The sequence below is a fragment of the Plectropomus leopardus genome, chromosome 17 (assembly GCF_008729295.1).
Source record: "Plectropomus leopardus isolate mb chromosome 17, YSFRI_Pleo_2.0, whole genome shotgun sequence".
In the NCBI taxonomy this organism is placed as follows: Eukaryota; Metazoa; Chordata; class Actinopteri; order Perciformes; family Serranidae; genus Plectropomus; species Plectropomus leopardus.
The window spans coordinates 6,096,062-6,240,240 of record NC_056479.1 but is presented as its reverse complement, the minus strand read 5'-3'; the positions used below and the strand labels follow the sequence as shown (position 1 = coordinate 6,240,240).

General features: G+C 38.8%; 5 protein-coding genes, 1 long non-coding RNA gene and 1 other non-coding gene across 8 annotated transcripts in view; 2 read left to right on the top strand and 5 right to left on the bottom strand.

Annotated features, from left to right (window-relative positions):
• Positions 1 to 41,686: 41,686 nt before the first annotated feature.
• tmem104 (transmembrane protein 104) lies at positions 41,687 to 113,078 on the bottom strand. 2 transcript variants are annotated; one of them, XM_042505566.1, is made up of 10 exons: positions 112,824 to 113,078; positions 111,829 to 111,895; positions 110,796 to 110,917; positions 109,347 to 109,428; positions 105,393 to 105,486; positions 103,387 to 103,470; positions 93,239 to 93,338; positions 90,336 to 90,432; positions 60,386 to 60,479; positions 41,687 to 44,538 (listed from the first exon to the last, which is right to left on the bottom strand). In XM_042505566.1, exons 2-10 carry the CDS (start codon positions 111,871 to 111,873, stop codon positions 43,775 to 43,777), a joined length of 1,482 nt encoding a protein of 493 aa, XP_042361500.1. In that variant the 5' UTR covers positions 111,874 to 111,895; positions 112,824 to 113,078; the 3' UTR covers positions 41,687 to 43,774. The 2 variants fall into 2 exon arrangements, with proteins under 2 accessions (XP_042361500.1, XP_042361501.1); XM_042505567.1 differs by having other exon boundaries at positions 112,829 to 113,078.
• A 1,105-nt stretch (positions 113,079 to 114,183) lies between these two features.
• Positions 114,184 to 119,216, bottom strand: LOC121957280 (5-hydroxytryptamine receptor 3C-like). Its single transcript, XM_042505842.1, has 9 exons — positions 119,154 to 119,216; positions 118,905 to 119,071; positions 118,207 to 118,251; positions 117,912 to 118,021; positions 116,195 to 116,367; positions 115,933 to 116,084; positions 115,637 to 115,847; positions 115,380 to 115,538; positions 114,184 to 114,705 (listed from the first exon to the last, which is right to left on the bottom strand). The coding sequence occupies exons 1-9, from the start codon at positions 119,191 to 119,193 to the stop codon at positions 114,443 to 114,445; spliced, it is 1,320 nt and encodes a 439-aa protein (XP_042361776.1). The 5' UTR covers positions 119,194 to 119,216; the 3' UTR covers positions 114,184 to 114,442.
• A 2,024-nt stretch (positions 119,217 to 121,240) lies between these two features.
• tsen54 (TSEN54 tRNA splicing endonuclease subunit) lies at positions 121,241 to 130,944 on the bottom strand. Its single transcript, XM_042504917.1, has 13 exons — positions 130,507 to 130,944; positions 128,902 to 129,007; positions 127,717 to 127,875; positions 126,784 to 126,847; positions 126,581 to 126,664; positions 126,351 to 126,449; positions 126,218 to 126,270; positions 125,415 to 125,534; positions 124,145 to 124,610; positions 123,805 to 123,940; positions 123,631 to 123,691; positions 122,027 to 122,140; positions 121,241 to 121,516 (listed from the first exon to the last, which is right to left on the bottom strand). Exons 1-13 carry the CDS (start codon positions 130,682 to 130,684, stop codon positions 121,366 to 121,368), a joined length of 1,791 nt encoding a protein of 596 aa, XP_042360851.1. The 5' UTR covers positions 130,685 to 130,944; the 3' UTR covers positions 121,241 to 121,365.
• Positions 130,945 to 132,638: 1,694 nt separating this feature from the next.
• LOC121956608 (pentraxin fusion protein-like) lies at positions 132,639 to 134,347 on the top strand. Its single transcript, XM_042504918.1, has 3 exons — positions 132,639 to 132,699; positions 132,959 to 133,166; positions 133,862 to 134,347. Exons 1-3 carry the CDS (start codon positions 132,648 to 132,650, stop codon positions 134,265 to 134,267), a joined length of 666 nt encoding a protein of 221 aa, XP_042360852.1. The 5' UTR covers positions 132,639 to 132,647; the 3' UTR covers positions 134,268 to 134,347.
• Positions 134,348 to 135,390: 1,043 nt separating this feature from the next.
• On the bottom strand, positions 135,391 to 135,462 carry trnat-cgu. The gene has a single exon. It is a non-coding gene; the product is annotated as a tRNA-Thr (tRNA).
• A 574-nt stretch (positions 135,463 to 136,036) lies between these two features.
• LOC121956609 lies at positions 136,037 to 138,998 on the top strand. Its single transcript, XR_006106708.1, has 2 exons — positions 136,037 to 136,125; positions 137,411 to 138,998. It is a non-coding gene; the product is annotated as an uncharacterized LOC121956609 (long non-coding RNA).
• A 3,147-nt stretch (positions 138,999 to 142,145) lies between these two features.
• The window catches only part of LOC121956799 (polycomb protein suz12-B-like), a 15,840-nt gene continuing 13,806 nt past the window's right edge, over positions 142,146 to 144,179 (bottom strand). Inside the window, exon 16 of the mRNA XM_042505194.1 lies at positions 142,146 to 143,646. Coding sequence (XP_042361128.1) covers positions 143,259 to 143,646 — 388 coding nt within the window. The 3' untranslated portion in view covers positions 142,146 to 143,258. The remainder of the gene's footprint in view (positions 143,647 to 144,179) is intronic.

Genomic DNA, 144,179 nt, shown 5'->3' with positions numbered 1-144,179 from the left:
CAGCAGCTGTATATCAACATCATAAACAACTTGCAACATTTTCAAACCATCTTCAAGGCCAGGAAATGTAGTTACAGTAGCAGTGTCATAAAGCATATCCTCAGCTCGCTCTCCCTCCAGACAACACCATCTATCAGATCAGCTTGATCCATGAATTGTTTTCTGCTCCGTAGTTAATGAGCCTGCAGTCTGGCAACAAGGAATCGACTCATCCTCATACTCTCCTATGGATTTCACCATCACAGACATTACAGATGGTTGACTCCTGATCATTTTTGTTATTGATTTTCGACACAAGGCCAAATGTGGCAGAGCAACAACACAGGAGAAATGACCACATAAATCTGCCATGATGCATGCAGCATGCAGGTTCTACTCTGCCGAATGTACACTCAGTCTGTGGCACAGACAAAGATCAGTGATTAGACAAGCGAAGGTCATCCTGACAGGTTTTGGTGGAGTTGAAAAAACATAGGACTTTAATATGATCATTTGTCACAAAAATTGTGATGGTATTTGCATTTTTTCATATTAAGTGCTCTTAAAGTTAATTTTGACGACCAGTATAGACAATTATGAGCCCTAACTACAACTCAGACACACTGGTCTTTGCTAGCCCCATCATTTCACGATTTTGTCTTCAAATCAACAGAAAAAAAACAGTGTATGATCAATTCATTGCAATGCAGCAGCTCTCAGGCTGATAACATGTACTGTTTGTATGTATACCTACAAAAAAGTAAGCAGTGCAATATGTATAAAACCCACGTAATCATGAGTCAGTAGTACATGTACAACCAATGTAGTTGGGAAGGCTTCAATCATGTGACTAATGCGCTAAAGAAGAGAAGTAGTATAAAGACCAAAACTCTGTTTAAAGGTGGTTGAACAGAAAAAGGCCTTTCCCCCAGGAAACAGCTTTTGAGTTATTTTGAGGAAACTTGTGACCATGTTTCTTCTAAACCTAGTCCATGTAACTTTACTTTCCTAAACCCAAAGACACAGCGACACATTCCTTTTTCTGAACCTAACCTAGACTACTTTACTAAATCTTTAGACCCAGAACCCAATTTCTTTTCCTGAACCTAAAGACAAACTTTACTTCCCTACACCTAAACTATGTAACTTTATTAATCTAAACCTAAAGACACAGCACAAAATTTTTTTTCTGAACCTGACTTACGTAACTTAAAGCTAAGTCATAACTTTACATCACCTCATTGTGGTGATGTGGGTAGCTAATTTGATAGATACTGTACAAACCATTGTATGCACATACGCTGCAGCTCTCAATAAATGCTTCTTTGAAATTGCTTTCTTAGGTTTTTTTTGGTACTATTTAAGCCTTTTTGAACAAATAGTTACAGTTACAACTGTGAATAGAAATGATGGATTAAAAAGCAATTATCTTGCTGTGTTTTGAATAAGTGCCAACTACATAACTGGACAATATTTGGCTTAAAAATAGACGAGAATTTAAACAGCAACAACATAAAAAGTAATTCCTATCATACTTGCCCGCAGATCCAGATCTACCTCACACAAAGAGATCTACCTCACACAAAGAGAACCCTGAGAAAGAAGAAAAAAAAAACAGATCTACTCCTCCAAGGACAAACATTAATCTCCAGCTCTCAGACGTGGAAGTGACTAAAAGGCAGGAGGAGCACGTATTTATGCTTTATAGCACATTTCATTTCATTAAAATGTGTACAACAAAAAGCTAAATGCATACAGAAAATGTGATAAAGTACAAAAACAGGAACTACAGACATACACAAGAGACACCCACGTACAAGATGAAGACAGCCATAGTTTGTGTGAGTGGGAGAGGTAAGGAGCTGTGGGTTTACGGCCACTCTTCTCTGAAGTGGAAATTTCCCTGGAGGAAATCAGCGAGGAAGTAGAAACCATTTATGTGTTCACTCCTCCCTATTGCAGAGAAATTATCCTGTACAAACCCCCACATCTCTGGGAGCCGAGCTACCTTGACCTTCACCACGCTCTACCTGTTGTAAAGCCTCTCAATTTGCAACCCATTTTGTGCTGGATATAAAAGTAGAGCGAGTTTAAGCCTGGGAGAATAACACACACTGACATATCCATGAATTCCAATGGAAAACAAATGGACACAAGCAAAAGACCAGCATCCACTTTTACTTTGCTGCCGAACTTCAGAGGTAACAGAACATTCATGGATTTAATACGTTTAAAAGAAAAAGTAAGTGGAACTCTCCAACCTGCAAGGTTTTCACACAAAGTCAGCCAACTGATGTGCACATCAATCGCAAATCTGTTTTTAACTCACTCAGTGGAAGAAAGTTTTTCCACGGACAGTTTATGTTTGCAGTTCTTTAAATACATCTTTGATGCTGATTTATCCTCGTTGTGAGGCCTGCTTGTTCAACCAAAAGACATCATGAAGAAAGAGTATTATAACAAATAAACAGAAATGCAGACATGCAATAAAGAGCATGCAGTGGGAAAATATTCAGGCTGTTCTCATTCATTGTCATACATTTTCCTAATACATGTAATGGACCTAAATTTGTACTTTGTAATCATAAGCCAGTAATTTGTATGTAACCCACATGTTTGGGAAAGCTGAGATCATGTGACCAATTTGTGACGGGGCCACCAGCTACACGTATTGCCCACTATGCCTACACATAAGTCTGCAATCAGCTCCCAATGCCCCTTGGTCCTGAAATAGATGCCTTGAAAAAATGCTGATGTAGTATTTAGCTAGCTATAGTGTTAGGTTTAAGAGAGGGTGTTAAGGTGAGGTTTGGGTTTAGGCAGTGAAGGGGAGGTTAAGGGTTACATCTCATTACTTATAGGGTGAGGTTTGGGTTGAGGCAGTTAAGGTGAATAGCATCTGTGCATATAATGAATTTTAAAAAGATTATTGCTATCTGGCCTCATATTTATTTACAGCAATGTCACATTCTTGTAGGATTTAAATAAATTGTTGTGTTGGGTTTTTCTTGTACTGGTAGTGGCCAGGGTTTGCGGAAGCATGCTATGTAGGCTCTGAACAGAATGTGGCTGCAGCTATATCTTGGTGAAATGCCAAGCAGAGTGAATCTGGGCTTGGCTTTCATTTTCACTGGTGGAAGCAACACGTTCTTATCTGAAGTTGTCACATGTTGCCGCTTTGCAGTGGACTTCCATGGCTACTGCATTTGCTGTTGACATTCTGGGATGCCGCTTCTGTCATGTCAGCAAAAGCACATGGTGGGATAACGCTGCATGTGGTTATGTTTAGGCAACAACAGCACATGGCAACCAATGCTGGGACATTAACAAATGCACATGCTGTAAAACAACATCATATTCAGACAAGAAGCCAACACCAGACTCCAGCATGAAAGTCTGGGGTTTGTTCCATCCATCCATTGCCCCTCCCTTCCAACCTATAGGTGCTCCTGTGCTCCTTACATTACATAATTACCACCAGCATTTAAACCTGATGTTGTCCAGGGGCATATCAGACGCCTCACGTTCCAAATTGATGCTGACCGTCCATGTATCATGTTGCCGTAGTCCAGCAGCGTATAATGCAGACACAAAAGATGGCTTTTGACGTTAGGATCTTATGCCAAAAGCACTGCTAAAGTGCCCATATTTTACAACTTTAGTATAAGAAAGGGCTACCAATGCTGTTTACTGACTGATAATTTCTGCACTGTACACCTCTAACACTGAGCCACAGTAAAGATCTGATTGAGAGTGAAACTGCAGTCAATGTTCTCGTCTTCCTCTCTCAGTGGTCAACAGACGAATAAAGCAAACAGACAGCTCAATGAGCAAAAGCAATGAGAGTTCAAACAACAGACTTTCCCTCAGCAGAGCAAGAACGCGGAGGCTGAGAAACCAAACAGCACAAAATCAGAGAAAAAGAGAAGAGACTCTTTATATCAGGACACTTAATCTCCATCTAGTGAAGCTGACATTTTAATAGTTTCCACATAGGAAACTGCTGCCTGAGAGGGCGTGCGTGTGTGTGTGTGTGTGTGTGTGTGTGTGTGTGTGTGTGTGTGTGTGTGTGTGTGTGTGTGTGTGTGTGTGTGTACAGTGTGTGCACAGCTGAGCTGAGTGTGTACTGACACTTTGCCCTTTGCTGTACCTTCAGTCCCACAGGTCTCACATTTTACACAAATATCCTCCCTCTTTGTGTGCCCTCTTGACTCCTCTCCTCTAACTCAGTTTTGATCTGTTTTTTATTATTCTGATCTTTTTGCAGAGTGTGTGGAAACATTTCAAAGTCACCAGTGACAAGGTCAGAAGCTTCTTTAATTCACATCACATCATAGCTACAGGGAACATGTATCAGTGTTACTTCAGACACCAAAGACACTGATAGCTCCAATTTTATAGATAAAATTAAAATATTTTAACAACCATATATGACATGAAGGTATCTATACGTATCAAACAATCCAGATGAGGAGGGGTCGTATTACACAGCTTCAGCCATACCAATAAAAAAACAACAGTTATGGAATGAATACTCAGAAATAGGAAGTTATAGACTTGTTTAGGTTGTGTGATTTGGAAGCAGAAATAAAACTGTAAATGGTTCAGTCAATGATGATAAATAGGGAATTTACCATGAAATAGCTAAATAAAACAAAAAGACACTTGGATTACACTGCACGAGTTGTGTGAGTGTTTTTAAACAAAAGGTAGTTTTACTGCTGTTAAACGTTGTCCCCATTGACTCCAATTCATGAAGAATGTTCACTTTTTTCATTCACTGTGAAGGCATGCAAGAAAATTAAAGTTTTTTTCAAGAATTTAACATAACACAGGGCGAGTAGCTGATACACAAATGGTCATTTTGCAGGTGAAGTATTCCTTTAAGTACATAAACAATGCATTTTGGTGAGACACACTGAACATTAAAATAACTGTGTTTGTATGACAACTCCACAGGGAACCTTTAATCTTTAATGCTGCTCTGTTGGACCTCCATTCATTCTCAGGTGGGACTCTGAAATACATGCCAGCAAATTACAATAATCAAGAAATGTAAAGTTCAAACGCCAAAGAGACAAATGAACGGTGAGATGAAACCAAAAAAACACATTAATTAATGAGATATCAAAGAGTATAACTTAAATTTAATTTCCTGAATCAATGAATCGATGAATTTATGATGACACTTTGATGATGTTTTTTTTTTCCCACAGTTTGTTTTTGATACATAATTTAAATGCTAATTTTATGAATCAATGTATAATTGCTTTTCAAATGTATCAGTTTGTGAATTTATTATTATTACAAACTATAAAAGTCTGCTGGCTTTAATTATTCCAGCAGTGCACTCCAAACACCGAGAGTCACGCAGGTACAGACAGGTGGCTCTCTGCATGTTGATAAATGTTTCGGCACATTAAATCTGGCCGTTTACTCTAATGACTCGACTCCTTGTTACTCTGCGCTCCCTCTTTGACTCTTTGATGAAGCTACAGATTCTTCCGTTCACTCGCAGCTACTTTATTTGCTATTCATCAGCGTCCAAGATTCAGGAAACTTTTCTGAATGGCCGCCAACATCGCGCCATCTGTCTGCACCTGTCCGGCGCTGGAGGTGCTGCATGAGGAATTGATATCTTGCGCTCCAGAAAAGGAGAGAAGGGGGGAAAAAGGCGCAAATTAATAACTGCAAATTATAATAGAAACATGTGCCACACCACGAATAAGGCTAATCAGTCATAAATGTACCGCCTTGATCTTTGCTGGCGTCATCTCCCTCGAGTCATTTGGTGTAATTTTAAATATGCAAGGAGTTTCATGAAACCTGTTCTCTGAGCAACACCTGATGTGTGGATCAATAAACACACAAATGATTGTAGAAAAGACAGAATGCTCCTTGATATGTATTTGAGAACAGCTGTTGTAAGCCACAGAAGTTTGTTCCCCGCTGAGCATCTGCCTTTGCAAATTGATTACCCAGGGGGAGGCCAGACTCTGCCCCCCACCACACACTAACCACAGCTGCTGCTTTGATTAAAAGTTGTACGAAAGCCTGCTGTTTTCCCCACACAAAGGTCCAACTCTTAACTGGGACCAACCTTATTGGCGGAGGACAGAGACAGGGGCAGTGATAGTGTCTAAAAGCTCGGATGAGCGGGCACATCTGACGATTGAGTAGACTTTGGACCGAGCCCATTAAAGCCTGAGCCAGTAGGGAGGTGCAACCAAACAGTGTGTGATTCTAATTAAGACTGTCTTCAACAGGTTTGGGTTTTATGACTGGAATCAGGACTGTTGACCTGTTGACATCAAGAAATAGTTGTTAAAAAAATGGCAAAAATAATATGAAATAAGATATTATATTATTATACCTAGTACATCAAAATATGATTCACTAGGTACCCCACCTGCTTCCGTTTTGGACCATGGACTGTATTAAATAATGGACTTGTAGCTACCACAGCATCACCCATTGATTTGTGGACTCCCAATTCGAAGCCCCAAATTCGGTATTTTTGCCATCTCGGGTTTTTTGGAGCCAAAAGTGACTAAATTTGGACAAGAGGCTGGCGCTGTGGAGGAGTGAGGGGTGGACTGTGAAGCCGAGGACACTATCATCACATAGTTCAAGCATTTCGCCTTTAAATATCCGTAACTTTAAGACTTAATAAAATGTAAATGGCCAAATTATGAAAAAAAAAATTCAACTCCCATATAGTTGTTTACAACAGGGAAATTAGTTAAGAAAATAAAACCTTGTTTCGTGTTTTTTTCTGCTGTTAAATTTGACATTTTAACATGGGGTCTATTGCGATTGACTCACTTCAAGGAGCTGCAGTTTTTGGCAATCCAGCTTCAACACTTGTGCCACTTTATTTTTCAGCCCCAAAGGTTGCCGCTTGTTTTGGATGCCCAGGGATAGCATGTCAATTTACACTCACTACAAGCATTGTGTCTTAAAAAAAAAAAAAAAAAAAAACATCTCCAAAGGAAAATTTACAGTTTCTGCTTGTCACATGCTTGCAATCTCTTCTCAAAATAAAATTAGAATGTAAATAAAAGATTTTGTTTTGGGGTTACAGCAACAAAAGCAACATCATGGCTTGGGCTTAGAATAAGAATGCTAATGCTACACATACTAGCACACTGCGCTGTTCTTTTAAATAACTTTATTAACTTTTGGTCTCACAGAGGACTAAAACAGCACACTCCCGGGTGAAAGTCTGGAGTTTGTTTAGCCCATCTGTCTCCCCTCCTACCCACCCTATGCAGACTTCCTTGTTCTTTATACTACAGTAGTTGCCGAAAGCATCCAAAAATACTGTCACCTAGTGCATCTCTTACTAATTATCAGCATTTGAGAGTTGGGACCCAGATTGACTCAGCTGTAACTCTCTGCAGAGTTTACAGTTCTTGTTAACCTTGTCTTTCCATTCATTCAAATGTGGCTTTTGTTGCTCTGCAGCCTGGCATATTTAGAAGTGTTTTTCTTGAATTAATTCACACATAGTTGTATTTTGTGGTATTCATTTGTGCAGGCAGTAAGGCTAGCCTGCAGCTGGAGGGCCATGTGTCTAGCCTGTATAATTTTTTTAACCTTAGGGTCTGCAAAAATAAGTAATTCAATAACATAAGTGAAGTAATTTGAGAGCACAAATTAACTTCTGTAACTCATCAGGACATAATTAATTTAAGAGCATAAAAGCACCTGTTCAGTGCTAAAGATGGGTTATATTGGCACGGATGATTCCTTCCAGACATGCCTTAATACTGATAGTACACATTATTTACCCAACAATTCACTGATCGCAGAGCAAACCTTTCTTTTTCACTGATCACTGAGCATTTGAAAAGCTCAAGTTTGCTGCACTCAGTCAATGAAGAAAGAAGTTAAACATGTCAGAACTGGAAATTGGTCTCCGGTTTATCCTGCCTGCACAAAATTACATCCTCATGGACCAAAGAGAGGAACTTCAGTGTGTGTTCCTTCTTCCAATAGCTAATTAACTCCTGCACTTTGAACGGAAATGACCTTTGAGTCTTTTCTGACATTTGTGGAGCCATACATCGATCTCAGTTATCACAGAGACTCCACAGTTTTCTTAAGCCTCATGAGCAGTGCCAAGTCCCCTCTGGTCCTCCTAAGTTTGGTTTGGTTAAGAGGAATAAAAGAGATGCTTATTTTGCCCCAAACCCTTAAAGCCCTTTTTTGAGGAGATAACACTGTCTTCTAAAAATGACTTTTATAGGCAACTAATTGTCATTTTCTTCTAGATATTTGATCCAAAGCACTTTACTTCCCAAGCTTTAATGAAGTTTTTTTTTGTCAAGATGACAACATACAGGACTTAAAGATTGGTATCCAGCAGGGGTGGAACCAAATGTAAAATTCCAGGGCTCAACCCAAACCTAGGGGTGTCTGGGGTGCCCCTTTGGGAGATTATTTTCCCCTGTCTACATCAGCTAAGTATACAAATATACTTACTCTATGCATTTGAGATAATAGAATGCCTAAAATTCTGTAAATCTTTGAAATCATTAAATAAATAAATCTCTGAAATCATAACACAAATGCTGAGGATTACTAATTTTCACTCCTGCCACTGTATTTATATTTAATTTATTTTATTCTAGTAATGCTGAAACCCATTTTTTAATATTGCAGAGTTCATACAATGAATGTTTAGCTATAAAAATCATGGTTGGTTTTATTGCAAGGTGAAAGTAAATGTGTTCTTCAATACTCTGAATTACTCGGGATTTATGGGAGGCGGTAGTCAATGATTTCACAGAGGAATTGTGGATTCAAAACTTCCGGATGATTCGCCCACCTTTTGAAGAGTTATGCAATGCAATAACACGTCTGCTGCATCATGCCTGAGGGAGGCAGGTCCTACTGACAAGTGCATAGCCACAGCTATTTATAAACTAGCTACCTGCGCAGGGTGACTCTTTGTCACTGCATCACCATGCATCATGTGACCTATAAAAGCGGGGGAAAAAAAGTGTTCCCATTGCAGTTTTACAAAATATGGCTTTTTTTCACCTGAAATACCACATCATGCGAGCGTAAAAAACTTTTTGCGATAAAGGGAAGTTTTTTCAAAATTAATTTGTTTCCATTAGGTGTGTTATATTTGCATTTTCAATTTGTGCAATTTGAGGGTTAATGGAAACCCACCTAGTGTCATTAACTTTGTACAGTATGTTGAACCATCCACCATAACCTCTACATGACTTGTATAGTAGTTAAGCATGTTTAATAAACTTGGCAGGATTTGTAAAAATGTTGTCAGTGAGTCCAGGCAGCAGCAGTTACATTTCCTCCATTTTTGGCAAAGCAAATGGCAAGTACACAAACATAATTTTTCAGAAACAAGGATGCAGTGGTGTGAGGAAACAAGTCCTGACAAATGTTCCTAAACTGCCTTTGACTTCTTCAAGCCATTAACATCAGAATGAGTCAACACTGTTAGCCTTTCTGTTTGGCCTTGTGCTGATTTAAATGAGAACATAAATTCAGTGTGGTCCTACATTTTGTTGATTGTTCAGAAAAAAACAACTGCACTTCATTAATCAGTTACAGCTTTTTCCAGGACAACATGCTCCAAATCTAATTATGATGATGAATAAATATTGATATGACCCTGAATTACATTATCAATGCATCACAGTGGAGATTTATCACTGTTCCATGCAGGCGCTTTGAAAGAACTTTGATGGTTATTTTTATTGAATATGAAAAGCAATTAAATTACCGTATTCTGTATGTGTGCACTGATGTGAACAGTTTGAATTTAGGATGCTTTGTGTAAGCAAAGAAAACAAATGAGGTTTTCTTAATGTTGAAAACAAGATGGGGATAACTGTTTACGGACATTACAAGCACTTAGTATAATACAGAAGCAGTGACGCAATCTCACTTTGTTGTGAAGGTTTGAGATCATAGTCATGTAAAAAAATCAAGTTGCAGATGAGTGAAATTGAGATACCAATAGCTATTTTTGAAATTCCAGGTGAAAATGCGAAGACCCCACAATTCAGTGTCATTTATCATTCAGACAATGTACCCACATCCAGAGCTGCATGTTAATATCAGGTGTACACGGGGTCATTTTTGCAAAAAGTTCAGTGCAGAAGGCACAGAGGTGGCGCCACATATTGTGATTCATGACAGAAAGCTTGCAGCAAAATTTTGTATATATTAACAGTATATATTTCATGCATGTAATCTTCAAGAGTGCTCAGATAGTTCACTGCACAAATAACAAAAATAAGAAATGTATTTTGTGACAATGTTTTGGTGAAATCATGAGGTTTGCATGCTTATTAATGAGCAGCAGAGTAGCAGATGATGCTTGAAGTTTTTATGGATGTTTTCATACTTTGATCCTCTTACGAAACTGCCTACAAGACACTGGGTTTGATATTCAAAACACTAATTTTGTGTGGGATGCTCCTTTAAGTCGAGGAGGCAGTTTAATTGGGCTTCAATGACCCAGTTATTGAGGGCTAAAAAGTGCAAATGACTTCATAATCTGTTCTCATGATGCATAAAATTAGCCCAAATAAGAAAGATCACTTCTGCAAATTGTCATAAATCATAACATTTCATTGTATTTTTGTCATAAAGCATACTGCCTGCCCTGTAACTAACAAGGATAACAGCATGACATGAATTATTACGTTCTGTGAGATGAGAGGTTGGTGCAGGAGGCTGGCACTGGTCCTCTGAAAAGATGGACCGACAAATAACATAATATCGATCCAGTGTAGTTCCTGGAAAGAACCTTTTAGGTGAAAGATTTGGAGTAAAGGTGCTGAAGGCAGAGAAAGAGGAGAAAGAGGCAAGCAAGCAGATGAGGAGGAGAAAAAACATCTTTGGTTCAGTTGGAAAAAAAAAAACTAATGGCGAAACAAAAATGTTTTTCGTTGAGAACCCTTTCTTTGCTGCTTTATATGACGCAATAAATGAGACAGCTGAGAGGGGGAAAGAAGGAAGGTCCATTTTATCAGCTGGAAATGAGTCTGTCTCTCTCAGCCCCAAAGACTCATATTAGTTTTATTCTTGTCATGGTGCACTTCCCACAAGCCTCTTGCCACATTTTCCAGCACGCTCGTTTAGCCCTTCTCCTCAGATTTACACTCTCAGTTTGCCGCCTCGCTGCTGGAGGACTCCTCTCCTGTTTATTTCATGACTTACCTAAAGATGAAACAGTCGCAGAGGTATTACTGCACGCTGACAGATTCACTTTTTTCTTCTTCAGTTTGCAATGAGGATGTGAAGTGGGCTTTACACCATACACTGTCTATAAGCAGACAGTGATGAAAGATGGCAATAACACACAGCATGAAAGTGGCTTTGAAAGAGAGTTACCAGAAGCAAAAATGGGTCTTAAAACTTGTATCAGACAAGGTTCAAATTGGCACCCTGGAGCCCATTCCTTTAAATTTGCAACACAGAATCCTTTTCTCTGACTCATTTTTACCCAATTTTCACTAATTTAAACAAAAGGTGTGCTTGCCCCCCTTGGACTTGTAAATTTATCTCCAATTTGCAAGCAACAATCATCTGAGAGATGTGAGGCTGCAACACTTTTTCAATTGCAATTTTCTTTTAAGTAGTGTTGACAAATTGCTTTTGTGAAAGGGGCTATTGGTATTTGGAGGGAAAAATCTACATCCTTTAATACTTGCTGGAAGCCATGATCTTTGTTCATGATGGCAGCAAGGTTCTAGGGAAAGCAGTATCAGTCAGTCAGTTGATCCACCATTTTGGTCTGGACTGAAACTTATTTTTGGATTGCCATGACATTTTTAATGTATGTTTGTGGTCATATTAGATTGATATTAGTTTTGGTCATAAGCCAAAGTATTGGAGAAAGTGAAAATTTGACCTGATGGTGATGCTAAAGTCAAATTTGAAAGGATCACTAAAGTCAAAAGACTTGATCCTCTGGAAACCACGAATGTCTGTATCAAATCTCAAAATCTCATGGTAATCAATCCAGTAGTTTTCAAGACATTTCATTTTTAACCCCAAAAATTCCATCTTATGGTAGCAAAACTGAAAATTGGTCATCACTAAACTAGTATAATTATGTCACCTGGGAGCCACAAATGCCTTTAAAACAATTTGTGCCAGTCCATTTAATTGTTGTGACAACATTTCACTAATATGGTGAATGCTAAGCTTTTTCTGAAAAAAAGGAAGGGGTCAAGTAGGTTATTATGGCTTAACCTCTGGGGATCATGTATGTCGGTCCAAAATTTTGTGCCAATTGATCAACAGATGATGAGATACTTCACTGGATAATTGAAAATGTCAAGGTATCACTACAATCGCTAGGATTTATCCTCTGGGAACCATGAATTTCTGTGCAGTTCTTATGGAAATCCATCCAATGCTCGTCAAGCTATTTTACTTTGCACCAAAAACTTTCTGACTGATTGTAGCACTCGATGATAATTCACATAGCTCACTCACTCACTAAAGTATTTGGGATATTTCCTTGTGAAACCACGAATATATACATACTTTGTCCATCCATTTAATAGTTGTGGCAAGACTGTACTTAATACCAGGGATGATAAATTAATTGTGATAAAATAAAAAAAAAAAAGCCATTCAGGTTATTAGGGCTTAACCTCTGGGGATAATGTAATACTTAACAAAGCTTTGTGCCAATTTATCTATAGATGATGAGAAAAAGCATAAGGATTCATCCTCTGGAAACCATGAAAGTCTGTACCAAATCTCATGGTAATCCATCCCAGCACTTTGAACCAAATAATTTTCACCTGATGAGAGCACCTGAGAGGAAAACTAATGTAATCACTGAAGTAAATACAATATGTCATCTGGAAACCATGAATTTGTGGAAGTGCAAGCCCATTTAATAGTTGTGGCAACATTTCACTTAATACCAAAAAGTTAAGCTAGCTGTGACAAAGATAACAAGCCAGGAGTCAATAAGGTCATTAGAGTTTATCCTCCAGGGATCATGTACTGTCTGCCTGTGCACTATGTGTACCAAATGACACATCTGTGGACAATCTGAAAGATAAACGAATGCATAAAGACAATAGGACTCATCCTATGGGAACCGTGAATTTCTGTATCAATAATCTAATGGTAATACATCAAAAAGACATTACACTTAAACCAAAAACAAAAAGGGTGGCACAAGAGGAAATCTCACAGAATCACCAAAGTTATAAAGATTCATCCTCTGGGGACTAAACATTTCTGTGCTATTTTTTGTGCTAATCATAGTGACAATGCATTTAGCACCAGATATGTTAATCTTATTGTGACAGAAGATAAAAAAGCCAGGAGTCAAGAAGGTTATTGGGGTTTAACCTCTGGGGATTATACATGTTCATACTAACTTTGTGCCAATCGATCAATAGATGATGTGATACTTCAAATTTTAAGGCAATCCATCTAATAATTGTTGTGAAACTGCCGTCCACTGATGGAAACACATCACTGCACAGTCTCATTCAGTATGTTTGTGTCCTTCTTCTCCAACCTTGACACTGAACCTCGCCAAGTACTCCAACAGTCATCTCCATCATGAACTGACCCTTCAAGGCCACAGACCTGGAAGAAGGATGATCCTCAGTGTACATGCATGGAGGGAGGATTTGTGGCAGCCAAAGCTTGACGATGCAACTAATGAGATTTCATTGTCATCAATCTCAAATTTAATCTTAGAGGCTGTCAGTGATAAAAAAAAATTTTTTTTTAAAAAAAACCACCAACAGTGATAACTGATTCAGCTACAACATGAATTACATGGGCCACATTTACATTTATTCAAGGCTGTTTTCCTCATAATCAAAGCTGTAAAACCTCAAATCGCAGTCCAACACAGTGCTAAACAACAGTCAGCTGGCACAGAATGAGTGGACAAATTCCCAATCTACAGCAAAGTCAGAAGGTTAACAAACAGATCCTTCATTATAGCCAGAACAATCTTCTTCTCCCACACAATTAGAGCCAAAGCTCCCAGCGGAGTCCAGACAGCACGGAGCTGCCGTCTGTCTGCTCCCTGCTCCGTCCAGGATGAAAAACGTCCGTTTGCAGCAGTTTCTTTCTTTGCTCTGCTTTCTGTTGCTGTGCTGTCTCAAAACAGCAGGAAGAGTTTGTTTCCAGAGAAGGCTGTGAGCAAAGGAACCTGAAGGCCCCAGAGCCACAAGAGGGTCTCCAAACACTTGAAAAGGAGAACAATAAGTTCAATATTTTTTTTTAAGTGGTAGGGGGTAGTGATGTGGAGGCAAAGGCGGTCTACTGGGGGACTGATGGGGAGTTAAGGAGCTGAACAGTTTGGTGAAAGAAGCCTGTTGGGTTTATTTTAACAGCATGTGCTCAACAGAGCTGTTGTATGACAGCTGAAGGGCCCTTGATTCATGGTCATGTTCAATTTGCACAGATACTCTGAGCCAAGTGGCTTGTTGTGAGGAGTTGTTGCCTGACGGGCCATGCTGGTCCTCTGAGGCTGAGCCCAGGCAGCGTGGTCAGGGCTCCCCTCATGTGTGAACGCGCCAAGGCCTGCGAGAGAATGGTTGAGGAACACCCACAAGACGAGCAGTAATGTGCTCATCCATAACGTGCTGAGCAAATATCCCATAATTACTGCATGCATTGGGGTCCAAACATACATTAGCATTGATCATTATAGCACAAAGCTACCTGGTTGAACCAACTGATGACACCAGTCAATGCCTAAATGAATCCCACTTAGCACCAGTGGCTAGTTATCCCAGAGTGATTACTTTCCCAGTAAATTGGAGGCACACATCTGTCACAAGGTGCTACAGATGCTTTGTATGGCCATAGATCAGAGGAGGAACAGTAGAGGTCCTGTTGCAATCAACTGCAGCCAACTGAAAGGGATTTCGGTTTGGCTTTGCAGGTAATTATGTTTCACAGTAAATACAAACTGATAAGCTTTCCTCCACTCTGCTTGTTTTTCAGTGTGCCCTTTGGGTGAAACTAAATGGAAAAATAGTTTGCATTTTGTCCGATGACTTTGGTCACTTAGCGGAGCGCTGAAGCATTACACACAGCCTAAACGACTTTGCTCCTTTGGCTATTAGCAGAGCAAGTCGATGGGTTTACAGTTTGTGGTGTGTGTGTTCAGATTTGTAGTGAAATGATCAGGATTACTATTCTCTCAGAGGCAGAAACAAAAAACATCAGATATCTATGGAGGAATCAATATAGAGTGATTAAAATACTGTGTTAATGTGACAACGATCTATAATAAAGACTGTCCTTTAGAGTTTGGTTGATTCCCGGTTCTGCTGTACTGGTGTATGAGCTTAAAGCATTTGGATTTTATTCATCATTACGACAAGCTCTGGAAAATTAAAAAAAGGTTCAACCTGGCATGCCAGCACTAAATTCAAGTTGCACTGCATCAGGAAAAAGCAAAATGATCATGTGATTAACATTGTGTTTGTTAATTATCAAACTGATGAAGCCACTAATGTCTGACAGACAGTTTGATATTTAATTCCAAGCCATGAGTGGCAACATGATGGAAATCAGATTTGAGTAAAAAGGGCAGTGGTAAACATCGGACGTGTAGTGTTTGTTTACTAGAAGGTTCATGTGTTTTTTGGGGTGACGCTGCCCGCTGTTTATTTTTTATTAAACAAATCAGATTCAAATTCTATTCAAACATAATTTCAGCTAACTGGCATAAGGAAGAGAGAGACAAACCCAGGGAGAAAAAAACAAAACCTAAGTGATGGTAAACAAAATGCTGTCACACGTCGACACATATTAGAGCTACATTACGTTGACAGCTAGAAAACCGATTTGCCGATTTGTTACATTATGTGCCAGGTATCCACAGATCATTGTAACAATATGATTATACGCAACAAAATTCCATGACTTTTCCATAACCTACAGTGATTTCTATTAATGCTTCTGACTTTTTGAGCCTGGAAAATGTGACTGTGAAATCCACAACTTTTCCAGGTTTTCTATGACCATGGGAATCTTGTTAATTGACTCAATGTGGGCAGAGAGCTCCAATGTTATGTAATGCTTAGTGATATTTGGAGATTAGCTTTTAAGACACGGTGTCATTATGTTCCACTTGGGAGCAGCTGCTTAGTGTGACACCGAGTGGTAAAGTTCAGGAAATCAATACAGAATTTGGCTTGATATCAAACCACTTTGAAATTCTCATTCTAGCTCAGCCCTACCATCCAACTATTTGAACCTGACATTTGGAGTATTTTGTAGTAAATATACCAGCTGTACAGACAACAGGTGTAGCTACAGTAGCTAGCTACATAATTCTAAAATTGAGTGTGTTAATTTGGAAAAATCAGACTATGACTGATCAAAACTTAGCAACCACTTCAGATTTTTTATAATTATTTTTTTCTTCATTTTGTTTCCTTCTCCTGCATATGTATGTTCATGGAGTCAGTTCCTTAACTTTCAAAAAAGTGCAAATATTTCACATAAAGTTAAAGCATTTCAGGCTGCCGGTGCCTCAGCTCCCACCACCTAAGAAAGAATTTGCATCCACTTTTGGTGTCCCATTGATTTTGTAAGAATCCGTTTTGTATTCAGGGTGAACACGCCTTTGAATTGCAGCTTTAAAATGTTACACAAAATGTGAATAAAATACATTTTCCCACAAGGAGCTGAGTGCATAATGAAGGTGCCCTGTGTGACGGTAACATGCAGCATGCTGACATTGAATGAATCATCGTTCTGTTTGCTGTAGAATCTTTTTATCTGGACTATGACGACCTTGCTTTCATTTTCAATTTGCTCAAAGAAGATCACCACAAAGAGAAAAGCCTGGTCCAATCACAGCGGTGGAAGAAATGCTGAGATCCAAAACAGCCATGTAAAAATACTCCATAAAAGGTATGCATGCAAACTCATACTTAGGCCCCTGTGGCTTAAACATTATCATAAACAGCAGTGATACTCATCTTGCTTTGCTTGGGGGCCACTTTTGCAAAACAACAGGGGGGCAGGGGCCAGCAGCCCCATACATTTTTCTAGGATTTTAGCACATTTCGAGGATTTTAAGGCATGTCGAGGATTTTAAGGCATTTCTAGGATTTTAAGGCATTTCTAGGATTTTAAGGCATTTCTAGGATTTTAAGGCATTTCTGGGATTTTGGGACAATTGTTGTATTTTTGCACAATTTAAGAATTTTACAACATTTTTAGGATTTTAGGAAATTTCTAGGATATGAACATTTCTGCATTTCCAGACTTTTAATAAAATGGCTGGGGGCCCCCTGTCTGGGGCCAGATTTGGCCCACAAGCCATAAATTGACTATCACTTATATTCAGCATTTTGGGATTTTTAATAATGATGCATTAATGTTTAAGCAACATGCAGCATTCAGTATAGTCCAGTGGTTCCCAAACTAGGGGCTGGGCCTCTTTAAAGGGTCACAAGAATTAACTAATGGGTCAATGAACATCCCAATCCACCACGGAGGATCCAACTGATAGTCTCTGTTGGCAATGGGTTTTTTCTTTCAGGATTTCTCTGTGAAAACTGACACTGAAAACGTTCCCACACTTCCCTGCCAATCAGCCTACCTTTCCATGTCACTCTTCTCCTTGTAATTGGCGAGCAAATACAAGCATCAAACACCAATTAGGTGTCAGCATGAACAAGAGGAGTTAAGAAAGCTCAGGTGGGATCCAGATGACACCCAACATACAGCTGATCTGCAACGTTCCCACGGCCGTGAAGCAACCAGTGTCTCACACATGCCAAGGAGCATTAGCTGAGATTTAACCACACTGTTTCCATCCTCCCTCGAGAGGGGAAACAGGAGCGCCGGTCGCCCACGACTAAAACAAGGCAGGCGCCTGCAGCCAGAAGAGGGGGACAAGAGTAAATCTCTGGACAATTTCAAAAGCAGGAGCAACGTTTCAGAGGGACAAATATTGTGTCATGTCTCCGTAAATACGGCCCATAAAAACAGACGTATCCTTTGGTCCTTGGAGAGCTTTCAGCCAAACTGGCTCAGATTACTGAGACAGCAAGGGCGGTACTGTTTATCAAATGGACAAACTTGTGGATCATGGCAGTGTAGCAGGCTGTTCGGACGGGATATTAAAGTGATATTTCACTTTCCTCTAACCGTTTTGCTTTTTAGCACGTTATCCAGCAGAATATCCCTCTAAGTGATGAAGTTTATGCCATCCTCTGCTTGTTCAGCCATCCATGGGAGCAGATTTCTCTCAGTTTTGCCTCAGTGCTGATCAATACAACAAAAAAAGAAATTAGCCTTCTTGAAAGGAAAGACTGAGTTATTAGTATCGGATTTTTGTTAAACTTCTATAAGTTTTAAAATGTTTAGTTAAAGAGGTATGGTGAATTCAAGGTAATTTCCAAGGTTTTACTCCACTCTCATTTTAGGATTAGGAACTTTGTGTGCAGGAATATAGAGCCTAGAATCAGCTCGTCAATATGTCATGTAGTCTCTCATCTACAGCTGTGAAGGTGCTGACAGGTTTAGGTGAGATGGGGAGAAACAGCAACTGAGAGCTGAGTCAGTGCATCATGTGAAAATCTAATCAAATGATGAATAAAATACAAGTGCCTGTGTGATAAACCTCTCAACCACACAGCAATTATCTAATCACAGATGAATAACCGTCTCTCAGACTGCACACCTGTAAACTCTAGGATTCTCCACATTAAAGCTGCAAAGTCACAACGGAGGTTTGTCACCTGAACAACAATGTTAATTCAATAACTTAATCAGTCTGTTGAGTTACAGGTTCGTATTAACCCTTCGTGCAGGCTGTTTACACGCACTGTTGTCCCAAATTCTTACATTTCCTACGTAACCGTGAGCCAGTGGTTTATGCATAACCTACATAGGCCTATTTTGGAAGGCTGCAAAAATGTGTGCAATGCACAAAGTTAACAAGAAAGCAGTTTCAAGCGGTTGAGTAAGCAGGCTGGGGTGGATGTGTCAATAAACATAGGACTTTACCCTGGGAGATTGGTGTTCTGAACATGTGAACTTTGAGTATGTTTAGCGTACTTTCTTATCATGTTTCTTTTCCTAAACCACAGTATCTTTGCTTGCTCAAACCGAAAGACACTCATCCACGTTTTTTTTCTGAAACCTATCCTCAGTAACTTCACATTAATTCTGTAGCTTTATGTAAAGGACATAACATTATTTGTGGAGTGCTAATATCATATGAACTGTTATATGAGGATATGTCACACAAGGTCTCCAAGGTCTCCGTGAGTGTTTAGGTAACATTCACGATAGTTCTGACAGCCCAATTAGTCCCAGAAATGTCCCACGGGTGTAAGGCCCATTTCTCCAAGTCCCTGCAGTTAGGCATTCCAATTTCCAGGAAAATGTTCCTATTGTATATTTCTGTAAGCTGAGGATGAGTTACGTTTGTCAACAATGCTATGGTAAAGGAGTAGTTAGGTTAAGGCACAAAAACCACTTAGGAAAAGGTCATGCTTTAGCTTAAAACACCAAAGTTTGGTGTGTTTTTCCTGGAAAAGCAAGGACAGCTCAGTGAAAAACACCTTAATTTGGTGGTTCATATGCAGCTGAGATACGGCACAAAGTGCCAGTAAAAACTTGTGATTGGTGGCTCAAACATTGCTAGGAAACTAACTGAAGGGAGTGGGTATTTTCGGAGAAACTGGACTTTTTGGGGTAAAGCGTTATCAGTGTCGCCTGAGCCAAACACATCAGTTAATAATCAATAAAACATGCAATCTTGCAACAAAAATTGAGCTGTAAATTTACCATCAATATCATTGTTATCTGCATACGTGTCATGCAAAAACAAACGTTAAATGTCATATTGGTCAATGAAACAAAATAGGGTGATGCATATATTCTCTGAAACACCTGCGCATCACCTTCAGCAAAGGTGACTGCATGTAAGAGAGCGGCCGTTTGCAGAGGCGACCATTGGGTAAATTCTTGGCACTTGTCGGCACATGTGGGGTGTGATTAAGCAGACTTATTGACAAGTCATTTGGGTGAGAACAAACTGGAGGCCAAGGTTGGCATTAATGCGCCAAAGTCATAGAAGTATGGTGATAGGATGGGGGATGGGGGATGGGTGAGGTGACAAATACAGCACCTGGAGACTAATTAGATATGACATCCAAAGGCTGCAATCAATTTGTACCCTGTACACAAAGGACTTGGCAGGACTGACATGATCAAGTGCAAGGAAGGAAGAGAAGAAAAAATAAAAAAGAAAAGCTTATTTAAGTGGAGAAAAGTGGAAATATTAATTACAATTCAGTGACTCTCAATACTCTCAAATCTACAGCAATTCACAATCAACAAGGACCTTATGGACTCCTGAAACAATTAGTCAACTGCCCCAAAATGCCAAATATTCTCTGATTTTTATCAACATTTGTCATGGTTCGCTTATGTTTTTAGACATTTACATAAACATTTTTGAAATTACGGAGCAAAAAGAATCATCAACAGACTGATCTATGATAAGAATGATGTACTTTAAATATGAATTTACTTTAATTTAATGACTTGGGTTAGGAAAAAGATCAGGCTTAGTATTTATTTAAAGTTAAAAGTTAAAGTTAAAGTTAAAGTTAAAAAATAATCAGTTAAAAATAGTTATCCAACTTTGAAATCTGAGTTGAAATCAGCAGGATAAGAGCTCAGTAAAATGAAAAGGAGTGTCATCATGATGTGTTCAAATGTCAATCAAGAAAAAGAAAATTTAGTCTTTGGCGAGAAATTTGTTTTACAGCAATATGAAATTCATTTTTAAAGTAAAAAAAGCAAAACCAGTTCTGTTAAAAACCTATTGTCACCTCGCCAAATAATAGAAAGGTATTGTACCGTTAATAACTTTATATAATGGTATCGATATCAATAAAAAATGAAGGACCCTCATCCTTAATCCCGAATGGCAATCCTTTCAAATTGTCTTTATTTCTGTTGAATTTTGGTAGTGAAGGGATTTAACTATTTATGTTTAACTTCATTTGGGCTTATTTTTGCATTGTTTTTTTCTTGGGAAACCACCTGCTGGGAATATAAACAACAAATGTCAAAATGGTTGCAGCCTGTGACGAGCAGGAATGGCGACTGTATGGGGAAGACAATGACCTTGAGCTCTGTTTCCCCACGATTCTTTCAGTCTTACAGTCTCAAGCATACAGCATGACGGAGCTACTGAATGGAGTTTATCTCAGTGTTTAAGCTCGTGTCTAAACCCTCGGAGAAACCCCGGTATTTATTACAACAAACAGACAGTGTTGCGCTACTGTACACAATGCAGTGAGCAGCAGTGGAGGAGGGAGACTGGTGGGACAGATGGCTTCAGATGAGGGGGGGGTTGTACAGTATGTTATCAATTCATTTGAACTGCAGCCTGAATCCCAAATGATGCTCCTGTAAAATTTCAAAGACATTGCAACAGATTGAACGTTGAGCCTGTGAGAAAATCAAGGCAACAAGAGTTTAATTGGGAGCGCAGACATGCAAATCCATTGCGGCATCAAAGACGGCTTCAATCACTACAAACTTGTCTGTTCAGAATATCTATTGAGCACTGCTGCAAGAGGCGCTTTGAAAAGAGATACACCTTTGAAGTATTAGAGCTTAAAAACATCTTAACACATTTAAACTGATTAATCTTTGTGATGACTGAATGTTGGGGCGACTGACATGCAGTCTCGTCTAGACTCTGGTGTCCTAGTCAGTGCAGTGATAGAGACTCTGAATCAATAGACGGGACCCGAGGCCATGGATTTGTAGAAGAGGAGATCAGTCACTACGGGAATGCTGGAAAGTCAAAAACTCGTACGACTGATACAGTACAGGACATCTTAATCTGCTCTGAGTAACAGCGAGACACTGGGATAAGCTGCATGATCTGAGGAATCTTCTCAGCTCAGTCAAGCATGTGGACACGCTTATGCATAAATCCAGGCCTTAATACACACAAATACACACACACACAATACACACAAACAAAGCATCTGACTGGGGCAGCATGAAGGAGGATGAGATGCGTATGATGCCTGTGGGTAAACGGGGTCAGCACAGCTGAGAAGCTATAAAAACATGCAGCAATGAAATCCAAATATGAATGAATCGAAGAATGAATGAAAAGGAGGTGTAGTGTTGTGAGGGAGTGTAAAAACAGCACCGTATGCTGAGTCATTAACAAATAATACTGAATATAAGAAATACAAGTCTAAAGCGACTCTAGCATCCCCTAGAGGCAGCAGTGGCAACACGTTCTCATCCCGACTTGTCACATGGTGCTGCTCTGTCAGTGAACTTCAACGTCTACTTATGACATTTTAGGTATCCTTCTGTGTCAGCTGTTTACACTCCGAAATTCCATAACCGTGATATCAACAAATGCAAAGTGGGATGAAGCAGCACAGTCCTTATGTTTACACAAGAGCGTGGACTGTCATTAAGGTTGGGTTTAAAAAAAAAAAACGAAAAAAAAACAAAAACACTCATATCCACACAGGAAGCTCCGGACTTCTGCACAAAAGTCACTTGTATGTGGTAGGATCCATCCACTTCCCCATCCTATAGAGGGTATGCATTGATGTCACTAACGCCCCAGAACACGCCCCCCTCTGTTGGCAAAACCTGAGTGACAAAACCCCTGGCAGGGTTTAGCAGCAGAACCGGGAGTAAAATAAACAATTATCTGCTCAAATTAAGGGCAGTTGGACTCGACAATGATCCTCAACACTTACTGAAGAGACAGTGGTCCATGGACACTGACACGTGGTGAGGAATCAGGGAATCCTGACATTTATTTGTACCTGATTTCTGATGATGACGACAATGCCGTGAAAATACACAATACAAAGCCTAAAGGTATACAAAAGCCTTGACACACACACATTTTAAAATTATCCGAGAACAAAATCAGCTGCCAATAAAACAGAGATGGTAAATGTTTGTGATTGGCGTGTTATGCCTGTGTTATAATATATATATAAGCACTGCCAATGGGTATATTACATGTCATGTTAGAGGGGGGATGCGCGTGTGTTTAACGTCTCGCTCGTCATGCCTCCTTTGTTCACAGGATGCCGTGTTTAATTACAAACAAGGGCAGAAAGTGTAAAAGTGCAGGGGTGGTTTAAAGGGGGGACTATGTTGCGGCCATATAGCGCCACCTCTGTGTAAAAGCGGCAAATGCTACAATATCGTATCGAGGTATTTGGTCAAAAATATTGTGTTATTTTATTTTCTCCTTACCTCCTAGAACTGGATGGCATCATGCACAGTTTCTCACAGACAGAGATGCTATCATTAATCCAGGTGCTACAGTACATGATGTCCACAGACAGTTGGCATAAACGACACTGCAGCTGAAGTCGATGTGGGACACTGAGGTTAGACAGTGACCACGGCGGCCTCATGTCTGCCGTCCCACTGAGGCTGTTCCACCATCATCACTCTGCAGGGGTTTAAGTCGCTGTCACTTTCACCATTTTGCATTCTGACTGCGAGTCCTAATGAGGAGCGTGGAGGTGACTCCCCGACCCCTCCGCCCCACCCCTGTCCAACCACATCAGTCCTAACTTTGTCACCTATTCCTCAGTGGACGGGCTAACGATGGGCTCAAGATCCAGGAAAAATGCAAGCAGCACCTTTGACCTTCATCGTGCAAAAAAAGGAAAACAAAACCAGGCTCAAACAACCAGCTGGTGGATAGGCAGGTGAAAAATTATATAACATTTCTGACAGTACTGTTTGCTCTTTCAAGTCTATTATTCCATAGTTTTGGGGTTTTTTTAACTTTCATAATAAAGACATTCAAATGTCTCCACGGCTTTCTGCTCAGAATAGCTGATGTCTGTGTTTTTCGCTCTGAGAGGCTCCCTGCTCCTCCATCCAGCACAACACATGACTCGTGGCTCATGCATAATGAGTGAAGAATACATTGTGAATGATGATTAGCAGTCGACTCTCTTACCCTCAGGAGGCCACTTAAATATTTAACAATTAACTTTGTTAACCTTCGCACAGGTTTGCTGCAGGTGTGCCACTGATTTCACCTCAGTGAACAGACGCAGACATGGAGGAGAATTTCAACAAGGCGTTTCATGATGCACTAAATGACAGAAACAGGAGCCCAGACTCACGGATACGCAGCATGTCATGTGTGGTTTGATGGTGTTATTTTATGGGTGATTAACAGAAATGACTCAACTCATGTTAGCAGTAATTATTAACAACACTTGAACATTAACTGTACTTTGATCCTGATTAATTCAAGATTTATGGAAATACGGGGAATAATGTTTTTAATGTTCATTATTAAACATCACTGTCACTGAAATATCGACCTGTGCAGGAACCTGCATGTAATCACTGTCTTTATTTTCAGGTCCTCCATTAAAACAGATTACTTAAAAACATTTAATCAGTGACTCATAATATGTCAAAAAGTGGGTTGACCCACTACAAGTGCAGATTCTAACCTTGTAAAAGTCATATACTGCAATTTTCTTTTTTTTTTGTAAAAAAAACGTATTACGCACTATTGATCCAATGAGATTTACAGCCCCTGAAGTGTCCTTTCAGAATGCGCCAATTTTATCTTTACCTAATGCTAGCTGCTAGCTTGGTTAGCACAATAATAAAACTGTGATAATACTAAAATGAAAGTGGATTTAACTACTTGATTTATTGTGATGCTGACTTGAATATGACTCCAAAAGTACTTTGCATGTGATTTCACAAAAGCAACCAAAGTGAGGAGAAAGTGGGGGAGGATAAATGTCAAATAGATTATACATATGACTTTTACTTTCACCCACTGCTGTGGGTCAGCGACCTACAGATGCATGTACAGATGCCGACCTGCAGGTGTCTTTAAAGACACTCTAGTGATTAGGCCCAATGTAAAACACTTGTGGATGCCTGACTCAAGATTACACATTTGAACTTTATATACAGCAGTGCCAGATGTACAATAATAGTTGTACTGTATGATAATTTTGCCCTCTGTACGATGTACGATCAGCTATTCCTAAATAGCTGTAATGTACAATAATTTGTCTACTGTGACACTTACAATAAGCACTTATAGTTTAGTTTACACAACTAATTTTAACTAATTACATCTGTTTTTAGGCATTACTTCTCACATGATCTCCCTACAGCCAATCACATTAATCAGCATACTGTTAAAAACCTGACGTCAGCTGTGGGCTGAGCCCTTTAGACTGATAACTAGCTTCTCTCTAAGGCAGTGGGCATGGGTAGATTTGTATATGTGTTTATTGTAACAGTTGTTTAAAGACTTATTAACTTAAGTTAGACGTACATCATTTTTCTCAAAATATGATCATTTTGAGCCTCTAGTACAATAGTTTAACATTTCCATTTGGCAACACTGTTTATACCACATCTTTGAGGAGGTTTTAAGGTCTAATATTTCAGGGAGCTTACCTCCTGGTCTTTTAGGTAGAATCAGAATACACAAAGATCAAAGATTTGTTTCTCACTTCCTGGAGATGTTGACATTTTTACTACAAATACAACAAGCATCCGTTTGCAAGTACATGTGTTTATGAGTCATTGTTGAGTCTGTCATGAAACACACAGCACAGCGTCTGCTGTAGATTAGGAGGCTTCAGACAGCTCTGAGTGAGTCTTATCCTTCAGATCACATTCACAGCCTGTCTGGTACCAACAACATCCCTCCCTCGTCTCATAGATGCTGAAGTGTCATGTTTTTGATTTTTTTTATTTCATATCAAGTAGCACACTGTGCAAGGAGGATGATCTAAAGATGTACCCAAAGCAGAAACCACAGTGCAGCTGGAGGGAAAGTCAGCAAGTCAGTCTCAAGTCTTTCACATCTATGAATTCTGACCATTAAGATGCTTTTAATCAATTTTCTTTTCAGGGCAGTCAATGTTTGTTGTTGTTGTTAAAATTTGTAATCCAAAAAGTTGGAACGCTGAGTAAGACATGAATAGAAACAGAATGCAATGATTTGCAAGTGGTCCTTTTGGTCCTTTTGTATATGATGCAAATACAAGAAATGTAATGTTCAGTGTGATAAACTTCATTGTTTTACCTGCAACATGTTCCAAAAAATTTGGGAGAGGAGCAACAATAGACAAAGAGAAAATGAAAATGTCTTTGGTATACTCTACAGGTAAACAGGTGAATTGGTAAGGGATTCAATTATCTTACTGTGTATGCAGGAGGCATCTTTAAAAGGCTCAGCTTTTCACAAGCAAGGATGGTCAATTTGCAAAACACTGCATTGGCAAATAGTCCAGCAGTTTCAGAAGAACAGTTCTTAAAGCACAACTGCAAGGAATTCAAAAATTTCACATCTACAATCCATAATATCATAAAAAGATACAGAGAATCCAGAGAAATCTATAAACATAAGGGGCAAGGCTAAAAATCAACACTGAATGCCTGTGAACTTCGACCCTCAAACAGCACTAAATTAAAAACCACCATGATAACAGATATTACTACACGGGCTCAGGAACACTTTGGAAAACTGTTGACAGCAATCACAGTTCATCGCAGCATTTAAAAATGCAAGTTCAGACTCTACCATGCAAAGTGAAAGTTATATTTAAACAACATCCAGAAAAACTGCAGATTTCTCTGGGCCAAAGCTCGTCTTAGATGGGCTGGAAAGTGGAAAAGTGTGTGCTTGTGTGTGGGAAATTATGGACACCATGTCCTCCAGGCTAAAGAGGAAAAGAACCATCCAGACTGTTACCAGTTTAAAGTTCAATAATCAACATCGGTGATGGTATGAGGGTGTGTAAGAGCCTGTGGCATCATGGGTAACTTCACATCTGAAGGCACTGAGGCACTGAAAGATGCATACAGGCTTTGGAGTATCATATGCTGCTATCAAGATGATCTTTTTCTGGGACAGGCCCTAGACTGGCCTGCCTGACAGTTCTGTTGAAAATGTCTGGTGAACTATGAAGCACAAATTGCAGCAACACACACCTGCATTGAACAACTGAAATTAATATTTCAAGCAAGAATAGGAAAGAATTTCACTTTTAAATCTTAAACAGTTAGTGTCCTTAGTTCCCAAACTGGGTGATGTTAAAAAGAGAAGGTGATGTAACACTTTTTGGAAGGTGTTACAGTCATCAAATTCAAGTGTATATTTACAAAAAGCAACAAAGTTTATCAGTATGAACATTAAAAAATCTTGTCTTTGTGTATTCGATTACAAATAGGTCAAAATAGATTTACAAATAATTGCATGCTGTTTTTATTCGAATTTACACAGTGGCCCTTTTGGAATTGGGGTAGCAGAAACCACATACTTTTAGTGTATAGAAATTAAATTCACTTTCTGGTTAATTTGATTTGTAGCACAACTCCTCAACAACTGCAGTTTCAAGATTCTCCACAAACCCTTCACCACCTCCTATCAGAGGGTGGGAGGTGGTGAAGGTTTGCGGCTGGTAGAGAATGATCTATTTGCCCCAGAGCTGCCAATAAGCCAATACCTCGTTCCATTAAATTCGACCTTCTTCAATGAAAAGATTTCCATAAATTATTGGTGTTTGTAGCTTTCTTCCCCCAAGAGATTTTCCTTTTGTCACAGCAGGGGGGGAATGAATTGGTACTTACAGTATAATACAAAACCATTAAAACTCTACACTGAAACCAGAAGTGAAAAAAACAGAAAACTGTAACAGCCATGGGAATCCCCAGGAGTGTGGGTAAATGATTCAGGAATAAACCTAATTTATCAATCTGGAGAAGTTCCACAATAACATAAAAGTAAAGCTTCACTTGCTGTTTATAAATCTGCACTGTTTCAATTCATTTTTATTCCAAACTGGTGAGCAATAACTATGACAACAAAACTAATGGAAAGACCCAGACTAAAAATGTGTTAGTTTGTCTCTCAATATTTCCTGTTGGTGGCTCTGAGTTAAAGCCCATTTGTTTCCTACTGAAGACATAAATCTTTAAACTTCACAAAGATATTTATTTGAAAAAGAAAGTCTCTGTAATTTACTAAAATAGCTACTGACTGCAATGTTTTATCAAACAAACAGGAGGAAATAGTGCATTTGTTGGGGACTATTTTCAACGGTGGATTCATCTACATTAGGTGCACTGGTGAGTATTTGTGGCAGAAGGACAGTGAATGTGGGACTGTTCTCAACATGTTCTCATCCCAAGTCGTCACATGCTGCCGTCCATGGTTGGATCATGCTGCACGTGGTCAGGTTTAGGCAACAAAAGCACATAGCACACAATGCTGGGATGTCAACAAACACACATGCTGGTACAAATGGTTAGAATTCGGGGAGGGAGACATACGGCAAGGTGTAGAAAAAAAACCCCTCTCAACACAGGAAGCAAACATCAGACTGCCGCATAAAAGTCCATTGGACCCATCAACCATCCTTCCCACCTGCCCTATAGGCACCCTCACAGTCCTTATGTTACGTGGTTACCTGCAGCCTTTCAACCTGATGATGCCCAGAGCCGTATCATGTGAACACGACAGGTTCCGTCAGGCTGCATTCTCAACTGAAGCCAACCGTCTGCATATCATGCTCCTGTGGGCGGGTACCCCCTAGCCATCTAGGCGTCTGGCTGTCCAGTGGCGTACAATAACACTGCAAATGGTTGAGTCCAGCCAAGTGCTCAGGTGATGCCATCTAACGGCGCATCATACAGACACGAAAGGTAGCTTTTGGCAGCAGCAACTTCAGAATTAGAATGGGCTATACACACACAATACTTATACACAATTCATTGGTGGTTTTGCTGAGTAGAAAAATATAGACCTACTTTATTTCAACATATATATAAAACAAAACAATTCTGTGACATTTAAAATGAAGTAATTTTTTGGCACACGAAGCAGCTGGTAGCAGAAAATCTCTTTAAAGGTTAGAAATAATAATATAAGCACCGAAAAGGTGAGGAGATCCTTGAGAAAACAGAATTCCTGTCACAAAGTGGAGTTTGCAGCCGACTGTTTGCGTTTGTCTAGAGGGCCATTCCCCTGACAACGTGACGGAGAGAGAAAATACCAGCAGCAGATTCGATGATGGCAGCTCTGTCTCAGACTGTTTGTTCTGCCTTATCCTCTAACCGCAGAGGCCCCTGTGATTTCTGGGTAGACAGTGTCACTGTCCACATGGAGCTCTGCAAACAGTCCACACTGAGGAGGTTAAAGCTGTCACAGAGAGCGAGTACTATCTGTGGGCACCCACCCAATCCCTGGAGTTACCTGAACCACTGGGCCTGGGGGCTGCTTTCCATTATCTCATAGCAATGTTTGAATTAGAATTAATGATCCAAGGTGGATAAATGGTTTTGTTAATCTGCTGTTGTTAAATTACGACACGTGCACTTTGGTGCAGATGGGGAACTTTTTTTCATAACAATTGGCCAAATTCATGTTCCCTGGAGGATGATTTCCAGGGTTTATGACTTACTTTTTAGGCCAAAATCTTTCAAATTAACTTTTAAATAACTGCATGTAATGTGACAGCGGTCTCTTGTAACAAACACAAAGGTAATAATCAGATGACTCGCCCTCATCTTTCTCTCTCAAACTTAGACAAAACAGCAGTGCTGATCAAATATGAATCAAGATTCTGTTACTCCATCGCCTATGTCTCACTAAAATGTTTTCAGAAACATATTTTACCTCACCATTAAACTGTAATGTCAAGATTATTTGTTAACAGCCAGCCGCCTAGTTATTTGCTTTGGAAAAACAGTTAAGTTCACATTTCGTCAGCAACCAGCGGGAGCATTTGTCAGGCTGGTGAGATGCAGTGCATTCTGGTTGTTGTAGGTTTTCTACTTTTGAGCAAAAGTATATGCCACAACTCCTTTTGGTCAAGTAGAACCAAGTGTTTGTGTCTTTCCACTGCACAGACAGCATTATTTTCTGAAAAGACTATCTTTCCAGCAGGAAAACACTTCTTTAATGGTTTAGAGGTGTAGTGACTCATTATTGATTATTTATTGGCAGAGCACCCAGCCAGCCAAAGTTCATTTGGAGTAGTACATTTGTTTTACTAAAGTCCATTAAACAAGCATGTTTAAGCAATAAACTGTACAGTAAAATCACACTGTTGAAAGTAAAAACAACATTAAACTACTCAAACTGTCCCTGGAAAAGCGAGATACCCTCTAAAATTTTTGTAGTCTGGTCTTGTTGTGCATCATAAGATTTGAGCACTAAAATTAGAGAGAAAAATAAATCATAAACGACAAATAATGATCTCAACACAATCTTGGCCTCGAACACAACAGTTGAAACAATCTAGTGAAAAGGTAAATTTAATCACTTGTTTTATTACAAAATTATCAAAAAACTAGGGAAAAAATGTCTAACTATATTCTATTTAACATATTTTTGTATTTAGAATTATTTTAAGTATATGTATTTAAAAGTTTCTATATTTTATTTCATATCTTTTACATGCATCATTATTAAAAATATGTAATTAAAAGTAACTATATTTTATTTTATATATTTTACATTTATAATTATTATAAATATGTACTTAAAATGAACTATATTTTATTTGATGTATTTTTCATTCAAAATTATTATAAAAATATATTTTAAATTAGCTATATTTTGTTTTATATATTTTGCATTTATAATTATTATGAATATATATTCAAAATTATGTAATGGAAAAAAAATGTTTTGGGTGTTGTTTTCCCGTCTTATTTTCTTGTGTGTTTGTGGGGTTTTTTTTAGTTTTCTTTATTTGCTTATTTCAGGTAATTTTGTTGTAAATTTTTACTGATCGTGCAAATTTTTGGGCCAAGTCTTGCTCATTGCCTTGCCCCCATGTTTTTGAAAGAACTCAAAGCAATTAGCACAGTTTTCAAAGGGTTAAAAATTACTCCAGTATCTGTGTCAGCTTTGAAAGCACAATAATTCTCCCACCATCTGGTTAAAGAGTAACTCCATATGCAGGAAATCACCGTGCTGCACAGAATGGAGTCATGTGATGAGCAGCGAGTGTTATGAATGATGGCGAGCTGGGAGGCAGCGCTGTGCGTTGTGTGTCATGGACTGAGTCTGTTAAGCAGACAGGTGTCATGGTCCCTAGTTCCTGTAAAAGCTTTCTCAGTGAAGCGGCGAGTTGACAGCAGACAGCAGTCAGATGCTCGTTGACCCAGCAGCTGTAATAAAGAGCTGAGCTGCACGAGACGCCATCCTGCAGCCTGTCACACAGATTGAGAGTCACAGAATCTTGTTTTTCCCCTTTTTCTATCTGCTGAAAACTCCTCTCACCCTGCGAGAAAATCCCCACACTGATACGAACAAGAGGATAAGAAATAAGCTGTATCCATTTCTCTGAAGCAGGATTCCCAGCATTTTATTACACATTGTTGGACATTTGTTGTGCTCATTTAGCATCTGAGCTCAAATGACTCTTAAAGGTTCACAGACATAATGCTGAGTGGATTAGGGATTAGACCAATATGGGTTTTTGGAAGCTGATGCTAAAGTGAAAGTTACCATTAAAAACGCCTTTCTACCCGACGGCGAGCCTGCCAAAAAGTACAAGGATGCAGGGATTATTGTCTCCCTCAGGACGGAAAAGCCTCTAAAGCAGCATTTAGACCATGTGACACTGTAACTCTCCCATACAAAGAAAGTGTTTTTAGATGCACGGGTGTCTCCTCAAAAATAAATCAGCTAATTTAAAATAAATGATGAAATAATAAAAGGCCGAGCTGATATTGGTCTGAGATGGAAATGCGGAGTGATGAACGACCGCCGGGTCGATCGGGTCAGAGACGGACGCCTCCTGAATGTAAACAACATGTTAGTGTAACGGTTATAAATCATGCGCTGACACTCTTAGCAGATGCGACACTGGCAGAATATCCAACTACAGCTCCTGTCAATACATCAGAGAGGAAGAGGAGAGAATAACAGAGTGGGAGAGAAAGCAGACAGAGAGTGAGACGTGGTGGGAGCGAGCAGAAACACTATTTCCAAGGACAAAATAAAAAGAATACAGCGTGTAGCACTCATACAGATCATTAGCTCGTGTGCTGGCTAACGTCAGCACTTACTGTGTTTTACTCCATCCTTCAGTTACAGCCCAGTATCTCCAGGAATTACAGCCAGATTGGATGATTCTGCACATCAAGATTTACGTCTAATGCCAACATTAAGTGCCAATATAAGAGGTTATGTGTCTTTAAAGTACAAAAGTGGAAAGTTGGGTGTGGAGGTCACTTTAATGCAGGAAACCGTAGTTAACATACAGTCACAGAAGAAGAATTAATGTTCACCTATTTATCTGCCATAACCACAATCCTCAACTAAACTTAACCATACCTTTGTTACTAAGTACTGATAACATGAAGCGGGTTTCCATTAACCCCGAAATTGCAAAAATTTAAGTTGTGAATCTAAAATATGTGGGAACACCCCAATTTTTGAAAAGACCTTCATTTATTGCATAAAAGTTTTCACGCTTGCATGAGGTGGTATTTCAGGCAATTTGAAAAAGCCATATTTCACAAAACCGCAATGAAACCTTTTTTTTTTTTTTTGCTTTTATAGGTCACATGATAAGATAAGATAAGATAAGATAAGATAAGATAAGATAATCCTTTATCCTTTATTAATCCTTGACGCTATGGCTATGCGCCTGTCGGTAGGAACTTGGACACGATGCTGCAGGTGCTACAAGAGGTGTTATTGCATCGCATAAACACTTCAAAAGTTGAGCAGATCATCCAGAAGTTTCAAATCACCTCCCAGAAATCCCTCACATCGTGCCACTCCCACGTAAAAGGGGCTTGACTTTCCATTATCGCGCTCATAACTCGCCTACTAAGGCCCTTCTCTTATTATCACTCCACTAATATAAGAAGGGCTGTAAATAACAATAGTTTCATCACTTTTTTAAATTTATCAGTTTATTGTTAAAGCTATACAGTGCCATGAAACAACAGTGATCTAAACAAATTGGCCAAATTATTCAAACTCACATAGGCCAACGCTAATAAACACCCAATTAACAAAACCATACTTGTGTTAATTAAAGTGAGGAAAGGGATGGGATGTGACATGCAGTGAGTGGATGTTGGTGAAGGATAAAAAAGCAAGACAAAATTCTTAATTTTGAATGTATGTTCAAATCTTGATCAGCTTGAATATTAAATCAATCACTAGAAAAAAAGATTTGCATTGTACGGTTCTGCAAACCAATACATAAACTGCAGTTGTACATTATTTCATAGTGGATACTTTTAAACGTTACATTCCTGAAAAACACTGTGGTGAAGCTGGGGTTAGGTTTAGGCACAAAAACCTCTTGGTCATGGTTAGGAAAAGATCATGTTTTGGCTTAAAAAACCCACATTGGCTGGACAGGCAGGGACGGATTGATGAAAAACACCCTGGTTCAGTGTCTTAAATGTGACAGAAAAAAAACCACCCAGGTAGAGTGGCTAGAACAGCGCTGGGGAAAGCTGCAATGTGTTGGTGAAAAACACCAAGGTTCAGTGGCCCAAAAGCCACTGGAAAATGCCGTAAAGTGTGAAAAACACTCAGACTTGATCAAACAGCAGTGGGAAACACTACAATGTGTCATTAAAAAACACCAGGTTCTGTGGCTCAAATGCTGCCGGGAAAGTTCAGTGCCAGAAACACCTGAACCATCAGAATTGGTGTTATTGGTCTCAAACAGTAGTCTCCAGCTTGGCAGGCGCAGGTAACATGCCATCCACCCTCCTCTCTGCCTCCTGATGACAAAAATGCGCTCATATATAATGTCACTTTAGATAGGTTAATAAGTATAAAATGTGCAACATATTTGCGGTTTGCAGAGAAATACAATATGATATTTCAATATACATACAGACACAGATACAATATGAATTTTCTTCTGGTCATCAGGCTGTGACTTCCCTTCAGCAGACATGTATAAAGTTAAGACGGAACCAAAAAAGTGTTGTTTTATTTTGGTGGAATTTGCTGAGTCAGCTGAGGAAATATTCTCAGTTTGTCACCTATCAACAGTTCCAGACAACCACCTCTGTCCTGCATCGTGATCAGGCCGTCAGAGCAGCTCACTCAGGGCTTGGCCACCATCCCTAAAATACTGTGACCCTAATCTCTCCCCAAGACTTCTGCTAAGCCCTGTTTGTGCTAATGAACCTCACAGCGGTGAGGCATGAGGGAGGGGAAAAAAAAAAGAGGTCATTAAAAAAAGGGAAGCATCTGTCTAGAATTAAAAGAAAGCCATCTGTCATTACAAGATGAGACCACACCTGGCTGCTAATGACTTCCAAATGTGCTAAAAACCTCAGGCAGGGGAAATATTAAATGTGAGTGATGTTGGAAAGTAACAAAGGGAGTTGGCAGATGAGGCGGATTGCTACTTTTAATGCCTCTCTTTCCATGCTGCCCTTTCTTCCGGGTACTCGCTAATACTGCCAATATTTAGCAAACAAGCTGCTGGCATCGCTTTAATGCATTCACGTCTTATCTTGTAGCCGCTGTGTTTACTGCCACCGCCTGAAATGACTCCCATTAGCGAGGCAAGGTGAGCACAACCTTTCATGGCGGCTGTGCAGCACGATAGCAGACTGAGGAATCATGAGACCCGCTAATGAGCAGCATGAGGCCTGAAACGGGACGCCGTGTCCGGTTTCCCCCTCCGCTCCGTCTGTGACTCCGGCTGCAGTGTCCTGTCTGCTGCTGCTGACACTTAATAAGGCTGGTTGATAGAGTCATAATCGGTTCCAGCACCGGGCTTCACCTGCGGGGGCGAGCGGGTCTCACAGTAGCACCTGAAGTGGCCACAGTAAATAAATCTAGTAATAAAGCTGTGGAGCAGAATGGATTCCACTGCAGATGGTACAGTGTGTGTGTTACTGTCTCATCTCAAGGACAAACTTGGGAGTAGTTCTCTGACCATCCAAGCGGCTCAGCAGACTTTCAGTAAAGGGACGACGGCCAGAATTAATCTTTGTTGTGGGAAAATGGGGCTGCTGAAAGCAAACTGGCACCAAAACCATTCACAAAGGTGTGGACCAGCTGGCACAAAGAGCAAGAATTATGTGTGCAAAAGAGGGACTGAAAAGGCGAGAATAGTTAAAAATATTAGGATAGATAGATGCCTCAAAACAGGACTCCACAAACCCATGAGTGACGACATGGTGGCTACATGCTTTTTTTGGACAGTCTATGGTCTAAGTGCAAACTGTGCTTTAGGTCACTGAAAAGGAACATTTTGTAAAACTCCTACCAGGATGAAGACTTTCAGTGTTTTTATGTAGACAGGGAAAACAGAGTTTTGGGCTTGTAATGTCAGAGTGTACTCTTATCTCCTTTGTGATGCTTCACTAATGACACCGCATGCAACAGCACATGTGACCAAATAAGTGTTGGATCTGACCTGCTAACAGGAGTTTTTACATGTTTACACAATGCTGGGTGCCCATTAGCTCACCAGCCGTGAGTTTGACTCCAAACAGTGGCCCAGCCAAATAAAGGCAAAAGCCAAAAAATAATAATCTAAAAGAAAAAAAATACAGTTGCCCTTTCAGTACATCAAGGAACAAAGGCATCAGAGTGTGCCAGAGGTCAGAGGTCACTGCAAACAGGCAGCCTTCTGGTATTGTTTTTTTTCCAGGCTTTTCCAGGATTAGCCAACATCTTCTGCCTCTTTGCGTGATTGGTGTATATTGCCGCCTGTTAGTCTGGCATACTCTTTACAGAGCCTAAATAGTAGTTTTTGGATTTTCATTTGGTTGAGGATTTTTTTAAACACTGCTTGGTTGGATGGGATATTTATTATTTATTTATTTTTTAGAATAAAAGCAGGAAAAAGCTGTTCCTAAAATGACCTGCATATGTGTGGACTACGACACAATCTTATTCAACTCTGAAAGTAAAAGAATTAATTTTAATTCATCAGTGGAAGCAAACATATTCACACAGAGGTTACAAATGAGAAGCAAATCTAGTCTGACTTTACCACCAGGCCCATGTCACTCACAGGACTCTTTTTTTCTGAAGCATCACACCAAACATTTTAAGTATGACAGAAAATCACTGCATCCATCTGAAATAACTGCAGAACATGTGCAGAGCTAACCCTGTTCATCTATCTATCTATCTATATATATATTAAAATATGAAGGGAATAATATAAAGTAGAAATTATTTAGAAAAAAATACAATAAATATTTTTCAGAGAAAATGTAAAATGCATTAAATATACAGAGGTATTAAAGTAAATATGGGAACATAACACACAACAACAACAACCTGTAACTACAGAGTGCAATCTTGCAGATAATCTAATGTGGCTCCTGCTTCAGTGAGGAGAAGACCAGTTCTGTCTGATTGCAGGCTTTTAAGTTTTCATAGATGCTGATGAAGCGAGGAGTCTAAAAAAACCCAAAACAAATGTCACCTCTAGAGATCAAATATGTGCAAACAAACAGCAGCCAGTACCTGGGCCCCCCGCCCCCGCCCAACACTCCCCTTCTCTCTCTGTCTCTCTGCACTGTATAAACCGTGCAGCAATTAAACATCCTGTGAATTAATTAAGCCATGCCAAGTTTGCATTTCCAATTATAGCTCTGCCCTCAAACATGCAGACACACCCCACATACATAAACGGGCAAGAGGGTAAATTAAATTACAGCGAGCAGCCGTGCTCAGATTGAAATTCAGAGGGGGAGGTTTGGTTTGATAATAAAAACAGGAATCTCGTATGTCAATAAAAAACTAGCGAGGTGCTGCAGGGAAGATTGAGGTGAACGGAGATATAAAAAAAAAATGCCAATTACCTGGAGAGCAGATACAAATACTGCCAAGCGTGAGTGTTTGAAATTGTGTAGGAGTATGACTGAATACAAGAATGTGATCTGGCTAAAGCAGAGCGGCTCTGATTCATGCTTTCAATTCCCCACAGTGAGTGTCACATTTGTTTTGGCACCAGGAAAAAAAGTGGATTTGTTTCTCAGAACAAGCAGTTTGGAAACAGGCCAGAGCGTGATCTGTCTGTTAAGAGGTGAAAGAATATCACAACATTTAACCCTCTGAGACCTAGATCAGCAACACTTTTCTTGTGCTGCCTTCAGACGCCTTTCATAAGTATTAAGTAAAGCAAGTAATAAGTAAAGTAAATATATGTGAACTATAAAGTCAGTATAAGTAAACCTTTGATCTCTAAGCAACTTGGCAAGAAATGTCCCACAACACCCCATTTCTAAAATAGTGGTCAGTTGCATTGCAGTTGCAAAATGTACACTAAAATCCAGTTTTGCTATCTCTTTGAATTGATTTGACTGGAATACTTGTAGTCCAAAAGATAGAAATGTACTGTACTAATAAATACTGATAGAAGGTATGGTAGATCATCCATGCATGTTGTACCAAAAGTGGCAAAAACTATGTGGACATGTAAACATTACACCCAACCATTTGAATGCTGAACATGTCACTCAAACACCACATACATCACTCTTAGAAATCTGATCGCCTGCCTGCTGGCAGAAAGAAACACTGTATTTGCTTAAGTGCTTTACTTATAGCTGCACTCCTAGCTGCTCAACTGATGCAGACCATTACAAAATACAACCATCACAGCAGGTTCAATAAACACTTTCTGAGATAAACAAAAAGCAAACAGTTGTAACTCACCTATGAAGAGTTATTGTAATCCACAGATCCGTGTTTGTTGCCAGTACTTCCAACAGAAAGGCTGCTCACATACTCCAAAATATCCAGGCAATCTAAATCCAGTGAAATATTTAGTCCAAACACATTATTACATCCATGGATATCCGCCAACTGCCGTTGCATCCTTTCAAATGTTCATATCCATCCAACTATCACCCAAACTTCCTCCCATGTGAAGGTAAACATGCTGACTCCTCAGTTTCAAAATGGTGGCTGAACTCTGACCTTTTGGTTGACACCAATGCCCATCCTATAACCTGTAACAGCCAACAAGGGCCTGTGTTCACTTCCTGGGTTTTCAGGTCACACAGCCAATCAATAGCCAGCAATTTGCCCATTTGGCTTATGGGTCTTGTAGTGAGTGACACTCCTACTCTCCAGAGTAGCTCTGAAATCATTCCCGACACAAAGAAAAAAAACAGTCTTTCTTATCTACTTATGTTTATTAGAAGTGTTTTTATAAAGAGAAAGCTTCTAAATAGATATTTCTGTTGATTTTATTTCCACTCAAAACTACACATTTGGTACATTGTTTTACCCTCTTTTTTTTTGAAAAGCACCTGGACAAAACCTTAGATAAACATGTGTAAAACATTTCTCTTCTGTGATATTTCTATCTGATTTGTATTTGGACTAGGTGAGGCTTCATATCATGACCCCATCATTGTTTCAGGCTCATACATCTCAGTTTTAGTCATCTGCAGTGTCTTTTTTTCAAGGAAATATTCAGATGAGATTAAAAAAAAAAGAAAAAAGTTTTATTTCAGTATTTTGAAACTTATATAACTCAGTGACAGAAGCATTTACAGTAATTCAGACTTGGGGGAAAAACTTCAGAGTTACCTCTAATATGAGTCCATGCTTGTACATGTCCTAAAAAAACACATTTTAATTTAATTTGGGCATGCCTTGGATGGGTGTTTTAGGTAATTTTAAAAATATCAGGTCATTAAATGGGTTTTGACAGATTCTTCTCTGGAATATAATATGTTCATAATATATTCTTCAACAACAAACTGGGAAAACTATTTTATTGAACACATCTCACTCCCAACTTTTAGAAATACAACAGCTTGGTCTGTAGCCCTAATCTTCAAATTATGACACTCTAGGTACCCCTCTAGCATCAGTTTTGGACGCTTATGTACAGCACGTCAATTGCAGCCCACTAAATGCATAGTGTTCTTTAAAATAAATGTCCTTGTTCAAAGGAAACCGAATTTGTCACCAAAACTACATGTGATACTTCAGTAACTTAATGAGTACTTAATGTTTCACACAGGACACAAACAATGATCTCCTGGATGACAGTCCAGGGTTTGTTTGACCCATCCATTAAACCTCCCTCCCACCCTACTTGGACTTTTTCTCTCTTTATATCACATCATTGCCACAATTGATTCTACCTTGGAGTAAATTCTGATAGCAGGTTACTGGATTTTTAACTTATTCAAATATCTGGCACTTTATACCGATTGTGTCTAGCAGAGTCCCTGCATCCAAATTCTCTGCCCTGAAGCCTTTGAAAAAGTGTTATAAATTACAGTCGTGAGGATAAAACTACAAAAGACGACGCTGGTTGTAAGAAAGCCCAATTTTTCTTCAAGTAATTGAGGTTCATGGAGTTGAGATGAACATAAAGCCTTTATTTTCCTTGTGAATCATAAAAATCAAACATCCATTAAAGCACAAACATCCATATAAACGACAGACTCACAGGCTCGCCAAATTACTGTAAACAAATACCAAAAACATGAAGGAAAAATGAGAAAATAAACAAAGATGCAGTAAACTTAAGGGCAACAACAACAAAAGAACAGAAATTACAGACGAGACACGAAAAGAGAAACACGGATTAGAAAGAAACACTGATTGTCAGTTAGATGAAATGGCTTCCATGCAGATGTTTGTCTTGCTAGCTGATAATAAACAGCAGAGTCGAGAAGTTTAGGGCAAGAAAATAAAGCCCATATAAAAGGCACATTTCACAACTTCAAACAAGTCATCAGAACCACGTTTCACATGTTCAATAATTAATCATTCACTCACACAACAATCATATCTTTGTCTCCAGCCTACATTATAAATATCAAAATAAGATGATGTGTTTTTGTACTTTTCATTCAAATGTTCATCTTCGGGTGAAGAGGTTACAAAAGAATGCACATCCAAATGATAAATAGTCGTTGTTGAAGACGATGGAAAGATAGAATCCGCACACAAGTAAATGCTCCCATAAATGTTGTTTCAACAATCACAGAGGTGACATTTCAAGTGTTGAGCACTTCATCTTCTTTGATGAGGAGCCTGACACTTGGAAGAGGAGAAAGACCTGTAAATCAGAGTGCAACTGCACAAAAGTGGGGAACACAAACATATAAATGACATACAATATTGATGATGGATCATATGGATTTCTGCGTGCAGGAGCTGTTACAGATTCCATTCCGATTCTATTAGAAAGCAGATAGGTACAGACAAACACAAGCTGTGAGAACCTGTCAAGTCCATATTTGCTACAGCTGAATACACACATGCAAACTCTGGCTGCAGTTGGGTGAAGACAGAGGTCAATAAAGCCCATGACAGCACCTCTATAACCTTCAACAGTGCTACAACAGTGCTACAATGCATGAGGAGAAATTTTACAGTTGCGGTGACTTAACAACACGCAAGTCACAGCACATTAGCTTTCAATTTAAACTGCATTACGGCAGTTGATGAAAAAGCTGCACAGCCTCTCAAAGCGCTCCACAACTCACTGAACTACTGTACAGCTGAACACTGGGGCTGCATTTTAATGGAGCACAACTGTGGCAGCATTTAAATACAAATGTGTGAAAACTAGTGCTGCAGTGTGGGTGACTGTGTGTGTTAATTTAGCTATTTAAAGGACATAAAGGGTAATGTTTTCCAACCAGAGCTCAGTGATCTTCACAATACATATCAACTATATATCACTTGTTGTAAAGATGACTGCATTATGTAGTATCCAGCATTTTTGGAGCTTGATGTCTAAGCCTCAGCTGCTCCAATTTTGAACATCTTTCCAAATGTCATGTTAACCCTTTGAAACCTGAGAAAATTGATTTCTTTCAAAAACATAGGAAGAAAGCAATGAGCAACAAAAGAAGAAATTACCCAAACATTTGCAAGAAATTAGTAAAAAAAAAAAAAAAGCACAAGAAAATTATCTGAAATTTAGTACAAAAAGCAAAAAAACAAACATAAAAAAGAAAAAAACAAGGCAAACAAGACCTGAAAAGAAGGCTTAAAAATTATAATAATGCTGCAACATAGTTTTAATATGTAATTATGAAATTATAAATACATTTTCCCCCTAAGTTTTTTAAAATAGTTTTCTAAATTTACTTATTTCTTGCTGTTTCTGGAACATTACCAAACTCACTGCCATTTTTTCCCAGGTTTCTAAGGGAGATTGCTCCACTTTTTACAAATTTTAAAGGTTTAAATACGAAAAGGAATCTGAAAGCAGCAAAGGAAAAGTGATATCTTTCCAGGTTTCAAAGGGCTTAAGTACTCTCAGCAAGAAAAACATATAATAATATTCACTTTTTGTCAATAATTATTGAGATGATACATATGCAAAACAAACTAAGTTGTTTGTGCTAACTGGTTTGTATCAACAATCAAACAAATAGGCTCAGAAATGCTGTGTCACAACCTTCAACCTTCCACAGCCGATGTCTCCAACACTCTGCAACTCATACGAAAAACAATTTATATTGATAAATAGCACTACAGGTGAGGAAAAATATGTATTTTCTGATATTGGGTTGAACTGTCGCTTTAAGACAAAACAATACTTGAGCAACAACAAAGAACATAGTGTAATGATGTAAGAAAACTATGAACAAAGTTGAAAGCGAAAATGCTTTACAGATTTGTGTTTCTTCCACTGACTCAATTATTCAAATGACTGCATTATTGCGCTTATTCCATGACCATTTACTGATTCATTTTTATTCACACACACTTTACGTGAGTTTTTAGTCAATTCAACAACTATAAGGTTGTTTTTGGCCAGTGTAAGTTCACCATTTTCTTTTTCCTTTGGCAAAAAATGCTTGGGGAGATGGCACTAAACACTGCCTGAAATTTAAAATCATAATCTGGAGAAATAATTAATATTACAAAGAAAAGACAGCACACCAGGTAGCAAACAAAGAGTGATATTGGACATAGCGTTGATTAAATGAGTTTAACTGCCAATCAGAAATTAGTAAGACACGGATCCACAGCATGAATCAACATATCGCTTTCAGAAGTTTCACTGACAGTAAGGTAGACAATGAAGGGCAATAATAAAGTCTACTAACAAAGGCACAACTCAGAGAGGGAGCTGCCATGTGTCAGTGAAATCAGCATTACAGAACATCAGTACAGTGGGTAGTGTATGAAGCTCTGTCGTCACATTTGGATCAGTACCCTTCACTTTTGGCCAATGATGTCTTGCCCATAGCCGCAGCTGACACACTGTAGATCACTATAATCCTGTCAGGTGTTGGGCTGTGTGATAGATACAGCACGAGGCTGACAGAGTCATGAATGGGTGCTGAGCAGTAGAAGACAGGAGACATGCCCTGTGAGTGAACTACAGGCACGAGTGCCCGGTGATAAACAGAGATGGAGCTCTTCCTGGAAGCCTATCTGTCAGTGGATCTGTCACTGACGGAGCTTCATTGTTCACGAGGGACGAGGAGATCGGAGGCAGCCACCGCTGAGGAATGGATGCATGTCAGCTACAAAAGAATGATCATCCCAGATTTGTTCGTTTGTCTTCTTCTGTTGGTTTCTGTTCCAATTTCATTATCAAGCTGTGTAGACACCAAGGAGTTTAGCAACAGAACACAAGTCTGGGTGTAACAGGCTCTTTTTCTTGTCGCTACTCTGCTCTTTCAATTGCTTTAATATATCTTTATTGGAACTTTCTGTCCTGAAGATCCAGAGGTTCCCTCAGCGTCTAAACAACCACGTTTTCTATAGTTTGGGATTTGAATGAGGTATCCTAGATTAATGAAGTACCAAAAGTAAGCTAGGGCGGTATCATGGTATCATGATATGCCAGGGTATTTAAAAATCCCTAAAGTAGGATTTTTTTTTTTATACCATCATAAATACAGGTGCTCCTCTCTATATTAAACTTACAGAATGTAGTGCACAGCATGCACCACCAGTGTCCGGGCTCTACTAGTGGAACAAGGAGCTGAGCTGAAAGACATGGCAACACATAGTGGTGGAGGGAAAAGTAACAGGACTGTAAACTGCTGGAGGCCAGCAGAGAAATAGGGATAGGGTTAGGGATTAACTGTATGTTTTTTTAGACCTAACTTTGTGAATTAAGAATTTATTTCAACCAAACCGGAGCTTGTGATTGTTGAAACAGTGCAGTTACTAATTGAAGGTTAGCACAGCACACTTTTACTGTCATATACCGTATACCCCAGAAAAATCTCAGGAAGGTATGAAAGTATGAAATATTACATACAGCCCAAGCCTAACCAGAGCTGAACTTTTAAGGTGTCAGTCTGCTTCAAAATGCTTGTACAACACCCAATACCCCCTGCCAAAAACCTTTCAAACCTTGGAAATAAAGGTTGCATCCAACACATTTTGTTTTTACTTTTCAAAAACGGCTAATCTATCAAGCAAGCCAACCTAAGAAAGTATGTAGATTTAGTTTGAAGCACGCTGAACTCTAAAGATATATTTTCAAAAAGCTATGTCTGTGCAAATCCTTGTTAAATCATCACTATCAGGTTGACAAAACATCCTTTTAATAATTAATTCCCTTTCACTGTTGTCATTTTCTGTTCCAGTTTTAGTGATGGAACAAAAAGGCTTGACATTTGGTCCCTTTTTTTTAACAAAATTTGATAAATTACTCTTAATTACATTTAATGTGTGCAACCAAAGTCCCATAAAAAGGCACACTGTCCAACCAGCAGAAAGTAAGGCCTCGTGTACTGGAACAAAGAAACTGGCCAAACATGTTTACATTTTTTCTAGACAGTTCTAAAGTCCTCATTTCTTGGTGTCAGTCAGGATGATGTTGGCTGTGACAAACATGAGGCAGGAGGCGGCCCACAACAAAACAAACCACACCCAAAAACTGTGGCGGAAGGGAGACCGGTGCTTGTTGATGGCATCCCTGCCCACCACAGGCTCCAGATGGCGTCTACCGTAATACACAAGGAAGGCTGGGACAATGTATTGGATCCCTGTGCCGGCATAGGCTCCTGTAATACCCACCAGGGACTCCAAGTTGTGGGTGCAGAAGGCCACCAAGATTGGAGGCACTAGGGTAATAAGGGGAAACACAACACGGTCCACCACCCACGGGTAGGTGCCTCCGTCCCGGTGGAACAAGGTCTTCCAGTTGTTGCGGAGTGTGACAGCAATGATGGGGAAGTTGGTGCTGATGGTGAAAACAGGGAATAGGCCCAGGAAGTAGCGCAGGACTGGGATATCTAACACGTCGCAATTGTCCGTGAAGTTCAGGGTGTACATGTCGTGCAGCAGCGAGCTCTTGAAGCAGAAGATGGCGGTGAAGGAGAGGAGGACATAAAAGCCCAGGATCAAGATGTAGTCCGCAAACACCAGGGTGCCCACACGCTTCTTGTCAGAGATGGGCGTCACCAGGGAGGGCAGGGAGTGCTGACACATGAAGGAGTACACACAAACACCAAACAGGTTGGGCACTCCGGAGAAGGAGGCGACTGGTGGGTTGCCTTCGCCGGTGCCTTTACCAATGCGGATAAGAGCCAAGATGATCATCATGGTGAAAGCTGTGGGAAGACAACAGAGGGGATGGAATTAAGTACAAACTTTGACATTAAACTACCCACAAAGATGACAACAACCCTATTGAATATCTGGCCAAGCTAGGTTGAGGTGCAACGTCAAACCAACTGTCCAGAGCTCACACTCCTGCAGCAGTAGTCTGATGGTGAATGTACATGGATTTGTAGGATTTTTTTTTGCATACAGAGCAGTGGACTGAGGTCTAATCACAAGTGATCACTTGAGACGCATTGTAATGCCAGGTGTGAACACAGACTTGAACAGTCCACTTAGATCAGACCACCCAAGATACAGTGCATGTTAACACCAGGTGTAAACAGGCTAATAGAGATGCACTGATGCTAAGTTCGTTAGTTTCTTCAATTGAATACATTATCATAAGCTGACCTAAGCTGAACTGACCTGAGTATAGTATTGTGGGACATTAGCTGCTATAAGCTACTGGTCACATCAGACCAAGTAAGGTTGTAGCAGCAAACCCTGATGGATATGTTTTATTGCTGTTAAGTGAAGTTTTTATTTGTAAAAGGAAGAATGTGTCATTTATTTAATTAAAAACTTTGTAGTCTTACCTTCAATGAAAGGGACAGAAAGAAAGTAATGTAGCTACTTGATTAGTAAAACTATAAGTATTAAAAAAAACCATCACATGATGGTTGAATCAAGTTCAGACTCTTCCAGCAATTCAATGTTCCCAATGTAATTTTAAAATTAAATAAAATCGATGACACACTCAACCCTCTACTTTCTATACAATGGAAAATTAAGGAATATGGTCTATTTCCCAGCTTGTCCCCAAAATGTAGATTGTTTTCTTCCTTTAATTCAGACAAGGACAACACCAAACACAGTATACCTACATAACAGGATGGAGTGTGTATTTAGTCTTTGCCAATATTTAAAAACAGGGGTCAGTATCAAATTGGTAATCAACAGTGGGCAAGTTCTGGACAAGGTGATACTCAAGCATAAACAATTTCATTCAGATACAGTATGTTTGGCCACAGAATTGTGTAGACAGACTGGCTACTTCTTTTCATTGGTGAATGACTCTGAGGGGAAGAGTATACTGTAACATGTGCGTGGGTCTAAACCATCTCCGCTTCATGTTTAGCTGCTTTCCCTAAACTGCATTATTATGTTCCTGTCCAATGCCCATCTCTAACCTACATGCATACCAACAAGGCAGAGCTTAGCTGCAGTATAACTATGAAGAAAAGATGGGTTGGCTACAGTTCTGGGTCAGCTTGTGGCAAAACCCTGATATGATACTTTTATTTAGCCCCTCCCCAATCCAACCACATTTAGTCCTCTTTTCCACAACTCATTCATTCAAAAATGCTCCCTTTTTATTCTACCACTGTAAAAGACATTTAAAAAAAAACACACAGGAAGGACATTTCTCTTCCTTTTTTTAATCTACAAAATATCACTCTTAAAAAGGTAGAATTCTTCAGGTTATAGTGACCTTGTACAATAAAAACTGCAGTTTATGAACCTCCTGTCCCGTAGCAATTTTATAGCATATATAACATCAAAGCAACTGTGATAGCTTATAACTTTACTCCCGGCTTATTATCACTGCTTCATATACCATCGCACACTGCCCAAACAACCTTCAACAAATGTTGCCTGTTTGATCATGTCTTGTGCTGTAAAGCAATCTCCACTTTTTGCCAAAGCCTGCCAATCATTTCAAGCAGACTTCCCACAAAACTGGAAATAAGGAGCCAGTGCAAAAGCAGCCTTCATACTGTACAAGCTCTTGTGTTCACAGCATACATATATGGGAGCTACCTGGCTGTCGAGGGAACCATTACCTGAAAAAGCCGGTTGGTGTTTTTATATAAGTAGTATTGATAAAGTAAGTGAAAATTAGCCACCTTTAGCACCCATAATGCCTCTGCAGTTAGGGCTTCATTTCTGGACATAGCACCTGAAATGGTCCCTTTTTGATTGTGGACGACAGGGAATCACAGCAACTGACAGCAGGTACCATGTTGGCCATCATGGTTAATAGCCACTGACTACAGTTGAATCAAACAGCAGAAGCAGCCTGGTGCTTATGTTAATGTTAGCTCTTTTAGCACGGCTCGCTAGCAGTGCCTCTCTCCCATGTTCAAAAGTCGCTTAATGCTTAAATACATAGTCCAAGTTTAGCACATCCTAGGTCCTAGTCTTTCTTTTGCCATGCCTTAAATTTGTCCACATGAGCCCAGACAGTAATAGATCTGCATTTCCCAGGCATAATGTGAAATCAAATCTCAACTAATTAGAAGTTGACACTCAGGTTCGAGTCTGAAATTACCAATGCACAATATCACGTCAAGTGACATGACTGACCTGCCCAAACATTAAAAAGTTACAACCAGCATACACTTTATAATTCAGATATTTATTGTGCGAATTTCCACTACTTTTGCAAAGCTCTTTGGGTTTCTTTATTTTCTCTAAACCTCTCCAGGCTTGGAAATTGCTATTTTCAAATTCAATGACTTTTCAATGCACACTGCCAATGTACAGCTGCTTGTTTTTTTTTTTTCATAAATCTCTGTGGTTTGGGACCAAAACTCTGATTGCTGGCAAAACCATCGCCCTGACTCTTACTATTCATTAAATTCAAGTTAAGAAGTCTGTTAAAAAGCTTATACCCCTCATTATCCACCTTGCACACACATCCTGAACTTCTTTTTACTTGTTTTGCTTGCATCTTTTTTGGTTTTATTTTTTTACATATTTGATTTTAACCACTTTGTTTATGTGTTTATGATTTCTTGTTTTAGAGTTATAGAGTAATTCTGGATAGCCTTTGTGCTTCCAATGTGTTATATATTTGCTGTGCCTTTTGTATACATTCAGTATGGTATCAATACTAGTGTTAAAAAAGTGCATGTATGACTTTAAAAAGGGAATGAATAAAGTGAATTCTCTAGGTGTGGACCTGCCCTCCAGCTGTTTGTCCCTGAAACCTCGTAGAAAAACAACTCGGGAACATTTCATGGCCCCACATAAAGCCATTGGAGTCAGATGAAGATAGAGAAGCACCTCCCCCCATGTGTCTCCACCTCCTGCAGTTCACATCCCATCTCCAATTGATTTCCGGAGGTGCCTCTCCAGCAGGAGCGAAGCTAAAGGAGACCCCTGAGCGTGGCATGCAGTCCTGTTATGGGCTGACAGTCATGTGACCCAGTAAGCCATCTCAGCTCCACGCACACTCAATCAGGCCGTGACACCAGGAGTTAGTCATAGCCCTATGATGGCCAGGAGCCAGCTCCTCAACTTTCATCATCAGGCTGTCCTTTAAACACAGGGTGACATTTAGGAGATACCGCTCGGATCATAATTTGTCACATATATGTAGATAATAATACTATAGCATACGCTTTCATAAACTCTGTGAGACTGGCTGTGATGCATAAATAAAACAGAGAGAGATCCTGCCTGCCTTTGATGGAGATATTCAACAGGGCAAGAACAGCATGTCCTGGAACAGTGTTGTTTCTGTTTTCAGCACAGGTTGCAGTGCGTGAACAGGGTGCAGGGGAGGCGTGTGCAAGGTGGGAACTTAAAGTTTCAAACAAGCTCCATTAATCAGCTACTCTGTGCCTCTGCAGTGGCACTTTAATGTATGTCAGGAGGATAAAATTCATTCCAATTATCAGGGACGGACTGTACAGAGAGAAGGAGGCGTTCAGGACGGAGGTGAGTGTCTGCAAAACAGTGAGAATGAAAGTATCTGTGGGGGATTAAGACAGAAGCAATATTGCGGCTAAGACGTTTCTTTACATTATTAAGATAAGGATATAAAGAACAAGAGGAACTGCAAAGTGCTTTATGGAGAGCATCAAATTAAATAAGAAAAGGCAAAAATACAAGTAAAAACAAGGATAAAACACAAGACAATACATGAACCAACAAGCAGGTGTCACTGATGCAAACCACTAAAGAGAGGATAAATCCAAAAACATTCCCCTCAAGATTTAGTGTGGATGGGGCAAACAACAGAGGCCTTCTCAGACTTATGTGAGGGTTGTGTGACAGTATAGAATGTTCTGCGATCACTCATTTTAAATGCACATATAACCACACATACTTTATAGCTGTTAATGACATCAAAGTCATGTCTGCCAGAGGACTTCATGACCATAAAATTTAACAAAAAAAAGACCTGGTTTGCAGGCAGCATTGCTGACCTGTGATCCGATCATTGTCATCATTATGTCATGAACAAAAAATAAATAAATAAATAAAAAGGAGATGAGAAAAAAAGAGAATATAAGTTTGTCCTAATTAAAACACAGTATAGGTGACTATGGAGAACATAATGTGACAGAATGGGTGTTTGGTATTAGACGCTGGCTGTGATGCATGCTTTTGTTAATGGCAAGCACCCAAGAAGTTTTGAAATATTTTGGATTTCGGAAAAAAGACAAGCTTAAGCTTATAAATTGGCAAGCAAAAAATTTGTGATTTTTTTTTATTAACCTTATTAACCTATTAACCCTGTTTTATATATGCTAGTGGACTTGAGTTAAAGTAAATTTGACTACACTCAACAGGACAAAGTACTTACATTTATTTATTTGTTGTTGTTTTGTTTTTTTTCTATGGCCAAAATTGTGTTAAATAGATATATATTATAGCGTCTCGTATCAATCACAAGCCCGTATAGCATACAGTTATCCAAAGAATCGTAATAATACTGTATTGTGAATTGGGAATTTACATCCTAGTATCTTGGGGTTTTACCATTATTTTGGTGTCTCACATGTTAAGAGGTAGAGGGTTTTATTTGTCCAAAAGGAAGAGAAAGACGGGATGCAAATGCTAAATGAAAAATAAATTAGGCAGGTTGTGAACTTCATTCATTGTTTTTTGAGTTTAAAGGGAGCACACAGCTACATTCCTCACCCTTGTGTCACACTTTCCATACATTTATATCAGATTTCATGTAAGCACCCACACACGAGTGGCCAAAGTCTGTAAACGTGGTTCACAAGTGTTCAATATTTAATGCATTGTTGGCTTATAGCCAATGTAATCTCTGGCTCTAGGGGAAAGCTCTGAGTCGCAGTCCTCAAGACTCTGACCTAACTCTCCTTATACAGAGAGGTCAAATGGCTGGGCAACAGACCAACCCTCAAGGGCATCTGCCAATCTTTTTTGTTTAAAAATAGTGAAAAATGTCCCCAATTATGTAGCTTTGCCTATTTGAATGGGCCAAAGACTACAGAGATTCACTTATGTATCATAAATTCCAAATAAAAGCAGCAAGTAAAGCACTCAAATTAAATAATCTGAAACCAGAGAATATTTGATAATCTACTCTTGAAAAATGACTGAAATGATGAATTCATTATCAAAACAGTCTAATTATTGCAAATTTACCCAAATATCTGAGAAAAGTCACACATATCATTATTATATATATCTTTTGAGGCCATAAGACAGTCTCCAGTTGTCTGCTGTTTCTGCATTACCCTCCACTTCTCTCCCAGAAAACTTCTTTAACATGTGACAGAGCCATATCCCATCTGTCTGCTCTCCTTGCTCCCCCTGTCTCCTTTCTCCTTCAAACTCTCATCTTCTTCCCACCTTTCTGTCTGTAAAAAGCTACGTGTGAAACACTGAGAACAGCCACCTGTCTGTTCATGAGGGAGAAAAAGGTGCAGGACATGAGGAAAGGAGCTTTTCTCCTCTCTGACGCCAACACTCACAAGCTGCACAGGAAGGAAACAGGCATGGGGATTTTAATTAAGAGTGCCTCAGGGTGGCTGGGCTTTACTACATTACCTTAAGCGCCTTTTTGCAAGTTCAGCCAAAATTATGATATAGCAAGAGCACTTTTGAGAAAGGACAGTGAGGCTGGTCATACTGGTAGGCTCCCAGTTAAATGTAAAAGAAGGTTAATAACTAAATAACATTGAGAGTCTCCTCCAAATTGCAAAATCTAAAAGCATAACTTTTCTTTTTTTCTGCCCACATTTCACAAGGGTTTATGCTAATTAGAGGCAGAGGACTCATTTATCTTACTTAAGGCAGAGGAACTAACCGCTTATTTTTCAAAGAAATTGAAAGTCAATCAGATGGTAGAGAGGAGACGAACACCAAGAACAAAGCCGCCAGAATGAAGCTTTTCATAATGTGCTCATTTGTCACCGACTCTCAGCTGCATCATGCCGCACGAGGTGGGAAAATCACGTCCGACCGTGACAATTTTATTGCACTCGTTGCACCTATAGCTATGAATCTCAATGCTGGAGCCCTATGCAGCTATGAAATAAGAGCACATTAGCTTTGATCACCTTGACTGCTTTGAAGGACCAAGGAAACAGAGTGTGGGGCTTTTATTTACATAGTAAATTCTGTGCGCTCTCCCAGGTCACTGGATTGATGTAAGCCATATTCAAATGCATTATTCAGCGCCTATCACAAATTGAAGCCAGTAACACCTACAAATGAAAAATACATCAGTCTAACATTCGGTTTTAATCTAAACTTGTCATCTCATCTTTCAACCATTATTGCTTGCACCTTACTTTATGGTCTTCTTATGTATTGACAAGGTGGAAAAAAAAAAAAAACTCTAAAAGACCCCATTGACTCCCTCATTGCACAATTTTTTATGCTACTCGCTACAAGCCAGCGGCCATCTTTCCAAAGACCCTCCAATGGGATGAGCCATTTACCTCTGCAGATATATGTCAGGATATGGTGATTACACGCACTTTCAAACTGACACGCCAGGCCCCGCCAATACTCTCCAGTACACTTGACAAGCCACAACAGGAACAGAGTAAATTGAGCAGATGTCAAACAGCCACATATCACGTCCACGTAACTAGTGCCCGTCCATCTTGCAGCCTGTGATTTGTATTACCTGGATGGGGGACGGCAACGACCTTGTGAGGAATGCTTTTGGCTTAACAGCCCTCCAGAGGAGGCTCTTACAGCTGTATTCTCAGCGGTTGCAAACAAAGCTGCTGCTGTTAAGCCAAGGCTGGCAGACACTCTCAATGCTCCAAGGAGTCATTGGCCGCGTACAGAGAAGGACTCTTCAGAGGCTATCTCGCACAAGATGGGATTGCTGGACTCAATTAATGAGGAGAAAATGGTAGAGGTGAGAGGTGATCAATCTCATGTGCAGCAAAGGAAGAGAAAGAAGCAGAGTGGGGGGTCTCACTCCTTGGAGACTTGGACACTTGAATGTGAGCAATTCATTGATGATAGTGAGAAGGTCAAGGACTTCACGGCATTTCAAACACTCAAGACACACATGTGCTCTAATGCAACGCAAAGTTCTGTTTTCTCTTCTTGTTTTACCAATTTAAACATCTCCGCCTCTAGTGGTTTTCGAGTGCAGCAATCATCCCATCATTAATTAAAAAAGACACTCCTTGAGCGCTCTTGGATAACCTCTCAGGTAATTAGGGCCCTGGCTCTCTGCCCACATCTCACTAGGGTTTCGAGAGTTCTTGCTGTGCTACAGCTCCATCACTTCAAGCCCGTCAGGACCGGAGCTAGCAGGCCGCTTCCACTGCTGCTGCATTCAGTGTGGTGACTGGGTGATAAGTGGCTGCCTTACCCCATAACAAGTCGTGTGATCGCAGATAGTCCTATCAGCAAACACAGCGCAGCAGTTGGCCTACTGTTTAGCACTCCATACCACAGCTCAGGTTCACAGGGATGAGCCAGCCAAACTCCATGACACTATCTAACAGCTTCATGAAAACACCAATTAGTCCACTCACTCAGCCGCAGAGCTGGAAATTTGCACATTATCCACAGATAAGAAGTTTCTCTGTAAACAGCGAAAAAAAGGAACAATCTAAGGAATTTATATAGTTAAAAAAAAGGTAATAACTGATTATCAGCTTGTGCTTACTGATACAAATACAATCAGAAATCTTTCACTCTACTATGATACACTGAATTGGTGTGGTTGGTAGGAAAATATTCTTGGTTCATGAATTTATGATATATAAAGAAATAAAACCAATTAGTTTCACTATAAAGCAATGTCTTAATTTTCTGTTTTTCTCTTTAAAATCATTTCAAACTGTTGATCTTTGGGACTGTTAGTCAGGCATAAAAAATCTCAATCAATCAATCTGAAGATGACAGATTAAGCCTGATTTATGATTAAATAAAGAATCTAATCGAAAGTAATTATTTATTAAAGCTGGGGCAGGCAGTTGGGTAAAACGTTGGGTAAAAATCAAATGATAAACTTTGAGCATACTGTAGCTGAAGTGGTCTAAAAAAACACTACACAACAGAGAGCAGTTGTCAATCATGTCAATCACTGCCTTTGAACTGTGGTCAAACGTCCAACTAGGCAGCGCAGATATGAATCAATATTCTGTTGCTGCATTAGCTACTTCTTGCTTCAAATGTTTTCAAAAACATACTCTAGTATACTGTTCAACAGTAAATGAAAGCTTTGCACCTCGCCGCCATGTTGAAAACAGCCAAGCCAAAACAAAGCACTGCTCTCCATCCAAAGCAAACTTTCTCATTTTACAGCTAAACAGAACACCAAATTACATTTCTGAAAACATTAGAGACAAGAAAAAGGCAACACAGTGACAGAATCTTGAATTATATTTGGTCACCGCTGCCGGGCTTGACCAGATTGCACAGATTATCTGCCTCAAAAACTACTATAAAAATATGGTGAAAGTTGTTTAAAAAATAACTATTTGTCATATTTGCTAAAAAAAAAAAAGTTACCTGTTAATAGTGGCTTTAATAGGTAATGAAATCAATCATTAGTTGTAGCCTTATGAAGATTTCGTCAAACTGAGGGTGACCTTCTTTGGTCTTAACGTTGTTATTCATATTCATGTTAAAGAGAACATGTCTCGGGACTGAGATGGCAGCGTGCTGATACTTTTTCATCTTTCAAAGGCTTGTGTCGGCAAGAAAAATGAGCCAGGTGTCTGTTACTTTCACCCATATGTTTTTAAAAGTAAAGTGACTGAGCATTTAACGTCGACATTTAAATATAACATTATTTATATTTAATAGGCTATAATTCTAAGTGAGTGAAGCAATAACATATAAAGGAGAGACAGAGTAGACACTTTGTCACTGTCTGCTACATCTGCACAGGTTTAAAGACACGTCAGAGGTCCACAGGCTTAGGATTAAGAAACAGAAAGAAATTAAATGTTAAATGGCTTGAGTAAAAACAAATAGCTGAAGGTGCAGCTTTATTTCCTCCCTTCAGACTACTGCTGCCATGGAGTGAAGGCACCTCTGAGATAAACAAGGCACTGAGGTCACAGACCATAATTAAAAGCTTAGTCACCCATTATAGATCCAATTGATCATGTTCTCTGACTAAAGCAGACATCCACCAAACATTCCCCTAATCACCCAGGAACTCATCTCAGCAGGAAGTCAAATTTCTCATTACGCATAGAAACATCAATACTAAGCAGGAAGGGAGGACAGGAGCAATAAAATACACTGGAAGTCAGAGCAGAGAAAGTGTCCGTGATCGTGTTGCTGTTTAGGTACAGTTAAAAGATGCTTTAGTCCTTGGCTGACAACAGTAGTGTCATAGAAAGACAGAAAAGGGATGATGTTTTCCAATCTGAGGTTTTTTTGCCTCTTTAATGTAATTTTTCAGGACCTCTGAACTGTGGTTGTGCTGTACGGTTCATTAAGACCTGCTCATATTTCACCGTCCCCCTGTGAGCTTGCACGCTCTGGACAAACTGAACTTTCCACTCAACCAGCCCCATGAGTCCCTGTGACCTTCAGAAACAATATGTCTTTCCCTCACCCATTTAAAATGGCACTGGGCAGCTGTGAGTGTCCCTGAGGGCACTTTCTGAGCTCCTGATACTCTGTTGTAGTAAACTAAGAGATGGATGGTGAGGCCCATGAATCACCGAAGCAATGACTCTTTAACTTACAGTTATTTGTTCTTGGTGTAAAGGAGGAAAATGGTGCCGTTTACTGCATTTCACATAAATATTGAGTTTATCACAGTCAGGAAGGTTACTTTGAAGATGCACTGATGCAACATTTATTTCACTATTAAATATTTGTGTGTTCTCAAATAAAATTTTCAAAGTTTATATTTTAACATTGGAAAATACACCACAACTCTTTGTTAATTATAACCATAAACATGAATACAAGCACAACTTTTACACACAGTGCTTATTATGAACTATTCATCTAAAACTGAATAAAATAAGATTTTATGTAGCTTTTCTTGATATTGATCATAAGAAACGGACCCTGCAGCACCAAAGAGAAAGTGTCATAAAAAGCCAAATTAAATAAACTTTGTTTCAACATTGTTCAACAATGAAACACTAAAACATCGCAGGTGGGGTGAATACTTTTTTATAGTTATACACTTATGACACATTTCCACTGCAGCCTGCAGCATTGGACTGCACAGCTCTACTCAACTGGGCTTACTTATACTGGACCACTGATTGATCAAGGAGAACAAAATCGAGAAAGATATAGTTAGCTAATTTGAGTTGAGTCAAGTCCAGCCCAACCATGCAGTGGAAATGAGGCACTACACTGTAAAAATGTTTAAGCTGCAAATCCGGTAAGCTCTTGTAAATAAGCTCAGAAAAGGTGCCTTACAGTCCCAGTTAAACAGAAGTGTGTGTGAGTGTGTGTTCAGCTTCTGCACTGAAATGTATTTCCTAGTGAAATGGAATACTTGAGCAGTGTACTGTTATGAGAGGAATATAAATCAAACCCTTAGCATTTGATTTGACCACTGAAAAGTCAGCGGGCTAAACATTTAGCACAATACAGAGCAACAGTGAAGTTCCAGTTTTACAGAAAGACTAAAGAAAGGATTAGTACTGTAAAAATACTGATTTTTTTTCTTTTGTACATGTATCTGGAATATATTAAGAGATAAAAGATCAATTAACAATGTATTTTTAACTTCATGGGGACTTAAAAAAAAAAAAATCAAGAGAAATGTAACCTAAACCAGAGGTAAGGAGACTGTTCCATCACGAAACACCAGATAAAAATCTTTCCTCTGAAACAAATGAGACAGCTGCTCATAGGAAGCGCAGATCTATATGCCACTGCCTCCACAGTTAATATAGACAGTAACACCTCTGAGGCTCCAAACAGCTCTCCATGCATCCCAGGAGAGATAGACAGGAGTGATTAAAACCCGTTGACTGAGTGAGGATGGCAGTTAACTTATTCCCTTCCTCTCATACCACTCAATATCAATTAGAGAGGCTCTCTGCTCCTGTCAGTGTTTAGGAGGTCCTCTGGAGAGCTGATATACAGTACAATGATCTCTCCTGCTTTCAGTGGGCAGCAGGCAGGACGTGGGGAGACAAACTGCAACAGGTTGCAACAGCATTTACCTTTCCATACATTTATAAACATAAGGTATTTGTATTTATTTTTGTTTAGTATTGTCTTGTTCTTTTGTATGTGGTTTATTTTTCCGGGCACAAAATATTATTGTGTAGTCATAGATTTTTGACAAACATGAGTTGCTTGCCGTAAATGGCCAATAAACTACTCCTACTATCAAGTACTTGCTGCGTATTGAAGGAGTGCAAAAACAGAGCGGTAACATGGACAACAGCATCGATGTCAAAGAACACATCCTACAGCTGTGTTACATGGTTTTTGTTTAAATTCACAAATGTCACATGCAAATAATGCTCCATCAAAAAGGTTAATGTGCTTCACTGAGTAATGATGTATGTTACACGCAGCTGCATTCATCCATTATTACACAGCGCTGAAAAGATAGACATAAAGGTTAACAAGCTCTTAAAATTTCAAAAGGAAAATGAATGACAACTCCTTGGAGTGGATGGATGTCAGTTTATGAGATCTACACAATGTATGTATAGAAGGAAGAATATGTGGGGGAGCACTTGTTCAAGGTAAAGATGGGTGCTAAAGAAGTATTTTCTTGTTGGAAAGATGTTCTTTTCATTTTTTTTCTGTGCTGTCTATGTAATAAAAAAATAAAGAAATAAAAGAAATTAAAGTTGAGCCTAAATCCTGCTACATCTTTTTGGTGTCGAAGGAGAAGGGAAAGAGGCTGCTCTGTAGTCTGGTGGTAGTCTGGACGCAAATACTTTTGATAACTGTTGCTAAACGACCACCTAAAACAGAGAAAAAGGGCTGTGACATTCACTTTTGCCTTTTAAACCTATAACTACCAGAATGTATTGAACCTCACCAGACCAATAAATGCTCCTGCAATGTACTGCAAGCTCAGGCTCTTTTTTTTTTTTTTTGCTTTTTTTTTTTTTAAAACACTTTCATAACACAAGACAGATGCAGCGTGATAGATGGAAAGAGAGGGGATAACATGCAGCAAAGGGCTGCGGGTGGAATCGAATTTTTGGCCACTGTGGATAGGACATTGCCTTTAGTGCATAGGGCTCCTCCTCTACCTGATGATTTATTGGGCACCCCACATGTTTGGCCATTTTGACAAAGGAAACAATATGGCAGTTGGCTGGTGACAAATAATCTCAAATTACAGTTAAACAGTACACCAAAATATGTTTCTAAAAACATTTTAAGAGAGAAATAGGCAATGTAGTAACAAAATATTGGTTAAAATTGCATCAGTGCTACTTAGTTTTACGGTTTGGGCTCGTTTTTTTCAGCCTCTGTTTTTTACAATACAGGTAACAGTACCACACCCTCTTCATATTTACAAGTTCTCGTGAAAAAGCCAAACAGTGCATGAAATATATCTCTAAAAACATTTCTGGCCAGAAATACGTAATGCAATAAAAGAATCTTGATTCATATTCGATCAGAACTGCCTTCTTTTACAGTTACTTCTGGGTTTGGAGAGAAAGAGAGTGACAGAGGGAGGTCCAGCTCTCTCTCTTGATCCACTTTTATGCTCTTTGTGTCTGTGGTGGTGGGCATATGGAATTCTTAAAAATTTACTGTTGATCGGGATTGCTTTTAATCATGTTTGGTTTTGCGCTACTATGATGTTCTATGTGCCTGTTTATTGTATTTTTCAGCAAAGTATCCCTTTAATAAAGACTTTGAATGTGGTTGTTTTATTCCTATACACTTATTGTACTGTTTTTTTCTCCCCTAAATTAAGTAAAACTTAACATAAAAGTAAGAATACAACAAAACGCCTTTCTGGGCCTACTGGGAAAAATGTAATTTCAACACTTTGACACTTGTCACTTTGCCCTGAAGAGTAGCCCGCTCCTTGTAACTCTGAGGTTTTTTCTTTCAAATATGCCAGAGAATGTTAAAGGCATATTTTTCCATGCAGTTGGTAAACAACTTATCGGATATATGAGGTGACACCCTCAGGTCATTACCCACTGGGTGTTTAATATGTCAGAATAAGTTAAATGCATTATTCCCAATAGATTTGTCAAAATGCATTTGTTGTGTCTAAGATGTTGCAGTAAGCTAACAAAGTGCGTACAGATGGCCCGAGGCCACACTCCGCTCTTTGCACCACTTTCCATTTTAATTTAGGAACAATTAATAGGCACGGTGGGGGAAAAAAAACACTGCAGTGTGGAGTTGTGGGTTGTAGGTGTCACACTGACCCAGCCTAATGGCTACTCCATTGAAAAACACAGCATGTTAGAGGCAGCGCAGCAGCAGGAAGCCACACCATTATTCATGTTTGGTGTTAAAAAAACAGGACTCGCTGGACAAGAAGGTGACTACAGTTGAGTGGCAACGATTGTGACAAGGCCTGAGCTGAGGGCAGGAGGCAGGGCCCCAACACACCAGCCAGCTGCTAACCCTGACATCCAGCACACCACGGCCCCTCACAGGGCAGCACAGGTGACTGCAGGTGTATCCAGGAAGTGGTGAGTAATGGTCAGGAGGGGCAGTGGGGTCTGAAGAGTGTTTAAATCCCGAGACCAAGGCACAGAAAATAATTATGTCGACTACATAAATTTGTTATACTTTAATAAATAATATATTAAGTGATACTCCATGCAGAGTTAGTAGTTTCTTCATTTAGAGAACAGCGGCTGTGATCAGCTTATGAGTCATGTCACAGCCGCCAAGAAACTAAAAATCTTTCTCAGCCACCCCTCAAGCCTGCAGGGGATGAGGCAGATCTAGAGTGGAGTTTTACAAAGTCTGCAGCTGCAATAAAACACCTGTAATCACTCCTCTGACTGCCAAACATTTTATTTAAAGGCTGAGTTTGGGATCCACATGTAAACAGGGGAGCAGTGTAGGACACTGTGGCCACTTGTTATTGTGTGTCACAGTGCTTTTGAGAGCAAGAACACCACTTTACAGCACACCAAACACCTTGTAGCTGTCAAAAAAACAGGACATATACAAGAAAAGAAACAACATTTTAACAGTATTGTATTTTGTCTTGTCTTTGAGTAGCAGTTCCTCTAGAAACCCCAACAAATAATCTATGACTGTCCTTACACAATAGATGATGGACAGTGCATGTCTCTGCAATTAAAACTCTCTAGGTTTGAAATAGAGTATACAGACAGGCCTACGAACTAGCAGCAAATCCAATCTGTCAGTATACTGCATCCACTGAATGTCACCCTTGTTTACATTTTACCACAAATTCAGAGGGGGTCTTGACAAAAAAATCTCACAAATCTCTTATGTACGTGTGTATGCCTTTTCACATTTTCAATCTCAAAAAATATTACATGATAAATGATATTACTATGCTGACCTCAGATATACCAATATAGACCTGTTCTTTGTTCATCATACGAAATGTCTCATACCGCACAATGACAAATAGAAAGTTTGTATGATATATGTCTTTTTAATTTATTTTGGGATCACTGGTGCTCTTGCTAAATATGTCATGCAGCAGGGGTATGTATCTTGCTCAAGTAAATTATTGGCTTGGCTAATTATCTGTCGTCTTCTTTTCATTATCATTTTTTGTAACATTTTACATCATTGGCATGTCACATCTGAGCTCAACCACACATTTATCAATGTTTAACACCGCGTGATGTGATTTAGACCAAGAAAATAATGGGCTTTTTTTTTTTTTACTTAAATCAAAGATTAGATTCACTGTGATTTTCTTTATAACTTTAAGATCAAAATCTGTTGGCTTTTGGATCTCTGAGAGTCATTTTGCTCATTCCTATCTCCTCTAAACGCACAGCGGAGGCACAGAGCCTCCAGTGGAGCTATTGTGAACCATTAGCCAGTTTTGTAAAGGGCCCTGCAAAAGCGAAAAAAACAGACAAATGAATAAGATGCCACAGGAGGATGCGGACAGATGAAGACGAGTGAAACATGCAGCTAAATAACCTCTGTGTTACTTAGCCAGCCAGCCAGTGGACAGTATGCGCATGCTGCTGTGTTTGTGTGTTGTTTATGAGAGCTAGCACGCGGCTGTGCGGGGGTGGCGGGAGCGCCATGATTCAGTGGTGTTGTGATTTTAACAGCGGGCCCAGGACGGGCGGTTTATTTTCGCCCGTCGCCCTTTGAGTGACGGTCCAATCAAGCTTGGGACGGGCTGTCAAGCCTGTCAGGCTGAGGAATGAGAGGAGATGGGAATCAAAGACACAGAGCAGGACCGAACCATGATGGACAGACCTGAGCGCAGCGGCCACGCAGGCGAGGGAGGGAGGGAGATGAAAGAAACGGGGGGAGACACCGAGAAAATGGAAATATGTCTTCGTGGAAAAAAGGAGCAGGCAGGGAGAGAGGGCCGGGAGAAACCAAACAGAATTAGAAAAAGAGGAGAATGGCGAAAAGACAAAGCAAAATCCAATGTTTGTGTCTTCAAAATGTAAACTGAGAAATCAGTGTTAGTGAGTAATTATTGTAAAATTTGTTTATTCTTACCAATCCAGCGCATGAGTGAGGTGAGAATCTGAAGATATTTGGTCTTCTGGGCGTTGAAGAAAGTGAAAGGCCCCAACAGAACCGTGAAAACGCTCTGTAGGAAGAGACAGAGAGAAGGGTTGTATATCATCACTGTTGTTCAAGACAAAAAAAAAACAGTCCAAAATCACTTTCTAATCATCACCGAGAGGGATGACAGGAACCAAACTCATGGTCATGTAAACAGTCTCTCAGTGAGGACCTTCCTTTACTATCCAATAATAAGAGCAGTAACACAGAGGCAATAACAGGAAAATGTCACCCACTGCAAATGATGCCATAAATGTCACCCTGTCAGTTTGATTTATAGGCGATGAATATAATGAACATCTCTACAATCCTACCTTTGAGATACCTATCATTTTTTTTCTTAGATTGTGCAAGACATGTATTTATTAAAGCTACTGTAATTTTTGAGGTTGTATTTTGGTGTGTTATGACTTTAATTCATGCTGATATAGTTCATTAATGAGTTTGTGTCTTTACAGAAAATTATTTTAAAAATCAATCGTGTTAAGCCATTGGGTTTTTTGTGCAATAATTTCAAACTTGTTGGTTTCAGCTTTTTAAATCTGAGAATGTGCTTTTTTTCTCTGTTTTACATAAATGTTTTTTTGGTTTTTGGACAGTTAGTCACACAAAGCAAGGTATTTGAGGACCTCATCTAGGTCTCTGGGAAATGAGTAGGACTGTACCCCACTCAAAATTTTGCCAGCTGAATCAGATTTAGCTGTTCAATATGAATATTCTACTTTTTGTAGGGATTTTTACATAAAAAGTTTGATTGTTTTTACGTTTGAAAAGGGCTCAGGCGGAAGTTCAGTGTGACAGCGACATTCGTGTAACAAAGTAAACAAGCTAACGATGCTAATGACGTTTCATGAGTGCGCAGCCACTAGATATAAAAGAAAAGACAGACAGTCGTATTAAGTTCCTGTGAGCTGTAAATTTACCACTTCTAAGTAGAAGAGAGAAGATACTGTTATTTCAGAGCCTAATGGTGCAGAGTCTCTCTTCCTCTGTGCCACTGCATCGCATCCACTGCAGCTTGTAACAAAGAATATCGTAAAAGTCAAGAGTGCTCACTCCGCAGCAAACTCTGGGGATGAAAAACATCCCAAGAAGTACACTGCACAGCTCACTCACTTGCAAAAGAAGCCCCTTAAAACTACTGTGGTCTCCACATGATTTTTCGAATCTCTGACTATCAAGAGGCAGCGCTAGAAATTAGGATGGTGACTTTTTTTGTTTTTAACTTTTTTTTTTACCCTTTAACAATTATACATAGATTTATGAAATGGAAAGATGCCCCTCTTGCCTTGAACACTGCAGCATTATCACATTTTGGTGTGTTTGTTTGACCCATGTTCATTTTAGCCTGCAGCTCTGTTTTTACTCCCCTGACATGTCTTTTTGAAATGCCAGCGGAGACACATCTGCTGTCAAAATCCCATCAGCCCTCTAACAGATAGGCGAACAGATAAACAGGTAGGCCGATCCATAGTCCACCAAAAATGTTCAAATCCTCTCAGGCCACAACTCTGATTGCCTATCAGATACTTTTCTTTATCAAGAGCTGCAATCAGAGGCAGTGGCTCAGCTACTGTAGCTGCAATTCCATCAGCTCCTCTCACTGCTCCTGCTCCTCCTCCTCCTCCTCCTCCTCCTGACGCTCTCAGGTCAGACTGCACACTTTGAGTGGCATGTGATCTCAGGGGCAGTCACTTGTGTGCCATTTCATCTGAGGAGCAGACTGCAGGGTTTCAAACAGGGACCACTCCAGACACACACCTACATACACACCTCTGTGAGGACAGAAAAAGCCTGCAGGTCTGTGTTGGAATTAGAATCAGGTCGACTGCCAAAAAGGTTTCACACACAAGGAATTTGCATTGGTGTTTTGGTGCATAGCAGTCACAATAAACATAGTAATAAAAAAGAAAAAACATAAAGTACTGAAAGGAATTTTTTTATGTATAAAATGAAAACTTGTTTAAAAACATATGTATTTAACAACATAAACATATGTTTAAAAATCAAAAGAGCTGTGCGGTTTTTAAGATGAAGATGGCGTGGAGTGTGACTTAACATAAATGTAAGTTGTTGATCATTTTTAAAACAATGTCCAGGCAGCAGAAATCACTGTTGGAGTAATTCATGCAGTAAATTTGTGAAATTGTGGTGATGCAAAATTATGATTTATAAGTATCAGAAGGTGTCCAACAGTACCCTGCAGTGTGTTTCCATGTTTGAGCTAATAAATGAGGGAACAAGGGAGTGATTTTGGACACAGCTAGAGTCAGCTATTATTTCCAGATGTACAGATGGACAGCTGGGGTATCTGTGGGTGTGATTCTGCTGAATAATGATGATGCCCATGTGTCTATATATTAAAGAATTGCCAGCTGTCTTCTTGGCAAAGTGCAGCCTAAGCTCGAGCCGAGCCGAAGCATAAATCTGCAACACCTATTGGAGGTAATGAATGAACCATTATGAAGAAGGATGAGTCTGAAGAAGAAAGTGAAATTAATGGCAGCTGGCTGACAGACAACAGTGTTTTATCCCTAAATGTTTCAACACGGTTAGTTCAGCTTTGCTTTCTGACTGAAGATCACTTTGTAAACCACAGCATGCCAATCTGGGACTACATTTCTAATTACTGAGGCAGAATTTTGACTTATTTTATCAATTTGAAATACTTTTTATGTTTAGTAAAAATGGCTTGACTGGATACATGTGAAGACTACATCTAATTCCATTTATCAATCATAAATGAATAGGCAGAAAGTTAAACAAATGTGTATTATACTGAGCTCCAATATCATCTATTGAAAGACACTGGGATTTATTTTAGCATATATTGTGACTTTTTGGCAAAAGGCTACATGTGATCTTATAGTTATCTATCTTTTGGGAGAAACCCTATTATAGAAATAGGGTTGGGTTTCCTTTTAAAATGTTCTTTACTTGTGCCAACAGAATATTTGATTTTCAGTATGATGCAAAACAATATAATTTTGTTTTGTATGCCTTAGTTTGAGGGTCATAAACAAGTTTATCTAAAACCCCTATTTCAATTTAAGGAAACATGCCAAATTTTTGTGCCCCAGTGTTTAGTTATACAAACAAATTACAAATTTTCCCCCAAAGGCCTTAAAAAACTGTCTATTCTTACTGTGTCCAGACAAAACATGAGGGGGGATTTTACATATTATGCATAATATTAAAATATACAAAAAATCAAACTTTAGTTAAATTGCTACAATGTCTGGTAGGAAATATGCTAAACAGGTGAATAAATTCTTAAATTTTGTATGACTTTTAAGATTTGTTGTCAAGACAACTTAAATGTCAATTTATATAATGCAAACCAGATTTTTGGATTTTATGAACAACCGGATCGACTTATCCACCAAACGGAATGAGTCCCTGCCTCTTTAGAGCATACACACATCCATGGCAGTTAGCATGCTCGGTGTATGTGAGTTGGCGACACCTTCATGGATCAATGTCTCGAGGAAGACCTTTGTCACACCGTGGGTCTCCTTGTATATCAGACTGGAGGAAGGCTTCACCATAGCGAGTAAGACAGCTGATAGCGAGCTTCGTGTCTCTTTGGTTCTTGACACGAAGGACTTAGAGGTGACACTTCATGCTTCCTTCAGCAAGTCTTTTTCATCCTTTGCCTCTGCCACTCATCTTAAACAAAAATGGATTGGAAACACACACACTTACACACTTTCACACACGGTAAGTGCCTCCATTGTAGGGGTCGACCAATGTTTTTTTAGGGCCGATACCGATTATTAGTAGTTAATGAGACCAATAACCGATAAGGAGGATATGCATGTGCAATAAAAATGAAAGTCTTTCTATCATTATTTCAAATTTGGAATATAACAAACACCAAGACAAAACTTTGTTCAAATGCCTTTGGCAAGTGTTAAATCAAAACTGAAACATTCAACATCACATAGTGCAAGTTCCCTGCAAATTTGTTTTATAAAGTCAAGTAAGAAAAAAAGAAGAAAAGAATGAATAAAAAAATGAAAGTAGCTCCCTGAGGTTTTGCAAAGTTCCTCCCATACTGACACTTTCTTCGCACTTCTTAATTAATTAATTTTATTGGTGAACATTAAAATAAAATACCAAAACAGATAATCTGCAAAACACCAAATATATGTCCTGATAAATGGCCAGGCCAATAATCTGTTAACCCGTAGTCCATTGCTAGCTTGCTTACAGCTGATCTTTGTACTGACTAAATTGGTATATCAACATATACTGCACTGACAACATTTGTGTAAATGATGCAACGCTTCCCTTCCCGTCTTCATACACACTTAGACCCTCAATTTGTGTAAGGATAAACTTGTTGGTCAACAAGTCGTGATAGCATCTTTCTAAAGCTTTGAACAGTTCCATATCAGTTTAAAGAGAAGGATCTTCATGCCATGCCAAAATCCAACCTGGTGAGGCAGATATAGTAACATCCCTGAGGGTTAATAGCTGATGATTTTCTCAACAGCTTCTTGACCACTCATGAATCAAGGGCACCTCCAACAGCTTAAAACCTCCCATAAAATCTCACACCAAAAAATGGCTCCAGGGACGCCAGACCGCTCAACTGTATCTCTCAACAACAAGAGCTACAAAACAACACTCTGAGATAGGATAAGTGTAACACCACCTTTTTTATACAGAAAGCTACATTTGCACCAATCAGATCACTAACAAAAACAACAATGTGTTTCTGGGGATGTGCTTTGTGATCTTGCCCCCTATATGGTATCATTTTTGGTAGTATATTACTGTTATTTTGGTAGATAAGCAGCCAGACATTTCAGATCATGTCCAGCTGTTTTTAACATCACTGGCAAATGTCTCTCAAAATTGAAGAGCAACACAGGCGAAAAATCAATCACAGGAGAGGCGAGGGGAAAAAGATTTATCTCTCTACAGCTGCCTCAATAGATCAGTCTGCATGCAGCCACAAGTCAAAGTTGTGTTTTGAGAAATGGAAGCTCGAACAGGAGAAGATTCAACAGGTTTTACACAAAATGTAAAAGACTACATTTCATCATATGGTTACAACCTTGATTGTGAGTTCTCTCTTACATTCACGCAGTGTTTGTGTGTGCATTTTTTCCAATTTATTTCATTTTGAAAATGTCCACATAACCACCAATTTTCAAAATATACTTCAATTTTATGATGATTTCTAAAACACTGGTATTCCTTGGGAAATGGCTGGCACGAATGTGATGTGTAAATGACTTAAAGGTAATGGTCCAAAACATGCAAAACCATCAACCTAGTCCATTAACTAGACAATGAGGACATAAAGTAAATATCAAAGGATGCGTGTGCACCCACATCAGAATAGGAAAGGCTTGGTCCTCTGAAAGAGGCCTCTTGAGATTGGTAGAAAAAGGCACAGAAAATGAGGAAGAGAGGAGGAAGTGTGAGTGGGCGAGTGTAAAAGCATCAGATGCCATGTGCTGTGGGGTGACTCAGACCCAGAGAGTTGGCATGACCAGACCAGAGCAGAGCGAAAGGCTGATGGGGTCACTTGTGGCGCTGCCAGCAGGAGATCACACTTCACCATTCCACCTTAAGAAAAAAAACAGTGCAGCGCTGCACTTTCAGTAAGATCGAACTGTGAGGGACAAAGCAGGAAGCACACAAGAGGTGGGTCCGGTCCAGATTAGACTACAGACTGCCAAAGCTAACTGAGCTTCATGATTCATAATATTAATTTTCAAACAGTGGCCTTTATTTGAAATAGTATTACAGAAAGACTTTCAAGTTTCCATGTTTTGGAGGAAAACACTATCAAACCTGCCTTGTTGTCTGATATGCTCCTGTTTTGATTTGCTGTTTGCTATAAATCTGATCTCAACAATTCCTCCATGTGTGAATGTTGTCTTGATGAATGCAGGATAACATTCACTAATCCCATGAACAGTAAAGTCATGTCATAACTACTGTTCTGACTCATAAATACTCCAATAACTTAAATGTTTTTTTTCTTTCATTGTTAATATATTGTCACTAAAACTCAACACTTTTATAAAAATTAAATTTAAGGCCCACAAGTAAGTGCACAATTTCCCTTTTCTTGTAGGCTTTTACTGTGAAATATAGCTTGAGTGTAAACTTTCGGTCTTGTTTGCTATTCGAAAAATCTGCTTTCACCTGAAACAAAGTGGCAAAAAGAAACGTACTTAAATAACGTGGTCCTCCTAAATATCTATCTTTAAAATCAGACGCATAAGTTCCCACTGTCAGCCAACAAAAAAAGCTGTACGGTGTCATGTCATCTCCTTCTCTGATCTTTTCTTGCTTTCAATAATGGATGGAAAAAAGGGTCATTGTTGATGGCGCTCTGTGACCCACAGTCTTGTGTTTATTTGGCAAAAAACATTCTGTCTGGTGAGCTTGGGCTGTGGACACTATCAGAGGTACAGATTTTCCTGTTCTTAACAAAAAATAGGTGAACACAATACACCATTTTGTTTGTCCCACACTGTGTAGTTCTGTTGAAGTGCATTGAAGTGGCACATAATGTTGGTGCTAAAGCTTTACATGATGGCTCTTATACATGCTGCTGAGATATAAAGGCTATTTGTTTTGCACTTTTTGGCGTGTAAAATGGTTGAACACATTTGGATTTTAATGTGCTAAACGTAGAAATAAGGCTGCAGATAGAGATATGCAAACCTACAGAAAGAAATACTTGCGCTAAAAGCATCATCATTCAGCTAACGCAATACTCTATGGTTTCGTATCCCAAACAGTAATTTTATTAATATCCCAAAGTACAAGCTAAGAGGCAGTATCCATGGTCTGCCTCAGCTGGGAATGTGTAGCAGTGTCAGCCAGAGAAACAAAACTGCCAGACAACAGGAGAACAAGAGATGAATATAACTAGAATTTCATAACGTGGACAGATTGAATGACACTTGGTTCCAATGCATTTATTCATTTAATACTTGTTCAGGCTGTTCTAGCAATTTCATCTCAGTCGCGCTCGCAAGGCCAACATACAGATTTTTGTCTGCTTTTTAGCTTTGTTGCAACAGAAACTGCTTACGTTTCATGCTCAGTTTAATAAATGTCTAAATAAACAAAAATAAATTCTGTCAGGAGAAAAGTGGCATGAATCAATTTTAGCTAGATCCTTCCCCTCCATTCCCTTCTCTTTGGTAAGCTGATGGGTTTTTGCTCCTCCGGAGCAACACGCTCATCAACTACGAGCATTTCACTTTTGACAACAAAGACATTCTTAAAAATCGGCCATTTCTCCTCCTCAGCATGAGACAACACTTTCAGCAGCAGCCACCTGGCTGCCTGCAATCACACACTTCAGTGAAACACAATAAATGGTGAGTCTGAGATGAAAAACTGCAAAGGTGACCAAAGCAATGATGGATACAAACACAGATTTATCCTGCTACCTCTCTTTAGGGGAAACAGACTGAAGGTGCATCAGCAAATACTGAGAAAAAAAGATATAAACCTGCCTCACATGTTAAGTCATAGCCACTCAGTCCTTTGCAGACAGCATGAGAGGTTTCTCATATTCACACTGACTTATCATTTTACTTTAATGACAACAACAGCTTAAAAAGTGGTCCAAATTAATGTTTTGTTGTTACTTAAACCTTAATTTGAGGAACTCTTTTTAAACTCTTAAAAGGTACCATTATAGTGTAAAAATAGACAAAAAATATTTGAAATATTTTAAGGACTCCTAAATTCAGATTGTGGCAAAAGTTGTGAGCCAAAAGAGACCTGTCACAAAACTATTAATGACATTTAAAACTAAAGCGTAAAGCTTGAACCTTTAGCATCAAAGTCTATCAGCTTATTTTTGAGTCGAAGAGGACTTTTGGGACAAATTCCTTCTAGACCTCCTTAAAATAATGCATTCACAAGAATAAGATGGTTGCAAGGTCACAATGACCTTGACCTTTGACCACTAAATTCTTATAAGTTCATCACTGAGCCCAAGTGGACGTTTGTGCTAAATTTGAGGACATTCCTGCAAGGCTTTCTTGAGATATTGTATTCATGAGAGTGAGCGGGATGCAAGGTCACAGTGACCTTGACCTTTCACCTCCCAATTAAAATCAGTTTATTCAAGTCCAAATTTAAAGAAATCCCTTTAGGATGTTGCTTACATCGCGTGTTCACGACAATGGGACACAAAAACTAAAAACAAAGCCTCCAGCCACAGTTGTCACAGTACGGAGGTATGATAAAATCAGAAAAAGCAATCGCTGTAACTACAAAACGCTTTATGTTTACTTTTCACAATGTCAAACACACACCAGGCTGAATGATTAGCTGGACATTACTATACAAAGTCTATCCACTGATGTTTAAAAGAATAAACTAGAAAGATGGAACTTTTGATCATGTTAGTTAATGAGCAGTTCAGGTAACAAATCTTGACAGTTGTTAACTCCAGGCAATGAGACCAAAACACTCCTAGAGATGATACAGATGAAATAATTGCCATCACTTGGGACCTTCCTTTTACAGGCGGATCAAAACAATGTGTTTCATTGTTATTCCAACGCATCTTTGGTTCTTTGTGGTGACACCATCATTATTTTGGCTCCCAACAAACACCTTTGTTGTCAATCTTTATTGCTACAGGTCTCATTACAGACCACGACCGAAATCATGACAAGACTCAAAGGACAAAATCTTTTGAATCATTACGTCAGAGCCAGCGAGCCAAACAACTTGCTGCCTCCTGTTATATAAATCGAATTCTCTATTTTCCATCTCTCCACATGGCAGCAAACATCTCCGGGCAGCCAGAGTTACTTCACATGGCTATATTTGCACAGAACTCAGTTTAGAGTCTCCTACTGAGAGTGGACGACAGATCAGATGCTGAACTCTGCAGCGTCCTGGCGTGAACGAGGAGCATGACGAAAGAGAGCGCTGCTTTCAGCAAAACTGTTTTAAAAGGTAACAAAACAGTCAGTAGGTTTACATGATGATAGAAAAAGTTTTTCTATTGTGTCAGTCTGACCAAAACTGGATTTTTAAAATACATGTAAGCATGTTAGTCAGACTGAAAATGAACTAATTAGAATTTCTCAAAGTAGGATTAATGCACCTAGATAATGCGGTTCGGGGTCAAATTTACTCTTTCATGTATATGCCTCAGTCAGACCTGAACTTGCGTAGGCGTTCTGCACATGCTCCATAGTCCCAGCACCGGGCTTTGACCTGGAAGTTAAACACCATAAATGCGTAGGAAATTTACAGCGCCAAAAAGTTATCCATGTTGTCACCGTTCGACATACAACCCATTTGCCGCTTGCTAACTTGTAAGGGGGCATATCGCCACCTATCATGGCGGAGTCAGACATACTTTTGTCAATAAATTGATTCTCCCCCGGTGACTGTATACTGGGACAAGGACAGAAGTCCAAATAAATGGCCTAATCGAGCTATAACCATAGCTTGACTTAACTGTGCATGTAAGCATACTGACTGTCATCCTGGTGGACCAGGGGTATATAATCCCAATGACTATTGTTCCTGTATGACCTGGGATTTTTGTTACAGGTCATCCCCAAATCTCTCTGACAACATTTGCAGTCAGTTTTCTACTGTCTTCATTCTAATAAAGGGGGAAAGCACTTTTTAAAAAGTAACTAAATAACATCACTTTTCTACAACTTTCCCAGTGCCGTCTGTTATGCTGCAAAGTAATAATTTGGGAATAAGAGATTAATGGGGCTTAGATATGGTGAATGATCTCAATAATGGTGAAGACCTGCCACCAACTCGCAACCCGAAGCTGTAGCTGTCAATCAATAAAGACCGGTGTTGTGGATTTGTGCGGATGAACGAGCTCAGAGAGTATATGGAAAGGAATTTAATTGGCATTAGATTGCGTCACTCAGAGCTCAAGAGCCAATCCACTGGTCTCATTAATCGGCACATATGTGAGCATTTCTCCTGAGCCACGTGTTGTGTAGGCTCGTCATCCATCACAGTTGGGCTACATAAGTCAATCCCTGACCGTCCACCCCATTTAAGTAATTAATCAACATATTTTTCTGCTCTTTACTGAAGAGTCGGCCAAATGTCGTGATGGCACAGATGTCCTGAGGCTCTTGGACATCACTGTGGCTGAATTTATACCCAAAAGGGCCATGTGAGTGCTTTGTTCATGACTGCCAAGCTGTCAGGCTTCGGAGAATTAAGAAATCACTGCTCAGTTTGGTGAATGATTTTGCCTGATGTTTCGCCAGACACAAAGAGGGTCAATGTTTATCGTCCCAGAGGGCAAGCAGAGAAAACGCAAGGGAGCAAATCATAAGTGCCATGGTGGCTCCATGTGGAGATCCAGCCTGGATTCTGATAATCCTTTCACAATCATACAGAGAATGACAGATTATGGTTCCCAATCTGAACAGTCCCAAGATCCCCAGCCATTTGTGTCTTATGTTAATCTTTATTCCAAACAGATTTCAAACTGAAAAATAATGATTTTTGGTCATTGTTGTTGTCACTGCTTTACAAAAAAAATAAGAAATATAAAACGTGAAATTTCTCATTCTGTCTATTAAGGAGAGCAATGGGAAGTTAGATGTGATTAAAGGGTAAAGTTCATGTTGGAAATCAGGGTTTATCAAACTAAATTTAACCTGCAGCAAAGCTTTGAGGTTTCTGTCCAACATCTCAATTTGTTCCTGAGCTATTGAGTCATTTCCAAGATTTTCTAATCAAACTCTGGTTCTTTTCCCCAGATATATCACTGTCCTGATTAATGGATGCAAACCGAACATGGTTTGTGGTAAATCATTCACTGTCACCTGTTCAGCTTCATCAGACATCTCAGTATAATGAAAAGAAGACAGTTACTTCAGTCATTAAATGCGTCTTTTCTATGAAGCACTTCAACTCATTTTCCCTGAAACGTTATATTTCATAAAAGTGTGACTATTCAGTCCCACTCCCAGGGTTTCAAAAAATACCACTTGGGCAGTGTCCCAGGTGATGCCAGGGTCACTGTAACAGCACCACTCAGCCTGTGTCTGAGACACACCAGGCTGCCACCTAACTGCCAACTTCTTACCGCTAACCCCTTCTGTGTCAAGATACAACACAAAAGGCTGCCTCCTGTGACGTTTTAGTAACACTGCGGCCTCTGTCCATGTGGCAAAAGATGACAAGTATGGATGAGATTATTTTGAATATTTCTCTCCTATTGTTGCAGGTGGGTACTCTTTTTTATATCATTTTCATTTATGTAGCCTACGATAGTTTAACAAAATGTTTCAAATACAGAAAAAAACCTCAAGACAAGGTTTGGTGATACATATGAACATTTTGCACGAAAATTTTGCATTGCCTGTTTAAGGAAGCTATAAAACCTACATAAAATGACAGCTGTAATTTATTTTAAGATGGATGTCTTGACGCAGACGAGCAATTGCAATGCAGACAACTCTACACCAATTGAAACACAGATCTGGGCTGCTTCCTCATCAGCAGAACTGCTGAAAAACCTGCAATAATTCAAGACCTCTACAACTGCATGCATCATTTAACTTTAATTAAAACCTTGAGTTGAGACCTTGAATGTGTAAAGTATAGAGTCGAGCAATGCAAGACTTTTTTTTCCAGCCTACAGACAGTTTGACAGAAATTAAGATATTGTTCACATTCTCAGAGCATAGACACAATTTGCTTATATTTTCATTGGGTCTGATTAAAACTAAATAGCAGGAAGAAATTAACCAAGTATTCAATACACATGTAAATGGGTCACAGCCAAACAGTATTGTCTATATATTTGTGAGTGTGTGCAGGAAAAATCAAAACCTAAAAAGGACAGATTATTGGGATTTCCAGACAATACTTCATCCTAATGATGCAAAACAAAATAAAATGCTCCATGACTGAATGATGCTCAAAAAAAAACCACCACTTCAACTACATCACATACACAACGCAATGGTATATTGGATATTATGGAGCAATTCATTGCCTGGGTTGTGACATGTATGATAAAAGACTTTGGGGTCACCTGACCATGGTGGTATGTTATAGACATAGCATAAAATAGGCCATAAAAGCCCAAGAGATACATACAAACCCTTATGATAGCAATAACAAGTCAACTGATTCACTGAACACACAGGCAGCAGAGAGGGGAGGGAAGTAAGACAAAGATGAACATGATTGTAGGGAGGTGGGGTAATACAGAGGGGAGTGAAGACGGTGCCTGGGAGGCAAAACTACACACGTAAAACCATATTGGAACTATACGTTTGTCAGGATGAAAGAGAGTCTACCTTCAGCGTCATTAATCACCAGCGGACATCTCCATCAAGCAGACATAATTAACTTACATAAATAAATAAATGAATAAAAGAATGGATGAATAAAATTATTTGACTGGTCATGCTGTAAAAACCAATTAACAAAACCATTTAAAATAAATGATTATATCCTGCTTTATATGGACAAAATACAGTATTAGTAGTTAACCTTGTGTAGGAATGTCAGTATTAAGCGGCATATAAGTTATTATGTACGCAAAGTGACTCTATACTGCAATTAATAACAATTAATGATAACATGAGTGCATTTTGGTAAAAAAAAAAAAATCCTGAAGACAAAATGATTTGTGACCCTTTTTTGTATTAAAACGATTAACCAATTAGTCAAAAAAGTACAAGTAGTCTAAGGGAGTGACAGAAACCTGTGCATGAAAAAAAAGCCATTTAAGTACTTAGTTTAAATGCAACGTGAGTCCATTTAATAAGAAAGAGTTAATTGGTAGGTGCAGTAAGTGAAATGATCCACATATTATAAAAGCAACCAATGAGAACTGCATAGGGACTAACAATTGCCCAATCATCACCACTGGCGGGACTGATGCGGTTGTCAAGCTGCTGTTAAGCTGCTGTCAAGCATTGTGCTGGAACAACAGACAAGATGACCAGGGCCAACGTGACAGCTCCCCTAAAGTGAGGCCAAATGATCTCAACATGGGCCAAACAAAAACGCAAAGATGTTTCCTGTCATTAAAGGTGGTTCTTATCACCCTGATGTTTGCTCAAGTGTTCATTTTTCAGATTAGTTTGATTTTAATAGTTATTTGATGCTGCAAAAAGGGGGATTTGACGACATGATTGACAGCTGTGTGTGCCAATCATCAGTGTGCTTACGTTCAATGGAGCTGCTCGGGATTGGTCAGACAACGGAGGACTCTATACAGCAGCGATCATTCCAGCAGACTCTTGGCTCTAAATTACGTCACCAGACTAAGATGACAGCGGCAGTATTCAAGATATTTGTTGATATCTGTCTATGGTTGGACATAATAAGGAGTATGAAAAGAATGGCAACCAACACAGACATTGCAGTTTGTTTAAAACTTATCTTAGTCCCACTCTAAAACCTGACAAAAGCAGTATGCTGACATGGCGACAACACTAGATACAGGTGGATACATTGCTTTCAAGTGACTGGTTAGGAAAAAATGAAATCCCCCTCCCCCTCAGAAATAGGTTAGAAATGTCAGACTTGGGATGAAACAGAGTGTAACAAGTTCCCAATTCTGTCTGATATCAGGCGAGAAAAGACTTCTGTGTTATGACAGTGTAGGACAGTCAAAGTCAACAGCACAAACGGAGGGCAGAAAGATTTTCAGAAAACATCTTGAAAAACATTGGCTGTTTTTTCAGCAAACTGGCGGCGTTTCTCTTTAGTGTCTGTGGACTTTTTACAAATCAGCCTCCCTCTAGGTGCCATTTCAAAGTGTTGACAGCGCATCAAAATGAGTGACAAGTGTTTTCTTGGCAAGCTGGACTTCATTTTTTGCTGACTCGGAACATAGTACAAAACTATAGAAAAAGCTCAAGCTGACAAGTAGAAGTCACTTGTCTGATTTTAAAAAAAAACTCAATTATAAATGTTATTAATAAATAACAGATTTCAGGTCAGTGTTATGTTAATGTTTCAGCATATTTTTGTGTTTTATGAGATGAGGCTGTATAACAGAGGCCTTATCTGCTGCCAACAGAAGCCTTTCCATCCATCTTTTCTGTGACTGCCTCTGTCAGCTCTGAACGCTGCTCCCACCCCTCTGGGTCTTAGGGTCACCATGCAACATCAGTTCAACTTGCACAAAAACACACACAAACACACAAAAAGACCCCACACCAACAGCCATGTATAGATGAATACATTATGCTGTCCCTCTCAGAATACGCCGTGCATCCTAAACAGAGCTGCAGCAGACTTCAGGAAACCAGTGAACCAGGCTGTGAATGGACTGTCAGGCCAACACAATTCAATTCACTGGAGCTCCTTCAGTCACTTTGTTCAAGTCTTGGTCTGACATTTTTTTGTACAGTCACTAACCCCAAAAGTAAAATGTATATGTATTGCTCTTATTTCAATAATTGTTCAAATGAGACATACAGCAAAGGTCGGATATCAACAGAATGTACTTAAATTTTAGACTTTTCTTTATTTACGTAGGTCAAGCTCTTGTATAACTGTATGTGTTCAGACATGTAACATTTGAGAATTTGAGTCTCTTTTGGTGAGTTGAAACTTTATTTTTTGCAAAGTTAAATAAAAAAAAAAAGGATCGGAAATAGTATTGAAACTCGGGCACTGTTTTGGCAATAAAAATCTCAAATCTCACTTGAGGCTGACTCCCAAACCCCTATTTGACCATGGAATGTAATGTAGCAAATAACATGTGGTTAGATTTTAAACTGTCTGTTTCCATGAGCAGAATGAAAGTGAAGTGAAGCAAAAATAACATTTCACAAAATTATCATTTTCCAAGTCTAAACAAAAACTATGACAATCAGCAATTATACAGCCTTTAAAATATTGAAGGGGATATGTTGAGCATATTTGAATTTTGGGGAGATCCTAATTATGGCATGAGAGCACACAGCACAATATAAAGCACAAGTGAATTTGCCTGTATTCAGAAAGATTTTGTGAGTTCAACACCTGCAATATCTCCTGCTCCTGTATCTCCTGTAACATTATGTTTACCTCGCCCCAGACTCTGGATACTGTTATGCATTAACAAGTGCTGCTGTTTTGACCTGTGTCAACAGTGGAAAACAGGAGTACTGCTGTCACAGAACGCCCACTGATGCTTGTCCTGCTGCCCCTGGTGTACGGGCTGACATAGATAATAATAGGAGCGTCTGCTTAGACACACATCGTACGCTGTCAGTGTGTTTTGGCCTTGAATGTAAGTGAGTAAATATCAGTAAGTGAACCAGTGAGCCATTGTTGGTGTGTCTCCTCATAGAAGCCAGCAGGAGGCCAAACAAAGACTCACTTACACCAGACTCAGAATCATTCACTTGCTTTGTCAGGAACACTGCTGTCGAGCTCTGCGTGTCATCGTTACATAACCTGATCACACCGGGACATGTTTGTAAGTGCATATAGGTTATTTTTATTATTTATTCCTATTTTCCTCCAAAACCAAACCAGGTAGAGGAAGTGTGTGAAATGTGGTTTCAACAACCAATAATTCCTTATTACAACTTTTGCTAACTTAATAATGGTCAGAGAATCAAAGATTAACATCATAAAAAAAAAAACAAGTCACGAACACTGATAACTGCAAAGGAAATAGGAGACACAGTCCAAGAATAAGCTCTCATTATGAAAAAAAAGGTACTGATTTAACATCTATAGACAAACTCTCAGAGCACCTTTCATCTCATCTGAAACACATCCAGTGCAGAAGCTTGTACTGTTAATTAGGCATGTGGCCCAGGAGACTGCCGTGTCTCCACACGATTAAAGATAGAACTCTAATGAGGGGGAGGAAGACAACTCAGACAAAAGGAGAGGTGGAGGAGGGATAAAGTAAGGGCAGAGATGCAAAGAGAATGTATCATCGTGTTTCCTGAGACAGAGTGCAGGAACAGTCAGTATGTATTTAAACCCTGAATAAAGATGCGATGAGAATAAAACAAAGACTGCCAGGTTTTATTGTTCGTGTCTGACTGGGGTCACTATGTGAAAATGTACGCAATCCAAGAACTTTGATCATTTGCATTAAAAGTGACATTCAACTTTAGACCGTACAACCAACCTGGCAGAAAAACATTGAAAACAGACACCTTTATTCATTGCGGTGCTATTAAATCACACTACGCTTATCACTGTCAGCATAAGACTACTGCAATACGCAAACAGAATGAAGATGTTGGTTGGACTGTTTGTGGCAGAGCTCAGTGTGATTTAGCAGGTGATTAGGATGTTCCACTTCCATGGGCTTTATAACAACAAAAGGTCTTTCAACAGAGTACGCTCAGCTGTTAGATTTACCTTGTTGATCTTGTTTACAAACTCAGAATGAAAATTAAGCAAAGGTGATGCAGAAAAATAAAAACTAAGGAAAGTGGTTGCACATTTCAACCCTTGTCAAATGAACATGAAGCCTCTTTACAGTGCTTAAATTCGGGTAATGCTTAAAAAAAAGAAATTGTACGATGTGTCGTCAGACCATGTTGGAATGCAAAGGTGTGTGTAGCTGTTGCACACTGAAAGATTGAGTGAAAAGAGAACTTATGAGTACACTGCCCAGTTCATTCTCATTCTGATTCATCACTGTAAAACTATCATTAAACAGAAAATTAATAAACTTGAAAAGTGCACTCAGTAGATTGCAGATCTCCGCCATGCTGCCGCAGCTGCATCACCATTGCTGGAGCTGATCGCAGCCAATCTAGAAAAAGCTTTCGATCAAACAGTCCCTCACAGTTCACAACTATAGTCAAGATAGTGGCAAAGATGACGACAAAAGTGGATCATCAAAAGTGATCTGCAGATCTGGTTAAAAATAAGAATGACTGATGAAAACCTTTATAGCCTCAAAGACAATTTGCTTTGCACAAATGAGAATAAATAAGAAACAATGACAACATAACATAAAAACATGGATGGCGATTTTTGAGCCACAATGAAGGACAAAATGTGGCCTGCAACAGACAGTAAGGCTTGTTGTTTTTAGTCATGCTGATTGTCAGCAATGCCTTTGCTTTATGCTTTTGTGTGACTTTATTTTAGACCACTACTGGCTAGTTAAGACGATTGAGGAGTGAGCAGTCAATGTCGCCATAGAACGTCTCATTGCTATTCTGTTGCTACAGCAACAGCTTTGGTCCTTATGTACTTTCTGTCAGCTACTGCATTAACAAACATCCCAACATACATTTGGGCCCATTTAGAATGTTTATGTTGTCATGTTTTTAAATGTTCCTCTAAAACAGTCAATAAAACAGTTTTTTTTAAGCAATTGTGAATAACCCCCATGATGAGAGGTCCTTGGCATGGCTGTGATTCATGTGGTAATAAGGAAAAATAAAATGATGGGGCAGTATGGTGGTATAGTGGTTTGCATGCGGTGGTATAGTGTTTCGAACCTTCGGTGGGGGAACCCTTCTTTGCTGAGTTTGCATGTTCTCGTCACGTCAGCGTGAGTTTACTCCAGGTTCTGCAGCTTCCTCCCACATACCAAAACATGCTGGTCAGGTTAATTGGTGACTCTAAGTTGGCCGTAGGTATGAATTTGAGGTTGAACAGTTGTCTGTCTTTGTGTGTCAGCTCTACGATAATCTGGCGACCTGTCAATCTCTCACCAAATGTCAGCTGGGATAGGCTCCAGCCCCCGCCCTCACAATTAATGAATGAATAAAAGATTATTTGGAGTAGATTGGTCTATATGTGCTGTTAAAGGGGTACCCAGACTTGATGCAGCCGAGGCCAGGACAGCCTAACTTTTAGACCCAATCTATCTAAATATTCAGTGTCTGAATCAGGTCTGTTTACAGCTCAACATGGTTGTGTTGGTCAAGGGAGGGGTGTGAGGTTAGCAACACTGACAGGCAATAACTATGGCAGATCATGAATAATGCAGTTGTTTTTTACTCTAATGAACCTCTAATGGCCAGCTTGAGTAAAGACACGTGTACAGCATTGGAAAATATGGTGCTTCACAGATATACAGTGGTCATTGCTCACAGATTGAAAATTCAAATTGCAAGGTATCATTCAAATTAAGAGCCACAAATCAACTGTGCATATAAACTCATAATTACTGCCTTTCTTAATAATGTGGAATATGCTTTCAAACCTCAAAAATCACAAGAAAACTCCAAAGCACTCTGTTTTCAAACCATGAAAATGCCTTAATGTCATGGCAGGTCATGTTAGACAAACTACTTTCAGACCTATTGCAGCTGTATTTAAAAACATGAATTCACAGACTCCCATTCTTTTTGAAAGGAAAGGACAGCAACTTATCAAAGTCAACACCGATGAACAACCAATTTGCTGCAAACCCTATGACTTTGAACAAGCTGCAGTTTCCAAGACATTCCACTAATTAAAACTCATAACGTGCCATTCTGCTCCTCAAAAAAGAAACCATTACACACCAACCTGGGTAAAAATAATGAGCAAAAACACACAGTGAAGATTTATGACAGGCGTGGGACATATCTGGGGAGGAGATAAGAAATGATAATTTGTGCAGTTTAATAGGACAATAGTTATTTCACTCCGCCCATCGTGCCAACTGTTGTTAAAGGGGAGACAAAGGAGGAGAAGGAGGAGGCAGCTGCATCACAGTACAGGACACTTTCCTCCCATGTTACACTGATGATAAACGTTGTGAAAAAAAGAAAAGAATAAATCAACATAGAGGACGTTGTGTGAATATGCAATACATCAAGACGTAATTGAAAAAGACAACGATTGGATATTTCATTTTTCTCTCTGGGTAAGGGGCACAACGGGTCAGTGGACACCGCTTAAGCAGCTGCTCCCTAAGGAGCGACTACAGAGCACCATGACCTGACTACCCAATCAATTCAGAAAGACACTGGAGTTGGTCCGCTGTGGCATCCTACAGCATAATAACCCACAAACATGCATCCAGATGCATAATGAGCTCAAGGTTACACCTGGTCACAGTGTGGACAGCTATTGTTAACCTGTCTCCATTTTAAAGGTGGCCATGAACTGCTGTACGTTTCATGGAAATCACGTTCATTTGCCTTCAGCAAGAGAGAGACCATTACATCACTCCGAAACGTCCTTGTACCAGATAACCAGCTTCACACTCTGTGCATCCAGCATGTAGATTTGTCTTTCCCTCCCTGCTCTCCCTCATTCCAAAAAAGAAAAAAGAAATCACAATAGAAGGACCTTATTAAAGCAGTAAAGAGGACAAATGGAGTACATTTACTTTATCTCACCCTCCAAGGAGAGAAAAACAACTGTGTCACATGGCAAAAAAAGGAAAAAGAGGGATCATACTATACACCCAATTGCACATAGCTAAAACTAAAGCAGTCTAATTCAACAGTACTGTAATAAATCCTTCCTTCATGATGATTATATTGTTAGTAGCTGTTTTAGAGAGGTGCTGAATAACCTGTATAATGTAGGAGGTTATTTGTGATACTGCAGAATTGTACTGCATTACACAGTTATTTGACCCTATCCCTAACCCTCATTTTTATAAATGGAGGGTAGGACAAAACAATAGAAACACAATTTAATTTGCAACCAAGTGAATATATAATTGTCATACAAGCCAAAGATAAGCTTTTGAATACATTTTTGTGTGGAAGAAGGACTACAGATTTTGTCTACCATCACTTCTGATGTGATAGAAACAGATCTCAGCATCTCATGAACAGAAGTAATGATTATAGAAAGAATAACAACTTGTAACATTCACATCGGCAGCTGACTATAGGGCTACACAATTAATCGAATTATTATCAAAATCTCAATACAGCCAAATGCAATGTTCAAATCGTAGTTGCAATTTTTCGATAAAAATATGTCATAAAATATTATTTTAAATGAAGCATATTGGTGCCACAGAGATACCCCAGTTTACAAATCAGATTCCAGATGTAAGGGAACACGCTTGTTTGGTACAATCCCCAGTAAAAAAAAAAAATCACATCATCACCATTTTTAATTTTTTTTTTCAGTGACAATTACATGCAAAATTACCATTCCCACTAAAATCACAATCGCAATATCTGTCAAAATAATCTCAGTATGTTTTTTTGCATGGCATGCAGCCCTAATTTTAAAAATAATTAATTTTAAAGACAAAATACCTCACTTGTAACTGCCCTCCAGTTAAACACATAAGGATTTTCTGATGTGAAATCCCCCATCAGCAGGGCTACATCCTTCTAAATTGCCACCACCAAACTAGAGGGTGTTGTAAGTTCAAAGTTAATGTTTCAGTTTTGGGGCACTTGCTGAAACGAAAGATGCTGTAGCTTATCTTGAGGACAGTCTCACCAAGGCCACACACACACACACACATACACACACACACACACACACACAATGCCCTTGAACATGCTGAAGAAAAAGTTATATCTGATCGTACTTTATTGTGGAAAGTGGCTACTCCAGTTTAATAAAAGCATGATGTATGACTACATGTTACCTAATACAAAACAAGTCCTCATAATGAATCAATAAATCATCCAGTTTATCAGGCTGCAACAACATAGGCTGAATAATGAGCTAAATCTTGGAAAAAAAGAAAGGAAAAAGAAGATTCACAGTGACCCCTGTGTCTCCTTGATAACTGCTCCCTCATCACCAGTCTTTCCAGCACCAGCAGCAGCATCATGCGTCTCCTCCCCATCCCGATCAGCTGCTCTGATACTGATACTTCCTGCTGTTGTGTGGAGTGGGCTCCCCACGGTGTGGATAGCAGCTCAAACACTTCTTCATGCTGGGATAATCTCCATTAAACCATCTGCACTGTCGTCTTCCTGCAGCTCTGGCCCTGACAGGGAAAGTTGCTGCCGTTCAACTACAGTATATACGTCATTACTGTTTGCACTTAGTGCTTCAGCCATTTGATATATAAGACAGCTATTGATGCTGGTCCTGGTCCTAAATACCATTCCTCAAATTAGTTAAGTTATTCTGCTACTGGTATTTAAACAGTATGAGCTTGTTAAAATATGAAATTTCCATAAGGAAGAAGAAAGTGACCTCCTGAGTCTCAGTTCAACACTTAAGGACATACACTGTAGGTAAAGAGACTCATTATGAAGACTGTGAACACATACTGGATAGGTTATTTATCCGTCTCTTTTAAAATGATGGTTTTATATGGCAATATAATACAACTTGGATCTTATTTTCATTGTTTTTGGTCATTATTCTTGTCAATAACAAAAATAATACACGCTGAATGATTATCACCTTAAGTTCAGGTGTTTTTGGGTTTTATATCCATATAAAGTGGTCCGACTTGATATTACATCGCAGATTTAGGGTTTGAGATATAACTTTGCAGTCCAGTTCTGTCGGTTGCATAACAAGGGGTTAATAATATATAACAAACTCCGCACTCTTGATTAAACAGGTTTGTTATAAAGTATAAAGAAAACTACACTGGTATGTTCAGAGTTTCAGAATTGTCGTACTGGTCACTTCATCCAATTTCTGACAGCAAAAAAGGCACCAAAAAGGTCTACGTCACTAACAGAAAGCAGTGAAATTAAGTCATTTAAATACTTTTTTATAGAGACTACAATATTTGATCATGTTGGAATATTATTCAAGTATGACAACAAACTTCCTACAAATACAAAATTGGTACTGGTTAAGGCTGAGTATTGTTGAAAAAAAAAGTGATAAAGATATCACTAAAGTACTTCATTCAATACCCATAATATGAGTGGAGTGGCATGTTGTATAGTCATACTGTCAAACATTTTTGTGGCATCCTAATTGCCAGCTCTGTCAAATACTCTGCACTTGATGTCACCACACCACAGACTGTAAGTGTCTGAGCTGCTGCTGCAGGAGTGTGAGCTCCACACCAGGGACAGCTTTGAGGGTTCATCCAGCCAGACTCACAGTGACAAAGCTAACTGTTAGCATCACATGGCAAACCTTACCTAAAAATTAACGGGTTTAACGCCAGAGTAGAGAGATTTCAGTGTGTTTGTTGGGACCATTTAAAAGCCTGATGTTGGATGTTAGCCACCAAATTAGATGGACGATGCACTGACTGTTCGGCAGCAGGAGAGCAGCTCAGGAGAAAGCAGCAACAGAAAGTTTGCTGAATCAGTGGGGAATGGGGATGGACCAGGATCAGACCCCCGGATTTAAAAGGATCAAAAATGAGTACCGTTTGACTGAAGACGTTTCAATACTACTTACTGGGTTATTTTGGTCAATACCTTAAAGGCACTGAGTACTGATACCCAGCCCTTGTGTTAGTTCAGCATTTGCTATAATAAATTTGCTCCTTTCCTATGTAAAGTTGGTAAAGCTACAATTAAAGTAGAGACAGATCTTCTAGAATTGATAGTGCATCACTTTGGTTGTTTCTTACATTTACTAATAAATCCCCCAAAAGTCTATAAAGTACAGATGTCAGATTATTCATCCGACCTTCTACTAGTTTTTATTTTCTCACTTTTAACTGTGTAACAGGCTGAAACACTGCAGTAAAAAGATGGCAGGACGCCGTCACAGAGAACGGCCATCAAGGTCACAGAAATTTCTCTTGGAATAAATCTTTATTAGTCAGTTAATTAATCAATCAGTTCTGTATTGAGGAAAGTGGCAGGGTGGGTCATTTCTGAACTCATAGGGGACAGGCAACAACTTTGCCTGCACTTCAAATTAACTTTTTTCCAATACATGAGACAGTGTGTGGCTTAATAGAAGCATACTATAATCGAAACATCTGCATGAAGATAAGCAGTGAACAATGCAGTGTAAGCATAAACTGTCTTTGAGCTCATATACTGCATTGATTTTACATCACTTTCCACATGCTGGGAGAACAATGTATCAGACATTTAAATTGTACTGGCTGTCCAGCAGGGTGAGATACACCGACCACTGCTTGGCCAGCCACTGTGACAAAGCCCCTGCGGTGAAATTCAAAAAGAAAACTTAGCAGGGGACAATCAAGGACAGAGAAGTTTAATTGAGGTCTCGGGAATCTCTGCTGGAGCTGAACAAAAACCCAGAACCACCCCACTATTGCATGGCTGCTTAATCTTTTCAATCAAAGCTGTGTAAAGGGCCAGGATCAACACTGAGTGCTCTGTTATGCAATGGCCTCCACCATCTCCCTTTCACACCAACAAAGCCAACAAATATTGTAGATATGGGAAGAAAAGCCCTCTAGCTGTCCACTCAGGCAGCAAACATGAGAATCAATCAGCCGCACAGCAAATCACAGTAGATTGATGTTCTTAAGGGCTTTCAAAAGCTCGGATGAAGAAATGGCTCTGGTGACATGTCCACTGATGATACAGCTGATGTGTAAAGTCAATACTGATTAAGTCAAAGATCTGACCTGATGAATATCAACCGGGCTGCTTGGGGCCTTATTATCATCAAGTAATTAGTCTGTCTCTTTGTGAATTCAGCACTGAGGTCTTTATAAAAATGACAACGTCTACTATAATGAGTGTTTGATGTGCATTAAAACATCATTCTGTGATGGCTTGTGGAAAGCTTAGAAAAACAGAGCATGACAACACTGGACAGATCACTGTGAAGATCATGCAGAATTTAACTTTGTGGAAAGACACATATACCCCAGTTTCCCCTATAGGCTGAGTGTCAATGTCAAGACTGACACTCAGTTGATGTGACTTGACACATGATGAAGGAAGGGGGCCTGAGGCATGGAGCTAAAAAGAAAATGTGCTGCCTGAAAGCACACTAAATTCAAACATGCCCTCCGGGTGTCAAAGTGAGAAACAAGGGTCAGGCAATCTGTAGAAAACAACCCACAATTCAACAAACTGATGGCAACAGGTTGAATACAAACAAAGACACAGCACTGAAGTTAAGAGGAGAGGATTACAAGTAATGGCAACACTCAAAATGAACCAAACCAGGTTTCCGGCTGCGTGTTTGTCCTCATTTTCCCTCGTCCATTCTAATTTCCTTAGTGTCTACCAGGAGTGCTGCTGGTAAAGGTCTAGTCATCTGTACAGGGACAGCTGTTCTCAAACCTAAAAATAACCCACAATCTGTTGTCCACTGCCAACAAAGCACCCCAATTGCTGCGGAGTGGCCATCTGGGGGAAACATGCCAAAAATGGTGAAGAGATTCACACGTAAAAATCTAAGAACCTCAAGTCCAGACAGAAAGGACACTGCTAAACAAGGTCAAGGAAAAGAAAGTCTGTTAAAAACCTGGCTGCAAAATTGCTTCTTTTAATCGTAATGATAATTATAATACCTTGCATTTTTATAGCTGCTTTAAGGGATCCAAGGACATTTTACCCATATGGAAAGAAAATAAGACAACATAAAAAATAGTAGGAATGTCCCAAGAAGAGGTCCATAGAAGCTGCATTATGGATTTCTGCTGGGACACAATGCCAAAGGGTGGGGGCTGCCACACTGAAGGCTCTGCCCAAACAGTTTGCAGGCTGGTGTGTGGAGTGGTTAGCAGATCAAAGTCCAAGGACCACAAGTTCTGGGACGGGGTATAAGGTTGGAGATCAGATAGGTACTTGGGGGCAATGGCATGGAGGGATTTGTAGGTGAGGAGAATGATTTTGGAGGAGATAGAGGACTTGACATTTAGCCAATGAAAATGAATGAGGGTGTGGATGCTGTGCTGTTGGGCTTTGTGCGAGTGAGAACCTTGGCAGCTGAGTTATGCACACACTGGATTCTGTCCAGGGCTTTGTTTGGTACACAGAATATGAGTCCTTTGCAATTATCCAGATGAGAGGTAATGAAGGGTCTGTGCCACGGAGGCTGTGAGTGATAGTTGGGAGTCTGGAAATGTTTTTGAGGTGGTAGAAGGTAAGTTTGGTGATGGATTTGATTTGATGTCAACCAAGCTGTGGACTTCTGGGTCTGGACAGATGGAGCAGTCAATCAGGTTAAGGAGAAGAACTCCAACCTTCTGGAGCAGTGCCTCGAAAACCACAACCATGAGCTCGGGGACTGTTGGAAGAGCTAGGTGGATGATGTAGTGCTGAGGTACAGCTGGGTGTCATAAACATAGAAATGTAAGCTTAGGCCGTGGTGTTGGATGATCTAACCAAAGGGTTGCATGTAAATGATAAAAAAATGAGGGGTCCAAGCACAGAACCTTGTGGCACACCCTGGTGAACTGGTGCTGGGTGAAACTGAAGCCTCTAAGAGTGAAAATGGTGGTTTCCTGTTTAGGCGATATGACTGGAACCAGGACAGGGCAGTGCCAATTGGGCCTGAGTATTCAAAAAAGCAGTTGAGGAGGAAAGTGTAGGAAACTCTGTTGCACGATGCAGAGAGGTCCAGGAACAGGATGGGACAGGAAAGTGCTCAAATGATTCATCTATTAATCTCTAAAGTTTGAGGGCATGCTGCTTCCTCTGTCTCTCTCTTTGGGTTCTGGATTGTTGATCAAACAAAATTAGACAGTTCATCAGCCTACGCTGTGGGCAATTTCAATTGTTACTTTTTTACCATTTTCTGACATTTTATAGACAAGATTTATCTATTTATATGAATAATAATCAACACATTGACAGATAACAATGAAATAATCACTTGTTGAGGCCTGAAATGTGATTACTGGGACTCATTTGTGGTGATTCTTAATAGGCAGGCATACTTAAAAACATCCACAGGTTGCTGGTTTAAGATGGAGTTCAGCAGTAAAAAAAAAAGTAGTTAATAAAAGCTTCTGAACTCGTCTGGGCAATTTCTCCTGCATAACTCAGAAGGGAAAGCTTCCGTCCATCAAAACAACAACTCCCTCTGTCTGACATCAACCCCCCTTACTATCTCTTTGCCTCTCTGTCCCTCTCTCAGCACCAATCACCCACGCGGGGATTAAGCTCTTTAGAGCTACACCATAATCAGGCTGCTCTTTAATCTCTAGTCATTTTCTGAACGCTAAAATTGTTATGGCTGCAGTAATGTCACTACCATCGCTGCCAATGATTCCCCTGGACACAACCAAAGCAGCTCCCTTATCACAGAGCAGTCCAAACATAACACAACTACAGGCCCCCATTGGCCTTCAATGATTCACACACACGAATATGTCACTGTAACTACAGTACAAATGAAATGGCAGAAGTTCAATAAAAGAAAGAAGATAAATTATATTATTACACAGAAAGTTATTCAGGAACAGCATGTAACTGTTGCCATATAAACCCGTAATAACTTGTTCAGCTCTCTTTGGATATTTGTTGAAAAAGATATAAATGTACAAATTATATACAAAATTTCAAGTAGAATTAATTGGTACTAAAGTAGCCTTTTTTTTTTAAAATATTTGACATGTCTATTTGTGAAAAAGATATGTTGGAAAAACAACACGAAAACTCAAATGTTTGGGATTCCTAAATTGGGTACAGAGCATTAAATTTTTTGTTCTCAAAAAAATGCTGTTTGGGAATACAATGAGTTTCCACTTCCTGGTAAGTGGGAATGTGTGATCTGCTGTATATTTACTCTAATAACAGTGGTAAGGGTTTTCTATTAAGTGTGGAGATTAACAAGGTTTTGGTAATCCATGTTTTGAAAGAAAAAGGTTGAAAAAATATGCTGCCTATCTCAATCTTCTAAAATATGTGTTTTCTATTCTTTGTTGGCTTGTTTCTGTGTTTTTAAGCTATTTGTTAATGGTTTCTTAAAATACCTATGAAAAAGCAATAGCAATAAAAAATCAAATACGTTTGAAATACACAACTACTCTATGATTTGCTCCTTTGCTTCCCTCATGCCCTAATAACATTGTGAGAACACAGAAATGCAGACATGGGGCACAAAGGGTTATGAACCTGTTTTATTTATATTTATTTCTTCTCTATGCAGTTAGGGTATTTCGATATTTGCCAGAACTACCCTGTTTCAAATTTATTCCAAGTCTATTTTTAAAGTCAGTTCTTTAGCTAGCAATTTTGAGCATGGCTTCAGTGAATGACCCCTATCAAACTTTGTACCTCTGGAAGACCTGAGTGAAAATGGTCCGTTACAAAAACGAACACTCACTTCAGTGCTTTGGAAGGAGGGCACTTTGTCCTTGCAGCTGAGCTCACAACACTGAGAATACAAAGGAGCTCAGGTGGATCCGAGGTAGGGTGGGTTTTGATAGCTCTTTCCACAGGGTAGAGCACAGCTGATGAGAAATAGTCAATTATTTACACTCGTTCATTCAGAGTCTGGGAAGTGTCTCTAGGCCAGAGCCTCTGACCCTGTGTCGGCACAGACACACAGTGAAGAGACAGTCTACTCGCTGTACAGTATGCTAACAGGCTTTGCTGAATGTTTCATCACTAGCTCAATGACTTTTGATTTATATCAGAATAAGTTAACTTGAAGAAGCTAGACAATTTCCAGGATAAAAATATACTAAATGCAAAAAACCTTTTAGGTCTAAAAAGCACATGGATCGCCAACTAAAATCAAGAGAAAATAAATTTGATGATTTTTAAGACCTTTTTTTAGGTAATTTTTAACCAAATTTAAGATGGATTTTGGACAAATCATTTATTTCTTATTTAAGCATTTGAACAGCTGAATGTGATTATGTGTCCTGTTAGGAGTTTAATGCATTGTCACACCACAGTTAAAATATTTTTTTAACCCTATGAAACCTGAACCTTTTTTTGTTTGTTTTGTTTTTGTACATTTTTACTTTCCTTTTTGGGGGGTAAATATCAGGTAATATTCTTACTCATAGCTTTACTTTTTCCTGTGTTTTTGAGAAAATTCAACTTGCTCAGGTTTCAAAGCCTTAGAAAATACAAATTGAATTTTAACAGCTCTATAAAGGATGCTGGTGTATAAATGTCTCCAATTGCAGTTAAGAATTAATTACAGCCTCACTGAAGAATTAGTTTAGGTTCATACAGAGGAGGTTCTGATTATAATATGGGTACTTGCAGTACTTTTATGGCTGATACCAGAGAAAAAGGTCACTTCTTTGCATCCCAACGTGTCAGTGTTCACAGTTAAAAATATTCTTCAGTGTTACTTCTCTATGTCCCTGAGCGGTCATGATGAAACTGGGAAATTACTCTGTAAAACTGCAAGTGTAAACAAATTGAGCGGAGATTACAAATCAGCATTATTTCAATTTGCTTACATACAGTAAGAGGCTTATCCCATTAGGAGATAAAGGGGAAAAGTTCATTTATTGGCAAATTATTTGGGGTCTGCTCATTCTATTAAAATGTAGGCGAGGATAGGAAGCAGACAGAGAGCAAGGAGGAGGGAGGCGGAGAAATTATACAGGAAGAGATCAGCACATCTATCACTGTCGCTGTGCAAAGTTAAAGCTCAAGTGGAAATCACAGAGTTTGGCTCGCTTAAGACTTCAAGGACACACACACACACACACACACACACACACACACACACACACACACACACACACACACACACACACACACACACACATTATCCCTGATCGACTAGATCAGTACACACACACACACACACACACACACACACACACACACCCTTCCTGTGGACCGCAGAGGTGGGGTGTCCGGGGAAGTTTGAGTGAGGGAGGGACTCACAGGACAGAAAATGTTGTCAGAGACAGAAATTCAAGCCTGGCTTGACACATTACGCCTTATTCACACAGGGGATGAAAACATCTGTAGACTAGGTGCAGCTGGACTGTTTGGGCCAAAAGTATACGTTGACCCAACCGAGTCCCCTCTGAAAACAAGCTGTACTTACATTGTTCAACAAGTATCATTCATTTTAACCTTGTCTTTGTGAAAATAAAAATCATCCAGCTGAGTCTGTATTTTCAACCTTCTTTCCATAACAAATGTATGTGTGGATCTATGACTGATATCAGAGGCAGAAAGTAACTCTGCACTATTTTGAGATACTTGTTTTTATGTCCGTATTTTCATTTTACGCCTCTACGTAAAATGAAAATACTCTACTTTATGCTCCATCATATTAATCTGACAACTTTTATTTCTCATTACTTTGCAGATTCCAATGATAAATATTTTTTATACAAAATATAGATCAACCAATAAATTATGATGTCTTATTTTAAATTAAGCTGCCTAAAATTAGCTCTACCTTTACCAGCTGTATTATTAAATTGATGTGTTAAAGCTGCAGTAGTTTTAATCCAGTAATGTAATATGTATTATTCTAAATAAGTGCTTTTACTTTTGGTACTGTGAATAAAATGTTATGCCACTACTTTTGTACTAACAAAGTTTTCTGGGACTTTTACTTGTCACACAGTATTTCTACATTTTTCAACTCCGATTCCAAAAAAGCTGTGTAAAACATAACTAATTAAAATGGATGTAACTTGGTGGTAAACATGCCCCTGTCTCCAGAGAGTGTGTATTTACAAAAAGCAACAAAGTTTATCAGTTAGAACATTGAATTTCTTGTTTTTGTACTGTATTTGATTGAATATAGGATTTGCAAATCATTGCATAGTGTTTGCATTTATGTCTTACACAGCCTCTCAAGTTCTTTGGAATCAAAGTTGTAGTATGCTACTTAAATTTCAGCAAAAAAAAACTGAATACTTCGTCCACCACTGACTGAGATGCAAGAGGCCCTAGAGACATACATGCAGAACCATGATACATTGTCATACACTGAGTAACCTGCTAAAATGTCAGTAAAGTATCGTGGTAAGAAAAAGTGGATACAACCAAAGAAATAGATAATATATGGTGTAGGGGAGGGGCTAGCCTTGGAACCAACTGGGGTCTTAACTACAGTCCTGGACCAAACTCCAGTTCCCAGGAGGAGACTGATAACTGGTAGTGTCTTTTCCAAACTAATTGACAATAAACAGGGAGGTAAGCCGAAGTATGTGTATGCAGTTGGGACTTACCAGAAACACCCGGTACGCATCTTTCCTCGTGACAGAACCCCAACACGGGTCTGTGTCGTTATACTTCACACTTCCAGCGCTGCAGGAGTGGTTTCCACTGCGCAGGGAAAAAAAGCACAAATGAAAAGAACTTCATGTTTATCCCGATTTTTGTGAGACGTTGCAATCTATAACAAATCGCACTGCAGACCTTCACCATCATTATTTAAATTTAAATTTAAATTTTGAACCCCCATTGCAACTTGTCATGTGAAATGCCTGAGCAGCAGCGGCTGTGAAAACTTGAGTGTCTCTTAAAAGTAATCACAAACCCGATCATTGTTGCGTGACAGACAGAGCTTTAGTAAAATCTTCTGCTCTGCCCATGCTGCTAAGAAGTCTGTGGTTTGTGCCTTCAGGCAAAGCAAACTGCTTTTGAAGTCTCAGTTACATCTCACATTTATTCTTGCTCGAAGGTTAGCAAGGTTTGGACCACAGTGGAAGAGAATTTAATACGATAAGACAGCATCAGTGTGCTGAGCCTCAGGACAGGATGACGTAGGCCCGCTTTGTCACAACAACAATTAGAAAAGGAAGAAAAAGAAGAAGAGACTGTGGCTTTTTCAACTCAAAATCTTGACTGTGACTGTGTTATTGTAAATTAATCAAATGGAACAGGAAATGAAAGAAACAGAGTTTTTTAGATTATGTTTAAGGGTAAAGTGAAGGTATTAATAACAGTCTCCTGATGACGGATCAGATCTCAGTCTTTAGAATAATTTATCTTTCTGTCAGTGTGCCATTCTGGGTTTTAAAAAGAAACTAATTACAATGAATCTCATTTTGTTTTTTGTCTGTTTTGTTTTATCTCATTTTAGGGGTCATGTGTGGTGGACAAAAACATGAACAACTGTCTGGTTAGGGTCTGGCTTTGCAAGAAACTTTGTGATGTGGATTGAGTATGATGTTGTATCAAATGGCAAAATATAAACCCTGGCACAGATGCAAATTGTGTTCATAGATAAACATTGTTGTCACATAAAAATGGGCATCGATAACTGTATTGAATAATCAGTGTCCAACTTTCCACACGTGAACATGACATTTATATTCTTCTCTACTATTTAAAATGAGTCCAATCGTAATTCATTGCAGTGTATTGCTTCGCTCAGCACCTCTTTGTCCTGCCGTTGCTGTCCTTCTGTCTGTTTAACATAAGACTTCTGCTACGGGAGTATGAGCTATGCACTGAAGAACTGTTGGTCAGAGTTCACCTGCACGCATGCGCGCACACACACACACACACACACACACACACACACACACACACACACATGCACACACACATGCGCGCACACACACACACACTCACACACAACATAGAAGTACCATAGACTGTATTTAAAGATGGACATCATGACAGTTCTCCCAAAGTGTAGCATTTCAATCTTGATCTCCCCCTGGTGTCTGGCTGTAATATAGGTCTTAAAGCCCTCCCCTCCATGTTAGTGAACAGGACTAAAAGCTCAAAGTGCCATATAAATTTTTCCCAAAGATGGTTTCTGTCACTGAGGGTAGTTCTCATCACTCTGATGTTTGTTCAAGTGATCGTTTTCATGATGAGTTTGGTTTTATTGAGTAATTCAGTTCTAAAACACGATGGGGGTTAGGGGCGATCTGGGATCAGACCCCCGGCACAAAAAGGACTAAATGCAGATTGACTGGAGATGCTTCAATGATACTACGTATCAAGTACTGATACCAAGCTCTAGTAGGATTCAGCATTTACTACCATGAACTCCTTTTCTGCTTAAAGCTGGAAAAGCTACAGTTGAAGTTAAGAGAGATCATCTATAACTGAAAGTGGTTCATTTTTGTTGAATTTTATATCTGTTAACATATCCCCAAAGTGTGTTTGTCGGGTAAAGATGTCAAATTATTCACCACACCCACTACTAGTTTTTATTTTCTCACTTTAAACTGTGTGTAACAGGATGAGACGCTGCAGTAAAAAGGTGGCTGGAGGCCTTCACAGAGAACGGCCATCAATATCACTGAAATTGGGGGAGAGCTGCTCGGAGACGGTCCTTTAGTGCTGCGTCTAACCTGTGCAACATTAATGGCAGTGAAAGATGACAGTTTCAGACAGAGTGCCAATTTTTCTGCATGTTGACTGGTTTGAATTTATGGTTTAATGGCTAATTGCAGGTTGTCCTGGTTGTTCAATAAATTATTTTCAAACTGCCCTTTTTTTCTTTTATTGGTCCATTTAAATTCCTATTCTTATGTTAGATTTTTTTTTTTTGAGAGTACTCAAGTAGTTTTAAATAATTTAATATATGCACTGGAATGTTAATGTATAATAAAATTCCCATCCCTATTTTCAAGACCTAGCAGTTTATACTGTTCATCATCTACTGTATTTTCTTTAAAACTGCCTGAAACAATCACAAACATCTCTGTCAAATACGGTTCTCATTGGGGAATCATCTCACTACAACAACACTAAAGGGGGAATGGATATTTCTGTGGTCCAGGTTCTGAAGGGCTGAGTCTGTGATCATATAAAATACACTATTCTGACCCAGTCTGGCCAACAGACTTGCAATAAATTTCTGTCTGGAAGCAAGTCAATACGACTCAGACGCCAGGAGCAGCGGTAAGGGGTCAGCGGGCCTAAAGGCCTCTGTCAGCAAAGCTTTATTGTCTGAATCTCAAGTTCAGAGGGTGGCAGTAGGAGCAAAGAGTCAGGGCAGAGGAGCAGATGAGATAAAGACACATGTGCTTTAAGTTGCCAAAATGGAAAGCAGCAAATGTTCCAAATGTTCTTCAAGGTGAACATCTATAAAATTCATCTATATATACCCATTTATGCCACAATAAAAGTAAGAATGAAGGTCATAAAGTGAGTAAATTGGTCTTACCAGGCCACTTCCATCAGTGATATAGGCACAGCTGCTGCGTAGATGGCCAGGTCTCCATACAGATAGACAATGATGCAGATGTAGAACATATTGACGCCGACTGAAAGACAAAAATAAAAAGACATGAATGACTTCGAGATGTGAGCCAAGTTTGTCTATGCGAAGGAAATCAACAGATTCTTAAAGTAACACGAGGTCAAGAGGTGACGAGCAAACACATTTTTCATCTCCATCAGCCGTCCAAATGCTTAATCATGAAATATAGTTGATGGACCGCGAGTGTCAAACTTTACCACCATGGTGCCATCTCTATTAAAATGCACTCTCATCCATCCAGACCTCCGCTCACGACATCCCTCCATCCCTTTTCTGGGACAGCGGAGACACATCTTATTGGACCAATGAAAAATATTAATAGCATTAATTAAAAAAGTAATCACTCCATGAGGGATTTTTTTTCCTGTTAGCCTTTACTCTCCACAGCGACAAGCTCTTAGCCATCTGCCCTTTTCTCTTCATCCACACACTCCGCTGGCAGGCCGCAGCCCCGGCTGCCTTTGCCAAGACAAGATCGAGGGCTTTGACCAGCAGACAGATCATCACAGTGCACCACACATCCATCATGCTCTTGAATTCTCAGAAGGGGGTTCAAGCGTCCAACTGGACCCCTCAGCTAATTCATTACTGCCAAGGAAATTAGAGCATAGAGTCCATTAAAAAGGAATAAAAAGTGACAGATTCACAGCTTCGCGGGCCGCACTGATTCTTTTATGAATTAAGGGCTGAGAGTGTCGATCAAACAGTTAAATTAGGCTATGATAGAAGATGAACACATAAGGAAATGACAGCCTAATAAACAATACATCTAATTGTAGAAAAGCTGATAATATTAACTGGAGTTGCAAGTAATGATTATTTTCATTATCAGTTGATCTGACGTTTATTTTCTTAACTAATCGTTTGGTCTGTAAAATGTCTGACAATATTAAAAACTTGAATTATCACCTCTCAGTTGTTAGTCAAGATAGAGTTTACATCCATGTCTTTCCAGACTTATGATAGATGTAGTAATGACTTTAAGGAAATATAATAAAAGGTATTGAGTGTTTTTTTTGGCAAAATGGAAGTTATCACTATGTTGACATGTAAGTTTCTATTGAGAAATATGATATCGTCACTTTGAGACTTTTTTTTTTTACTAAGGACTGATAGAGAGCCTCATAACAGTGCAATGACAATCCCCTGAAGTACAATATTAGTAAAACCAATGAGCTCATGGTGGACTACCAGAGGAACAGTATAGAAAACAAAGTTGAAGCCATGACAGTAGATAATACTTCAAATATGGATGTTACTGCACTAAGGGACACATTCCAAACTGTGGATTTTTCACATACATCAGCACAGAAGATCTATACAGTCAGCATACTTTCTGAGCAGCTTTGAGATATTGAGCTTCAAAGTTTTCAAAGTAGCAAAATAAAAAATCCAAAAATGCATGTAACTAGAAACAAAAAAACATCTCACGTAATGTTAATATGTGTAAAAGAATAGGGTCAAAAGTTCAAAGTTAAGAAACCACAAAACGCCAACCCTAAGAAAGTAACACTCAAACATGACACAAAACTAAAAGAAAAGTGACGCAACTCAATACATAAAACAGAGTCATATTAAAAACTATTTAATAACTTCTACTTAAAAGTGGTCATATGTATTAAATGCAATTTTGAAGTACCTACCGAAAAAATCAATAAAAGCAGCAAGTGAAATTGGATGAGGCAATCAACAGAGAAGATTGCACTGACTGAAGAAATTTCAATTGTTGTGCTTCCGCTTTGTTTCATTTCAATTTAATCAATATTTTGATCAAAGATGCAAGTAACATGAAAAAAAAGAACTTTTGTTTGAACTTTTTAACTGTGAAAATGTCCTCCCAAATTATTTCACTGAACAGCTGAGAAGCTAAACTAAATTCAAGATTTTTCAGAAACTGTATTTCTCAAAGGAAGGAAAAATATGGTTTTGGTACCAGTAAAGAAGGGCTGCTCAGAGCTGCATAAAATCGCTAAAATTATTAGTTCACCTACTTTTTCCATGCACGGTCAAATGCAAAGTACAGTAAAGCAGTTCTGTAGTGAAACAAGTGAAGAAATACAGTTTGGACTTTCAGGGTTAAGAAAGAAGAAAAAGGAAAATTAATTATTTCCCAGTCCTATTTCTCACATTATCATTAAAAGAAACAAATCCTTCTCTGCCCTGCATACTGTCTCTTGTGGGACAACATGGGATGAGGCATATTAGTGTCTCAGTGGCAGACAGCAGAAACAGGACGTACTGTACTCTGCCGCCGCTGTCAGTAAGCGATAGCAAGGCGAGCGCTCTGCATGACCACAGGGATGCAGGCCTTCACGGCACTGTAACTAATATTTCCCTATTACCCAGAACCACGGGCAAAAATGCTGCAAAATGGGTCTTCACATAGGAGCCCGGGCTTTCATGTAGCTGTGTAACGCATGGCTATCCATCATCGCTCTGCTTCTGACTGACAGCAGGCCTGACAACCTCTCTAAGAACAACTACAGCAAAAACCTTCAGCAGGTTTAACAGTAGGGATTTAATACTGTACATTACATAACAGGAATGGCAAAATATGTTATTTTAAGTATCCTATTATAAAAAAGTCTGCTTTGACCTCCTGTAAAGTCACGAATAATTCAACATGCTGTCACACTGAAAGCCTCTGATAAAAAAAATCTCTATATATCTCTATTTTCAATTTCATTGACCTTTCTCTCCTTATATTTCATTTTTACTTCTTGCAGGAATATCAGAGTCAGATTTTGATGAACTGAGATTTTACACTTTCGCAAATCAAATCTAAATAGAGCCAGCCCCAAAGGCAAGAGCACTATTAAAAATATGTCTCTAAAATAAGTAAATGGGACAGTGCAGAGTAAGAAATGGATAACTAAGGTCTACCTGTCAACACAATTTCTATGTGATGCAGGTGACACACTGAAGTCCTTTGTCAGTACACAATAACAAGAAGCCCAAAGTGATAATCAAATGTCTTGTTTTGTCTTCCCAGAATTCAAAGAGAATCAATTTAGTGCGGACACAGAAAAACAGCTATTTCTCACATCTAAAAGCCTTTACCCATCAAATGTTGGACACCTCTGCTTGAAAAATGAACTTCAAAATAAATAAATTATCAGAACTGTTAAAAATGATTAGTTTTCTTACAATCAACTAACAATTGCAACTCTAATTGACACCAAAGTGAGGTTTTTTTTTACACCCAGAACTCGAAGAAAAGATAGAAAGACTCATGGCTCCTTTTTTTTTTTGCAACACTATCAATATTTGGGGGTTAAAAAGAAATCTTACAACAATGTATTGGCCGGTCATGTTGATCAAGCTAATCTATATGGTGGCATAAGTCTTATCTATGATTATTGACAATTATCTGGCTCTGGCGTAACATCCCATCCCTAATCGTACCTACAAAACTCTGACTAGCTCAATTGATTTTCCAAACAAGACAAGAGAGCAAGATCAGACCTGCATATTTGAGCTGCTGGGAAAATATCAGAGGTGTGGGAACAACCCAGAGTTCTGAATCTCACACAACTTTTTCAGAGGAATGCATTACATTTAGTTTTGAACATTCTACTATTCTGAACACACTGGAATAATTATTCTGTCGGCGCCCTCTGGTGGAGAAACTATGTAATGGTAAATTTACACAAAAAAACATATTTTAGGCATCGCTATACTGCAATAGACATATGCGCTAAAACCCCTTCATCTACTTAAAAGGAATTCTTCACTCCCAAAAGGACCATCTGAATATCAACAACTCAGCCCGTGATACAGTGATTTTGTGCAGAGAAATTGCACCTGGTGACCAAGGAATCTATAGACGGAGACAATACATTGAAGTAAAAGGGGTCCGCCTTAAACAACAGCAAAGCTATGTATATCAAAACATTAGTTGTTAAACTCTCATACAACTCATGCAGTATATTCCAAGTCTCATTTCTCCACTCATATGTTCAGTTTCACAAACCAACAGCTCTTTCTGACGGAGAACTGAAAGGAAACACATCCATCTTCTTTTTAAAGCCAGACTCCATTGACAAAAACAGTCATTTTACCTCGCTGAACACAGGAGCTGATGGTCTACCTCTTCTTGCATCATTTTTTTGTTTTGTTTTGTTATTGCGTGACTTTAATTTTACATCACCAAACACGGGAGCTTCTTGTCCACCACTTCCTTGATTGGTCAGTTTGTTTGGGCTTTCAAGAGCACAGTTTTACTTTGTGTTCACTTCCCCGCCTGAAAGGGCTGTCTATTCGGGAAGGACTGAGCATACGACTGAATAAAAGACACTTGGATTCCACTGTTGTGTGAGAATTTGTAAGCAGACGTTTTGATGTAGTTTTGCTGTTGCTAAAGGCAGAGCCCCCCTTTGAATTAAATTCATCAATTCTCTGTTTTTAGATTCCTTGTTCACCAAAAGCATGTGAAAAAAAAAGATTTCATAATTTCAATGTAACATGGGGTGAGTAATTGATATTCAAACTGTCAACTGCAAGGTGAAGTATTACTTTCAGCTGAAAACGGCATTAGCCGCAGGTATGCCAATGATTCAGACTTATCTTAACATGACTTCATTACTTAAAGAGTGGGAAACTGTGTTATACATACTAGCTTTATACTTTGCATAGTAGCATAAGGCACAGTTTTAGATACTACACACTTAAGACACTCAGCACATTATCCATATAATTTAAATATTCACATACTATTCACATACTAGTGTTATTTGTCCATTACTGTATTTACTGTCTTTATATTTACATGTTAATTTTTTTTAATTGTTTACAAGTACTGCATTTATATTTTATATTTTTATATACTTATGCTGGTGCTATAATTCTCTATGCTGGCATCAGAGCAACTGCAACGAACCACAGTCATCAGAGGAACTTTTACTTTGCAAAACCTCAGTGCTGTTTATATTTATTCATTTTTTGTTTAAATTTTTACCTGACTTTAATCTAAACTGAAACTTTCAGCCTAAAATACAGCAAGTTCCCAGCAACTTTTTTGTATAAACATTTGCTAAAGGCATTTAACAAAGTTTTGTGTTGGAGTTTGTTATATTCCAAATTCTAAATATTGACAGAAAGATTTTAATTTTTATTGTAAATGTATCGCTTCCAAATATCGGTTGTTGATCTCATTAACTGCCAGTACGTAATGTCGGTCAACCCCTATTATTCACAGCCAGATTCAAATCATGTAGGTTAATATCTGACAGACATAAGCAGGCAATAGAAAAAAGGAGATACATGCAGAAACCACTAACCACGTATGTGTTTTCCACTTCTTATTTCTGTTTTTGGTCTTTGAGCAGACTTTTTCAATCAAACAGCACAATAAAAGCCCCTTAAAATTTACTAGATTACATACTTTTTACCGCTATAAAAACATACACACACACCTTGAACCAAGAAATGAGTTTCCTGCAAAGCACAAGTCTTACAAATCTGAGCTATTTCTATTACTTTTTGTCCCTCACAGCCTCACATGTGCCTCTGAGCACCAGGAAGCAGAGCTGAGGTGTAAAAATACTGAACAGATTCTAAGTAACAACATAACAGGCCTTTTATTTTGAGAAACAAATCAGGTTTTCATGGCGAGCGCTTCTTTCCTGGGACTCAACTCGTATTATCGACCTGTTTTGTTGATCACAGCGAGCCATTACAACATACTCCCCGAAATTAAAGTGCATCTCTTACAAAGCTGACACAGGAAACTATTGTAGCAGCGGCTTATGGAAAATGATTGGGCTGCAAGCTGAGGCAAACAAGTCCATTTATCTTCCCATTGGCTCAGGCACTCCAGACTTTCATTCTAACCAGCGTTCTCAATGCACAAGTATGACATTTAGGTAAAAGTCAGTGAATTATTAAAAATGGATGTGGCCATGTTTGGCTCTCATTAAAGACAGAAGCCCGGGTTGCAGCAGAGTGCATTACTATTCTTCGCCACAGTCTTCCGTATGTCAGGGGAGGGACGGCTCACGTTGAAGAAACAACCCTGCTGTTTGCTCAGCCGCCATGTTAACCAGCACATCACATCACAGAGGTACGAAAAGCTGAGACAAGATGCTGATGCAAGGACAGCGCTCTGTTAGTCTCTGTGTGTGCGTGACTTTAGCCAAAGTCGTCTTCTAATCAACTTTCAAATCATCAATGTGAAGGTTACAGAAACACCTTTCCACAGTGGTGCAGATAAAACCAGCCCCCATCAACATTCCTGTCAGTGGCTGCAGGTCAGGCTGATACGATACTCATGGCCTTATTCCAAGCCTGCCTCGCCGCTGCTGCCATGTCAATTTCTGTCCAGGAGGAAGTCAAATGCCCTCTAAGAGTGCCTCTTCAACAGCAGGGGAGATGCCTCTTAATTGCCTGCAGAGGTGCAGGACAGAAAGACAGTGGGCAGTCACGTGTTATTATCTGTGAAGTGGGGAAGCTGTTAAAACTGTTTTACCGTCCTGTGACTAGACAAACTTGCTTGGAGTCTGTCTTGTGATTTTGCTGCTGCTTGAACACATAAAGAAAGAGCTGAAAATGACTGTCAGTTCAGACTGCAGGTTGCACTCAGCTAATTTAGGTTTGCTCTGGTTAACAGATGCCAACATCTGTCTCCCATACCTGTAATCCCTTGCAATTTAGGTTGATTTAAACGAAGGCATCACTTCTAACAAACTGCACGGCCGTTCCCTCGGAGGAGGACTGAGATTTACATTTTCAGGTGATTGTAAATTGTAAATATATCGCTCCTAATGGCCTGAGTGTGCTCCTTGTTAGATTTAGCAGATTATTTTTAAGTGCAAATCTATTAAGATTGAAAGCACATTGACCAAGTGGCAGTGCTAGAATAAAGTCTATGTAGCTATGGCTGCAACGTTATGTTCTTTTCACCATCAAACTATCTGCTAATTATTGTCTTCATGCATTGATTGCCTGCTCTGTAAAATGTCAGACAATCTTTTAACAAAATGGCAATCACAAGTTTCCAGATACAAGGCTGACATATTAAAACTGCTTGCATTGTCTGATGCACACGCCAACCCAAAGATATTACATTTTCTAACACAAAAAAGTAAACACACTAGCAAATAATTACTGTACCAGTGAAAATATGGTATTTTTTTAGTGCTACAATTTAATTGATTAATGAACCAACCAATGAACCATGTAATTATGGCATTAAATATTATCAGTTAAACATGCCCAATCTAAGTTTTGACCATATAATGTATAATAAAGATGGACGACATGGCAGGTTCCCTAAAGCAAAGCCAAAATATCTCAGTCGGCCCTTGTGACTGCAGTATAGATCATAAAACCCACCCCCTTTGTGAATTGGGCCAAACTAGAAAATAAAAGCTCATGTAAAATTATTTTTTTTCCAATGATGGTTTCTGTCATTTTACTTCATTCTTATCACACTGATGTATGTTCAAATGTTCTTTTTCCTGGTAAGTTTGGTATAACTCGCTTTTTGATGCTATTGTGTGCTTGCAGTTGAGAGGATGGGCGTTTGGGCAGGATGTGATACCGCAGCTCCACTGGCCGATCACTACAACGCAGACTCTGGCTCCAAATTACATCACCAGCAGAGGATGGCGGCACCTGTATTGCAGATATTTTGGCTTCTTTTTTGCACAATGGGAGGAGCATTTTACATCGTTATAAACAGTCTTTGGTTTGACATTTGAGAAGCAAAAGAGTAAAAACTCTGACCAACAGGCAAAAACAAAGAATTCAGATGTATTGTTTGACACCTACATTTGTGCATCCACCGACCTTAAAGTTTCTTGACAGTTGTGCCTGTCCTCAGCATGTTTTACATGAATCAGTATTCGTCTGAGAATGCAGAGGTCATACTACGAAGTCCAATAACAAAAAAAAAATCATTGATTAATTGTTTGGTCTCAGCTATATCCAAAAATAGAACAATAAAAATGTCCATCACAGTTTCCCAGAGTCCAATATGACATTTTCAAATCTGTCTATCTGTCCAAGCAAGATAATATCCAATTTAACATCATATATGACAAAGAAATGCTACAAATTCTCACAAATGAGAAGCTCCAACCAGAGAATGTCAATCCATTTATCAAATAATCGACTAATTGCTCTGGTATACTTCTTAAGAACTGCTTGTTGGCTGGTCAAAAAGCTTCAAGAACCCTCCACCACGACACTTTTCATTTCCAAAGACAATCTGACATTATCATCCACACTGTCAATTGAACATGCAGGCGCATGTAACTTTTCACATGAACAACTGAGAGCGAAACTATGAATGTCTGACTGAAAATATTGTCTAAATGTTACCATTTTTAAACAATACAGTGTCTCCCCCCTCTATGACTGACAGCTTTTTACTCCTCTTTCCGGTGCGGCTGTCCAGAACGAGTAAGAGCACTTCCCATTTCCAATGTCGTAGCACGACACATCATACAAACTAGTTCTGATAGAGCATGATCCGACCCACACTCCATAGCACAGAATATCAAAACCTGGATTGAAAAGCACTAGAAGTTGGTTTTGGATGCCACTATTCTAAAGGTTTTTTAGTGTAATTCCACTCTGTTTTTCACTTCTTTTTTATATTTTTTTACATTTTTGGAGTGCCTGAATCTCCTTCCTGTTTATCCTGTTGGATCCCACTTTCCATAAGCACCTGACACAGGTTTTTGACCTTGATTAAAGTCTACAGAGCTACCAGTCCGTTCCCTCTTTTTCTTGGCACTGAATGTCCTTTAATTCTTTTACTTTCAAAGAATTCCTGATCAAATTAATAAAAATGTTTCCAATTTAGAAAAAGTCAAAAGGTCCGAGTCACCTGTGTTTGACAAAAAAAATGTAAGTTTCGAAATTTTTACATTTGCTTCCCTGGTGGCCAAAAAGGAAGCTCCCACACAGGTAAGAGAAGCAGCTCGGTGCTGTCAGGATAGACAAAAGAGCTGCGGTTCCCCTTTCCTCGTCGAGCATGTGCTGGGACTCGTGCCTATCTAATTCATTTCTGATTAGAGTCACTGGGCAGCTTTCCCACAGCACGGGGAGAGAGAGAGAGAGAGAGGAGGAGAGAAAACTCATTTCCTTATTACCAATCGATACCTCCACGTGTCTCACTTGCACACGGCCTGCTTCACGGTGGGAAAGGTCATCAGCAAAGTTTTTTTTGGGGAGACTTCACCTTTAATGGGCAGGACAGTCGAGCTGAGTGACAAGAGGCTGGATGGATGGGGCACACTGCAGCTTTAACAGCATGAGCTGCATGACAGCATGCATGAGTGCCTTCACACGTGTGGGTGTGAACACGGGCGGAGAGAGTGTGTGTTGCAGCGAGTGTGCGTGCGTGCCGAGTGCTCCACCTAGTGTTGAAGTGCTGAAGGACAGGACGTGTAAGCGCAAATGATGTAGTCAGAGCTTTGACCTTTTGCTGTTCCTTTATCCTTGCGACAACAGGGACGCCGCAGACTGTTGAGTCACACGCATTTGGTTAAGAAGAGCCGGTCGGCGTAATGCAAGCAGACAAGGGGAGGGAGGAGAGGAGGAGAAAGGGGGTGCTGCGTGCAGACAATGTACTGATATGAATGAGGAATGTAAAGCTGTGAGGTTCTTCGCTGTGGTTCAAGGTGAACGTGATACTGCTTTCAATTTGCCATCACAAGTTAACAAAGGGTTAATTAGTTCCCAAATTATTCAGGAAGAAGCCTTAACATCCTAGCCACAAGCACAGGTTGTACCCCCGCCCCCTGCACGTCCGCACGTGCACAGTAGGGAGATGAACAGCCTTGATGGAGCCTCAAACAGCTAATTACAACCAAAGGCAATTTATCCATTTATAATTACATCCAATTACAGAGCCGGCAGCCTTCCTTTGTGAATGTGAGGATCGGACATAAAAGGTGTAAAAAAATTTCTGAGTTAATTCTGAATCAACCCACACAACCTTCACTGCTCCTCCATAAATGTTACACATGGCTAATGATGGCGGTGCTGGAGTTAATTGAATAATGGGCACCAGGAGTAGAGGCTCGAGGCAAGAAGAATATTACCTTTGTTGAAGAACATGGAGGCCATTTGACCCATCTCAACCCGCTCCACGATGTCGAAATGATCGACGTGACCTCCTGATCTCTCTGTGAAAACATAGAGGCCATCTGCAGTTAATACCTGCACAGCGGAGGCAGTTAAATGTCAAAGAGCAGTCTGACGATTTGACTTTCTTTCTCTGAAATTTTTCTCGCATCACAAGGCTGACACTTTTATATAACACACAGTAACAAAACACTGAGACAGACAACTAAACAAACACTTCATGGCCATCTGAGACCCCAAACTCTGATTTAACAGTTTGAAAGACTGCAGGGCAAAAAATTACATTCACATTCACTTTATTGTTGCATCTCATCCTATTAAAAATAAAAACGAGCAGCACAGTATCCCACAAACTACAATGCTATTGTGGATACAATATACAGCGAACAGTGTAAAGTGCATTACCAAAGTGCATTAAAGCACATCGCAATTACACTAAAAGCAATATTAGAATAAATAATGTTCCATAAAATATTAAAACTAGTAATTATCATCAAGCGCTATACTAAAATCTTAAATCAAAAGACTTAATTTAAAAAAAAGCATCATTATAATGTCTAATTATATTATGATTTAAATTTCATATGGGTTAAAAAGTGATTAAAAAACCATGAGTTTGCATTCGTTGAGATGCAGTGGCTATACTCCCGAAACAAAAGTTTATATTGTTTTTATTTTGGAAAACTATATGAATTACAGACAATTACCTAAGAATTATTTTCAGGGTGAATTATTCATCACTTAATCACTTAGTCAAAAAGAATGCAAGAGATTTGTGTCAGAAAACCATCCCATCACTTTTTCCAAAAGCCCTGAGTGATGACTTTAAAAGATGTCTTGTTTTTCTGACCAACGTGCCAAATCCAAAAACATTTAATTTTACAATTATTAAAAACAAATAAATGTGGCACATTTGAGTGGAAGTACCATCAGAATGTTGGACATTTTTGACCGATTAAGTATTAAATAAAAACTTTAATTATCAAAAGCATTCAAGCAAAAGCACACAAAGACTTGTTAGCAATTTTTTGTCATCGTTGACGATCGTCATCGTTTCAGCACACATTAATACTTAACTGTTGAAAAATGTTAAGGTACCGTCTTAAAAAAAACCTTTACACTTGTAAACCTATAAAATGGCTTTGGAAAATATTCTTTTGAAAATGAATAACTCATCAAACATTTGTTTTTTATTTATTGGTACTGTTTGTATGACAAACATACAAATTCCTCTGAAATCATATTTACCCTGCTGTACTGAAGGAAAAAACTTCATTATTGGCATTATTTTAAAATATACGAGATCTTTAACTTTCATAGTTTGGGAGTTTAGAAACATTCAATTAGTGTGATCATAGTAACATGACTTTTGAATTAATAAACATTATTAAGGTCCACCCCGCATTTCCACAAAATTATATATATTACTAAGTATATGAGAGCAATAAATTGTATACACCTTACAGTTTAAAATATCCTGACAGTATATACAGGTTTGCTACTGACTTGGATCATTTTCCCTTGCTAAGGTCATTATGGTTTATTTATGTTAATTTACGATCAAACACGATCCCTAAACATTTTGTTTCAAAAACTCTTTCAGTTTCAACATCACAAACTTTCTAATTAAATATCCCCATTAATTTTCTTTTCACTTTCTAACAAATTGAAAAATTGATTTCTTAATATTGAGCGTCAATTTATTTAAATCAAACCAAATTTTGAGGATGTCTTTCAATAGCATGCAATACATTTGTATGGTATGCTTTGTTTTTAATAGTATTAGTTACATTTCAATATTATTTCATTTAGCAGGGCATTAATACACTTCCTGTTTAGTCTTTCAGTTTGGAGAACACGTTGATTTACCAGCAAGGAACTATATCCAGTGCTGTTTAAAACAGCTCAGCCTCCTATTATAAATCCATGCATCATAAACATTTGTAGAACTCATGATACTCACGAACAGAGAGGATGGGTTTTGTCTCCGGCTCCGATCGGCCTCGGACCATGACGTCATCATCCGAATACTCGGAGGTGGAGTCGCTGTCATCGACCTGCGGAGATAATATGAGTGTGTGAAGCTCTTTTTTAGTTGCCTGTTTTCCTAATTTCTCAACATAAACAACAGTGAGTTAACAAGCGATTAACAGAGAGTCCATTTGCTGCGTATGTGACGCAGGGGAAGGCAACATCTGGAAGTTACAAGCAACAGCTGGGAAGCACTTTGCAGAATGAAGCCCCTCACAATTCACACCGATAACACAGCCGCACATCGCTTGTTATCATTTCAGAAATTTTGTGTGGATTAACGTCAGTTAGCTGTCAATGACAGCCAATTTTGTGAGAATCATCAGCGGAATTAATAAGTGACAAGCTGGCTGGGACAAAGGAAGGAGGACAAGATGAGGAGTGACAGGAGCTAATGGCTCTGTGACAAAATGAAAACATAACCCAATAACAGATTATCATGTGCAGCTATGGATGACTGTTACCTTATCACAGCCTTCAGACATGAACAAAACTGTCAAATACAGTCAAACACCAGACTACAAGTGAATCTTTGTAAATGTAATTTCTACTTCATGCAGGTTAGAAAACAAAGCAGAGAACTTTTCTCCGATGCAAGCACTTTTCTGTGATGTTAGGATATCCAAAATCTACAACAATGTCCAGTCTCATGTTGCAATATTGATATAATATTAATATATTGCTAGGCCCTAAATATACGTGCAGGCAAGCATACAATTCAATATAAAGTGGTATATAGAACTGCATTTAATTAATTAATTAACTACACAATCGAGAGAAAATTTATCAACAGTTTTGAGCATTGATAAAACTTTCTGAGTTTGTTTCAAGAAAAAATTCAAAAATACAGTTACAATTTCACAAGTTTTAGGCTAATTGGTCTTCACGAAACTGTGATCTCAATTCTTAAAATTTATAAAATAAAAATAAAAAATCACAGTGTACGTGTTATTCGCAGCCCTTACATGGAGAATAAACTTTCTAATAATAAAATAATAATTAAGGTAATAATTTACATGGGTTTAAAATTTGCAGCTTGTTCTAGAAACTTCCCCTCGAAATCATCAGTTGAAGTGAACAAAACCACCTAAATTGTAATGACTGTTTAGCATATTATTTTCCTTGTTTTTAGTAGAAATTTCCTTGAAAATTATTAGGAAATCACAGGGCACCAAAATATAGCACTCCCATTATTCCTCATGGATTTTTAACATTTGTGGTTAGAGTCAACAGTCGAGTTGCACTCCACTTAAAGTTCCAGCAGAGGGCAGAGACATTTCTTCAGTTAGTGGCAAACATTATTTAATCAGAGCATCACTCAGCCTTGGATGCAACACAGCCAGTTCTGTGGCGTTGTAAATCACAGTTGTGTATGTAAGAAAAAGAGTTCAGCCATAACGTGCATTCACATCTCAGTGTTTGATACTGTGCTTCAGACAAATCTGCTTTGTTTTCCAGGATTCCTACAGCTTAAAAAGGGGGGATTCAAGACTTTTTAAGACCTTTTTAATGCCACTTGTTATGAAATTTTAGACCTTTTTTTATTCTATTAATTTCTATAGATGGGATGGAAGAGTTTGCCAAATACTTATTGTGACACAAAACATGACTTTTAAATTGCACCAGAAAAACAAGAAAACAGAAAAACAAAATCCTACCTCAAATTTCTTAACATTTTGAGACTTTTGAAAGACTGATTCAAGACATTTTAATACCAATTGAGGCCTTATTTTTAGATTAATGAATTCAGTGCCTTTTTAAGGACATTTTAAGGATGCGTGGGAACCCTGTTTTCACCTCGGCTGGCTTACTATGATTTCTATATAGGACTGTTATCTAGCTTATCGTCCCCAGTTTCCACCTTACATCTGCAGCTTTCTTGGAAAACATATATGATGCATCGCTTTGTTTTCTTTGTTTTCGTTAAAATGCTTTACACAAGCAGAGAGAAATAAAAAGCACTCAGAGGTAAACACTTCCAGTTTTCTCCCTCTCTTGTTTTCCATTACGTGGGAGGAAAAAGGCTGAGAGGAGTACAGGCGCCATGAATCAAGGCCGAGCGTTTGGTACTCAGTTAGAGTCGGGCTATTGTCCTCAGCCTCATAACTCCTCAACTGGAAATCCACAAGCATTAAGCAAGATGAGTTCTGTACCAGGGGAGAAACAAAAAGCAAAAGGCCCGGCCATTTAAAGTCATTTTTTTAGTCAAAGTATAAAATGATGGAAGACGGGGTTACCCCCCTTGGTAGGCGAGTACAGTCCCGCTCTGACGGCTTCATCCAAATGGGGTTTGTCAAAGACGAGTGGCAAGAGACACATTTCACTCGTGCTTCGACTGGACGATAAAATAACAACAGCCCTCTAAATAAAAAATACAGCTTCCTATTAAAAGGGAGGATTTCTTTGCAGGCTTTAGACAAGAAATATTTTGGAGTCATTTCCACTGAGCATCAAATGCGAAAATTCACTGTTCCTCTCTAGAGAAGCTCAAGAGTGAAAGAGGAAACACCCACGTGGTGATAAACTTCAGGTCAAATAAGGAATTGTGTTGCCATTTCCGTTTAAGTTACCTGGATGCAACTCCATTTCTGTGAGTACTTGCAAAGTCGAACTTGTCTGAGCGCCACAATGTGAAAGACAAAATGCAGCAGTCACTGTGGTGAATATGGTTAAATCTGGCTTGATAACATGCAAAACATCCCTCCAGAGCCATAAAAACAGAGCAATAATATATTATATATTTTGCCAACAAATTAAATGATCAATTAACCGGTTTGAGTTATTTTTTTAAAGAAACAAAATGTCAGAATTCTCTGATTCCAGCTTCTTAAATGTGAATATTTTTGTGTGTCTTTCCTCCTCTTTAACAGTAAACTGAATATCTTTGGGTTGCGGTCAAAACAAGACATGTGAGGACGTCATCTTGGGCTTGGGAAATACTGATCGACATTTTTCTCCATTTTCTGACATTGTATAGACCACATAACTAATCAATTAATCAAGAAAATAATCAACAAATGAATAAACAATGAAAAAAACATTAGTTACAGCCATAGTTAAGCTGGTGAAATCAGTGGTTAAAAACTACACCATACACATCCATTGCATGGCTGCCTTTAACCCTTCGCATCAAGCAAGAATTCAGCTTTACCTCAACACAGCAGGACGGACTCTTTTTCCATTTTTACTGACAGCAAATTGTGCGTATTATCACAAATCCTCACAAACAAATATGATGTTTTAACAACACAAATCCACAGTTAAACAGCCCCATCGTGTAGTGAGTGCACCACTGCCCACACTGAACACTCCCATATTATCCAGTATTTGTGTTCTCAGTGTGTAATCTGAACCACAGGACCATGCAGGATTTGCATAAGTCTATTTTTAAGAATTAATTAAACAAGCCGGATCCAGCGTGCTCCAAAGGAAGAAAGGGTAGTGCTCATTAATCTGTCTTGCAGTGTGTTTCTGTGTGAGCAAACCATCACTCTGCCTGACTGCAGTCACTCTGGATTTGTGTTTATTTTGACGCTGATTATTTCACAAGTTTATCTCCGTTAAAGAAAAGATGAAGTTCATTCTTCTATTAGCTTCCTAAACATGCTTCAACATGTCAAAACAAGACCTGTAAGCTCATTAAGTACAGCTAAGGACTCAAAGTGTCCCTGCGCTGCATTTATACTAACATTAGTTCCACTTCTTTGCCTGCAGGGTGTAAATAGTGTTTGGCTTCATGTCTTATTAGACAAACTGACAGAGAGGGGCATTTACTTCTTTAATATTTAGTTTGTGTGACACTTCCTTACAGCAAATAGAAAACCGCCCATCCAGCCAACATCCTACTAAACATATTTACACGCAGAGAAAGAGTTCATTGTCCCACCTCCTCCTGCTCTCTCCTCTTCCAGCGTAGCTGAGCGTTGGCCGCCGCCATCGCCTCGATCACAAACGTGGTGGTCATGTAGCTAGAATGACGGACGAGAAGATGCAACAGGTTATTACCGAGCTACTTACTGACACTGATGGTCAAATAAGATGTGACTCTTGATCAGGTGTAGAAATTGTTTCATTATCATTTTGACTTTGACCACCAGAACATCATTTAGCAAACTTTGTTGAAGGGCTGGACCCAAATATTTGGATCACTGAACCCAACACCTCGGGAATTGGTCCGCTCAGCCCCCCGTCTTTCTCTCTCATGATCCTGCTGCTGGGGCAATCACACACACAGTGTTTTTAACAGGTTTTTTTAACTGAGTTGAGCCATTTCAGTATCGTCGTGAGCAGCACCCCTCCGATTATTCGTCAATGTGGAAGCTCTGAAGCCCAGAAAATGGCATTTGCGACAGCCCTACTTTGTTGTTTGGTCGATTCTTTAAAGCTCCTCTGTAAAATGCTGTCACCTTGCTGCTATAAGTGAAAACAAATTCATCCAAATATTAAGTAAGGAATGTCTATCTTCCTGTTTGTATGTATGTCCTTCATGTATCTTAGGAACAGTTGATCTAATCCACTTCACACTTGGCAGGTGTATTACTGAAGAGGACGTGCGGTGCTGACCTGGTGCAATTTGGACACACAGCATGCTGATTTGGGGCCCTCAGGCAAACACTACCTTGCTGTACTTACTTCTTTTTATTGGAAATGTTGTTATTGGCAGTGGTTGAAGAGGTACTCAAAACTTTTTTTTTCTGAGGTAAAACTATTAACTATTAACAGTAAATGAATAACACCAGGAATTGTTCTGAATTATCAGCAATTTTGACATCATCATTTTAAGTTTACATTTTAGTAATTGTTTTGTTAACAATTATTGCTTTTTAGATGACAGACATATTGTGCCTTAATCATTAGCTGTTTCATGTTTGACTTGAACATAATAAATATTTGACTGACAAGGACAAAAGTCACATTTCTGAGCATGTTACTGCTTTTTAATGGACCTCAACTTATCAAACTTACCCATGTGTGAGAGTGATTAATTAAAATTAATTAAAAACACTACCCTTACTACTAATTTGTTTTTAACCATTTTTTATATAGGCTATTTAATTTCTTTAAATTAATGTTATATTTGTGCTGCACTTTTTTCTCCTTTCAGTCAAAATCATATAGCATGCATACATTTAGAAGAAAAATAAAACAACGCTTACATCTACTCATTTAATACTAGAGAACACAAACATGATTGACCTGGCTATGCTTGATATAATTTAAACATGGTAGAAAGTTCAAACCTTGTTGTTTTTTGTTGTCTCTGTGGTTGCATGACGAACACAACAGGAGAAACATGGGAAATGGAAAGGAAGTAGGTAGGTAGAGCAAGACTTACCTCATGAATCCTAAAAAGGAGATGAGCGATATGCTAACCACCCAGCCGGCCGTGGCAAAGGCTTTGGGCATCGTCAGAGCTCCTGTCCCCACAATCAGATTGAACATATACACAAGCCCCACCTGAAGAAGAGATGAGTGGGATTGAAGGCATAAAGACATGTTCGATGTTAATAGCTGCTGACATCCAGCTATGTAATTTGAATTTCTACAACATTTTGTACCATTAATTCCACTACAGCCGTTTAGTTTTGCTGCTGACCTAACCTCTCTATGAGATCAACCAAGTTCCATCTTATATTAATGATTTATTTAATGTACTTTTTCAAAACTCGAAGGTGATGCATTATCAGGTGCTCCTTGGTTGACAAAGATCACACTGCTCAGAAGATTATCCACTGATTGTCAAGGATGACATTGGACAGTGCAGCACTTAGACCTATCTGGTAGCAGAGTGCTTTAATGATTCAAAGCTTTAGCTTCCTGGAAAAAACATCTGACCAGCAGAACTTAATCTCTGTGGCGAAGTCATGCCGACGTAAGCAGTCAGGGACTCAAAACGGAGTACAGACCATAAAGAGGTTTGATGCGTTAAAAAAGAAGCATGTGTAAGCAATTCAGCTTCCTCTTTATTCTTTACTGCACTTTCATATACACCATCCCTGGTCATTAGATTACACAACCAAAGTTCCTAAAGAAAAAGCCCTTCTCTTTCTTAAATTTAATTTAAAAAGAATTTGAAACAGTGAACTGTCACTATAAGCATTTCAACAGAACCATTTACATTTAAAAAAAAAACCCAAAAACTACATGGTAAAAGCTGGGAGAAAAGTACTACAACTTTTTAACCTTTAAGCTTCAAGTGCTGAAATATTTAACACTTATTTGCTCCAGTCAGGTGGTGCACTGCAGCTCCTCATTACAAAAAAGTCTGACAACTCACGCTTTGTACAGAGCCAGGCAATAAATGCCTGACCTTAAATAATAATTATTTTTAAAAAGAAATTAACCAAAGCATCCAGTACAATACTCACAAATGGGGAGTAGGGTTCCCCACTCTCTGTAATTCCACCTGCCATGGTTGACGACACTGGTTCTCACCTGACGGAATAAACAACAGGCAGTCAGTTCAATCCCTCTCTAACAATAATTTTTCCAAATTTTATTGTAATTATAATAATAATGACAAATTTTATTTGTAATGCACTTTACATTTGGATCAAATCTCAAAGTGCTACAGGATAAAAGCATCCAAAACAGATCAAAACAACCAAAATAAAAGCATATTTAAAAGTTATACAAAATAAGAGCATAAAAGCAAGTAGTGCAACCAGCCAGAAGTTACTTAAAAGTTTTATTAGCATGACCATAATTAATTACGTTGATGATGTAATAACAAATATTGACAATGTAAATATAAAAAGTTAATAGGTTGTTCAGTTTTATTATAGAGGAAAAACAGAACTCCTATCGCATATCTTGCCATTTGGAATTTATTTTTATGTTAGGAAATAACCGCGCATAGAATAAATAACATTTAGGACATTTTTTAAACGTTAAGAACCACTGTTTAATTCGGCATTTATTAAATTATAAAAGGCGGCACATATTCTCGTGAAAACAAATCATCTTTTGCCAAATATCAACCCACCACTAATTTGTACTTCGGTGACAGATTGTGGAAAACTCAGAAAACAGTTTGTATTTGATTAAGGACAGTGTTTATATTTATTCATGTTACAAAGTGTATGTTTCCATGTTTTTATTTTCTTTCTATGGTGTGGACACATGCAGAAGCTATCCTGACAGTGTAAAGTTGTGTTGAAGTCACAGATGGTCTAATGAGCTGACATTCCCTTGCTAGCAACCCAGCTGGCAGCATAGTTTAGCTATCACACAAAAACACATATGGATAATGTGTTGTTGGGACGATTTATTAAATATACAAATATCGCCAGACACTAGTCATGCTATTCCGTAGCTAGCTGCACAAGTGTCATGAATGAAAACAGAAGTAAACACCTCTCACCTTACTTCTTTCCAGTGTATCTTGCTAATTTAGCTGCTAGGCTAGCAGGACGCTCCAAGCTGTCATGTGGATCACTAGCTGGCTGAGTAAACGCAGAGCCTCGCCGCCTCGCTAACATGAGCTGTGTCGTTGTTAAATAGTTAGAGGAAAGTCGGTATAAATTAAAGGTTAGGAGTAAAACACTTCCTAATGGGCTAGCGAGACTCCAACAGTTAGCTAACTGAAGCAGTAAACTAAGCAACCAGCTGACGCGCAACACACCGTCAAGCTAACTATCACATAAATGTACACTTCCGGAAATGGCTTTCAAAGTAAAAGCTTTTGTGTCTTGTATTAGAGGTTTATATGTTAAATCTTCAAAAAAGCTTTTATTATGAAGGGGAAATTGAGTTATTGTCGTTGTTAATATGTTGGAGTAGATGCACCTGCTTGTTGGTCTGCTCGGTTAGTTGTTAGTGCGGAAAACAAATCACGAGGTCCAATCATATCAGACTGTGGGAGCATTTTTTTCTTATAAAAACAGCCTTCCATGCACACTGACTTATTGTAGCATAATCAGTTCAGTGCTAATAAACACCATAAAACTACAATTTGGGTAAATCATCAAACCCGCTTCTAAATGCAACTGGGGTTGTAAAAAAAAAAAAAATCTTCATAGGCTATGTCCTGTCATATGACACATGTATATGTCATATGGCGTGCATACTTTGTGCCTGTACTCTGAACAGTGTCACTTTAGCTTTTAGTAGATTGGTGGTGCTTTTAAAATGGTACAAAATGTGTTAACGTTGCAGTCTCAGAGCACATTGAAAGTTTCTTTAAAGGTCCTATACTATACTCATTTGTAGATTTGTACTTGTGTTTTGGGTGTTTACTGAAACATGTTTACATGCTTAAATGTAAAAAAAAAAAAAAAAAAAAAGTATCTTTCTTATACTGTCTGCCTGAATATGCCTAGATTCTCTCTTTGTCTGAGCATCTCTATTTTGCCACTTGTCTCTTTAAGAACCCTCACGAAAAAGCCCAGTGTTCTCTGATTGTTCAGTGTTTCTGAATCTTCTACATCTGTGCTTTAGGCATCTCTACGCCGTTCTTGCAGTCAGAGGATTGACTGTAACGGCACTGTGGCGGCACTTAGTACCGTTATAAAACTTTTCAGTGGAATTGCATTTAAAACAGTCTAGAAATGATTGTGACATCACAACTTTAAAAAAAATGACATCTGTTTAAAGGCACAATATGGACTGTGAGCACTTCTCTGTGGATTGAATGTTTTGATATTTTCATTTTTATAGCACCTTAACCTGCTTTGTATCAAAAAGGACATGGAAATCTGATGTTTTACAATATGGGCCCTTTAAAGATGGACACAGTTCAGAATTTAAATTAGGTTATACAAACAAATCAGTTGATGAATGGAGAAAATAATCTGCAGATTAATCCAAAATGGAAATAACAGTTAGTTAGTGGTACAAAATGAACCTGACCTCAACCAACTACAACAGTAAAATCCTGATTTTACATACATGCAAGAGTAACAATAATCTAAAGATATTTAAAAACAGAAATTAACAAGCATGCATAGGTGGTAGTTTAGACATCATCTTATCATTCTCATTTTAACATACTTGTAAACACCACACTAAAGTCATGTACAACAAAAAAACCATAACTGTTAAAAAATAGAAGGTGAAAAACACAGAGTTGATGATTTCAGCCACTTTTGCATAGCGTCCAGGCTTTCTCTTGTCTTTGTCTTGTCCTTCAGCTTCCTGTCGAGCTGCCTTCACTTCCTGCAGGATTAGTCTCAGCACATCAAGGCCATTGGGCTGATCCAGAGGAAGGTTACATTTCTCTGGGTTCTCTTCGGCTCCAGCAGGCTCTGTGTGGGACAAGGGAAAGATAATTCTGCAGAATGAGCTTGTATGCTAAAGAGGAAAATACCAAGTTGTGTTCTGTGTTTATGTGTTTATATAGGATCACTTGTGCATCTGTGTTGGGATGTAAAAAGCTTCAAGCGGCTATAATCAATATTTATCATACCAGTGTGTGAAATGGCAATATAAAAACAAGGTGAAGGGACCATTCACAGCGATGTGATATTATGTCAGATGTGATGTTTCCAGGCTGTTGTGCTGTTCTCAAGTGGACTGAAAACTAATTAATTTAACATGGCTGACATTTGTAATCCTTCCTGTGTCTGTTACTACTCTGTTACCCTCTAAAAGGTGAGACAACTCTGTCCCTTCATTTTGCAATTGTACTTTTTATACAGTATGCTGATGATATGCGTAATATTTGTTTAAAAGGAGCTTCAGATACTCAGACATGATAGTCCTAAAGGTGAAATACTTCCAACTACATTATATCGCCATAAAAAAAAGTGTTATATGTGGTCTTAAATTTGGGCAAAAGAAACCCTAAACCTGTGCTAGATAAAAGTTGCTGCTTTACTCCATTTGTTTCAAGCAGTTATATGAATCTATTACTGGATAACATAATGTTTGTGTTTCTCAGAAAATAAGGAAGTTTATCTGTCTTTGGCAGAAAACATACCTGTGTGACAGTTGACTTCCATCTGAATATCCACTTGGGTGTCAACAGAGCGTTGAAGATTCTTACCGCAGTTACCATCAAAGTCGTTTAGGAAGCTCACCAGCATGGCCTCCAGAACGCTTAGCCCCACCAGGGCAAATACTGTGGCACAATATGTGGCTAGAATGAGAGACAATTTGTCATTGACACCTGTTAAGAGAGCGCTTAACACTATATTACAGTTAAATGTGTGGTCTGAGGCCTGAGCATCCGCTCACCGATCATTGGCAGTTTGTCTTCAGTAGAGGGCAACATGTCCTTCAAAATCAGCAGCAGGACGGAGATGGACAGGAGCACAGTCACTTTGAAGCTCAGTTTTTCACCTGTGGACTCATTGATAAAGAAGGAGGCCAAATCCAGGACCAGAAAAAAAAACAATGGCAGGATAAAATTGATCAAATAAAGCATCGGCTTCCTGGAGATGGTGACCTGAAAAAACATAACATCAAGAAACTTTATATTGATTTGAGACAAAACATGCACTTATCAAATTTCAATATAAATATTGTCTTACCGTGTATACAAGTTGGTCTTCACCTTTTCTCATTTTAACAGTGGTAATATCAATGTGTTCGAGTTGCCATTCTCCCTGTGTAACCATGATCTGCTCGGAGATTTGAGTAAGGGTTGTTTCACTGCTGGCTGTTCCTAAAACTATAGCTTTCACTGTGAAGAGAAAAAAGTATGAAAGAATTACATTAAATATGCTCAGAAGCAAATCTGGGTGTAAAAAAAAAAGAAAGAAGTGAGACTGCAGTTAATGTAGTGTAATTTACCGTCAAAGTTCATGGATAAAAAGGAGATGGTACAATTTTGCTTATCAAAGGGGAACAGCTTGAGATTCAGCTGACAGGTGGAGGTCAGCCGCTGACGTGCGCTTGCCAACATTGAACCGCTGGAAGACAAACTTATAGTTGGACTGTTGAGAATGCTCCCAGTATCAGAGGCACTGGAAAAAAAAATTTAAAAAAAGGGTTTTATGGGGAGACAGGAGGGGGTTACATTTTTCTATCAAAAGGTGTAATCTATAAACAAACAGCATACTGTCCAGCATATTTATTGAATGAAATATTGAATGTTTATTGAATGAAAAAAAAAAAGATGAGATCAGATCACTGACTGAAAAGGAAATGTTAACATATACATAATGTTAACATTAACATGTAGATGTAAATATATATATATTTATTTATTATTTTTTTCCTTAAATCTATGTATTGACTTATTTAGTGTGGACGTATTTTAGTTAATTTCTAATCTGTTATTATTATTGTAATTATTATTGCTTTTGTCACTGTGAATTTTTTCTTTTTTTTGTCTGTGGGAATGTGTGACTGTATGAGGGAATATATACTTGAAAATTGATGTACATGTTTACAACTGAAATGTCAATTAAAATATTGTTTAAAATGAAAATGTGTTCATCCGTTCCATTCTCATGAACGATATGTTAAGAATGCCTTGAGGGATTTTTTTGTCCAATGTCCACCTGGACTCAAAACCGAACTGATTAGGTTTTGATGGTCAAAGGTCAAGGTCACTGTGTCCACATCCATTTCAATCTCATACATGCAATATCTTGTGAAGTCCCTGAGGGAATTTTCTCGAATTTGGCACAAACATCCGCTTGAACTCAACTGCGTATGTGCGTAAACAAGGTTGATGTAATTTTATGTCTTTTACATGGAATTACTTATTTGTTTTACCTGTAGAGGTTTTGTTATAGGAAATATAGGAAAAATAGGAAAAGAATTAACAACAACAAAAACAAATATTTTCTCAGTGTACTAGTATTACATAACAAACATCTTCTGAGTAGTCATTTCACCAGGACAATTATGTTATAAATGCATTTAAAGGTCCAGGGCATTGGATTTAAGGGGACATATTGGCAGAAATGGTATATAATATTCATTACTATGTTTTCTTCAGTGTATAATCACCTGAAACTACGGATTTTTGTGGTTTTGTCACCTTAGAATAAGTTTTTTATATCTACATATGGAGCAGGTTCTCTTTCATGTAATCCATCATGTTTCTACAGTAGCCCTGAACAGACAAATCAAACACTGGCTTTAGATAGGGGAATCTGCATTTGTGTGTCAGCCACTGTCCGTCATGCTTGGCACACAGAAAATTTTGGTTGGTTGTAAGCTGCAACCTCACCACTAGATGCCACTAAATCCAACTATACACTAGACCTTTAAGTTGCACATGCACACATTAAAGTCATTAATGCATTGTGAGCTATGAGAGGAATTTAAAGGCTGTTTCATGAAGCCATTCAGTGAAACCAGGCTCACATCAGAAAGTCAAACTCATTTTCTGTTTCGTAACACAGCTTCAAATAAGTCTGAACAAAGTTAAAAAGAAAGCAAAACCCTCCAAACAAGCCTGGTCCTAGTCACAACAAGCCCTGCTTTCCTTATTCTCCTTTATGAAACATTTTGAATAAGATCCATAATCTGCACTTATGTAATGAATGGTACATACTCCTCCACGATGTTTACATCTGGGATCCACAGCCATGATCTGGGAACAGTCAGCGAATCTATCCCACAAAAGTCTGATGGATTCCAAGTTAGGAATTCATTTGTCCAACGCTGGAAAAATAAAAAGAAATGGGTTTAAAACCATCTAAAGACACATGCTGATAAATGTATGTGACTGAAAAAGTCATAACTGTAAACTTTAAACTAAACAATGTTGCTGAAGTTGACATATCTAGATCACTGTTTGAAAATGCATTTCTGCTGATGTTCATAAATGTGTCTATCCAGACTCTTACCATTTGGATCCAGATGTGACTCGTGACTGTTTGAAACTTTTCATTCTACAGAGTCAGCAACACAGAGGAATTCATTTACAAGACCACAAAGACACAAAACATCCAAAAAATACACAAAATCACCTTTAAAGAGACACAAAAATAGTTTTTTTTTAAAACATAAAATGACTACAAAGAGACAGAAAATGACAGAAAACACAAGGAGACCTGCACTGACCACACACAAAATTACCCCAAAGAGATACAAAACCACAAAAAGAGACGACAACTAAGAGCCATAAAGCAAAAAACAAATGAAAAAAAGGCAAAACCACCACAAAGTCTGTGTGTTTGCTCCTTTGCAGAAGAGGTGGCGGGGCCTTTTGCATATCTTTGCCCAGGGGCCCATTGTTTCATAATCCACTCATGGCAATAAAATCAAGACTATGTTTTAGATGGTTTTTTTTTACTGTCAAATTAATTTAGTCTGAAAAGGTAAACTATTTTGAAATGTTACAATTAAGATTAAATGCATACTTAAATACAGTATGTGAGTAAATGTTCTATCCACCATCGCATGAAACCAAAACCATCTGTAGAGCTAGTTGCCACAAAAAAGCGTTCATAAAAATGTTTTGAGCAAATTAAACCTTTAAAAAAAACACAACAAATATTTAAAAGCTTATTTTGCACACCATGAAGACTTTGGAAACACTTACTACTTCTAAAATTCCATACAGCAGCATATCCATCTGAACGAGGGTGGGTGTTGTCCAGTTTCTCACTGGTCGCATAGCTGCCACAACATCATTTTCTTTCATCAGGTTTAAGTGTCTCAGAAGATTCATGTACGAGCAGTCTGAAGTCTGACTGCTCGAAATACCTGCTGAGAGACAAAACACACGGACATTCTAACATAAGTAAATTTAAACAAAACCTATTATTTTCATTTGAATTCAAAAGCTCACCGATTAAAGCGAGAAAAGCTAGAGTTCTCAGAGGTGCCATGGCTGTTTGTCCTCACCTCAAAGTGAGCAAACCCTTTTAAGCTGCAAAGCTGTGTCACGGAACAATACCAGAGCAGATCCATCTGATAAATTTCATTGTCAAGTGTAAGAGAGCATTGCTTTGTTTCTGCGGTCTGTTGTTAGGGGACATAACACAAATTAGGCGTGCATTTCTATTGTTGACCAGCAGCTGAAGCCAAAAGTCAACATGAAGGGGCCTCAGCGTGACTTCAGGTGGGAGTGGAGAAGGGTTTCATTGTACACATGCTATATTTCATTTTTACAATAGTTGCAGTCAAGAGAAAAAAAACAGCCGCTTGAGTAGTTATGATTCCACTTTTTTAATTAGAAAATGTAAAAAATAACCTGCACCAATAAAGAAGCCAAAAGCAATACTGCCACTGCACATTTATGATATGTTGAATACCCAGAGTCCCCTGTTTTTGCAACAGTGAGATAAAACACATTTTCTGTATATTGTGACTTCAGACAAGAACCAACCTCTTTAATAAATAGTCACTTAAGGACTCAAGGACTTTTTAAAATGTTATTTTTATTAAATATTTCATTATTTTTTAAATAATGTTTGAAAAACATTATTGTTGTGGTGCTTTTCAATGTAGATTTTATGTGATTTTATGCGAGCTATTGGACACAAGAATTTCCCATATAGTAATAAATTAAGTATCTATCTAATCACAATATTAAGTGTCATTTCTGTGACATCAACTGCAGAATGAACTTTCAGTCTCATTACCAATATTTCATTTTCACTTTCTAAATCCTTTATAATAGCAGTTTGGAGAATGAATTTTAACTCACGGCCCACTTGTCATCAGCACAGAGGCTGATAAAGATGTCAATGAAAGCCCCAAAAAAGTTAGAAAGCAGAGCTCAAAATAAATTTGTTGCATTTTGAATTTTGCAAATGCAGTAGGTATTGGCATGACAACCTTATCAAACAGTTCATGTGTGACATGTTCATTTGACAATAGCCTCAGATAGAATATAAATTACATGAATTATAAATGTATATGAAGATACATGGAAGTTCATTTCCAGACCATATTTTGCCCAATAAATAGCAGGAGGACCAGCCCAAGAACATGTCCCCAGAAATGTCCCTGAAATACCTTAAAGAAAATATTATTTGCAATAAATCCTTAATTTAATTAGTCTGAATATAAGACTGCTTGCATATCTCCAAACTTTCCCCCCAGCTCACTGTATGACAGTATTGAGTACTGCAGTGGACAGCTGTTGCAGTAGTTGGTATTATTGGTCGTCTTTTCTTGTTAATGTGACTATTTGTCAGTAAAATACTTCCTCCAGTAGGTATTTGTATTACTTTATATACTGCTGTTATCTATCTATCTATCTATCTATATTATATATATATATATATATATATATATATATATATATATATATATATATATATATATATATATTATATATATATATATAAATAAAATTAATTAGTCAAATCATATTTTGTGTTTACTACAAAGTAAATCATAACTAAAGCTGTTAAATAAATGTAGAGCAGTAAAAAGCAAAATATTTCCTCTGAATGTAGCAGAGTAGAAGTATATAAAGTAGCCTAAAATGAAAATACTTAAGTAAAGTGCAAGTACCTCAAAATAGTATTTAAAGTACTTCAGTAAATGTAGAAGTTACGTTCCATTTCTAGTATTTGGGTGTGGTAGAAAAAATGTATTTCCCACTGATAATAAAGTAGGTAATCTATCTTGTTGGTGTTGCCAGAAGAAATCAGTTTGTTGGTCTTAGAAATGAATAGAAAATAAGTTTTCTGCCCAACAGCATTTTTAGAAAATTAAAACAAACCATAAAACAGTATGACCAGTGGTCACTTCTTTGTCATGGTTGCATTAAAGCTACTAAGTGTAATAACTAAGTGAAAAGATGTCCAACTTTGGCACTGCTCAGAGGTAGCATCCGCACACACGGACGCACTAAAACTCCCCTCCCATTATAAATCACTGGCCAGACACACAAAAACAAACTTTTCAGGATTTTTTTCTCCAATCTATGTCATCAAAGATTGATTTCATATTTTTATTTTTGTATGTCCAGCTAAACCTGACACATGCAGATTCATTGTAAAGTCCTGAATACGTGTTGTACGGTGAAGTTTAAGAGCAGGGAGGTGTCAGGGGTACACATCAGTGGGCAGCTGGAAGTCTTTGAAGGTGTAGAAGGAGATGTCTCCGTAGTCCACCACAGCAAAGACCACTGGGATGTCTCCACTCTGGAAGGTTAGCGACTTGATAGCTCGCAGGTCTGGCACGGGGCCGTCGAAACTGAGACACAACAGGGAGACAATCACGTCACAGGTTTAAACAAACAACATCACATCAACCCAATAATGGCTTCTCTCCTTTGGCGTCCTGTTGGTTTTAGAATTGGTTTTAAGATTTTACTGATCACTTTTAAATCTTGTTTGGGGTTGCATATTAGAAATGCTGACCCAATATGAGCCAGCACGCAGTCTTGGATCCTCAAGTGTGGCCCCTCCAAATTCGAGGCTTCAATCTTAAGTTGACCATGCTATCACTATTCCTATTATCAATTCTGTGTTTTATCACTCAGATATGTTTTGATGAGCCTTTCTTAGTGTTTTCTAATATTTTAGTGATATTTTATTATTATATTATATATTTTAATGATTAATAAAAAAATTGAAAAAGACAGATGAGACAAAAGGACCACTAATGTCCAACCACTGTGATGTTTATTTCATTGAGTCAAATGGTTTCCTGTAAGCCAATCTTGAGCAAACACACCCTCGGGCGGTTTCTGTGATTGCCTACCTGCACACACACATCCGGGAGTACGGCTTCCCCGGTTTGCTCTTCTTGAAGTCTGCCACCGTATCAGGTTGGTAAACATTGAAACAAATCCTCCATTCATCTGAGCCTTTTAACCTGAGCGGACAAAAGCACAAGGTCACTCCCCTGAATGATGCGCTGTCCTTCGCCGTGAATCAGCTTCATTGTACAACAAGGCTGTGACAAACAGCGGAGCCGCCGCAGAATCCCACTCCTTTGTCTCTGAGTCTTTATGTGTTTGTAAATTGAAGATCATAAAATGTGATAGCAGTGAGACGAGCAGGGTTCACATAAAGTCTACACTCTTCTTCACAGGTGACTCTCAGGGTTGATGTTTCCAATCACAGTGACGTCACATATGTGATGCCAATCTGGACTTCATGGTCAAACCGTCCATGTTTACACACAGCCTGTAAGTCATAAGCTGACTTCTGCACACCAGTACTTATTGTGAGGGGTTTGCAGTGTTGACTATATTAAATTAAACCAAATGACTTTTTTTTACTGTCCTACCTATCAAAAAATGACAGAAAACCAGTAGGGACAATAAGGCTTACAATTACTTATGAAGAGCGTGAATTTGTTGACATTTCTATGACGTTTTTGTCAGTTTTTCCCAGTTGTATGTAAGAATAATTCCTGGTAGTACAGTTAAATAAATGTGACCTGGACCAAGGTAAGTGGCAGAAAATCATAAATTAATTAATAATTACCTCTTTTTGTACCAAAACTGACACATGATGCCCATTATGAGTGGATGAACTTACTCGCTACAGTAGCTTACAGTAGTGACAGTGTTTGCTTACAGGTCTGATGGACTGAAACCACCAAAAAAACAGGACTATACACATATATATAAATATCTATATATATATATATATATATAAAAGTCTCCCAATAACCTACAACCACAGACAACCCCCACCAATTCTGACTCTGTCTCCCCTTCGGTTCCAGAATTATGATCTTGCATAATGTCAAGAAAAGTGTTTTTGTGAATGAATTTTATGAATTCTTGACATGAAGTCAAAATCATGTTTTGTGAGTTCACAGTGACCTTTGACCACCAAATTCTAATCAGTTAATCCTTGAATCCAAGGGGACATTAGTGCCAAATTTAAGGAAGCTCCCTCAAGCCACGTCCATCCCCGGAGTAGAGGCTTAATTAAAGGATAAAACACTGCTGGTTACGTTCTCTCCTTCCCTTCCACTGCTCTGTTGTGATGAATAAAGGCGCCCACAGACTGTTCATTAACAACAATCACACAGGTTCACTGTATGCCACACAGTCTGGGATAGGGCTAATGAAATCCTGTCAGTACGATATCAGTTTTGAGTCATGTGGTGGGATGATTGTCTTGTTAATCATAAGACACATTAACTCCTGTCATCCATCTATGCTACTGTCATTTTTGTAAAACAAACATCTCATTGTGGTAACGCAACCTAAAGCAACAAAAACGCAGCCCCTTGCACTTTTTAAAGCACGGCTGTTTTCAGTCTCAACACCTGCTTCCATCAGATAAATCATATTCACTTTTTTACCAATTTTTGGTGCAATATAAGGAAATCAAAACAAGTGGTACCTGGATGCTCCCTCGAGCAAATTTGTAGATTTTATCACACTGATTTTTTCCAGCAGCTCCTCTGGAAGAAAAATATCATTGACTTGAATCAGACAAAACCTATCAATGTAGATTAATATCTAGAAACTATATAAACTCTGAATTACTCTACAGGACAGGTCCATGTGATCTCACCGTGGGAGACTGGCTGTCTTGGGTCGTGTAAAGGAGTGACTTCTCTGTCCCACAAGTGTGCTAGTCGGCCTTCACGCTTCCTCTGCTGCCTCGCCAGGAGCGCCCGATATTCCACCCAGTTTCTGCACTGCTGAACCTTGAAGGAAATCACAATAATTTGTTCTTTTTATATAACTTGAAAATAACATGATTTTCCATATTCTATTTCCAACAATATCAATTGTATACCTATTTATTTTATTAACTTATCATTGCATATTTATTGGATTTTATGATGTCTTTATCATTTTTTAATCAACATTTTTCAGTTTCATCTTGACGAGACATTATGCTTACAAACCTCTCTGTCTTTATTGACATCCCGGCGGCTCCTCCGCCTGTCCTCTTCCCTGTTCTGCTCCTTTGGGGACATCTTCACCTTCCTCAGGTTTATTCTTTGGCTCCAGTGGGCGAGGTCACAGACTCCCACGGCCAGAGACCCCGGGAGCAAAGAGGGGTCAGGAGAGGCCAGGCAGGTGGAGAGCTGCTCCCTGGATCCCAGGTCAGGGAAAGCGATGGAGCTGAAGTCCCAGCGTGCAGTACCAGAGGCCGGCTGGTGATCAGATCGGTCCCTAAGATCATCTGTCATCCACCAGGTCCTGCCCCCGCCGCTGTCCGCTGAGCTCACAGTGGCAGGCTGAGTCCCTGAGGTCTCCGGAGACATCGTCAGCTGTGATTCAGGAAGTTCTTTATCCTCCTCATTTTCACGGCCACACTCGCTAACCTCCATTCTGTCAGCTGTGGATTTTTCTTGGGTTTCACTGTGACTACGGCAAGAACAAACTGTTTAACTATCTGAAACCTGGATCGACATCAGTTTTCTCGTGCTGTGTTCAGACATCTTTCACAAGCTATCTGACCCTCTGAACCCTGTCATAATGGTTTGATTGCTTTCAAACACCTGGGGGAATGAAAGCAATGACCAACTTGGCAGGAAATGTCCCACAAATAGTGACAAAATTAGTACATTTGGGAATTTTTTTTTTTAAAAAGCTAGTAAAAAACATCTAGAGAGCTATATATATATATATTTGGCCATATTCTTGTGTTATTTTTGTTCCATTATTTTTCCATGTATTTATTTGTTGTTAATTTTCAGGTAATCTGCTTAACTTTTTACTTATTTCTAACTGATTTTTGGGTCATTTCTTCATTAGTTGCTCGTTGCTTTCTTTGATGTTTTTGAAATAAATCAAACCAATTTGCCCAGTTTTCAAAGAGTTAAGTAGATGGCTTGCATTTTTTAAAAGAGCAATTAAAGACAAAATTAAAATAGAATTACGGCCATGCGGTTGTGTTTTTCCGTGCAACAATCAAGTTGCACTCATGGTTTATATCCATGTCTGTGAAAACATGCTTCACACACATCTTTCCCCCAACAGCTCAGAGGATCTATACAATCAGCACAGGTTTAAGGTGGACACCCAGGATTAGTGTCAGCAATTCACTTTCGGAGGCCTCCCGGCATGGAGGCATAAAACGAATTTGGACACCTAAATAAAACGGTGGACAGTAAATACAGTGCACAAAATAGGAAATAAGGAGTGACTGTGAACAGGGTTTCTGTTTACCTGGCTTTTGTGGGGGTGGAGGGCGTGGGGCTGGCACTGCGCTTCCTTTTCAGTTGTCGTCCCGCTCTGTCCCGTGACTGAGGCAGGTTCAGCTGCCTCGCATAGGATGATGGCTCCGAACTGTTAAGGAGCCAAACACGCAACAACATCCACATTATACTGAGCCTCTCCAAACAAAAACACCCAATATACTGAGTAAATATTACAGCAGTCAGCTTTTTACTGCAAAACAAGTTCATTGACCTTTGATAACTACCACGTACTTTCAGATGCCTTTCACAAGTATTTAAAACTATGAATCCTAAGCATATTGTTGCGTTTTCTTTCAAAAACATAGGAAAAAGGCAATTACCAACATGGCAAGAAATGTTCCACAAATTGAAAATCTAGGGAAAAACTATATTTACATTCATAATTTCATATTTAAAACTAAGTTAAAGAATTATTACAATTTTTAAGCACGTTTTTGAAGATCGTTTCTTTGCTTTTTTGTTTATTTATTTATTTATTTAACTAATTTTCAGGAAATTTTCTTGTACTTCTTGTACTAATTTTTGGGTCATTTTTTCCTTTGTTCCTTTTTGCTGTCTTTTCATGTTTTTTGAAAGAAATCAAGCCAATTTGCTCAGATTTTTAAATGGTTAATCAGGATCAATCAATCAAACAGGCTTAATATGTGGATAGAAATAATGGACTGATTAATAAAATACATTTTTTTTCATTTCTGACCAACTTTCATATTACATTTGAACGCCTGACTGTACGTCTAATCCTGACTGGAAGGGGTGTTAAGATTCTGTTACCTGGGATCAAATCTGTGCACCACATAGCCAAGCCTCTTCAAATGCCCAAACACCTTTGTGATGACAAAGAGCCATTAGAGGAGTTCAGCGGTGCGGTCCTCCTTTAGAATATGTGTCCGACTTTGACTTATACCTGATACTGCTGGAGGCTCACTGTGCTCGAGGACAGAAATCTCTCATACCCGTCCTGGATGGACAGCGGCAGGCCGCGGTAAAACACCTGCACATTCCCCTGTTCACACAGCCACTCACCGTCATCAATCAGGATTTTACAGATCACAAGTGCTATGTAAATATGACTGCATAACACAAAGACTGATGGGTAAACCACACCCTGGTAAACAGGTTTTATCTGCCACTCACACACTCCATCAGGTAGAGAGCCTCTTCAGGGAGGAGGTACTGCTTGCCGTTGGCAGAAAAACCCATCGTCTGCCAAAACTTTCCCTACATAAAAACACCAAATGTTGCAAGGCATGGTATAATATTTTGACAAAAGACTTATAACAAGAAGTAACAGGTAGGAGGTATTGACAGTTTGTTTCACTTATTAATACAGTACTTACAGCCGGAGACTGAAGCTCCACAATCTGCTCGCTTGGACTCCATGTGGCCTTCACAAGGTTTCCCCTACAGGAAGATAAAAACAGACAGAATCTGTCTCATGGTCAAGATTCCTCTCGTGCTGGAGGTGGATCTACTCTGAAACAAGAGCTAAAAAAGTCTGTCATAACAGCGTTCTAAAGACTATGATCCTTTCTAGTTCTACTGCTGCGGATACAACTAACAGAAGGGTTCTTAGGACTATGTTCTTTGAAATTAGGCGTCAACAAATATTGTTTTTTCTGGGCCGATACCGATTATTAGTAGTTAATGAGACCGCTAACTGATATTTGGAACCAATATACATTGACAATAAAATGAAAATCTTACTGTCAATATTTAGAATTTGGAATATAATAAACTCAAACACAAAACATTGTTTAAACGCCTTTAGCAAATGTTTAATCAACCAATCAATCAAATAAAAATAGCTCCCTGAGGTTTTACAAAGTAAAAGTTCCTCCCATGCTGACACTTTCTTCAAAGAAATTCCTCTGTTTTGAAATGTTCATATAAAAAAGCTGATTGATGGAGTATTAAAGATTTCCTATTATTCAGTTTCATTTTCCATTTATTTTATTAGATTAAAAAAATAACTTGCAGAGACGTGAATGTTGCATGACTCGGCAATCCATCACAATGCGCAATTAGTCACTTTTATTTTTGCCAGAGCGGTATTATGTTATATCCGGCTGCAAGCAATGGCTGCTTTGAAAACTCCTAATTACTGATGTATTCACAGACATTCAGAAATGTAAGCTTTCAGAATTGTTTATTTGACAGAAAGCTTTTTATACTAAAACTGTAACTACAATCAGATTGTCATTTTCTCATGTGTGTTTGCTTATTGTTTGTCTTTGATGACAACAGCACTTATGGATGATACTCGTACTCACAGCTTCTCCACTCTCTCCTCTGATATGAGGCTCCAGTGCTCATTGAGACTCTGCTCAAGCCGCTGTCTTTGCTCGTCTGAGTCATCGGGAAAGAAGTCCTTCTGCCCTCTGACTGGAATCTTGTGACTCCTGGACCGGGCTGCAAACAGTTCAGATGGACTGGAATTTAAAGAAAGAAACAATGTTCAGCTTCAAACATTTTACGCTTTTATCACTAAACAAAGGCAAGACATTTAATATAAATATAAACTGAAAGGTCTGAATAAAATATAGTTTTTCACTGATATTCTTAGAGTTGATGCTGAGGTGGTCAACCTACAGGTAAAACACAGACTTCTCTTTAGTGAGGACTTCACACTAACCAGTTTCATCCTAGTGTGTTTTTGCTGGATTATAAATACAGGGAATTACATTCACATGGTTTGCTGCAGGCTCTACTGCCAGGACTAGTGTTTTATGCCAACTTCTTATAATTACACTGTATTTGTGCATGTGTATTTTACGTGTCATCATGAGTCATTAACTTGTGACTCGTTGCCATGGACCTCGCCCAGACATATTTAGAAAATCCAGTCATCTGCATTTTGTTTTTCCACTTCACTAACTCTGCCAGTTTGTGTTACTCCCTTCTCCTCAAGTTAAGATTTTATTACCAAAAATATTTGAAAATAAGTACCGCTGTAATGTTCAGTCCATTAATTGATTTAAAAGACATTATTTGGCAACTATGTCTTAAATATTTGCACCCGTTTCTCATGCAAAAATGCCAAACATGTTATGGTTCTATCTTCTCAAGTGTGAGGATTTCGCGTTAACATTGTTGCTCCTACGTGTTTGTCTTAACATTGTGGTTACAAAAAATGAATGTAAAGGAACTTTTTTTTCCAAAACTAAGAATAAAAGTGACGATTCTAAAGCATATTAAGGTAATGCTATACTAAAAAAAAAAAAGTAGTAAATTAGTAAAAATTGATATGTCTTCTTTAGTATACTAAAAAATACATATCCACAAAACTTGAGCTAGCTAACACTTAAATGAACCCACCATGTGAGCTGAGCTGCAGTTTCACAGCTCCGACAACGTAAAATATATGACAAACAGCCACCGAGTGGCATTATGTGGAGAAGTTATTACTCCTATGTCGATACATTTACAAATATTATTCATTAAAGACAAATACGCACCTTAAAATCTCACTGTAGAACTTCAATTCGTCTTCTTTCGTGTTTTGGTCCGCCATGTTTGGCAGCTCCCCCCTGACCTCCTCTGGGTCCTGATGCCCGTCAGATTCTGATTAATTATAAACACGATCAACAGGGGGCGCCGAGCACGCTTTTTCAAGGAATAAACCATTTTATTTATTACTAATGATTTAACACCATGATTTAACATCGTTCACCGATTATGCTGTGTTTAGAACACAGCTAGCCAAAGCTGTCTATTATAAAATATGTTCACATACAACTCGCATGTTTTATCACATGCATTTTGTGGGGAACATAATTTCTCCCTTTTTTTAAGTGAAGTTAGCATGTTTTGCCACTTTTGACTTTGTTGCCATGATCATGTTTTAGCTGCTACAAGCAATTATTTCTTTGCAAGAGTCAATTTTACAGAGAAAACAAATACATTGACAGTCATGTTAGAGCAGAAATGTTCTGTATGGACATTTGACAACTTTGCAAAGTCATTTATTTGAAATATTTGCTAATTATAAATGTTACTTAAACAAAAAATATATTTTCTGTTGTAAATTAGAAGAATATTAATGTAAATTGATGAACTATATAAAAAATGGACATAGCTTCTGGGCATGAGACATAAAAACCAATGTGAAGTGACTACAAGGAATGATTCACTTTCAAGATGACTATTTATATATCATACTGTCACCTTAAATTCATGAAGAAAACTTTGGTTCTCTTGCATTCCTCCACAGACGAGGCAAACATAGTGATTTATTGATAGACAGGGGACCACCTTTACCATCAGCAAAACTATATTAAAACATCCATTTAAAAACTCCTCATGCAGCATAATCCATCTCTTTTAAAAAGCACTTCCATAACACATAAAATATGATAAAAATAATAATGTTTTAGCAAAAAAAAAGATGCCGGAAGCAAAGAGGGTTCTGGAGAGGCCAGGCAGCTGAAAAAAGATGAACTTTACCCTTTTTTTCACCAAAATTAACACATGCACCCAGGATCTTTAAACACAGGTCATACCACTAAAATAACCTACAGACTGCTTTCCCATTGCCAGTAGAGCAGAACTGTGCACACAGCAGCAACCTGTCAATGTCCTGCAAATTGTGCAAAATTACTAAGAGGTGACAAAAAATGACCTAAAAAATTTAGTTCATATATGAACTAATTTTTTTGTGTGTGTGTGTGTGTGTGTGTATATATATATGTAAGTATGTATATATATCATCTCATGCTATTTCACTGCATAACAATAAGCTTGGGGAATTGCAACACAAACTCCCCCATGTTCAAGTAGTCAGTAACAGCCTTCACAGCCTTGTCTCTGTATGGGTAAAAGAATAAAATCAATGTTTTTGTTTTTTAATTAGGGGCATTGCTTTGCAATTTAACTAAAGCTAAATCAAAGTAAATTAAATAAAGTTGAGCCTCTAAATTTTGAATATTTTCTGTTTTACTGTCTACTACTTTAAAAACAGAAACTTTTCCAAAGCGTCTTTTTTGTTGCTGTTTGTAACTCTGTTCTGGTCTCTAAGGGAGCGTGATAATAAAGACCTTGTCGTTCCCCTTGACGACGCCTACCAGTTATGTGGAGATGGTCCCTCTGAAGCCCCTGAGGCTGACGGCTTTCACTCTGTGCATGCGTGTGGCCACAGAGCTCAGTGGCGAGCAAGAGGTCATCCTGTTTGCGTACAGGACTGGAGACTACGATGAGCTGAATGTGTGGCGTGAGCTGGACGGCAGGTAGACAAAACAACATGTTGATATTCAGGATTGAAAAAATAGTTTTTCTAATAACAATACTTGTACAATGACTACTGCTACTGCTGTTAAAAATGCTTCAGTTACTACTTCTACTCATAGGCTCTAGTCCATGCTTCTGCTATACAGCCTACTTGTGATGCTACTATAACTATTCTACCACTACTACTACTTTTACTACTAATGCAAACAATATGCTAACACAACAAACAATTACACAACTGCTACTTGCAAAAACCAGCAACAGTGAGAACAATATTATTGGTGCTTCCAATGCCACCAATAATCCTGACATTTATTCACGTTATTACACTAAATATAATTTTACACCATCACTTAATCAAGGCGATGCTATAAGTCTGTTCTTTTGTATTTGCATTGTTGAACCCTTTGATAAATTAAATATATATCTGTGTGTTTAAATCCTTCATCCCTCAGCTCGGTGCACTGCAGACCCATCTGTGTGTCACATGGGATTCCAGTTCAGGCGCGGCCGCCCTCTTCATGGACGGGAGGAAAAGCTTGACTAAAATTTACAAAAAGGGTCACACAATCCGCTCTGGAGGCAAGGTTATCATCGGGCAGGATCCAGATGTTTACGTGGGGGATTTCGATGCCAAACAGAATTTTGTTGGTGAGATCTCTGATATTAATATGTGGGACTCTGTCCTCTCACAAAGCGTGATCCAAGACATGTTTTCTGGGAAGAGAGTACAGAGAGGAAACATTTTTGACTGAGAAACAACACAGCTTAAACTTCATACTGAGCTGTAGTTATAATGACAACAAACAACATGCTGAATAATGTAGGCAATGTCATAATGTAGTAGGAATAATTAGAGTTCCTAATAAAGTAGGAACTCTACAGGTGTGTGCACTAATGTAATAAAGATGTAAACTAGTTAACTAACTAATAAAACTTTGGATGGTTATTCATTTGTGTCAATGTGATACACCAATTTGTTTTAGCTGATCTCTTGTATTATTTGATGATAAATGAAATGTCCATTGCACTGATTTTTATACTGTCTCATGGTAAACACTTAGACACCAGTATGCCAAACATTATCCTTGAAAAACAGAATTAAAAATCAAAGAACTCAAGGCTAGACTAAAACCAGATAGATGGCACCTGTCATAAGCTTAAACCTAAGTATTGGCTGGTTTTTGGTCATTTAATTGAGTATTTGTTTGTGAATGTGCAAACTTCAAAAAGCAAAATCAAGGTAACAATGCTTTGAATAAATGGCTTGATTTATAAGACTTCAAAATATGGTTTTTTTTTTTGTATTTGAAGTGAAAACACTGATTTTTTTATACTGAAAATGTGAAATCATGAATTACAAGTCTTGCATTTTTTAGCACTCTCTTATAGACTTTTTAAAAAAAAAAAAACACAAAAAGTTTACCAGTTTGAATGTCACAAATCTTGTCTCTGTACTGGAATTAATTAAATATATGTCAGAAGTGATTTGCAAGTCATTGCATTCTTTTTTTTGAATTTGTTTTACACAGTGTCATAACTTTTTGGAAATAGGGGTAGTAATCAGTGTGTTCCCGTCATTTGCTCCCTTCTTAACTTTGATCTCTTTACTAGACTCAGCTGCAAGATGCAACGAAATGTCCTGAGAAGCCCCCTGGACTTTGAATACTTGAAATATGTTTGCCTGCCCTCAGAACACTGATATGGTCCAATCTAGTCTAAACATTTACATTGATCCATTTCATTGCATAACTGAGTTTGGGGAACTGCAACATATAAACCTCTTGAGTTCAGGTTGCCTGTAGCAGAGCCTGCACAGCTGCACAGTATGTATACCGCTTCATTGTACTTTGTATCTTTATGTAACCTTTCCTACACATAAAAATTACTGACACTGCATTTAACTTAAAAACCGCAAGATGTGTGAAAGGAGTTCAAGAATTAATTTTCTCTTTTTCTGCAGGTTTGCTCAGACAAAATGGGACGTTCACTCATTCTGTTTCTCGTTGCCATCTCCATGGTGTTGGCTGGTAATTTTATACCTTTCCTTTGTGTCTTAATGTGCATAAATAAAATTATTATTGATATGTTTTTAAATTATGAATATTGGCCAACGCAGTTAACTAGAGCTAAAAGGATTTATTAATTAAACGATGAGTTGAGGTGTGGAAAAAACATTTTTTTTGAGCTGATGAATCAATAATTTAAGAAAAAGAAGAGCACCAAAAATCTTTAGCAAAGCTTGTTTTTATTGCTATTTCTAAGTTTGTGCATGTTCTGGTCTCTCAGGGAGCGTGACCATTAAGACCTTAGTGTTCCCCTCGGAGACAGCTTCGGATTATGTGGAGATGGTCCCTCTGAAGCCCCTGAGGCTGACGGCTTTCACTCTGTGCATGCGTGTGGCCACAGAGCTCAGTGGCGAGCGAGAGGTCATCCTGTTTGCGTACCGGACTGGAGACTACGATGAGCTGAATGTGTGGCGTGAGCTGGACGGCAGGTAGACAAAACAACATGTTGATATTCTGGATTTAACTTTAGACAATGTTTAGTGATTGTATCCCATTAACTCTCTGAAACCTGGGCAAACTGACTTGTGATCTTTCAAAAACATGGGAAGACGTCAATGAGCAACTTAAGAAGAAATGTCTCAGAATTATGCAAGAGAACGATAAAAAGAGGGAAGAAAGTATCTGGAAATATGAAAAATACGACAAATTTGATGAGTTTGGAACACAATTTTTTTTTTCTGCAGGACTCTCCACCACTGAATCAGGTTTGCATCATCTGCATTTGAACAACAGCCGATAGAAACAATAACTTGTGACTGAAATAACTTGTGACTCACCAAAGTGCCATCATGGGATAGATTTTCAGGCTTTAGAAAATCTGAAGGCCAGCAGAAGGCCAGTTTTCTCCCAGACCATTTGAATTACTAAATACCCAAAGTTTATTATGTTTGGGTTTTTTTTTTCCAGTGATGCCAAAACAAAACTGCCTACCCCTGCTTTAAGTACAATAAAATGGAATACAAATAAAAGTTAGCAATGTATTCACAGCTTATTACATTAAATATCATTTTACACCATCACTCAGTCAAGGCAATGCTTTGAAATGAACAACAAGTCTGTTATTTCTATTTTGCATTGTTGAATCCTTTGACCTCTAATCAGTTAAATTTATCTGTGTGTTTAGATTGTCCTTCTACCTGAGTGGAGATGGCGTTTTGTTCCAAGTCCCTCAGCTCGGTGCACTGCAGACCCATCTGTGCATCACATGGGATTCCAGTTCAGGTGCGGCCGCCCTCTTCATGGACGGGAGGAAAAGTTTGACTAAAATTTATAAAAAGGGTCACACAATCCGCTCCGGAGGCAAGGTTATCATCGGGCAGGATCCAGATGTTTACGTGGGGGATTTTGATGCCAAACAGAGTTTTGTTGGTGAGATCTCTGATATTAATATGTGGGACTCTGTCCTCTCACAAAGCGTGATCCAAGACATGTTTTCTGGGAAGAGAGTACAGAGAGGAAACATTTTTGACTGGGAAACAACACAGCTTAAACTTAATGGGGAGGTGGAGGTTGTTCATACTGAGCTGTAGTTATAATGACAGCAAACAACATGCTGGAATGATGTTGGCAACGTCATAAAGCAGGTCACACTGTTGTTCTTATTCCAATAAAAATGTATGCTGACTATGTTTGTTGTGGTGACATTATTATTAGTATTCACTTAAAATATACAATACTATAGTAAGAGGGTTATTCCCATGTGGTCAAGTATTACACCAAATCATTTAAGCACAGATTTTGTACTTTTTTTATATGACGTTAAATGATATGTCCATAAATTCCTATGCATTTTTTTGCTGGTATGACTTCGACACCAGTGTATCTAAAATATAATTTAAAATCACATCTATATAACCCAAGTCTGCACTACAAACCAGGTAAAGTGCACTTGTTCTCGGTTCCTGGACTCCAGGGGCCCCCAAAGGCATCAAATTGAGTATGAACTGTTTTGGGCCCATTTAATTGAGCATGTTTTTGGGAATATGCACTAGTACCATCTCTAAAAATCTCTAAATCTAATAAAACATTTAAGTAATAATGCTTACAACAATTAGCTTAATTACTTAACTTCAAAATTATTTTGTTTTTGAACTGCAAACACATGTTTTTCTACCTGCAATGTGAAATTGTAGACAAAGGCCAGAACAAAACAGCACAAGAATTGTTTTCATCATTATATCTTATGGAATTTGGATGTTGTGAGGAAGAATAGATAGAAGGGTGCAGTAAAACATCTTGAGTATATGTGCTGTTTTGGCGCACTCTTGTGGACATTTAGAGACTTTCTCCAGAAGGAGAGCAGTTGTGGGTAGATTAAGTACTAACAGTATTTTTTGTGGCTTGTTTAATAATCATATGATTTGTACAATTAAGAGCCTCTTGTATTTAGAGGTATAACAGTTTAATTTTAATAGACATTTTTATCATTCAGGCTGGCTCACTGTAATAACTGACTTGACCACTGAGTGGAACTAAGCCATGGTTTATGTTATGTGTTTAACTTGTACTTTTCCTACTATAGCAAGTCAAAATGTCTGCTGTGACAATGATCCATTATATCACTTGTGAACGTCCTCTGAGGATCGGATAATGGCAGAATATGTCAAGGAAAGAATAATATGTAAAAGAAAATTTGGTCCACAGTATTACGACAGGCACGGACGGGGTTCGAACCCGCGATCTTCGGTTTACGAGACCGACGCCTTACCACTTGGCCACCGCGCCTGGCAGTGCATTCGCATGACTCTGTCAAAATTTGAGCTAGTTCAGACATGTGGCACGATGCAATCATTTTAGTTATACAATTATTTTCTGCGTCTACACAGCTGCAGAAAACCAACATTCATAACAAAATCCGTGAAAAATATACACAATTTATACTCGCCTAGCAGCTAACGGAATAATCACACTTTTCCATTTCCAAATGTTTCCAAAGCACTCATCTGAAAACCTACAAAACCCTATTCACCAAAAAAAAAAATTCTGTAATTTTTTTTCTACCGAATTACCAAACCATGCGGGAGCTGAGGAGATGTGAAGCCTTTGGATTTAAAACGTACCTCGACAGATTTCTTGTGCACAGCCGAATGTCCCAAATGATGGCTCCATAATTATAAAACCTCGTCATGTTTTCTTAAATGCAATTTAGACGGTCAGTAAAGTCGAGTAATGAAGTGCAATTGAAGTTTGGCGTTACTTTTCTCGCGATACACGAGAGAGGGATACTATCTATGGAACACACCCGGAAGTAGCTGAAGTGGCCCACAGCATATAGGATTTAAATAATTTCCTAAAACATGATAACAACAGTTGTATTACGATGATGTAAAAGTCTCATGTTCATACATCGGACTTTCAGACTTCGGACTTTAGGAAGTAGCTAATGCTGTAAGTATGATTTTGGGGGAAATCAATGCGAGTTAAGAACCAATCTGAGCTAAAGCGTTAGCCTGCTAGCAGAGGATGACTTCAGTAACCCTTCCTGCTTATTTTATGTGCAAAATACGTCATTAACTTGCATGTTGAACTAGTCCTTGTGTTGCAAGTTTTCGTGGTTACACTGCTGTTGTTGTTACGGGTATTACTGCGTATTAATTTTACACATCCAGCAGCATTCCAGCAAGCCTCGTCATGATGAATTAAGAGTTTTTTCACGTCATTATGAGCCTTTCTTAAATTCGGGATAGATAATTATATCGATATATAAAGTTTAAACTTAATATGGAAAAAATAACATTGATAATTGTATCGACTTAATGATGTGTAATAGGTTTGCAAAACGTTTGTTGTTCATGTCATTAATTACAATAAAAAACACTTAAAAATGAATTTGAGTAATAGAAACTCCTGTTTTAAATATTTTATGTCATTTATTTTATTTTGGGTGTTGCATTTTTGGACACTTATCATAATGTTTTTGTAATCTGAAAAAATATATAGTCATAAAGATTTTAACCATATCTCTCATTCCATTGCTGTATAACAAAGCATTATGCAACAACAGGATATAAACCTTTCAAAACTTGAGTAAATTAGACTGATATCTTTCAAAAACAGGTGAAAAGGGCAATGAGTAAATTAAGAGGAAATTACCCAAATATTACAAAAGACAAAAAATAGTTTGAAAAAGTACATGAAAATTACCCCCACACCCCAAAACAAGGACAGGGCCTGAAAAAATGCTTAAAAACAATAATTATGTAGAATAATTTTAAAAATGTCATTATAATTAGACATTCACATTTTAAGACATTTCCACTGGTTTTTAAAAAAAGTATTTTTTCTAAATCTACTTATTTCTTGCAATTTGCAAAATGTTTCTTGCCAAGTTGCTTAGTGCCTCTTTCCCATATTTTCAAGAGAGCATACTCAGATTTTGAAGGTATAAATACTTGTGAAAGTGTGTGAACGCAGCACAAGAAAAGTGATGTTGATTCATGTTTCAAAGGTTTAAAGCAGCACCTATGATTCTGTCACTACTTTTAAAGATTTCTTTGACTTTGGATGTTTTTGGATGTTTTTCAAGACTTAAATCTCACGCCAACAAAATAATGTGTCAGTAATACAGCTGTGGAGTTTACAGTTTAAATCTACAGTCAGAGTTTCAGCACTGACCTTCAGATCCAGCGTTGCTCAGTTCCTAGTTAAAATCTTGGCACGTCTTGTGTTCCAGTCTTTGACAGAGCCTGTCTGATCTGCTGCAGCTGAGCCTCCCCGTGTTCTTCACCATGCCACTGGTGCTGGATGCTGTGTGGGCGCTGTGGAGCATTGGAGCTGGTATCTATGACTACTTCCACACCAGTGCCATGGAGGAGAGGATCCACACACTGGAGAACGTCCTCTCTATCCACCAGTTTGTGATCGCAGGCCTGTCGGCGGGCCTCATCCTGCTCATGACCTACATACTCTGGAGAAAACACTGAAACCCTTCTGACCGCGGCCAGGCTCCCACTACATGTTGGTTTGATGCAGGACATTTCAACGTTACCTAAAGAATTTTTCATCCTGATGTTGTCTGATGTGGATTAAGTGATGCTCACACGTGAAGATCAAGCATGTTCAGCAACGACATAAGGACGTCCCAAATGAAGTCAGGAGCGCTGATGGGGAATTAAAACAAACAATGCTCCATAAGGACTATGAGAACCGGTCCATTCGGGTCCATTTGGGTTGCGGGCGCTTGCTTTGTCTATCCATCTGTCTGTTGTCTCTGTGTTTCGGATGTTAAATCGGCCTTAGAATTACAAAATCATAAAAACTTTGCACTTTCTTGCCAAGCTTGAAGGACTTCACTCTCTGAGAAGATGTATTTATTTAAACACCTTCCCAGCGTGTGATGAGGGATTTGGTTAGCGTTACAGAAGTCACTGTGGTTTGCTACTAAGTTTTTGGGTTTTTTTAAACCCATTAATACAGGATCACATTGTAATTACCTCAACATCAACTATTTTCCCATGTTTACAAATTAACAATGTCATTTTTTTGTTTTCTTTAGGATATCTGTGACTGTAGATAAGTCCATCAGTACATATTTCATCTTTTAAGTCCACTGAAGAGTGAGAGAGAAAATAGTACTATAGTTAAGTGTCCAACCCAGCTGGATGCTCTCTGTTTTAATTACCCCTCACTTTCTTTTTTTTCCTGCCAATGACTTTATACAGTACTAGAATTTCAAAGGTAAACAAGATATGGGGGATCCCAACGGGTGACTGCCAAAAAAATGGTGTTTCACTCTTAAAGTTGGTGTCGGGTCGTGATGTTGCAGGGATTTGGCAGTGCTTCGATGGGAATGGACTGATTTTGGTATGTCTGTCATGTTACATGTGAATGTATGTATGCTGTCAGCTGCTTTGGTCTGTGATGATCCTGGTTTCAGTGAAACACTTGGAACTACAGAATAAGATCATTTCAGAAGTCCAAACACTGGGAAATGAATTCATCCTTTAGGTGATTTTTTTCTTTTCATCCTAAGGAGAAGACGTGAAGGTTAGTTTTAGTGTTTAGTGTTGTCTATTGTCCTTTGTGTTTTCAGTTGTCCATGTTTACCAACACTGTTTCCAGTCTGTCAAATTTTCTTACCAAGTGTTTTTAAAAAACGGTCTAATGATTAAAAAGCCTGTCGTTCACTTTCACCATTGCTTACTTTTTGGGCTTCATTGCCAGTGTGCTGTATGCACTACTGTGTGTTACTCTGACAAACCATTACCATGGTTACTGATAAAGGGAATATGTTTGAATAATAAATTATAACTTCAGTCCAAGCTGTGTGTGATTTCATTGTAACCCTTCTGTCACCTGTCATTATTAATGAATATTTTTGTGTTAAATTGATATTCTGGATATCTGCTTCCATCATTTGCTTTTTATATCAATTTCATGTTAAATATGATGAAAAGCAGAGGCAAAATAAAAATCAGTATAAAGCACTAGAGGGGGAAAAAGCCTTGTAGAATGTGAGATGGAAAATATTAACAGAAAAATACACAAATAATGCTACAGATATGCAGTTAAAGGGGTATGATTATGGTAAATTATATATACATTAAGGCTATGGTCACCTCTAAAAGCTCCTCCAGACAAACATTTCAATATGAAAAATCTAAAGTGAACCAGTACTTTCAGTGTTGTTTTTTTTTTTGGCTTAATGTCTCACTCATGAACTCAAACTGGTTAGTTATTGTTGCATCTGAGAAGCACAGTAGAAATAAATCCCCCTGTGTGCGAGTTCAAGTACTGTGTGCTCACGAGCTATTTTAGTCCTCATTATGTTTTGGGGTCAGTGGTTTAGTCATGTGCAGGCAGCACTGAGCTCATCCTGAACCATATCAGCAGAGATTATTTCCATCTAATATCTATTTTCACCACAATGGTACGTCTGCGATTTGAACGGTTTTATGAATTTATAACATTAACAGTCTCCATACATTTCTACAGTGAAAATAAAAGTATGTTTGGTGTGCTGATTAAATCGTGGTGATAAATCAGCAAGGAATAACCATATCTAAACGATGACAACAATCTATAGATTCATTTAAGTCGTTATTTTAAATTTTTTATCATTACTATTCATCACCAATCTGGATTTTGTCCTTTTGTAACCCTCTGGGCTTTTTGAAAGACTCTGAGTAGGACGAGGGAAAGTTGGTCAGGTAGTTGTAGTCGTCTAAAAACTGCATTACAAGGGTCAGTACTGTTTAATATCTCACGTTGTGTAATAAAGTGTTCAATGTTCTTGGAATTTAAGAGTGCAGTCACCTCTGATGGCTTGAAATTAACAGCCGGCACCATTTTTGCTCCGCTTTTCCAGTCAACATGGTGGTGTAAACAACACAAGTCACGGGACGCCCAAAGATTGATGAGTCACTCTTGGAGCCAGCCTCAAGTGGCCATAAGAGGAACTGCAGTTTTTGGCCCCAGCGTTAGCTTCATTTTTCAGCCTCAGAGGTTGCTGCTCAGTTAAAACTTAATATCTGTGAAAGAAATACATCACGATGAGAATAATTGTACAAAACTGTTCTTTTAATAGAAAACCATTCTGATTAGACGTAAAAGTTCACAACATCAAAGCTGTTTTTTTTACATAACTGTTGAGGAAAAGTCTTGTTTTCTTGACATAGCTCCTCTCATCTTGTGCAAAATGCTGCTGGTCTCATGTGAATGAACAAAAAAATAATAAAAAGAAGGAAAAAATAAAAAGTACAGAGGGCTCCATCCAAATCAAAAAGTGCTCTGCACATTACTCAGAACTGTCACTGTGAACCAAAAGCCTCTGAACACCCACCGCAAACCAGACTGCTGCTGCACTGCTGATGTAAAGCTTTAAAAGAGCGGCGTCACAAATAAATCAAACTGAAATATTTCTGCACGGACTGCTGCAGGCTCACACTGCACGCAATCTGTTCATTATGGAGCAAGAAACTGAACTCAGCATCTGGACATTGTGCTTTCTGTCTCACTGACACTTGACATCATTTCAAGGCAGTGATATCGGGTCAGATGCTTCCCAGAAATCCTTTTTTTTTTTTTTTTAAACAAAAAAGAAATATTCACTAGAGACGAGAAACAAGAACGGAGAAATCTGCAGCAAATTCATCCCCTTTGGTGTACAAACTAAATAACTACAAAGCCTCCCTGGTCGCCCTCAGGTTTCCAAAACAAACACATTCCAAATCTAATTTATAATGTTTCAGTTTTATGTACACAACGGCAGGAGGCAAACTTAACCAAAACCCAGCTGAGAAATGACAAAAAATAAAATAACTGAAAACTTGTTGAGCTTCAGTTCCTGTTGATGGCTTTACCTGTGTGCCGTTTCAGGCTCCACCTCCTCTAAAATGGCCTGTAGCGATGTAAGTTCATTAATCATCATTTCGTCAATTAACAATTTCGATGATAAACGGAGAGAGAATGCAGATCAGCAGTTCAGTTCCCAGAGCCTTCGCGTGTCAGCAACAGTCCAAAAATATGAAACAAAAGCAGCAACTTCTCTCATGAAAGAAACTGGAATCAGCACCAAGAATAACACTTCAAAAGAGTAATTGGCAACGGTTGAAACCATTTTTCCTCTGTTGTGAGGACTGAATCTGCCTCTTCTCTGCCCGTGTCAAAAAGTTTGCAATCCTGCATCACTGACACATAGTCCTGGGCTTAGCAGAGCCGCGCTGCATGATGAGGAGCACTGGAGGTAAACAAGTCTGTTTACAAATAGCAACAATGCATCTTGGTGTTCAAGAGCTGGCAGTGGACGTCGCTGTGAGAAAGCATCCGAGACGCCTCCAAAAGACCACCGAGTGTTTCTGAGGAATAAAAAGATCTAGCACCGGCAGAAACTGCACTCCCAGTATGTATCTAATCCAGGACTCTGATCCAGGATGTCTGAGCAGGTTTGTTTGTCTCAAGTACTCAGAAAAATGACCAGTACAATAAATATCAATGTAGCAGTGATCAGATGGAGAACCTCAGAGATGACAGAGACTGTAGAGAGTAGGTTTGGGCGGTATCACGGTATTTTGGTATACAAGGGTATTAAGAAATCCAGATGGTGTATTTTTTAATACTGACCTAAATAAAGATGCTCCTCTTTCTATTAAACTCATTGCATGTGGTGCAAAGCATGCACCACTAGAGCTCAATCTCTGGTCTCTACTGATGAAACCATAGACTGTGTATGGGTGGAACAGGCAGCTGAGCTGAAAGACACAGCAACACCTAGTGGTGGAGGGAGGAGTTACAGGACTGTAAACAGCCGGTGCCTCCCTCTGTCGTGGCCAGCAACGACAGAGGGAGGCATGTTTTTGACATCTAACTTCTAACTTAAGGATTTATTTCAACCAAACCACAGCTGGTGGTTACTAGCAAGAGTAACTAAGACGGTTTGGGTGAGTTTCAATGACATGTTTTTAATGATGAGTTAATGAGGTGATTAAGCCTCATCAGTCTTCTGTGACTGAGAGAGAGTTGAATTCAAAAGGTGTACAGTTGCATATAAGTGTGGGAATATTACTTTCATAACATTTTATGGTTTTCTATTGTGTATTTATTAGCCTGAAAGGCTGAAAGTAAGTAGCGCTCTCACACTTGGGGGATTTTATACCATCTTATACCATCATACACCATAACATACTGTATACCAGTGAAATTTCAGGAAGGTATGAAGGTATGAAATACCACCCAAACCTATCAGAGAGACTTGATAACACACCTGGTAAGCAGATCAGAGACACGGATGCCTTACTAGAGACCTGAAGACCTAATCAGAAACCTGATTAGACACCCAGAGCACCAACTGGTGTCGTGGAAACTGTATGAGACACCTGGACACATAACCTCCTCATCAAATCCTCAAGACTTGATAAGAAACAGAGAGTGGATGACAATCGTTAAGAGTCCTGGACACTTGATTAGAGACCTGATTGAACATCTTTGACCCATGGCTGTGACACTGATGTGAAAGAAAATACACTCAGTACGAAAGATAACCTTTGGTGGAGCTGAAGTTGGCTGGAAAGTCAGTGATTTGTGCTTCCAAACAAGGAAGACAAAAGAAAATAATCTTAAGTTTGTAAACTAAACAATGGAGTGAGCACAAAACAAATCTGACTGTTCATCAAACTGCAGGTCAAGATGGACATAAAAACCAAATTGTAGATGTCATACATCCTGTCACATCTATGGTAGACATGACGTACAATAAGAAAATAATGACTCTTGGCTTCAAGTTTTTCCTAACTCCTCACTTTTCTGAAGTACTGAAATGTTAAATACCTGTGAACCTGTGCACATCTTTGACAGAAATGTGTGAAAAACAAATGACTCGTGCTAAAAAGTTCATTGTTTCTGATGTAACCTGCCTTAGAAAACATATTCCCTGCAGTAACCTGTGCGTGTTTGAACACCTGTTTGTCTGTCTCCCTTTTTTCAAGTTCTAGCCGTCATTATCTTTTTGGGGATTTTTGCTCTGCTCGATTTTAAATTCAGTTTAAAACAGCTGAAAAGTTTCTGCTGTGTGGTCAGCCTTTCTGTCACAGCTCCTCCTTCTGCTGCTGCTGGTTTCCATTCTCCACAATGCTACTGTAGCTAGTCTCATCGTTACAGGGCGTACACTCGGATGGATCCAGATCGGGATCTGGATCCAGCTCTGGTTGGGACTCCACGGCCGTCTCCCAGTCCTCCTCTTCCTCCTCCTCCTCCTCCTCCACCCTGTCTTTGTCCCTGTGAGCGTTTTGGCTCTGCAGCAGGCGGAGGCGGGCCATGGCCTGGTCGATGGTCTGCGTGGTGATCAGGTTGAAGTCGTGCATGCTGATCAGGTGCAGCAGGAAGTTCCGACAGAGGTTGTTTTTGACGATGTGGAGGCCGTGGTGATTGGCAAACAGCAGGCAGGACTTGTTCATCTGGTTGTCGGCTATGAAGCTGGAAAGAAGACAAAAGAGTATATGAGGCGAATGCAAGCAAAACTATGTAAGAGACTGTCTAACAAGGGCACCATTTCATTTTAATGTGATGGGCAGTAGTACCACAGAAATACATACCATGGGTGCCGTGTGATTTTAAATACTGTCATTTTTCTTTTAACTTCATACTTGAGAGGCTGTAATGTTTTGCATGCAGTGTGCATCACGTGCCCAGGAGGTTATGCCTGAGCTACACTGCATGTGTGAGCAGTTTGTGTTCACATTTGCAGCGTTTGTTGTTGTGGTGCTGCTGCAGAGCTACCAACTGTTGTAACTACTGTATTTACACAATTAAAAGTGCATACTCCAATGATTTATGAAGTCGTACAGCTACTGTGCTGTCAACAAACATGGTCCTACAAATGTTTCACAGTAAAATGTCTTGTGACAACAACTGAAGGGCTTCTGTTGACAGAATCACTATCAAAGGTCTTTTATTTTTGAAAGAGAAACAGGGAAGATTTAGTAAAAAATATACATTTCTGTTTCCTC

Coding starts and splice junctions, on each gene's coding strand:
- tmem104 (XM_042505566.1), bottom strand. CDS start 111,873: ATGGCAGGTGGAATTACAGAGAGTGGGGAACCCTACTCCCCATTT. Junction 93,339..103,386: donor CTCCATGTTCTTCAACAAAG/GTAATATTCTTC, acceptor TTTGTCTTTCAG/TCGGCGTCAATATGTTCTAC. Junction 90,433..93,238: donor TCACTGATGGAAGTGGCCTG/GTAAGACCAATT, acceptor TTCCCTGCGCAG/TGGAAACCACTCCTGCAGCG.
- LOC121957280 (XM_042505842.1), bottom strand. CDS start 119,193: ATGGCACCTCTGAGAACTCTAGCTTTTCTCGCTTTAATCG. Junction 119,072..119,153: donor AGCTTTTCTCGCTTTAATCG/GTGAGCTTTTGA, acceptor TTTGTCTCTCAG/CAGGTATTTCGAGCAGTCAG. Junction 115,539..115,636: donor AGACAAACTGCCAATGATCG/GTGAGCGGATGC, acceptor CTCTCATTCTAG/CCACATATTGTGCCACAGTA.
- tsen54 (XM_042504917.1), bottom strand. CDS start 130,684: ATGTTGTTTTGTCTACCTGCCGTCCAGCTCACGCCACACATTCAGCTC. Junction 126,848..127,716: donor GAGGAGAGAGTGGAGAAGCT/GTGAGTACGAGT, acceptor ATCTTCCTGTAG/GGGAAACCTTGTGAAGGCCA. Junction 121,517..122,026: donor TCCCGGATGTGTGTGTGCAG/GTAGGCAATCAC, acceptor GTTGTGTCTCAG/TTTCGACGGCCCCGTGCCAG.
- LOC121956608 (XM_042504918.1), top strand. CDS start 132,648: ATGGGACGTTCACTCATTCTGTTTCTCGTTGCCATCTCCATGGTGTTG. Junction 132,700..132,958: donor CATCTCCATGGTGTTGGCTG/GTAATTTTATAC, acceptor CTGGTCTCTCAG/GGAGCGTGACCATTAAGACC. Junction 133,167..133,861: donor TGGCGTGAGCTGGACGGCAG/GTAGACAAAACA, acceptor CTGTGTGTTTAG/ATTGTCCTTCTACCTGAGTG.